The sequence below is a fragment of the Notamacropus eugenii genome, chromosome 6, assembly GCF_028372415.1.
Source record: "Notamacropus eugenii isolate mMacEug1 chromosome 6, mMacEug1.pri_v2, whole genome shotgun sequence".
Taxonomy (NCBI): domain Eukaryota; kingdom Metazoa; phylum Chordata; class Mammalia; order Diprotodontia; family Macropodidae; genus Notamacropus; species Notamacropus eugenii.
This window is the reverse complement of record NC_092877.1, coordinates 50,822,321-50,966,499: the sequence shown is the minus strand read 5'-3', so window position 1 is coordinate 50,966,499 and position 144,179 is coordinate 50,822,321. Positions and strand designations below refer to the sequence as shown.

The following is a 144,179-nucleotide window of genomic DNA, read 5'->3' as shown; positions in this document are numbered from 1 at the left end:
TACCAGTGGGTTTTCTGTAACCCTCATCTTATGAATGTGGAAAATTAAACCCCCAAAAGGGGAAGTAATACAGAGTCAGACAGGTGCTAAGTAGCAGATCTCATATAAACCTGTGTCCTAAAACTACAAATTTAGTGCTCTTTACACTACAGAGATTGATTCAATACTGGGTTGATGACAGTGATCTTCCTTTGATACCCATGCGTGGATTTTTTTCTTATGTCTCCCAGCATTTCTAAGAACACACTTTCTTCCATCTGGAAGATGGAAATTAACTCTGAATCTCTAAAGGGGGACCAGGTGCTGAATTAATGCCAGCACCCCAGATGCTTTCAGAAGAATTTTACAACTAAAAAGTCTGACAGATTTGACATTCGTAAGTGAAACTGTTGGCTGGTCATTTTTCATTTTTCTCCCTAGCAGGTTTGGAATTTTATCTACCATGAAAAAATGGCGAATGGAACTGTTTTTTCACAACAGACTTCAGCATGCAAGCACCATATGTGTTTTGACATGAGTTAGCAGTAAGCGACGCTCTGTGCCCCAACACAATATTGCAATACAGTATGCTCAGAATTCCAATTCCTCTCCATCTTAGGAGACTGAGCAGAGAGCCTTTTAGGAATGAAACGTGCAAAGATACCTCCATCCCACAAACCATTCCCTGACCCACTCAGAAAAGCAGAAATTCAGTATGCAGAGCTACCATTGCTGAGGGGAATGATTCTGAAGGGTGACTCACAAACAATAGCTCCCAAAAGACAATGTGGCATAAAAGATAGAGACCCTGTCTTACAGTCAGAAATAACAAGGGTCAGGTTCTATAGTTGGTGCATACTAGCATTTGATGTATGATGATAGGAAAACAATTTAGGCATGTAGGAAGAGAAATGGAAAGAGGAGAGAAAGAAAACAGGCATTTATTAAGCACCTACTATGTTCCAGACACTTTACTGAGCACTTTATAAATATTATCTCGTTTGATCCTCACAATGACCCTGGAAGGTATGTGCTTTTTTATTCCCGTTTTATAGTTGAGGAAACTGAGGCAGGAAGAAGTTAAGTGACTTGCCCAGAGTAAATACCTGAGACTGGATTTGAACTCAGCTCTTCCTAACTCCATGCACCCTGTGATACCATCTTGCTACCCCAATATTAAGCAGTACTTCTTACTCTATATATTACCATGTATTATGTAGAACAGAAAATATTCTGTCAGGTTGGTGAGAATCATGTCATATAGACACCTAATAGGGAAAAAGGAACTCCTAGTGGCAATTTGTAGTAGAAGTATATGGCAAGAGTATACATGAATTTGTACATGACCTGAAATGGGAGTTCTAGAGACTAGACTTTCTTCTCTTGAGATAAGATATGGAAAGAGTTTGTAAACACTATATATATGGATATATAGATATAGATATAGATATATGTTAGTTACTATTATTGTTACCTTTACAGATGGCAGAAACTAATGCCCTGATAATTTCCTGCAGAAGCACAGAGCAGATACAAACACATGTCCCCTCTTGACCTGAGAGGGAAGTTCATGGACAACATATGTGATCCCCAACCCCTGTTGGGGATATGGGGGATCTTTAATTCCTTAATTGGCATCCTGTAATCTCCATCAGACTTTTCATCAGGTAAGGTAAATTTTGGGGGAGTAATTCCTGGTATAAAAGTTTCCAAGTTTGAGAGTTCAGGGACTGTATCTTCTAGAGGGAAAAGGGGACTTCCTGGTGTAGCATGTTTCTTGGAGAAAAAAGAATCTGTATAGCTCCTGACCAGTGTCTTATAGGAGAACAGAGCCAGTGAATCATTCAGATGGTTCTGATCTGATGAGAAGTGGGGGTACTTGTTCAGCCCCCCCAAGTATGTTTACTTTCTGAGGAGAGTCTAAACCACAGGTTAGCACTATGAGTCTTGGATAGTCTGTGCAAGACTCTGTGGGAAAGACTCACTGGAATGTCAAAGAGTTGTACTGGTAGCACCCCCAAATTCCATTCCTTTTTAGGGCTATTTGTAGGTTTTATGTGTTTTTGATCCTCCTTGTGAGTTCTTGTGAGTCCTCTGTATTTTATGCATTTTCTATGTGGTGAAATAAAGGCTTCCCTATACCTGAGATGTCTTTGGTGCTATGCATACTTGTATGCAAGTTGGTAACTCTGTTACCACATTTGGGAGAAGTATTATTTGGACACAGGAAATATTATTTTACCTGAAGAGATTTTCCTGGAACAACTCCAGGTTAGGGTGATGAGTCTAAGAAAAATTGACACCCCCCCATTCAGTTTGGTAGCCAGGTCTTGACTTTAAAAACATCTCTCCACATCCACTAGTCTATATTGTCACTAGAACTTAACAAGAATGGATATAAAGTCTTATCTCTGGCTTCAAATCATCAGTTTCATAAGCACAAAATATGGAAGATGTTAAAAAAAAAAAAAAGGCCAAAAGCCTTACTGCACACAAGACCATTCCCAAAGTTTCAACCCTTTCATCTTCAGAACTTCCTTGTGGAAGACAACGTTGGCCTTATTGGTGGCTATGTCTCCAGCACCATTAATTTGGGAAGGCGTTGGCTATATTTTACTTTACTCCCCACTCTTCAGTCATCTCTCCTCCATAGCCCCACCACTGCTCAAACATATTCTCCCTCTCATCTGCAGTTCTAAAACCAAGAACCACGCTCAAAATAAGTTCAGCTATTGCTCCTGGAAAAGGAGTATCAATCTCTTCTTTTATGGCCCCATTCACCATGCCTGGGACTTTGTTTTTTATTAAAGTTTTCTTCTCTGGTCATCACTAACCTTACACAGAATATAAAGAATGTAAAGTTTGAGGGTAAGGATTATCTTTATTTTTATATTTGGATATGAAGTGTCTAGCACCAGGCTTGACACATAAGGCTTCATAAATGTTTTCAATTCATTTATTCACTCATTAATTCATGACAATTAACATTTATATAGTACCAGAGATCTGGGGGTTTTGGGGGCAAGCCAATGAGCCAATACAGTCTGAACCTGAATTACGAGAAGTCTAACGTGGGGTCCAGGGCTAAGGAAGTTAGAGTCTTTTTGCACTCTGCTCTGGTTGGAACACAACTAGAGTGCTGTGTTTAGTTCTGGGTGCCATATATTGAAGCAGGATAACAGCAAGAGAAAGGCAATAGGATGGTCATAGGATCAGAGAAGAATTGGAGGCTATTTAGTCTAGTGCCTTCACTTTACAAATGAAGAAATTGAGGTTCAGAGAAGCCTCAGGTTAAATAGGAAGTAAGTGACAAAACTGGGTAGCTATGGTCCTAGATTTTCCTACTAATTAGCTATGTGACTCTAGACAAGGACTTTCCCTCTCTGGGACTCAGAGGTTGACCTAGGTAATCTCTGAGGTTCCTTCCCGTTCTACTGTTCTAGCATTCTATGTCTCTTCCTTTCTCTTACTCTCAGGTTTTGTCAGTCAGAAAGCCAATAAAAATTTACTATTTATTTTTTTATTATGCTATGTGATGGAATTGCTTATTTTATTCCATAAATTAAAAATAAAATAATGAGCTTTACTATGTGCCAGGCTTAGCTCTGGGGAAACAAAGAAAGACAAAGATCAGTCCCTGTTCTCAAGAAGCTCACAGACAAATGGGAGAAATAACATTCGAATAACTATGTACAAATAAGATAGTTACAGCAAAAATTGGAGATAATTGACAGAGGGAAGGTTCTAACATTAAGGTTCAGCTTTATCTTCTGTAAAATGACTGTCTCTGAGACCCAATTATGAGGCAGCATTAAGGATATTGGTTATTTCCAAGGCACTTCCAAGAAGAAGCTTTTAAAATAGCTTTCACTCCCCTTGCATTTCCTAGGCCAAATGTATTGTCCTAAGATAATATTCTGAGAAGAAAAATAAACTCTCTTTTTGTGTATTTTTTAAAAATACGTGGTGCATTCCTAGCCATTGTTTTAAAAAAATACCTAGTGTTTATTCCCAGTTATTGTTTTAAAAAAAAATACCTGGTGCTTATTCTCAATTATCATTTTGAAACCTGAATATTTCCTAAAAGTTTCTTGAAAACAGAAGTCAGGGCTGTCAACAATAGCTGTGCTCTAAAGAAGAATTTCAATAACAATTGAAGTTTTTATTTTTTTAGATTGGCATTTTTTTTTCTTTAATAGGTTTTAACATCACCTTTTGGTTTTACATTAGAGTCAGTTTTAGAACTCCCTCCTCCAAAGCAGTGTTTTTTTAAAAATTATTTTAAAACATATTAATGTCTTGTATTTTTATATCACTTTCATTTCCTAATACATCCCTTCCTCTTTCCACCTACTGAGAGAAGCATCTATCATAACAAAGGGTTGAAAAAAAAAGAGAAAAATAAAGAGATTCAGCAAAACTGAACAACCATGCCTGGCTGTATAAGCAATATCCCATATCTATAGTTCCCCCTCTCCAAAGAATACCCCCCTCTCCACCTCTGCAGTGAAGGGAGGGAACTGCCCAGTTTTGAGGCCAAACCTGGTCACTTACAGAATAAGTTTAGTCTGGGGGTTCTTCTCATTTACATTGTGTCTATTGTCTTCCTGGCTCTCGAGCAGTGTCTCCTAAAAACAAAATGATTCTTATCTACAAATGAGGACAGCAGATTCTGGGGGTTTTTGCCCAGCTGACAGAAAGGGTAAGAAAGTGAGCTCCTGTTTTTGCAGTCACCTAGGTAAGAACAGCAGTGGAATGAGCTTGTGAGCGCAGCTGCCCAGAGCTTCTGGCTTGGCTCTTGGAGCTGCCAAGGCAAGATTTGCAGAGTGAAATGTCGCTGCAGGCATCCAGTCGCAGGAGAAACCTTGTGGCCTGGCCTGCCAGGATCTTACAGTGATCTGCTTCTCTCACCATCTCACCTGATTCTCTATTGCACAGGCCTAAGCATCTCAGCTTCCAGCTGGATTCAAACAATCCCCCTGACTCTATGTGACAGTAATCTCCTTGCCTTATGTGGGGCCAGCTAAATTAGTTTTAATTCCATTCAAGCCAATCAACATTTCTAAAAGCTCTTATCACACACAAACTGTAACGGAAGGCCTTAGAGGAGACACCAAGTTTGTCTGCCTGCTGCCTTCATAAGAGCTTTTGTGTTTAAAGGAAAAGACAGAAACACAGATAATTACAATGGATGATAAGATCAGATAAATGCACCAGAAAGAGGCAAGGAAAGCTCATTGTGAATTAGGAAAGGGATCCAGAGAGCAAGGGGTGGACTCTGCTATGTTCAAGGTGCTTTCAGCTCTAAATCTTGGGATATCTTTCCCATGAGAAGCTTAAAAGAGGGAAGCTTAAAAAAACATAATTAGCCAGAGGCAGAGGTGGGCTTAAGGCTCTCCTCTAAGAATTAGGCTGAGGCTTGATTTGGCAGTCTTCAGGCTAAGGCAGCACCAATATGGGTCCACTGAAGCTTGGGATAGGATTCATAAGGCAAGGGAAAGCAATAAAATGAAATACTTAAATCCTTATGATAAATTCTTGTGAAATTTGAGCCATCAAGTTCGAAATGTACAAGAAAATGCCTTGCACAAGAAGCTGCCCTCAAGGAATTTATAATCTTTTTGTCTTTTTGAAAAATAGAAGTCAGATCTTTGGAGGCTGCATGGTACCCTGGGGAGTGCCTTGAACTGGTAGTCAAAGACTGGTACCCATTCATTACTGAGCTGTTAGGAGGCACAGTAGACAGAGGGTCAGACCGTCTGGTCTCAAGCACTTACTAGCTGTGTGACCCTGGGCAAATCATTTAACTTTGTCTACTTTAGTTCCCTCATCTGTAAAATGAGCTGGGGAAGGAAATGGCAAACCACTATAATATCTTTGTCAAGAAAACTCCAAAATGAGGTCACAAAGAGTTGGACAAGACTGACCAACAACAACATAGTACCCATTACTGGTCCTACTTGCTATATAACCATGAACAAGTCATTTATCCTCTTGAAATCTTGGATTCCTCATCTGTAAAATAAAGGAGGTGGATGATCTCTGAGGTCTCTTTCAGTTCTGACATTTTCGGTTCTAACGCCCTCCTTCCCATCATACTTATACAGTATGATTAATTCCTGAGAACTAGAGGAAGGTCCCCAACATGATGAGTAGCCTCTTTGCGTCTCTCCCTCTATGGGAGGACACGGACAAGAGTCACACAAGATAGGCAAGCCTGGGTGAGTGGCAACCTGTATCATTGAAAAGAGGACAGCGATGAAAACAAAGATTCATCAAAGCAGTAGGTCAAGTCCAGTTTCCTTCCTCCATGTGTTTGCTCTCCCCTTTGGGAGGTGTTACGCCTCTGATCTCCAAGAAGCTGGGTCCGGGAACTATTGTTGCTCCTCCACATTGCACATTTTATTTTCTAGGATTCCGTTAAAACAGTTTGAAAAATAAAAGTATTTCCTCTTTTATCATTGACCTGAATTAAAGATAGTTGACTCTTGTGCCAAAATAAATTAAACAGAGCATGTATCATGAAATTCTACTTCCTCAGGGCTGAACTTTTTGCAGAAGTTACTCATGCATGACTTGCCCATAATTTCTTACTGAGAAGTCCCATGACATAGCAATGGGGGAAAGGGCAGAAGCCAACTTGGAGTTAGGAAGACTTGGGTTCAAGTCCTGCCTCTCACACATACTAGTGTGTGACTATGAGCAAGTTACTTAACCTCTCAGAACTCCAGTCAATAACTTTAAGACCATAAATCCCAGAGAAGTTGATTAATGACATTAGTGAAGAAATTTTCAACATTGGAAGATCTCTACACAGGTGAAATCATTGCTCTATATTTTTTAAAATGCCACCAAATGTGAAAGGAGACAGTGGGCTGAAAGTTTAGCCTAATGGTCTCCTTTTATGGACTTCAGCCTCAAATGCTCAGTGAAGTAAGTATAAACTTGTTCAAGGGAAGGGTATGTATTTTATTTTGTTTTGTTTTTTACCTACATTCCCAAAGCTTAGCATAGTGCCTGATATCCCTGTCTCCCACCCTAATATGTAGGAATAAATGAATTGCTTCATCTCCTGATGCCTGGGATAAGGCTGGGTAATTAGAATGTGAGTTTATCCTGGCCCTGGGGAGTTGATCACCAGGTATTTATTGACCCTGACACCCAGCCTAAATGTTTCCAGACCTCTGGCCCTTACTCTCAGTGTTTAGAGTGAGAAGTTATAGATAGTGACATTTTATGGCTGACATGCTCCTACCTGCTGCCCTCTTAATCCTTGTGATTTAGAGTTGTTGCCTCCTAAAAGAAAACTCCTTCCTCACTTACCTCTCCATGACCTCTCATCCCTCTCCAGATTAGCCCTATTTCTCCCTAATCCCTATGTCCGATTTTAGATTCTGTGATATATTGACCTACTTTCTCAAGAAATTCAGAACTTGACTCATATACTTCACCTCTGCCTCTAGCCTTGTCTTCAGACTTGAAGACTTCAGCATATATTTTGGTATCTCCTCAAACACAATCTGGTCTCCTACTCCTTTGTTAACCCCTTCAACTTCTGTGATTTTTTTTCTCTTTACTTCACTTGAGTCACCCACAGGGATGGTAGTCATACTTCAGAGCTCACCATGCCATTATCTTTTATTCTGAAATTCCACTTCCTGATCTTAATTTCCTTCCATTTGTGTCTAATCTAGGATGTGTTACGTGATAGAAGGAGTATTTGAACTGAATTAAAATCCTAGCATTACCGCTTTCTAAGAAATGATCTTGGAAACACAAAACAAAGGGAAGCATGATAGGTCATGGGAAGGTTGTCATACAGAGGGATTAGAGAGGTTAGATTTTCTCTGTAAGCCCCAGGGAGTGAACTACAGTAAATGAGAGGATGTTCCATGGAGGCAAAATTGGGGTTGGAGTAAGGATTAACTTCCTAAGGATGAGAGCTATTTGATAATAGTGGAGAGACTGCCACCAAATGTAGCTCCTTTGGGTCCCTCCTGAGGTGAGTTCCTCCTTACTACAAGTTTTTAGGCAAAGGCCAACTGGCATCTACAAAATACCCGCTATGTGCCAGGCACTGTGCTCAGTGCCAGGGATACAAAGACAGGCAAAAGATAACCCTTGCTCTCAAGGAGCTCATAGTCTAATGAGGGAGACACCACACAAACAACTACTATCCAGCCACCTTATTTTAGAGATAAGGAAATTGAGGCCTCGAGACAGGTTGGGATTTGCCAGGTTCACACAAAGTTAGTGGCAGAGCTTAGTCTAGAAGCCAGATTTCTTGATTTCAAGTCATTATCCATCATTTAACTATTTATTAAGCACCTTCTATGTCTAAAGCATTATGCTGGGTATTTGGAAGGCACAAAGTGAGTCGTCCTCCCTGTTTTCAATGAGCATATATTCTAGCAAAGGAAATAGAGGACATACACAAATATCTAATATCGCAGTCACAAGGCTAATAATCTCCATTCTGGACTTCAGTTTCCTCCTCTTTAAAATGAAGGGATAGGGTTAAATGACTCCTAACTGCTCTCCCAGATTTTTAAAAGAAATTTAGCAGTCAAAGGAAGGAGGAAAATGACATGGTAGCTTGATGGGGTAGAAGGGTCAGGGAACGTTTTTGGTGGGTTTGGGAGATCTAAGCATATTTCTAAGTAGGTAGGAAAGTTGGTGGGCAATGAGGGGTGGCAGATGCTAAGAGAGAAAGGATGACAGCTGAAGTAAAGTCCTGGAAGAAGCTAGAGGGAAGGAATGGGATCAAAGGCACAGGAAGGATTAACTTCTTTTACGATGAGTAGAAAGTAAAGGATAGTGGTGCTGCAAAGGTCTGAAGAATGGACAATGGGAACTGAGAGAATATATGCTGAATATCTTCTCATGGAATTAGTGTGTGGCACTGTATTATGGGTGGTAGTGAAGGAAGAGAAGAAAAGGTTTGGAATGGTCACTGTGAGGAATGAGATTGGACTTAACAAAGGCAAAATAGGAGAGTTGTCAAGTAGCAAGAGTGGCAAGTAACCTATTGAAGATGATGAATCTTTGTGATGGGTGAAATAAGATTAATTTCTTGACACTTTTCAATGACATTCAGGAGCCTGAGAATAAAAGCAGGAAAAAAAAACTGGACAAGGGAATTTGACCTAGGGATGAGAATTTGGGGTCAAGAAGAGTGGAAGTTCCAGGGGCCAGATAGTCTAGGGTAATGGCTAGAGTAATGTTATACAGTGGGTGCAGGGCTGGGTGTACAGGCAAGTGAAGTTAGAGTGGGTGATACAGACTCTCAAAACTGGATGGGTTGGGGGATCAAAGATCCTAATAAGGGTGAAGAGTAAATTTAGTTTAATTCAGAGAGTGGAAGACATGAAAAGAAAGGAGATTGTGCCTAAAGACTAGAATTGGAAAATTCAAATTTGACCACATTGATGTGTAATTGAAGTGGGAAAGAGAAAGTGGTTGTTGGAATTAAAGTGGTGGCAGAATTGAGAGGTCAGATTGCTAAAAGGGCCACTGACATGAATATAAGTACCTGATGGCAAGAAATGGTGTGGAAACGAAGACCAGGAACTAATTAAAGCCACTGAGAAAACTGGGAGAATGATCTAAAAATAAGTAGATAACAAGAACAAAGATGATGAGATGGTGGTTTGCAAGGGGACTGCATAGGTTTTGAAAAAAGAAAGGTCAGTGATGGATAAGCCTAGACAAATAGTTCAGCGATAAATGGAAAGAACATTTGGAAATGAAGCAAGGAGTACCCACTTCTCCTACTGGACCTGCAAGTTTGGAATAAGTGGAGAAGGAATGGCTGTCAGGAGAAGGTTACGAAGGGTACAATGTTCTCACTGGAGAGCCAGGTTTCCATTAAATTGAGGATATGGAAGGAGTGTTGGTTGAAAAGCTAAAGTTATAGGACAGTTTGTCTCAAAAGAGGCAGATTACAAAGGGAATGGGTTAAGAAAGGTGTACTTCATATTGGAGCGGGGCTGGGGAAATAGAGGAGTTACTAATTAGCATAAGGGCTCAGGTGTGGGAGGAAGTATCATGGGGATGCTGCTTGCATCTACAGTAAGGCATTGAGACTGGATGACAGATTGAGGAGTCACTTGAATGGGATAGTAGATTGGTGTGGCAGGCTCATTTGATGGCAGATGTAAAAAAAAGTTATCCGTTCCTGAGTTCCAAATGAATTTTGGAATGTTGGCATTTGCTTTGCATGACAGCTGCAGTTTGGAGTCTGGGAATATAAGATAGATCCTGGTCTAGTAACTCACTGACTTCCATTAGTTTTGTTTCGTTAGAGCACACTAACTCAGTTGTAGTAGACTAAGTTATTTGAATTGTCTTTACATTTTTAAAGTTAGGTCTCTTTTCTCCCCCTGAAAAAATATATATAAAATTGCTGAAATCAACATGCAAATTCATGCAAATATCAAACAAATCTGTGTTCTTGAATTTTCTTGTGGTAGAAAAATGTAGTTGCCTCATTTGGGACCAGGTGTCTTTTTCCAGCCCGGACAATTTTCCTGTATAACATCCTGGCTGATTTTAGAAAGCCCAGAGGTACCTGTGAACCCAGATGTTGGGGAGGTAGTATGTAAATAGGATTAAATTAAAGGCTATCAACAACAATCCCACATCAGTGAACTCTAAACAAAGTGGGTCCATTAACCATGTGGAAAATATTTGTGAAGATTGAGTTTCTCTCCAAATTCCCTTTCTGGCAAACAAGAAAGTTGTTCTATTCATATCAAAGGGCAGAAAGCCACCATGGCTTCATCAAAACCAGCAGGTGCTTCATCATGTGTTTATTTTTGTGTGGGTTCATAAATACACCCAAGAGTCAGCTGCACATTCCAGCAAATCTTGTTTTGTTTGTTTTTTAAAACCAGAAAGCATCTAGTTTTTTTTCCTTCCTCCAGAAAATTTAATTTGCACACACCCTCCTGTGTCCCACATTTCATTTAAAAAACAATAGTAGCAACTTGGATATTCAATTCCATAAACCTTTATCAAACACCTGCAAATGATCCTACGTTCTGGAATAGGGATGGAAAGAAAGCTACAAGTCTTAGGATTGATCACAGAGTTTACAGCTGGTAGAGATCAAAATTGTAATGACAATTTCTATGTGATTTAAAATATTACCTCATTTGATGCTCACAGCACCCCTGTATGGGAGGTGTCGTTAATATTTCCATTTTATAAGTGAGGAAATTAAAACTAAGAAAGGTGACATGACTTGGTCAGGCATGGTAGCGCACAGCTCTAGTCCTTACCAGGCAGGCTGAGGCTGGCAGATTACTTCAACTCTGGTGTTCTGAGCGGCAGTAGGCTAAGCTGATGGTATGTTCATAGTAAGCTTAGCATCAATATGATAAGCCCTCAGGAGATGGGGGATGCCTTCTTCCCAACCTGCCTAGGGAGGAGAAAAGCGCTGAGATTGGAAACAGCAGGTCAAAACTCCCATGCTAATAATTAGTGGATTCTGACTGTAATTTTTTATTATAACAATTAAATAACTTACCGAAGGTCATACAGCTAGTGCAGATGCCTAAAACGGGATTTGACCCCGTATCTTCCAGTCTCCAAGTTCAGTGCCCTAACCATTGTGCCGCACTGCCTGATGATGAGTTGTAGAAAGTTGCAGGAATGCCACAGGATGGGCTGCTGGACAAGAGCTTGGAGGATTACTTGGAAAGCACTCAGTATCTTCCTGCCCTGCAGCCCAGCTCTCTTCCCCCTGCCTCCTGAGCTAACATCATTTGAGGAGAGTTATAACCCATGACACTTTTCTATTAAAAGCCTGAACCTGTCCAGATTTACAACTGGAGCCAATCTTTTGGAACCCTCTTGGATTCATGCTCAAAGTCTGGGGCCAGACTACTCAAATGAGTAACACAGTGCATCAGGACTGTGGCTGAGGATCTCTGCAAATTCTTGGTAGGCTTATTTTATGTACAACAGTTTGAATTCAAACTGTTCTCTTTGAATGTGCTTTCCCCCAAACCAGTGCAAAGACTCAAGCAGGGGCTTTGACTTTACAAAGGTTGGCAGGGAGAGGTTTTGATTTCTAAATCCGCATCTTGCACAGAGCTCATTCCCAATGCAGGCTGAAAGGAGAGGCTGGGAGAGGAGAGGGGATTAAGTGGCATGCCCTGTGGGGGGTAGAAGGGGAGAGGACAAAGCTCCCCCTCTGCCTTTGTTTCCTAGTCATTGGAAGCAGTGGGAACCAAGGAGCCACTCTATGGACTTCATTAAGAGAAGAACACTTCTCTTCTAAAGGTTACATAGTCTACAAATCCTTTAACTTGGGGCTGTGCAGAAACTCACTTATTAATAAGGGATGAACCAACTTTTTACAGAATCGGAGAGATTTTACTCCAAAGCCCTCATTTTACTGTGAAAATTGAGGGATGTGGAAGGGAAGAAAATTGTTTGTGATCACACATGGGATAAAATGATAAAGTAAGAATTCCTGATTTCGTGGAGTTTGGCATTGGAAATTATTTTTTCCCTAGTGATGGAATACTTCAAAAAGAATGGAGATTTTAAAAATAATACGAGCCAACATGTTCATAGTATCTCTAGTTTTACAGAGCACTTTTCTCAAATGAGCCCTGTAGATGAGGCAAATATCGTAATTCTCATCTCATAAATGAGGAAACTGAGATTCAAAGTGGTTTGAAAAAAATTGTCTATCATTGCAAAGGTTGTATATGGCAAAACCATAATGCATAATGCAAAATCCATTCTTCTGACTGTGAATTTGCCTAATACCACACTGCTTCTGTTTCATTCAACAAGTATTTATTAACATGTCCAATTAACATGTGTACTAGGTACAATTCACTACGTTAAGCCCAGGGGATTCACAGACAAAAACAAAAGGAGTTTTTACTCTCCAGGAGTTCACATTCTACTCAGGAGACAAAACAAGTACACAGACAAGCAAATACAATGTGTGTACAAAGAGTACAGAGTAATTTGAAGAGGAAGAGAGTGGTAACAACTGGGCAATGGGATTCAGAAAAGGCTCCTTCTAAGTGGGGACCAGTGGAGGTGTAGCTTATAAAAGCTAGGAATACCATGAGGCAGAAATAAGGAGGGAGTGCAGGCCAAACATGGAGGAACGACACTTATTCAAAGGCACAGAGGAGGGGGATGGACAGAGGGGTGAGTGACACGTTCAGTGAAGATCAGTCTGGCAGTTCTGGGGAGGGTTGATTGGAGAAAGGAGAGAATGGAAGCAGGGAGACCATTTAAAAGACTATTACAGCAGTCCAGGGGAGAGGGGATGTAGGCTTTGAACTAGGAGAGAGGCCATGTGAATAGAATGAAATGGAGAGATGCAAGGGGATGATATGGGAAGATACACTTCTCAGTTCAATTCATCAAACACTTATTAAGAGTCTGCACTATGCTAGCCACTGGAGATACAAAAAAAAAATAATGAGGAAATAGTTCTGGCCCTCAAGGACCTTACCTTCTACTAGTGTGCTGCAACATGGGCAAAGACAAATTGCAAAGAAAACGGTAATCTAGGGGTAGATGCGGGAACTCAAGGCAAAGAGCTCCAGTTCTGGGTTTGCTGTATACTTCCTTTTAGGAAGACATGGATGGAAGTCACAAGGGATGGGCAAGCATGGATAAGTTGCACTCTATAGAGTGGGAAGGAACACCCAACTAATTCTTCCTCCATTAGAATTGTTATGGGAGAATTATCTCCTCTCTGAGTTCATGTGGTAGATAACGACTGCTAAATTATATTCACCACAACACAGGAATTATAGAAGTAAAAACCTGAGTGTTACTATTATGTTCAAGTATTAGTTCAGGTCTCAGAGAAAATCTGAATCACCACTGAGATTTTAATAAGTCCTCTTATAGGCAAAATTGTATCAGTGACAGAGAATTATTTTACATATTGCAATCTTGTGCACTCCTTTTAGGCCATAAAAGTTAAAGAAAAGGTAGATCCATCATAGCATACTGCCTTCAATATCATAAAAGTTGAACAAACTTAGTTAAGAAGAGTCATAATGTCATATATCCTTTAAGGAAACAAATTACATCAAACAAACTCTACGGGTAAACTAGGTCAAGTTCCAGATGAAACTATATTTAGGGGGTCACAAATAGGCTAACCGAGGGGAAAGATTTACATGTCACCCAAAAAATCAAGAAGACACCTTGTCAGGGAAATCTGTCCTTCCACAGTTAACTAGGGGAACTAACAAATAACAAAATCACTTTGGTTCTCCTTTGGTTTCTATTTGAAGAATGTCAAACAATTTTCCTTTGTATTATGAATCAGATTTTGTCCAGGTAAGGTTGAGGTTAAAGTAAACTTTTAATTGACCAAAATTTGAAGAAGGAATGGCCCAGAGTCCCAAATAATAAAATGAAGTAAAAAATTAAAAATTTCCATCATGTGGAATGTAAGCTCCTTGTAGACAGGGACTGTTTCTTCTCATATTTACCTTCTCAGTGCTTAGAAGAGTGCCTGGTATGTAGTAACTGCTTAACAAATGCCTGTTGACTTGGCTTGACTTGACTACTCTAGATATACATACTGCTGGATGAGCTCTATTGGATATTCAGAAAGACGCATGTTAAAATCTAAGCAACAGATATTCTTCATCCATTTGCTCTTTCCTGTGTGAATGGAGAAAATGGGCTCCTTTGAACTATAACATATCTCTTCCAAGAGTTTCTCCAATGTGTTGGATCTTGATGCAATCAACATAATGTCATCCACAGACAGTACTACCTGGAGGTCCTCACCATCCACTGGGAAGCTCTTCTTGACCTGGGCCCTTCACTGGACCTCCGTCATAGAGGTGAATAATTTTGGCAAGCATACATCTCCCAGTTTTAGGCCTTGAGCCTGATGTTTATTATCTGAGGGTTATTGAACAGGGTTATTGATGTTGTTACATCTTCCATGATCTTGACGTAAGGATGGGAGAAACCTTGTTGTAAAAGAGCCTAGAAGGTGAGATTTTGTTCTGAGCCACGTACTTTTTTTTCACAATCAAGAAATTATTTATTATTATTAATTAATAGTTGATAAAAATAATTAATAAATAATCAATTAATTTATGCTTGCATAAAAGGATCTTATGATATGTTTAAGATCTCTCTCTATGTGGCCATCAACTGTGAGATGTTAAAAACTTGGTGCAGCATTGAATTCTGCTTAGTAAAGCCTGCTTGTTCCTTCTTAATGTCCTCAGCCAGGATGCCTTCAATCTGTATATTAGTGCTTCTCGTAAAGATTTCGTGTAAATGGTAAAGTAAGCACATAAGTCAGTAGTTGTTGATTTCTCTCAGTCTTCTTTTAGGGGGGATCAATAAGGTCTGACATTTTCTCCTTTGGTGTATTCCCCTCCTTTAGCTCTCTTGTAATTTAGTCCTTATAAATAAATTTCTTCACAATTGTAATATGTTCAGCACATATATCTCTCTACATGAACATTATTTAATCAGGCTGCTTTTCCAATATTTAGTGCTATTGCTATATCTTCTGTCAGCACGCCAGGGACTGTGATGTTAGGGTCCAAGAGTGGTGGTTTCACTATCCTTGAAGGAGAAAACTGTTGTGACAGTTTGTGTAGATCTTTTCCAGGGAGTACTATGTAATAAATCTGAAAAAATAGGTGAGAGCCAGATTATGAAGGGCTTGAAGTGCCTGGGAAAGAGTTTGTGTTGTATTCTAGAGGCAGTAGGGAGCTACTAAATATTCCTGAGCAGAAGAGTAACATGGTCAGACTATGTATTGGGAGAATGCATTTGGCAACTTTTTGGAGGAGGGATTGGAAAGGGGGAGAGACTGGAAACAGAGAAACCAATAAGGAGATTTTTGCAGATGAGAGGTGAGGAAGGTCTGAAGTAGGGTGGTAGCCATGTGAATGGAGAGAAAAGGGCAAATGGGAAAGATGTTGTGAAAGTAAAATAAATAAGACTGGGCAATTGACTGTTTTTGGAGGCTGACTCCAGATTGAAACACTGAGGAGACTGGCAGCATGGTGAAACACTCAGCAGCCATAGGAAGTCAGGAGTGGGTATGGAGGAAAGATAATGAGCTCCATTTTGGACTTGAGTTTGAGATGCCTATGGGAAATACAGAAGGAGATGCCAGAGGGTAGCTGGTAATGCAAGACTAGAGCTCAATCCTGCACTCTGAGAGATTGGAGCTGGATATATAAATTTGGGAACCATCTGTATAGCAATTTTCCTAGAGTTCGTGGGAGTTGATGAGATCACAAGAGCTGGAGAGAAAAGAGCACTAAGGGAAGAGCCTTGGGGGAGTGGGTTATCAATGAGGCTGCTTCACTTAGCAGTGAAGATCATAATCCCTCCATGCCTTGGTAGAGAGTTTTGTGATTCACAGTGACCAAAATATTCATCATGAAGAAGAATCAATCAATCAGATTGTTAACAAGTATTTAGTAAACATCTATTGTGTGCCAGACATCATGCTGGGTGCTAGTGATACAAATACAAAGGGAATGTGGGGGAGAGGGCTAGGACAAAAGCTTGGGAAAACCTTTAGTTAGAGTATGTGATGTGAATGATGAGCCAGCCAGGAGACTGAGAAAAAGCAGTCAGACAGGTAGGAGGTGAACATGAAAACTCAGAATAAAAAGGGCAGTATCCAGGGCAAAATGTCATCAGTAGTGTCAAATGCAGTGGGTAGGCTGAACAGGTTAAGGGCTGAGAAAAGAACACTGGATTTGGCAAGTAAGAGATCATTGGTAATTTTAGAGAAAGTAGTTCCACTTGAATAATGAGATCAGAAGCCAGACTGCAAAGGGTTGAGGAGTGAGAAGAGAAAAAGAGGAAGCAAAAAGTGTAGACAACTTTTTCTGGAGTTTGGCTGACAGAGGAAAGAGAATCTATCAATATATAAAAAGAATCAGGGACTCCCTAGTCCCCCACATACACACACACTTTCACTAATTGAAGTTTATAAAGATAGGGAAGACGGGTATATTTGAAAGTAGTAAGGAAACTGAGAAGAAGAGGTCTAATAGGTAGAAAGAGGACTTTTTGAGGATATGGCCATAAGAACCCAAGTAGGAGACAATGTTTAGGAGAAGGGAGTAGTAAATAGTGTCAAATGCCATAGAGAGGTTGATAAAGATGAGGACTGATAAAAAGTCATTGAATTTAATATTGAATTTAGTAGATGAGCAATTGTTGGTCACCTTGGAAAGAGCAGTTTCAGTTGAAGTGGGATGTAAACCTAGGTTACAAAAAGTTGAAAAGTAAGGAGGTAAAGAAGTGGAAGAAATTATTATGGTTTTTTTTTTCATAGCAATTTGGCCATGGAAAGGAGAAGAGGTCTAAGATATTTCTTAAACGAGCAATGCAGTGTAGGTTTGTTTGTTTTTTTAAATGAAGATCTAGGCATGTTTATAGGTAGTAGGGGAGAGTACATGAACAAAGAGAGATTGAAAATTATAAAGAGAGAAGGGATGATTGAAGGGTAAACTAGTGAAGGAGATGAGAGGAAGTGGGAGCAAGGGCACTAGAGAGGTTTTGGCAAGGTTAAGGACCATATCTCCTTTTAACATTGGAGCAAAGGAGGGAGAGTGAGAGATGATGTTGGGTGGGGACTTCAGGGATAAAAGTAGGAAATAAAGGAACTGCTATATAATGACCTCCTCTGCTGAGAGTGATGGGGGAAGAGACGGTGTAGAAGAGATGCTTGAGGAGAAAAGATGCTGTGGAAAGTGTAAGAAGGAGTCAGTTAGGGAAGAGAAAAAGGATTGCCATGCAGCAAGGATTAGATGGCATGAATTTGGACCCTTTCAGCATGGTTGTGTAACTACCACTAGCATCATTCACTAACTGGTGAATATTAGTGGAGAAGGCAGAGGTTGAGGCATCCAGGGTTAGATTTGGCAGTGTGTGAGTGGTGATAGAATAGGGGGAAGGAGATTCAAGACTGGAAAACATCTTAAAAGTGACAGGGGTGACGATAGCATCAAGATTTTGAAGGGAGAAAAATAAGGGATTTTGACCTGGGAAGCCATGGAGGACTGTATTTTATGAAGGTTGCAGAGAAGTCAAAAAATAAGATCCTGTAGCTGGAACTAGAAAAAGCCTTAGAGGTCACTCAGTCTAATCCCCTCATGTTTCAGATGAGGAAACTGAGGCCTTGATATTTTAAGTGATTTGCCCAAGGTCACACAGGTAATAAGCAATGGAACTAAGATCCTTTGACTTCAAATTCATGTCTCTACTGCTCCACATGCTGCAGCTCAATTATACCCACCATTGGTCTACCCATTGATTTGAGGGTTAGGGAGGATATGTAATTTAAAATTTTCATTTACTGTCACTTAACACTACATAGCACTGCCAAAATTGTAAGCTCCTTAGGACAAGGACTGTCTTTCACTTCTTTTTGTATCTCTAGCACTTAGCGCAGTGCTCAGCATATAGTACCAATCAATCAGCATTTATAAGCACCTAGTATGTGCTGCTACTATTTTAAGTACCTTTTATGTACACGTTAATATCCTAAAAGGAAGGGAGCAAACATTTATTAAGCCTATATATTCTTCATCCACTTGGTGTTAGTGTGTGGATAATTAGGCTGAGTGAGAATAAAACAATGTGGAGGTCTTTACCATTGTGATACCTATGTATGATACGTTGAGTGTACACATACAACACTTGAAGTACTGCAGTAGCATTAGCTATCCACATCAGCTGAAGTGCCACCTTCCCGAAGCCTTTGGAAAGGCAATTTGTCACTATATTAATTATCCAGGGAGGGAGTGTAACATAAGATATCCACCAGGTGGAGTCATTCTCAAACCACCAGTCATCTCAGACTTTTGCCATACCTGGGGCAATTAAAACCCCTTACTGGCCTGATTCTGAATTTGGACTAGAGGTGGCTGGCATGTTGCTCATAATTACTTTAAAAACAGGAAAAATTCATGGTTCTGCCCTTTCCCCATGTTTAAACTTTTCTTTCTCTAATAGGTGATCTTAACAATAGACAATAACCTACTGTAGCCATGAAGTTTATTAGGTATAGTAAAAGTAAAAAGTAAACTGGTTAAATACTTACCACCTGTAGCCTTCTTCCCCATTGTCTCCTGGGACTCCTCCAAACTACCCTCCCTGCTCTTTGATGTATTTGGAGAAAGGTCCTAAAGTCACCCTATATGTGTGTGTGTATATATATATACACACACATATACACACACACACACACACACACACATATATATGTGTGTGTGTGTGTGTGTGTGTGTGTGTGTGTGTGTGTGTGTCTCCAGGGCTCTGGACTTCATTTTTAAACCAGGAAAATAAGAAAAATATGGGGAGAGAGGTCTGACTTCCTACCACACAAGGTTCCTTGATAACTGCCCATCTCCAGGAAGTTAGGCTCTCCTCTAGCTCTGTTTCTATTTTGAGTCTGCTTGCTTCTTCAGCACTGGTTTTAGCACTGGGTCTGAACAGTGAAGCTTTGGACTTAACTCTGAACAAGTAGCAATCAATGCCCAAAGTCTTTTCTCAGTCTCTCCACTGCTGGCACCAGATACTGTGGACAGACGCTGGCACCAGATACTGTGGACAGAATCACCTATCATGACCAGGAGTCCTTTTCCAAAGTCAACTGCTCTCTCCCATAGGGTGGATTGGGAACTTCAGTCTGACTATAATAGTTCTCTCGGTTTCCTGTATCTCAGGTAGGAGACTGAAAGCATCCCTCAATGGTGGAAGCAAAAAGATGTGTGCATCTGTTTCCTCATATCACTGTCTCCTGTCAAAATCTTATAGAGATGAGAAATCAGTACAGAGTTCTGCGCTATCTGAGGGGAATCCCTCTTCCATTTAGACTCTACACTGGTTAGCTTTCATTACTGTAGCAAACACCCTGGAGAACTGTTTCCCTTTTTGGTAATTCATATGTAATGGGGGTCTGGTATTCATATGGATCCCTATCAACTGGCTTAGTTGATGCAGCTTCTCCATGTGGAAGACCCTAGAGAGCTTGCTTCTGGGAGAATCATGAGATCATCAATGGGGAGTGCCTTGAAGAGACTGTGTGGCATGGATGGACACCGGGTAATTGATGCCAGTTAGCTAACCATGTGGTGAAAGAAAGGCTCTTTGATCTGCTGTAGCAGCTTCAGGTACAAACTCTCTGGCCTCATTTACTCTTGATCCTTATAGCATCTGGTAAGAAGCCATGTAGGGAGGGAAGAGAAAGGCCTTAGGACCTTCTCCCCTCTAAGACCACAGGGCACAGAGAAACAGGTCTGGTTCTTGGCCTTATCATTTGTTCTTTTCCATCCTAGTCGAAGGGAGTAGACCCTCTGTGACCTTGTGACTTCAAAAGATTTCAGACTTTGGTATTCTGGCATTTCAGAATCTGGGTTCCAGACCCAGTGTAAGACAGATACCTTGAGGAGAGAAAAAGTCCCTGAGATCCCTCAAGAGCAAAAGAGGGAATCTGACAGGCCTTTCTGAATGCTTCTAGCAGAGGACTACTTCTTCAACACATGGTTAGTCTCTTCAAGGAATTGGTTTCAAAATGTCTAGGTAAGCTCCATAGTATTTCCCTCCTGATTCTCCCAGAAGTCAGTTCCCTGGAAATATTGTGTCAGCTGAGCAAGCTAATGAGGTCCGCAAATGAGTTGGACCCTTATTTTTTAAAATTAATTAGTTAATTTTTAGTTTTCAATATTAACTTTTATAAGATTTTGAGTTCCAAATTTTCCTCCTCCGTCCCCTCCCCCCAAGACAGCATGCAATCTGATAAAGTTATACATGCACAGTCATATTAAACATATTTCCACATTAGTTTTGTTGTGAAATAAGAATTAGAATAAAAAGGAAAAAGCATGAGAAAGAAAAAAAGAGGGAAATAGTATGTTTCAATCTGCATTCAGACTCTAGTTCTTACTCTGGATGTGGATAGCGTTTTCCATCGTGAGTCTTTTGGAATTGTCTTTGATCACTGTATTGCTGAGAAATCTGTCAAAGTTGGTCATTGAACAATGTGAATGTTACCGTGTACAATGTTCTCCTGGCTCTACTCACTTCATTCAGCATCAGTTCATGTAAGTCTTCCCAGGTTTTTCTGAAATCTGCTCATCATTTCTTATAGCACAATAGTATTCCATTACATTCATATACCACAACTTGTTTAGCCATTCCCCAGTTGATGGGCATTCTCTCAATTTCCAATTCATTGCCACCACAAAAAGAACGGCTATAAATATTTTTATACATGTAGATCCTTTTCCCTTTTTTATGATCTCTTTGGGATACAGACCTAGAAGTGGTATTGCTGGATCAAAGGATATGCACAGTTTTATTGCCCTTTAGTATAAGTTTCAAATTGTTCTCCAGAATCATTGGATCAGTTTGCAAGTCTACCAACAATGCATTAGTATTTCAATTTTCCCATATTTCCAATATTTATCATTTTATTTTTTTGGAAGCAGACCCTTATTACAGATTCATAATCACAGGATCATTCAACATTTTTTCCATTGTTGTGTCCTTGAAAAAGGAATTGAGGCATTTTGTTTTCATATAACACACCTCTCTGCTAAAACACCTAAGCCACCCCTCCTATGGGAAGCATTCCCTGAAGAATTTTGTTGATTATTAACAGGAAGGAAGCTTTAACTTTAATTTCAACTTTTGACAACTCAATTATCTCTTTAAAGGAATCTTGCATTATTTTCACATATTGGAGATATAGACTGTCTTGTTAGAGGAGAACCTTTAAGCCTGTGTCAACAAACAGTAAAGAAAAAAAGTTAAACAAAAAATTATCTTTACCTTTCAATCAATTGTGTGATTATGAAGATGTGATCTGCCATAGAACACCATGAATCTGACATCCTATATTTTCATCAGATACTTTCACTAAGCCTGCAGATAATTCTCACAAGGATTTTTGTAGAGAATAGGAAAGTAAGTGCATGGGTTGGAATTGACTGATATTTTTTCATTCATTCTTTTTTTTTAAAATTTAGTAGTCAGAGCATTTATAATTCTCTCCCCCCCAGCATTAACATCTTTTTTCTTTCAGTTTTCTTGAGAACTGATCCCTCAGTGCTCTCAAATTTCTTTGCTTCCTCAGTGTATACACCTACTCTTTGTCCTTAACCAGGCTTCAAAGACTCCAAGCATGAGTTTGATGAGAGACTATCTCTATAATTCCCAAACCAGCCTAGCTAAATTGAGAGTGCTGCCAGTTCTCAAACTGGCAATGGTAACAGTCATGAATTTTTCAGCTGCAGCCACTGATTAAAGACAATCTACTAAGCCATAAAAAGAATGGCCATTTAAAATGGTGAAAGAGGTATCCTCACCAATGACATCATAGGCTAATCTTTTGGCTGCATTGAAATGATTGTTGCTATTATATTTAATGCTTATATAGTTGTATGATTTTATTTAGTAATTCTATAATCATGCCATGATATGAGTAACCTCTCTAAGCCTCTGTCAAAAGGAGGGAGGGGTCATTTGGGGAGCCTAGAATCCCTCACCTGTCTTCCTGGCAGAATTATTGAGAGTATGCAGTAGGTGTAGAAAGACCATGTGTGAAGGAAAGTATAAGGCAATGTATAAATGGAACAGATGATGATAACTGCTGGTTATTACCAGCAGTAATCACAACCAGGAATATCTAGAGGAGGTTTAACAGCAGGCAAGCTGGACAGTGTGGGAATTTGCCTCACTCTGCCTCTCAATGACCAATGTTTCTCTTCCTCTACCAGAGACCCCTTTGCAGGCTATGCTGCCATTGGGTGTCTTGCCCCTGCAATTTTTCCAGCCTAGGAGGTCCCTAACCCATAATAGGAGTCTCTTCAGCCATATAGAGCACAGCCAGCCTTGGATAAGAACCATCCTTTCCTCCCACATCGCCTCCACACATATCACCCTCCCACTTGTGTCCAACTGTGCCTGGTTATAATTTCAGGCAGTGAGGGCTTGAGGGTCTCCATGATGACCATTTCTGTCCTGGTTTCCATGGTGACACCTGCACTTTGACCCCTAGCCTTTCTCTGTTCCCAAGGCAGAATAAAGAGGTCTTCCAAGTGGAAATCCCAGTGTTGGGGCCAAACGGGGTACCTCCCGCATTGTGTGTATGTATGTGTGGGGAGGGGGTGTCGTCCTCCTCCTCTCTCCCAGCCAGTCACAGAGCAGGTCTTAAGGGATGGGAATCTGGTCTTCAGGACCTTCACCTTCTCCCCTCTGACTGTGAAAGAGAAGGCAATGAACAGCCAGGAGGCCACAATGCATGGACGTTATTGGCAAATAAGGAGGAGTGGAAAGAAAGCCAACAATAAAAAAGAGAGTGGGGGTGGGGGATGTGCTGGGGTGAGGGAGAGGAGGAGCCTGGAGCCCAGGAATCTCCTAGGAGAGGTAAAAGGAACCAGGCATAGATGCACAGAGCTTGGCTAAGCGTTCAATTAAAGACTGGACCTGGAATTAGAGAATCTCAGAATGTCAAAGCTGGAAGGGAGCTTAGAAATTGCTGAAACATGGGAGCTCAGATTTAGAGCTAGAAGGAAGCTCAGAGGCCATGGAGATGAATGCTCTTATTTTAAAAAGGAGAAAACCGAGGCTGCAAGAGAAGTAACCTCTCAAGGTCATTCATGCAATACCAGATTCAAATCCAGGGCTCTTCCAGAGGTTTTGCTCCCGGGTCTCCCTCTGGAGATGACTGTTCCAGCAGCAGGGATTGTAAAACACCTTCCACCAGGCAAAGGACTTCACTCTCTTCACTCAAAGGACCAATTCAGAAGCGAACTGTTCCTCTGCAGAGATCCAGGCATTCACACTAATCCCCCATTGGGAGCTTTTCCATCTCGCCTCCTTTCCCGAATTATCTCTGCTGGCACCCAGATGTCCTATGTACCCATCCTTCCTGAAAAGGGTTATGAACAAAAGGTCACATTGGTTGTCCACTCCTTTACAAAGTCTCTTTCTTTAGTGTAGGGAAGGAGACAGTCATTATTTGTTAGTTTATGCACAAAATCACACAAACAGAGGCCCACAAACACATACACACAAACACATGTATGCAACCATGCATAAAATACAGTTACAAAAGTATACACACGCACATGCACACACTGATGTATACATAGTACCTCTCAAGAAAGTGACCTTCTCTATGCCTCAGTTCCCTCCTCAGTAAAATGAGAAGGTGGAACCAGATGGCCTCTGATGTCTCTTCCATATTCAGAGGTAGACACATACAAATCCACACACAAAGAAATATACTTATAGAAAAATATATCTTCACATACAGAAAGATGTGAAAACACAAGTATATAGAAATAGATCCATACCTATAAGTACATACATGAGCATCTACACAGAGTATATTACATATGTATATAAACAAGTACGTACGCTGAGATGTGTGCGTACAAATGAATGTATACATAGATGTATACACACATAGAGATGGGAATGTTCATATGTAGAGATATGCTCAGGGAGATGTATACACAATACACACAGATGGACATATGGCTAGGCACACATAGTCTCACACATAGTCTCACACATGCACACACACACACACACACACACACACACACAAAGAGTGATTCATAGATTCACATCCATGCAGGGGAACTTGCATAGCAGTCATTTGCTAATCACAGTTTGAAGGCTGGGTACCGTGAAGGCTATGAAGATGAATAAGATTCAATCCCCATATTGTATGGATATACCTTACACAAACACACAACTCTAATGGAAGGCAGTGCGTGATAGGCACTGAAGGAGGGGTATAAACTGGTCCTTTGGGGGTTTGATGGAGGGAAAGGCTGTGAGGATATTCATGAAGACCTAAGTTCTCTTCTTCAAGAGCCTCTCACCCTTCATTGCTCTCAGTGGCCTGACCTGGTCCCTTGTTGCAGGGTCCTGAAAGGAGCATTAGAAGCTTCTGCTTATTCAAAGTGCCACCATTTGCAGGCTGTTCTCCATTTAAAGGAGTTACTTGTATTTCGCATGTATATGTGTGTATATGTGTGCACATGCACACACATACACACACACTGTACCCCTATACCCCAGGAAGGCCATGGTCTAGGACACCATCCCTCCTCACAGAATGCCGTCCCAGATCTGGATATTGTGGTCTGCTAATAGTAGCCCTGATAGAAACTTCCATCAAGATAGGGATATGGAAATCACATGTTGACTTTCAGATGTTTTCCTTTAACCCAGGTACCCATAGGATAGCAGTGGGGGATGAGTTATACTAGGGCCAGGTCATAGTTTATGTCCTTAAATACAAACTACTTTTTAAGGAATTTAAAGCCTTTCACAGTCTAGCCTCCAATCTATTGAGATGGATTTCCATTACTCTTCACACACTATCCCAGTCAAATTAGCCAACGTGCAGCTCCTTATACATAATCTTCTGTTTCTGTGATTTTATATGGTGTTGAAATGATACTCATGTTGGGAATACTATCCACTTAGAACCTCTAGTTCTTTACAAGGACCAAATTGTGTCAATTTACACATGAGGCCTTTCTGGGTCCCTGCAGTTCTTAGTGATAACCACACCTTGAAATTACTTGATATACATCTAACGCATAAGCTAGAGAAGACCACTTGGCTCATGCCTCAAGTCCAGTGACCTTCAGGAGTCCCTGGATTTTACCTAGCCTTTGTGGTTTGCTTCAGTTTATTGCTAGGGGCAATCTGAGTTCTCAGTTGGAGAAACTAGTTCTCCATTTCTCTAACTGATTGGTTCAACATCCTCATCTGTGCTATTCTTATTTTTGGCTCTAGTCTACAGTTTCCTCTAATAGGAGGAGAGTAAAAGAGACATTCAATGTACAAACATAAATTGTGTATGGGACCAATGATTTATTCCTACTTGAAGAAAGCCATGAAAAGCACAAGCGAATCATAGTACACCTTACCAAATTTTAAGTAGCTCAGTTTTTACTGATAGCATTGTCAGCTATGAGGCCAATGTTACAGCCTCGTTGGGAGGTAGAACAGTTATTGCAAGGCTGCTTGATCAGGCACTTCATATCTGGCCTGTTCACTGGGTAGTATCCCAAACAGCCCACATGGATTTTTCTGGTGGTCCCTCTCTAATGTTGATGTTTTCCTTGTCCCAAGACAGATCATGCTAGTACTGCTGCAATGATAATTGCTCTGGTAGACTATCCCTTAAAAGAAAAACAAAAAACCTCTTATGTCTTCTGTACTTTTGTCTTGGCAGCCAATCAGTGGGCTCTTAGAAGATGATTTATAAATGGCCTGAAGGTAACCCCCAAGGTCCTTCATAGTGAATGGGAATGATGGAAGAAGGTCACTCATCAGACTTAGCTTTTGTATTTGCTTATCTGTGTACATGCTACTTTGCCCTAACAGAATATAAGCTCCTTGAGGACAGGTACTATTTCCTTTTTTTCTCTTTGGTATCTCTAGAGCCATTGTTCATAAGCTCTTTGGTCTGAGAACATATAGATGTTCTCATTAGTGATCACTCATTAGTGATCAGTCCCCTAAGATTTTGGCTTTTGCAGGCTATAGCTATTAATATTTACTATATTAGAAATTGTAACATCATAGTATTATTATCAAGTCAACTGTGCCAAGTACTGTACTAAATGCTGAGGATACAAAGAAAGGCAAAAAAATAGTCCCAGCTCTCCAGGAGCTCGTGCTAAAAATAGTTTTGACTTTGTAAACTCCCTGAAAGGGTTTTGGGGAGCACTTGGAGTACCCAGACAACACTGATACAGAGCCTAGCACACCACCTGGAGCATAGTAGGATACTTAGTAAATACTTAAATTGAATTGACTTTCTTGGTAGGTAAGGAGTTTGGATTTTATTTGGTAGACAGGGAGAAGTTGTTCAAGATTTATGAACAGAGAAATAATATGATCAGAGCTGTATTCTTATCAGCTTCATCTGGCAAAAGTACAACACACAGAAGGAACCTGAGCTGAGGCAGCCTGGGAAATAAGGCAAAGAAACACAGAATTTCCAAGCTTCGGTGACTCTCGGAGGCTATCTGGTTCAATGGACAAATATACACTCAGGTTTTCCTTGAATACTTCCAGTAATGGACAACTCACTACCTCATAAGCTAGTTCATTTTACTTTTAGGCAGTTTTGATTTGATTTGATGTCTTTACATCAAGTAAAAGTCTCTACCTCCTTCTGACTTCCACTCATGGCTTTAGGTTCTGCTATCTGGGGCAACCAGAACAAATCTAATCCCTGTGCCCCATAGTAAACCCTCAAATACTTGAGGGCTGCTATCACATCCCACTTGAATATTCTCTTTTCCAGTCCATTTAACTTACCCTCACATGACCTGATTTTGATGCCCTCCTTGCTATTGTCTTCTGCATGCTCTCCAGAATATACACTCTTCCTAAAATATGGGTCCCAAATGGAAGGATATAGTCAGGAGGATAGTATTCTCACAAAGAAAATAATACCAAGGTCACTTTTGTATTCATCATGTGCAGCTTTGTATCCATTATTTTTGTCTAAGGCTCAGCCCTACATTGCAATTGTAAGTTCCTTAAAGTCATTGAATTTAGAACTGGAAAAGACGTAGGCAGGGGCTCTCTCCAGGGAGTCTTACTTCAGCTCAGTGTCTTATCATTAGCTTTGTACTTCTGCCTGGTGTTTGCTGATCTGCTCTTTCCTCTGCTTACCAGGACAGGCTGGTGTTGCTTTCTTTCTATTGAACTCTCTCTCACTCTCTCTTTTTCTCCCCACCATGTTTCTTCCCTTGGAAAGTGTCCGCAGTTTTCTTCAAATCTATGCTTATTTTTTAAAAATGCACTCATATGACCATTTTTATCTCTCCCTCATTGATCTGAACAACCCAACAAGAACAAAATGAAAAATAAAAACCCCTATAACCAATATGAGAACCAAAGCCACCAAGTAGCAACTTTATAGACTGACTATGTCCCAAAATGTATGTCTCATTCTGCATCTTGAGTCTATTACCTCTCTGGAGGTGGAGAGAGAGAGAGACAGAGACAGAGACACAGAGACACAGAGAGAGAAAGAGGGAGTTTCATCTTTGAACAGGATTCCAAAGTCTAAATCTATGCTTGTACATATATTTAAAACAATAAGGTAGGATTTTTTTCAGGTAGACTTAGTACTTCATTGCAATATAAGGACTCAAAAAAATTCACAATGGACTCTTGAGGCAAAATGCCTTCCACAACCAGAGAAAGAACTATGTAATTGGATCACAAAATTAAGAAGACTATTTTCTTTTGCATTATGTTTTGTTTTGTTTCATGATTTCTCCCATCCATTTTAATTCTTCTATGCAACATGACTAAGGTGAAAATGTATTTAGTAGGAACGTATGTGTAGAACCTATATAAAATTGTATACTGTCTCAGAGAGGGAGTGGGGAGGGAGGGGGAAACAAATCTAAGACATATGGAAGTGATTGTAGAACACTGAAAACAAATAAAATAAATAATAACAATATAGGTATCCTTATTTTGTGATTCATACTTATTTTATCCTTAAGATAATACTGTGAAGGAGACAGTTCAAGTTTTACTATGACCCCCATTTGACAGATGACAGAAATAGCAGCTCAAAGAGTTTAAGCAACTTGCCCAAGGCTTCACAGCTAAAAGGTTTCAGAATCCAGACTCACACCTAGGTCTTCTAACCAAGCTTAGTGTTCTTTCAATTATTAGCTATAAAACCAGATCATATTCTTACAATGCTGTAAAGTTTATAAAGTGCTTTCCTCAAAACCACATAATGGTGGTAGGAAGTGCAGGTATAATTGTCCCTATTTTATGTGAGGGAACTCTCTTTGGGAAAAGAAGTGACTGCTCACATTCACATAGCCTAAATGTGTCAGTCATCCTTGAAGGCAATTCTCCTGCATCATTGCTCTTTCCCCAACGTGCAGCTGTCCCTCCCAAGTTTTGTTCTGTGGCAGCTTCTCTTCTTTCTAGCTGAATCCTCCTCCTCTCCCACCCCCTATCTGAAATTTTAAAATGCTCCTTCAACTGCCTGACAAAATATTGCTCCTTTCACTTCCAGGATGGAGCTTAAGTTAAAATGCCTCCTTTGCCTCATCAGCTTCAATTTACAGAGAATCATGTCTGAACAGATTTCTTTGCCACACATTACATCATCTTTAATTGTCAGAATAGTCTTAGCTAGTTAATTGTTGCTGAACAAGAAACAAAAAGTTTCTGTGTAAGCCATGCTGAATGAACTAAGATCTGTTGGGTGTGGGTTAGATTTTGGTTGGCATATTAATAAGTAAATTCACATTGGTGTATTAATAATCACTTCCTTCTCCCACCACCTTTTTCTTTCCCTAAATGCTTAACTGGTATATGCTGCAAGAAATGTGGTAAAGAAGAAAAAGGAATGGCTTTGGAGACAAGGGACTTGTGTTCAAATGCCATCTCTGAGGCTCACTACCCATGTGATGTATGTAGAGCAAGTCCCTCAGCCTGCCCATGGCTCCATTTCCTTATCTGTAAGAAGAATTTGCACCAGAAGGATTCTAAGGTCTTTTCCAACTCTTATTCTCTGATTTCACAATGGAAAATATGGGCAATAGAAAGGAAATGATCCGGGTGGCTTGAAGAAAGATGAGGAAGATTTAAAACAGTCTGAGTAGGGAGTGAGATGGAGAATGAATTTAGAAGGAAGTTAAGACTTTTAGGAGGAGGAAAAGAGGAAGGAGTACTTTCCAGGCATGGTGAAAGCCCAGAGTTGGGAGATCTAACAACAAGTTTTGGTAACAGCAAGCAGGGTAGTTTGGGTAGAAACTAAGCCTGGAAAGGCAGGTTGCAGCTGTATTGAGATGGGCTTTAAATGTTAAGCTGGGAAGCTTTTAAGTGTCCAAGGTCACATAATCATAGAATGTTAGAGGTGAAAGAGAACTCAAAGGTCATCTGTCACTAAGCTACCTTGAAAGGTAACATTCATATTACTTTTTTCTGCACATTCCATGCCCCCGAAAAGCTTGACAACTCTCTGTCCTCTCAGCCTGTCCCTTCACCTTCCTTCTGTGTCTTTGCTTATACTGTTCCCCCTGCCTGGAAGGTCCTTCCTTGACCTCTTTGCCCCTGAATTCCTTCTCAACCTTTGAAGCTCACCTCTAATACAAACTTCTCTATAAAAATGTTCTGATTCCCCGCAGGGAACAATCTCAGACCTCACGGAGCACTTTGTAGCTCTCTAATAATATATTGATTATAGAATATTGTGCATTAGTTTTCACTAATGTTTATGTCTTATCTACCTACTAAACCAGTTAAGTGCTCCAGGAGGGTAATAAATGTATCTTACCTAATTTTTGTATTATTCTCAGTAAGTTCTTGGAGTTAAGAAGATATCCCAGAGCTACTTATCTCTAAAAATAAAGCTTACATAAGGCAAAGATGAAAAAAACCCCTTATACTTCTAATATATTTAGTTCCTTGCTCAAGATATTATAATATCCAGCAAGATTTCTAGGTTCTTCCTGATGGTATCATTTATGAATAGTGGATCACTAGAAGCAGTTAATGGTCATTAGATTTGACAGTCTCAAGAGATTTTTTTGTGATATTCAGTCTTCTTATACCTTCTTCCTTATCATGTACTCTTCAATCCAGTAACAGTGGCCTCCTGGCTTTTCCACAAACAAGACACTCCATCTCTCAGCTCTGGGCATTTTCTCCAACTGATCTCCATTCCTGGAACCCTCTCCCTCCTCATCTCCTCCTAATGATTTCCCTGGCTTGCTTTAAATCTCTAAAGTCTCAGCTAAAGTCTCATCATCTACAGGACGTCTTCCCAACCCCTCTTAACTTTAGTGCCTTCTCTCTGTCAATTGTTTTACATTTATTCTATATATAGCTAGTTTGTACAGATTTGCTTGTTTGTTGTCTCTCCCATTAAATTGGGAGCTCCTTTTGCCTCTTTTTTCCCCCAGAGGTGAGCACAGTGCTTGGCATATAATATGCCAAAATACTTAATAAACGTTTATTAATTGACTAAATACACACTCTGGGAAGAATGAGTCCCTCCAGTGCCAGCTTCTTGAAGATCCCTCACCAAGGAGTCACTCAACCACCATGACTCCTCTCTCTTGTTCCTCCACCCAGTACTAATGGAATCTTTCTTAATGGCAACTTTGTATTCTCATAATCATTCCTGGGAGTAAGAGTCATACCTAAGAATCTTATCATCTGTGGCAAATTCAGTTTAACTGGAAGTGGCAGGCCCTGAGAAAGACAATCTGACCATGCTTGTTGTCATACTAGGAGGAAATGCCCTGTCTCTACTGTCAGAGTTGCAGTCAATTTGTAAAAGTTACTAATACTAAAGGGATTCTGTCAGCCTATGACTTTTTGTTTAATTCCTTTGGCCGCTTACTGCCTGGGGAATAGCTCTATGAGATACATTCTTTAATTCCTGTCTCAAATTCACCTCCTGAAGAAAGCAATCCCTGCTTTCTTCAGTCTTCCTCTGAGGAAGGAATTTTTATTCTCTCAGACTTCACCAAATAAGTGGTCAAAAGACATGGAAAAATCCTTTTCATAAGGTTGATTGCAAACTATCAACAACTATATGAAAACATGCTCCAAATCACTAATAATAAAAGAAATGCAAATCAACATAACTGAAGCTTTCCCATACACTCTGGAAATGGACAAAGATGACAAAAGATGGAATTGGCTATTGTTGGAGGGACTTTGGGAAGACAGATACACTGTTGGTGTAGCTGCAAACTGGTTAATGAAGTTTTTTTGAAAACAATGTAAAAAAGTCACTAAAATGTATGTGCATGTATGTGGATATGTATATGTGTATATTTATATGTGTACATATGTATTTATATCTTTTTATCCAGACACACCTCTGCTGTGCATATATTCCAAAGAGATCAACACAGAAAGAATGGTTCCAGTTACATTAAAATATTCATAGAAGCATTTTTGGGGGACGGAGGAGCAGCAAAACTTGACAATGAAGTGGGTACCCATACATTCAGGAATATTCGAACAAATTGTGATGGGTTAAATGAACAGATTATGAAGAATTCAGAGAAATATTCAGAGAAATACTTATATGAACTGAGCGAAATGAGCAGCACCAAGAAACAATGAACATACATGTAACTAGGGAAAAATAAAATAAAATAATAAGAAACAATGAACACAACGACTCAATAATGTAATAAAACAAACAAACAACCCCACCTCCCACTCCCAAATGAAGCTGAATCCTGTGCACATGTAATGGCCGATTTTGCTTGAGAGATGAAATGAGGAAGTAGACTTCCCTCCTTTCCTCAGAGAAATGGGGGAGCGTGGGTGTGGACCATGGCATATTCAGTCAGCCATTGTCACCTTCTCAGTTGGTTTTCTTAACTGTTATTTCTTTGTTACAAAGGAAGACTGAAGAGATGGGTAGTGGTTCACTTGGAAATGATAGTGCTGTAAAAAACAAAAGGCACCAAAGAAATATTAATTTTAAAAGATAAAGAATGTGTGTATTTCTCTTAGCTTTGAGCACCATTCCTGGCACGTAGTAGGTGCTTAATAAATGTCTGAAGAGAGGAAAGAGGGAAGCTATAATTTTACCTATAAAACAAATATTAAAAACCCAAAACAACCAAACGAGCAAATTAAAAAGAAAAAACCCCCCACAAAACATCCAAGGCTTGTTAAGAAAGAGGCTCCCTTTTCTGATTAAAAAATTCCATTTAATGTATTTTCTCCTCTATTCTTTCTGCAGATGGTGGTGGGAGAAGGTAAAACTAATCGCTGCTGGTTGAAATCTATGAGAGGAGACAACCTAGCCGTTGTCATGGCAACAGATTCCCCAGCCGCAGGGCTGATAAAATTTCCTTGCGCATGCAACTGCAGTGGAGAATTTTATGAGCTCTGTGGCAGCGTGTACCCACAAATGGGGAAGGCACGGCTGGGCTGGAGGCGAAATGGTAGACAGGAATATAGGACAGCACCATAATGGTCGCAAAGGCACTTGGTACGTGACTCCCTCCTTCTCCCCCCTCCATTCCCACTCCTGAGCCTCCATGAACCTGCTTAGATCACTGCAGTATCCTCCCTTTCTGCCCTTCTGGCCAGCACCCAAGAGCATCCAAGATCTTCCCTGCCTGGCTCTGGAGACGTTTAGTTTCTAGGAGCAAGTCTCTTCCCTCTTTCATACATCCCCTACTTGATCCTCACTGTAGTTTCACAGTCATGTAGCTATCAGAGCCAGGAGGGATCTCAGAACATAGGAGGTAGAAAGCCATGCCGGAAAGAGTCCTTAGTGATAGATGATCTAGGTAGAATCCCTCACCTACTAGGACGAAACAGATTACAAGACAAAAAAGTGATTTTTTTTCCCTATGCCCACAAAAAATAGTAAGACTCTTGTAACATTTGTGTAGAAGGCAGTTAAAAACTTGAAGCCCTTAGTCACATTTTGGGCAACTTCTCCCATCTCTGGCTCCTAGAATTCCCCCTGGAAAAATCTGGGAAACTCACTTTAGGACCTCATCCAGTGTGCTCTCACCCATGCTCCTGACAAACACACAGGTCACAAAATTCAAAGAGGAAAAATTTTTTATTAATTTATTTTAAATGTAAGTATTAAAATAAATACACAATCAGAAAAGGAAAAGAAACATATAAACTTAAATATATAATAAGAAAAGAAAATCATTACCATGTGCACAGCAGAAGATAAGAGAGGATTCAAAATATACAGCAATAAATTTCCATTTCAAGAAAGCCTATATAATAAGTCCTACATACTGTGTTTGGAGCTGTCCATTTTTTCTTTGCTTCCTTGTAAGTTTTCTTTTGTTCTCTGCTGTGCACTTTTTACTTTGTTCTTTCCACCCTCTTCTCCCCAAGAAGGCTACAATTAAGCATGAATATATATATATATATACACATATACACACACATGTATGCATGCATATAGTATTACATATATACATATAGCTACATTCACATACACATATATAGATATTTAAATGTATATATATATCTATACTCATACATAGATATAGACATTCAGATGCATCTATGTAAGACCATGCCATAGTTGGTTTGTCCTCTGATTCTTTGAGGGTGGATAGCATTTTCCTTCATAAGTTTAACCCTTTCTATAGTTTTCTAAGACCACCAACTCAGTATTTCCTACACCACAGTAATGTTCCAACCTTATACTGTCTAGTTATTTTAAATAGCCTAAAACAATATTGATTAATATAGCTGACATATAGTGTAGTTTCCCTGTTTTTCTCTTTTGATTAAATCTATTTTAACTTTACCTTTGCCTGATATCATGCCTACTACCCCTGTTTTTTTCCCTATTAAATTCTACTCCTGATCTTTATGTTTGGGTATATCTATTTCCTGTCCCTTGTGACCCCTTTATTTTACTTCTGTTCACTACCTTGCCCTCCTTTTACTTAACCTACTCCCTCATCCCCCGAAGATTGCTGCCCTCCCCTTGCCCAACTCTAATTTTCAAGGAGTTTTCTTTTGTATCTCCTTTTCCAGTTGGTTGACTTCCTTTTCATAAACTTGTTTTTCTTGAATAGTTTTTAAAAATTTTTTTCCTCAGTCTCTCTCATTTGATCTTTAAAGTTCTTCTATGAATTCTTTTGGGTCAGGTGACCATTTGACATTACTCTTTGGGGTAGGAGAGGCTTTTTTTGCTTCAGTGTCCTCCTCTGAAGATGAATCCTGGTCTTCTCTATTCCCATAATAACTACCTATAGTTGGATTCTTTCTCCTTTGCCTGCTCATTTAAAAAAAAAATTTGTAGCAGCTTATTATTGTAATCACCTCTAGTCCCGGGGTATGGGGGATGGTGCCTCTGGCCTCAGATCTTCCTTTAGTTCTCCCATCTGACCCTAGAACTGAAACCAAGAACTCCAGCCTCTTGGGAATCCCAGTCCCATTGCTTCTGCACACACTGGGTGGGTTCTGGTTCCTTCTCACCCAGGAGAAAGTCTTGGTAGCACAGCTGAATCTGGCGACCCTTAACAGCAAAGGTTCTTCCCCCCATGCCTGACTCGCTACACTGACCAGGTGGTGAAGATTCCTTGGCTGGGGCTGAGGTTACCTCTCAACCCAGCTAGTCCCAAAGCTCACTGCTTGGTGTTTAAGCGAAACTAGCCTGGAGGTGTTTATGCTTCACAGCTTTTCTTGGGATCTTCTCAGATTGTCTTGAGAAGACAGACCACTGTTCTGCCCTAACTCGTTTATTTTTACTGCTCTGTGTTAGCCCTGAGGTGGTATTTTGTCTTGTTTCTGGGGGGAATCTGGAGAGCTTGGAATTTTCTAACCTGTGCCACCATCTTCCCAGAATCCTCTTCCAAAGAGGAATATTTTATTGCCGTATAGTAGAAAACAAAAAGAACTGATGACGGAAATAATGGAAAATAGTAATGACCAGTCAATGAACGCTTCTCCGCTAGAACCCTCGCACAGCCTCAGTACAATGGAGTGCCTGACAGGACTCCTAGCAGGTGCAACGCTTTGGGGTTCTTCTTGCAGTTTTAGGCAGCTCCAGCAGGTGGCGTGGACATGATTTTGGGTCTGATTTCTCCCATCGTTCTGCAAAGGATGCTCCAGTTTGTCCTGATGCCTCGGTATATGTAGCAATGTGAGTCGGAAAGGGGATGCAGAGTGCTGTGAGGAACTGTGTTTTGAGGTATGGATATCTGAGAGTTTTGTGAGTGTTTCTGGATGTGGATCTTTAAATGGGAGGGGTTGTCTCTAGAGCAAACCTTTGAGAGCAGAAGAGTGGAGAATTAAGGCAGCACACAGAGGCAGATGCTGCTAGCTTTTCTATCGAGTGCACTAGCACAGCTGTAACTAGGGTGGGGTGACAGGGGCTTGGTCCGAGGGTTCCTGATACACAAAGACTACCAGCTCTGGACCATGGCCCCCAGCATCTGCAGCAGCTATCTATATTTCCTCATCTAGTTCCTGGCTGCCACCTTCTTACACTATGTCAGCCTCCGAGGGTCCAGGTCATCACGTTTCTCTTCACATCCTAGGGTTGAGAGAGATGACTGCAGTTGTGTCTTTCCCCCATTACAGTGCTTGCTGCACCCCTCTATTTATATCCTCCCAGAGGGCTGGGGTGCCCAGAGTTATATCAAGAAGGAACTTCTAGATTTTCTGTGGGAAACTGGTTGTCCTTCCTCAGATAATCCTTCACTAGACCATAAGCAGCTCACATGAAAACCCCCTGTGGTGCCCTGACAGTCAGTGTATACTATCTGAGGTGTGATCTTGAGAACTTCCCTCACTATAGGTGAGCTCCTTCTCCCTAACTCCTCCTTTCCCTGCTTCCTTCCTCTCTGGGGTTCTGTGATCTTTTCCTCCATTACCATAGTCTATGCCAGGGGTCTCCCTACCATGGTCTTCTGGATTTTAAAGTCTAAATTATCTTCCTAAGGTGTCTTACCCCAAAGCCACTTACACTTGCCCTGGACACCAAAATTGTTAGTATTTAGTGTTCAAAGTCTCAGTATTTCCCATTCAGAGTTCTGGGGACAGTGATGAAAGAGTCCTGACAGATGATATATTTGAATGGCAGTTTTGAGTCTCTGTATGGAAAAAGAGAGTGCCCAGGGCAGTGTGAGCACAGTCAGAGCCAGAGCGTCAGAGTGGAGTGTGAGTGGGTTTACAACAACCTCTATTAACAGACAGCTCATTGACTCCCAGGGTAGTCCTTTTCACTGGTGGAAAACTCGAATTGTTAGGAAGATCTCCCTAATACTGAGCTGAAATTTTCCAGCCTAGAACTCTCCCTGTTTCCCCCCCTACACACACTCCCACCTCCAGTCATCCTAGTTCTCTCTGGGGCCAGTCAGGACAAATCTATTCCTGTTCCTCATGAGCTGCGGTATTTCCATTTTCCTACTTTAGACCCTAGAAAAGCTCAGCTATAAATTCAGGCATAATAATACTCGATTAAATAGTATCTTTTATCTAAGGAATACAAAACAGTTTGTAAACCCATTAATCTTCACCTTTAAGCCTCACCACAGTCCTAGAGGCGAAACAGGGAGGTAGCATTAGTAACCTGATTTACCGGGCTGTAATTTATTTGAATGCAATACAGTTTTGTATTGTGTGACATTCTGTATGTAAATTGTTTCCCAGGGTGTCTCCTGTGGTAAGAGGAAGGAGCAGCAGGAGGAAAGAAGCAGGGGTTTGGATGGAGAAGAAAAGGCACAGGTTTTTCAAAAGCCATAGTCCAAGAAAGGATGCCGTGGAAGACAGGAAATGTTTTTTAAATTTATTTTTGCAGCAGGTATTTTAGAAAGGAAGGCAAAACATCAAAACAGGAACATGCAGACAGATGACTACAGAGCATCAAAATGTGCTGGAGGAGACTTAAGGATAGGTAACTGCTAAAGGTATGACCTTACAAAAGAATGCAGGTCTTGTTTAATAGTGAGCTCAGAATCACAGAATCTCAGAGCTCAGTAGGCATCTAATCCCTATTCCTACTTAAAGAGAAATTTCCTCAGCAGTTCCTAAAAATAGGTCATCCATCTTCTGAGCGAAGACCTGCAATGATGAGAGGCCCATCTAAGTCAGAAAGCTGCTTGGTCCATTTTGGACTTCTTATTGTGAAGAAACTTTTTCTTACATAAAGCCTATCCATGGCTTGTCCTCATTGCCCTTCATAGTCAAATAAAACAAATCTAATTTATTATGACAGGCTAGAGAAGGACTCTTCCTCACTTTCACCCAGGAATTCAGGATTACCAGCAGGTGAATTAGAGCATCCCCTTTCTTCCAGGTACATTCACCATTCACCAGAGACAGTTTCACCTCCCTGATGCTGTTAAAAGGCAAAGACCCCCCAACCCTTGGTTGCCCAAGCCCCATCTGGAAGGAGTTGCCTGGACCATGGGGTGGGAGTGGATCTGCCAATTTACCAGTTGAGGGAGATCTGAACAGTTTCTTCTTGTGTTTAGTGTCCTCTGAGGGGACAGGAACTTCTAGACCCAAGAAAGGAATAAGGAATAACTGGACAGGATCAACCCTAGTCTTTACTGGGCAAGTCTTCCTGGTGCTTAAATGTAAGAAACCTTTGGAATAGAGAGCTCTTCCCTTCCTAGAAGGGAATGGATTCATCATAGACAATTTATGGGAGGTGGTCCTGACCCAAGCTACCAGGGACATGATGATGAAATTGGGACTAACAGGAACAAACCTTTTGCCTTGAACCAGGCAAAATGGCATTCCTCAGGAGTCAGGGTGGTGGCCCGTTGAGCTGACTAGGACTGAAAGCAGTGTGTTGGGGCTGGGACTGGTGGTTCTGAGACTTAAAAGGTGAAGATTAATGTATTTACAAACTTCCTTGTATTCCTCAGATGAAAGATATTATTTAATCAAGTATTATTATGACTGAATTCATAGTTGAGCTTTTCTAGGGTCTCAAGTAGGAAAAAGGAAATACCACAGCTCACAAGGAACAGGGATAGATTTGTCCTGGTTGGCCCCAGACAGAACTAGTATGACTGGAGGTGGGAGTGTGTGTAGGGGGGGAAACAGGGAGAGTTCTAGGCTGGAAAATTTCAGCTCAGTGTTAGGGAGATCTTCCTAACAACAGCTTGGTAACCTATTCATGAAGAATACTCACTCTAGAGACAAGCACAGTTCTGAATATACTATGTGTGTAATAGAGGCCTTCTCTTCCCCACCCATCTTATTAAAGGGACCATCTTGCTTTACCTAACTCATAATAGGCAACTTTGGGTGAATGGTGATTATATAAACCTGGTTCAGTAGCAGCTAGAACCCAGCAATGGGCAAACAATTGCTTTTTAGAAGTGGTACAGCAAGTGGCCACTCTGGGCTGATTTTACCATCAGAACCTTAGTGATTATTTGGTCTGACAAAGCCTTGGTGCCTACCAAAGGTTTCACTCAGCCTGGTCTTTATAGACAGAAGCTTCCAAAAATATAGGCCCCATGGGGGTAATAAGGGCCTAGGGACAGAGATTGCTGGATGGTCTGCTTTATTTAGTTCTTCCAATGCCAGCCTCAAGGTTGCAGGTTCCCCACCCCTGTTCTAACCTACTGTGAGCCTCACTGAAATAGACAGACTTATAGGCGACCAGTATGCTAAATAGGCTATCCAGGTAGGTCATATGGGTTATCCAAAACCTGGAGAGTTCAATAAGTTTCTGGGCTTCCTTTTTAGATTGTGGGAAAGTGAGTAAAACCTGGAGAGTCCAACAAGTTTCTGGGCTTCCTTTTTAGATTGTGGGAAAGTGAGTAAAACCTGGTGAGTCCAATAAGTTTCTGGGCTTCCTTTTTAGATTGTGGGAAAGTGAGTAACTTTTTCTGGACTGTGTCCAGAATTATCTGAGTTTTCTCCATGTACTATGTCGCCTAAAACTTGATTGAGCTGGCTAGTTACCAGATTATTTTAGAGTTAATTTTGCCCCTCATATGGGTCACCACCCAATCTATAACCTCTTCCACCATAGTCTGATCTGCCTTAGTTAACATTCTGTAATCAGTGCAGTGGTGGTGTATATCAGTGTCAAACATAAGCCGTAATGCTCCAAAGTAATCTGAACCAGATTAAAATGTAACTTGAAAATATTTAATGAAATTTTTAAAAAATATAATAGAACATAGATAATGTTGATATGAGATTTTCTAAGTCAATATGCAGCTAGATTTATGTATGGTTTAGTGTCAAGTCCATTTGACTTTGATGCCACTAGTATACATTAACGTTTTTAGGAATGGAAGTCTCTTTCAGGTCTCTGCATGTCAGACTTCAGCAGCATGAGAGAACATTCAGCACTGAGGAAGATGATAAAGGTGCACTTGACTCCTTCCAAGGTGAAAGTGAATTGTTCCTGATTAGTGAATGTAAGTCACAGAACTACAGAAGAAAGTACTGTGAGGGAAATTAACTCCATATACTTACACTGAGCCTGCACTATCTGGTTCACTACAGTGAAGAAGTCAGAAATGTCTGAAGCAAAGGGTGTGGTAGCTTTGTTCAGCTCCATTAGCTGCTGCAAGTTGCCAGATGCCAACTGCCATCATCATGGGTCACACAGGGTTGTTGTAAGGCTGGGTTTCTTAACCACTTTTTGTTTTACACATCCCTTTGGCATCTGAGTAAGTCTGTGGATCCCACCTTGAATCATGTTTTTAGATGAATGCATAGGATTACAAAGAAAACCAGTTATATTGAAAAAAGTTATCAATATTTTTTTTAAAAGTATATGTTCATGGGCCCCATTTTAAGAACTCCTGTTGTAAGGGGAGTTAGCATAATGAGTTACACCAGATCCTTTCATTTCATATCTTTGGGGACCTCTCTGGGGACTCCATATTATTTGGTATTGATATTTAATTAATATTAATCTAACAATTTGTGATGATTTGGTCAACTCCAAGGGTTTCTATTTGACTGGACTCATGATAATTTTTAGTGAAAGGTTCATATAGGACTTCTCCTAAGATCTCATTAGGCTCCTTTTCTTGGTGATCTGCTCTCTAAAACCCACTGTGGAAACAAGGTTGTCCAATGGGTCTCTTGGGAATGCCAAGTAAGATAGTAGCCTGGGTGCCAGAGTCCAAAAGCCCCTTATATCTAAATGGGGCAGAGGCTCTGGAGAATGTCTTAGTCTTTCTCAGGGCTGAAGGGCCCTTGCTGATCAGAGTTCTTAAGTCTTTCAAGGTTATTTTGTTTTGTAATACTGCTGTATAAATTATTATGTATTATTATTGTAAATTATTATATATTATATAAATTATTCTCCTGTTCACTTCACTCTGTTACATTCAAATTAAGCTGCACGGAAATAAATCTGATTTTAGGAGAAGTTTCCTGGCAATTGTAGCTATTCCAAGGTGGAACCAGGAAGCAGCAGGTTCCCCTGACAGAGAAGGCTGGACTTGGAGAAGGGATTCTTTGTCAGGGACAATGTAGACTAAGTAGCTTCTGAGGTCCATTACAATGCTGAGATTCTATAATCTGTAATAGTGGGATTCAAAAACCATTTTTCCAACTCTCAAGGATTGATGATTCTGCACTGCTTTGTAAACTCAGAGTCCACTCTGGGGACATCCAAGGATGAGGACAGAGAAACACATTAAATAAAATGATGTGAACTATGACTTGGCACCACTAAAATAAGAAAGGGTTTTTTTTGTCATTGCTAATACATTTATAATTATATGTAAGAAACACTTATTTGGAGAGTTGCCTATCAGCTGGGGAATAGTTGAATAAGTTATGGAATAGGAATATGATGGAATATTATTGTGCTATGAGAAATGATGAAAGGGACAGTTTTAAAGAAACCTAAGAAGACTTTTATGAACTGATGCAAAGGGAGGTGGCTAAAAATGGGAGGGCAATTTATGTAATAACAAGTCAAACAATTTTGACTTAGGAACATTGATCAAAACAATGGAACTAACCAGCATTCCAGAGGGCTATTATCTAATATGTTATCATGATAAAGAGGGGAAGGACTCAGGGTGTAGAATGTGGTTGGATTTTTGGACATGGCCAAAGCAGGAATGTGTACTGATTGACTATACATGTTTGCAATAAGGGTTTTTTTGCTTTTTCTTGCTTTTTCAATGTTGGGGGTAGAGTGAGGGTAGGCAAGGTTGAGTGAAAGCAAAAAATGAGAGAAAGCAAACCTTTGTTTAAAAATAAAACAATTTATAAGCAACAATTATTTGGTTACGCTATAGCTTAGGTAATGGAATGAGCACCCTACTTCCAAGTCAGACCACCTAGTTTTGAATTCTGGCTCTGACAATTGATAGTTTTGTGACCATGTTTGGTAAGTCACTTCATTTCTCTGAGGCTATTTCCTCATCAGTAACATGAGGATGATAAAGGTGAGACAGGTATGTTGGGAAAGAAGAGTAGGAAAAAACTCACTTTCTTATAATCCATAGGGTTTGTGGTACAGATGTTGATTGGAGGAGAGCAGGAATTGCTTTCCTGTGATGCCTTGGGCCCAAAGTACAGATGGCTTGATGGAGCAGAGCACTGATGTTGCTGGGAGATCAGCCCATAGGATTGAGAGGAGAGGTTATTATGACTAGCTGAAGCTAGGGCAAGTAGGGAGGATACTGATCTGACCCATGAGAGCCCAAATTAGGGGATGGGAACTGCAGCTGGAACTGTCCCAGGGATCAGATGGAAAAGTTGACTTTTCCCTCTTTCCATAATTCCACCTATGTTACTGAGACTTTAGTGGGGTGATGTACAAATGTGTAGAATGAGCTTATGACTTTCAGGGAAGCCAATGTGGATACTCCCTAGAAAAAGGAGAAGGAAGATCAGGAAAAACTACCTAATGAATGAAAGTGACTCCTGAGTTGATGAATTCCAGGGGGCAGAAGTGAGGAGGGCTTTCCTGGTATGGGAAACAGCTTCTGCGAAGGCATGGCAAAAGGAACTAGCAGATAGGTCAGTTTGGCTGAATGGAATGGTACTTCAAGTGGAGTGATATGAAATAAATCTGGAGAGGTGAGTTGGGGTCACATCATGGCTAAGGAGGAATCTTTGCATTATCTATTTAATCCAGAGGCAGCCTGGCCCAGTTCAAAGAGGGCTACAGTGAGAACCTGGGTTAAAATCTTAGGGTCTGCATCTATCAGCCTCGGTTCCCTCATCTACAAAATGAGGATAAAGATGCTTATATCTCTACCTCAAGGGATGAAGAAAGTGCTTTGTCAACCTTGAAGCCCTTTCATAAATATGATCTCCTATTATTGTTGTGTGTATACTTTCTCAAGTTGTTATGTCCATCCTTTGCTGACGAAGAAGATCATGCCATCAGAGAAATGATGACATGACCTGCACTTGACTGTTTTGAGTGAGAGAGGACTGTGCAAGGTCACTAGCCTCACTTCCCCTCCAGAACCATCTGAATCCAGTGACCAGATATTCATCAGGATGACTGGAGATGACCCAGGATGCACTGGGAGACCTTGGCCCCTTTAGAGCAAGGTCTGTGCAGATACTCACAGGTTGAGGTAATGCCCATTCATTGAATAGGCCTGTTTAAGAAGTAGCCAGGGCAAAGAAAATGAGGCAAAGAAAAAGAAAGACATCAGGTTTGGATGGAAACCTCAAGTTAATATTGACAATCACTCAAGCTAGCAGGGTCCAGAAGAGAGCCCTGCACTCTGAAGCTCGGACAACACTGGGTCCCTGACTAGAGGCTCTCTTCTGGACCCTCCTGGCTTAAGAGTGACTCTCAAGTTAGTGTTAAGTGGACTAAGTGCTCTCTGAGGACTTAATGTACTCTGGGGGTGGCAGTGGTCTTTGAAAATCATGGAATGTCTTAGAAGACCTGAATTTGAATTTTGGCTCTGATACTAGTGTGACCTTGGGCTCTGTGTCTCTCAGTTTCCTCATCTGTAATGTTGGGATTTACACTCATTTCTTCAGAGGGTTGTTTTAAAGAAAGCACTTTGCAAACCTAAACTCTTATGCTCTAACTCCAGAGGGTCCTATCAAGGTGGAAAGGCTTCCAGCATGGATCAGGCAACAGAATGGCATTTTGTCAGTCCTCCAAAGTCCTAACCTTGCTAAGTGTGAAGACATTCATCACCAAAAGGTTGATTTTTTATTTTTTTGGTCACAGGAACCAAAAAAGACTAAGGGATGAAGGGATTTTAATCAGCAGTGGTGAGAGGAGCATTTGTCTTGGTGAAACTAAATTTTTTCAATTACTGAAAAAGAAGCAGTGTAGTAGTATCATGCACAGAGCAGCAGATTTGTGGTTAGAGGATATTAATTCAAATCTTGGCTCTGACACTTCCTAGCTGTGTGATCATAGGTTGGCCACTTCACCTTTCTGGGCCCCAGTTTCTTCCTCTGTAAAATAAAAGTGGGACTAGGTTTTATTATGTAAGGTCTTGTCCTATGATTCTAAAAATGTGGCTCAGCATTGCGCTGGGCATTGGAGGAGATATGAGAAAAATAACGACAGTAATAACTAACATTTCTCATTTGATTCTGTTGAAAGTGGGCTTTTGGGAGAGCTGACTCCATTTTGCGTTATATTTGCTATTATTAGATAAATCTACCAAGTGTCTCCTTCAGTACCTCCCTTCCTCTAATCACTTTAAAATGACAAAAGAAGACTAGTAGGACTTTTAATAGTTCTAGGAACTCATCTACTTTATCTATCCAATAAGGCACATAATAGGTGCTTTGTTGTTGCTTTGTTGTTTCAGCTGGGCCTAACTCTTTGTGACTCCATTTGGGGTTTTCTTGGCAAAGATACTGGAGTTGTAAAGCACAAGGACCCTGAAAATTCTTGCAACCACGGGAAGACACTGCTGGTTGGGACTCTCAGATTCTCCTCTTCCAAAGCTTACAAACTGCAGAAAAGGCAATTTTACCAATCTGAGAACTTCTAGAGAAGAGGGAGAGCTGATAAAGATGTAGTCCAGTACCTTTGTGTTTTCAAGTGAGAAAATTACTGAGACAGCTTAGTGTTTTATGGTTCCATATTGTCTGTCTTATCTCTTATACCTGAGAAAACTTTGTGTTTCTGTCTCTGGGTGATTAGCTGAGTAAGACCAGGATTTTTCCAAACCAAGTACCTCTCCACCTTATTTTATGCAAGCAAATAAGAGACTCATCTATCTGATGATTGTCAGTCTGTCATTTTTGATTATGGTATTGTCTTGACCCTTGACCATTCTTCCTGTATAAATTTTTTGTTCATTTTCTAAGTTAATGTAAAACTTGAATAGCTAGCAGGATACCTATTAATAATGATCTAAAGGTGACACATCAATTCCAACTTGAGTAGAATCCTTTAAATTCCATTATATAATCATTATAGAATCCTTTGTATTCCATTGCCAAATAATGTTTCTGACAACCAGATAATTATATAATTCTAACAGTGGAAGGAATGGTCAGTGGTCATTCTAGGTTCTCATCTGTTTTAGAACCAAGACCATTGGGGCTATTGGTAAATTTGAAAAAAATCCTAGAAAGGGCTAATTTGTCTAAGTCTATCCTTTTTGAGTTATGTCAACTGAATTGATAATTAGTTTGTGAAACTGGGGCAGGCCTGTTTGATTTGTTGGGTATTTCTGGGAAAGCCCATGATAGCAGTGGGAAGTTGGAGTTGCCACCACACTTTAATAAAACACAGAGAGGAATGGGGATGGGGGAAATAGGATGGTGAAAAGAGACTGGTAGTATGGGAAAAAGAATGGGAAGGGGGAGAGGCAAAGTATCCGAGATTTGAATTGGGAACACTAGGCATCACAGATCCTTTGGAGACAGAACAGTGCTTGGGGGTTAGGAGTTTGAGGTCTCCCCTTTTGGGAGGGAAAATGGACTAACTGTTGTTTGTGCTGCTTGGGATTAGTTCATTAATATACCCAAATCATCTCAAAGTTATTGGTAAAACTTTAAAGATAACATGTTCTCATCATCTCAAAAGCACTGGCACCTTTCCATGTTCTGTTGGTCTTACTGCTGGTATTTGAGCTTCACGTCATAGGACCAGAAGGCCCTGCTAGATAGTTTCTGCTAATTTAGCACATACTCCCAGGATGTGAATTTTAGTTAATATAGGATGCAATTTATAAATTATGTTCCTTTGATCTTTGGTACAATTGTACATGGCTTCAAGTTTGCCCTTTGCAATCTTTTTTTTTTTTGCTTTTTTTGTTGCAATTATTATTTCCTCCATCTCCCCCCTCCCAAATTTATTAATTTGTTTTCAGTTTTCAACATTCACTTCCATAAGTTTTAAATTTTCCCTCCCCAAGACAGCATGCGATCTTATATGTGCTCTACACATGCCTTCCCATTAAACACATTTTCACATTAGTCACATTGCATAGAAGAATTAAAACAAATGGGAGAAACCATGAGAAAAACAAAACAAAGCATAAGAGAAAATAATGTGTTTCATTCTGTGTTTCAACTCCATAGTTTTTTCTCTGGATGTGGATGGCATTTTACATCATGAGTCCTTTGGAAATGTTTTAGGTCCTTGCATTGCTGAGAATGGCTAAGTTCATCAAAATCAGTCCTTTCACACTGTGGCTGATACTGTGTACAATGTGCTCCTGATTCTGCTTGCTTCACTTAGCATCAGTTCATGTAAGTCTTTCCAGGTTTCTCTGAAGTCCACCTGCTCATCCATCATCTCTTACGGATCAACACCATTCCTTTACATCCATATGCCACAGCTTCTTCAGCCATTCCCCAATTGATGGGCATCCTCTTGATTTCCAGTTCTTGGCCACCACAAAAAGAGCTGCTATAAATATTTTTGTACATGTGGGTCCTTTCCCCATTTTTATGATCTCTTTGGGATATGGCCCTAAAAGCAGAATTGCTGGGTCAAAGAGTATGCACATTTTATAGCCCTTTGGGTCCCCTTTGCAATCTTAATTCCTACTATTGCCCCCTTTATACTGGCTGCTTAAACTTACTAGACTGACTAGAAGGGGGAAGGAGGTGGTCACAGTAATCAGAACAAGATACAGTTTTAAAACATCAATCTAAATGCCCCTAAATGGTACCTTTTACACATTTTAAAGAGTAAAAGCCAGTTATAATGCTAACCTTTATTTCCCAATAAACAAGGCAGTGGGAGATGAATTTTAAGATTAGGCAGCAAAGCTAGGAAAAGTTTCTGTGGCAAAATTCAAAGCTGCCCCTTGAGGGCAGACTCTCTTGATGCCTTTTTTCATCTCTGTATTTAGCACTTGGTAGGCAATTAATAAATGTTTATTGACTGATTTTCTTTGTATTCCCAATTCTGGCCAAGTGAGGAAAGGAAAGAGACAGATAAGATAAGAGGAAATATTTCTAATAAATGATGAAATAACTTTGTGTTCTTGGGGTTACAGTTTCCCAGAATTTAACTTTGTGAAATTTTCACACAAACATCACACTTCTCTCATTTTCTCTCCTCTGGAGAGAGATAGAAAATGCTCAGTTCTTTAACAGAACTGAAGTAAGTTTTAAAAGTTTTATCTTCCCAACAGAGTAAGTGTTTTTTCAGTTTGAACCTGCACCTAGCCCAACTATTAACTTTTTTTTTTGGCAGAGTGCTTTTTTGGTTAAAGGTTGTCTTTCATATTCAAATAGTAGGATCCAGGATGGTCAAAATAAACTTGTTACCTGGGGAAGTCTCATAGTCTATGAGACCTTATCAGACTGAATTTTTAACTCAAATAAGATCCACAGTGGGGTGGAGGTGGGGGAGGGGGGAGTTGGAGGGGAAAAAGGAGTTACTTGGAAAGGGTATGTAAATGGTGTAGTCTTTTGCAAATTCTACTAGGAGACTAGAGACCATTGTAGAGCTACTGAGCCCAGTTCGCAATACACAAGACTAAGTAGTAGATTATTCAAATTTGCTGATAATGTAAAAGTGATTTATATGGATGTCTGATTTCTGAATATGAAAATTTTGAAGCTATACCTGCAATAATATGTTTTGGAGTTGCATCTTTGAGTCAGTTTGGCATCAAGAGTTTAAAAGATTTTTTTAAAAAACTTTTTTTAGTTTAAAAGATTTTTTTTCTATTTCAGGAAATATTGCAATAGTAAGTATTTTTTTCATATTATATATTAACTTTATGTTTAAAACTCCAGAATGTGAAGTTTTTTGATTTTGTAATTGATTTTTATATCCGGATATGTTTAAATGAGAAAAGAAAAGAAAAATAATGAGTGCTTTTGGAAAGGCCTTGTATATACTTACTAAGGGATGAGAAAATGTTTTTATTTATCATTGCAACATGAAAAATAACTATATCCTGCTCTAAACTGTAAGGAGTGAAACCTGCTGTTTGAGATGGAATAATTCGGGACTATCGTAGGATTTGTTCTGAGTTCAGGCATAATTGTTTGATTGTTAAACTGATAATCTACCATTCAAGGGAGAGCTTGATCTGCTCAGAGTGTCTGGAAAACACTATGGGTAGATGTAAATGACTGAGAAAGTTGAGAAGGTGATCTTCCCAAAGTACTGGTAGAATTTTCTTAGCTCAGTTTCCCTATTATGTTATTTCCTTTCTGAATAGGAAAACTTTCCTCCTAGTTGTTTCTGAACCTGACTGTGATAATCTGTGAATAATGTGGAACTCTGTTGCAAAGTTAGTTATTTCAGAAGAAGTATCTATATTTTAAACCAAAGGCGTTGTCTCATAATATACCTACTATAGATCAATCTGAATAGTCTTGATTTGTTATTTTACCACCATGTTCCTCATCCTTCTCTCCGAGCACATTCCTGTGATCATGGAAGAACTTCAAAAGTTATATAAATGAATCTTATTGCTACCATCAATTACAATGAGATAAAAATATATAGGATTTAATTGCTTTTTTATTATTCTGAATACCTGACCATTACTTGTTTCAAATTCCTAATTCTGGAAAGTAAGGAACATCAGTTCTTAGATTTGTCATCTCCTTGGTTATTGGTTTAATTAGCGAAATATTCATGGATTAAGATTATGTATCATATCTTTCTTGAATGATATGAGAATGAAACATATCCTTAAAAGGGAGGGTATAATAAAGATGTAAAAGTTTCAGTTTTGATTAGTAAACTTCAGTTTGAGAAAAACAATGTAATTAGGCTATTATATATGTGATTGGCTACCAAATGTTTTCATTGGATTAAAGAATTCACTTAGACTCTTGATAACTATAACTATGTTAGTTGCCTTAAAAATGTTGGCACTGGTGCCGCTGAAGACAATAACAAAAGGCTAAATAAAGATGATGGTCCTAAATGAGATATTTTAAATTTTATCTTGGAGGTAATAAAAATATGACTGGAAATGGTAGAGCCAAGTATGGAGTCTCCTCCAGATCCATTTGAATATCCAGATATTTAGACACACAAATGCCTAAATACGCAGGCTTTGGATGTGGTTTAAATTGTCTATAAGCTATCAAGTTGTATTAAAGTTCTCACCTATAAAATTGGTTTAAGTAGTTACAAAGTAATTTTTAAATAGTGATTTTTTTTTTTTAAGTGACTTGCCCATGGTCACACAGCTAGCTAGTAAGTGTGTCAAGTGTCTAAGGTTGGATTGTGGTTTAAATTGTCTATAAGGTATCAAGTTGGAATAAAGTTTTCACCTATAGAACTGGTTTAACTAGTTACAAAGTAATTTTTAAATAGTTATTTTTTTAAAGTGACTTGCCGCTGATGATCATACCACTAGCTAGTAAGTGTGTCAAGTGTCTGAGGTTGGATCTGAACTCAGGTTCTCCTGACTCCAGGTCCAGTGCTCTACTCACTGCACCACCTAGCTGCCCCCTGATTTTGTTGTTTTTGTCTGAGGTCTCTCTGATAACATCAAGATAGTTGTTATTTTACAATGTCAGGTCTGTAGCAGTAAAGGCCACAAAATACACAGCGGGGCCTACTATCACAGGTTCTTAGATCTGCATTTATAAAAGGAAAGGAAAATGTTGAGGGATTAACAATCATCTTAATCAACCACATGTATCATTCCTTTAACTAAGCACATATGTAATTCACCTAGTTCAGGTGAGTCAGCACCCTGAGCTTCAAAGAAAATACAGAGAAACCAAAGATCAACAGACATGGCTTCCTCTGCCTGAATTCAGCAGACAGGTCCAACTGTCTGCTCATAGTTACCAGAAAACGAAACACTGACATTTAGGTTTTCCAAGGTGGGGTGGGGGGAAGGTGCTCCTTAGCACCTTCACAGAGTCCTCATCTGGCTAAACAAACACTTCCAGCAAGCCCCAAAGTAAAACCTCAACTCAGAGTATTTATACCTTTTTTAGAGCCAGAGGGCATCACAACCCTTGAAAACCATTGCCTCATTAACAAAAGGCATGGGCCTTCCCACAAATCTTCCCTAATCAAACTCCCCTTAATGGGCAAGCCCATTAATGGATGAGGAAGATCTTCAATCACTTTAAAATAATGAACAATACAAATACATATACTGTTTCTAGTTAAAGAAAATCTTGTTTCTGTACTTTATTCCTAGTAAAGACGCTTGGTGGATGAAGGCAAGATTCAGAGGTACTTGATTATACTAAAACAAAAACACCAAAAGACCCTACTTTGCTTGCCATCACAAGGTCCTCAAAGTTTTGGTTTTTTTTAGAATACTTCTAGCTTATATATAGAATTCTCCATGCAAAGTATAGGATTCAACAAATAAAGTATAAATCATATGTGAAAACTTAAACTTTTCAATTCCAGATATGTCATAGGAAGTTTATTTGATGTTCTTCCTACAACCCTGGTGTTCATAAGGTTAACTCCATAAGATTACTATTGGCTTTCATCACATGATCTATTTACTAACGGCTGATGTGATTAGGTTTTGTAAGACCCTACTAAATTATACTAAGTCTTATTATAAGAGGTTTAAGCAATATTACCTAGGAAATCTCCACATGGGGCTTGAACATGGAAAGTCAGTCTACTGCAACATATATCTTTGCAAAATCTACAGAAGCAAGGTAGAAAGCCCATTCCACCTAGCGTTGACAACTGACACCCAGTTAAAGACATCAAGCTGCTGATACAGGGATACACAGTTGAGTCTGAGTGGACCAAACCTGACAATTTGTGGCTAGTGGTCTGGGACAAACCTCTGTGACATAGAATTTCCAAGGGTAAAGGTTTCCCAGAAACAGATGACTTCACACAGTAGACTGGTAAGTTTTGTTCAGACAATTCTTAATTTGTCAAATTTATTATGGTCTGTATAAACAACTGTCTTATAGTACTGTGGATCTTTAGATGGCCTAGTGATGTAAAAAATTTATTTTTTAGTGCAGGGCCAAACGGAGAATTGTTGAAAGTGGACTTATGGGAGTATATAACTAATTCCATTTTGTACCATATTTGCTGTTATTATAAAAATGTACTGAATATCTCCTTCAGTACCTCTCTTCCCCTAATCACTCAACAACATACAAAAGAAAACTCAAAGGACTTTGAATAATTTCAGGAACGTACCCACTCTTTTTATTCTAATAAAGCACATAGTAGAAACTTAAATGTTAATTAACTGACACTGTTTTCTTTGGTCTGGTGTAAATGGCTACAGACCTTTGGAATAGGCAGACACCCTTATTCTTTTGTTAAAAAATATACCTTTTCCTATCTCAGTAAGTATCTTACCCAAACCCTGGGTCATGTGCTTCAATAGAAGAGTTTGGCATTTAAAAAGTCTGAGAGATATAATTTCTGGGTAATTATTAATAATGCCAGCATTTTAATAAAAGGAGGTCTGTGGCACTCTTGAATGCCAGAGACAATCATGGCTGGTGTTCTTGAGGGTGGCAACCAACAGTTAATGAGAGAATGAATATTGTAGGGAGAGTCTGAACTGATCCTAATGACCTTTGATTATATTATTTACTTTTGAGTTACTCCCAGTCTCCTGCAAATCTATTCAAAGAATTTATCTCCACTCAAACCTGAACAGAAGGGAGTTTCACCTTAGGTTGAAGGTCTGATCTATATGAGTGGAGTAGTAATACCCAGAATGAAAGTGTTAATCCTATCTTCCATCAGACCTATCCTTTAGAGATTGGACAGGGGAAAAAAGTTTGGGTCTCTCTAACATTATTTTATTTGTATTATTTTATTATTTTTTTTTAGAAAGCACATATGCCAAATGGGTAATTAACAGCTACTGAGGAAGATAAAAGTCCTTTCCCCCCAATTATGGGGTTCCCAAGCACTTCCCTTTGGAAATGTTGCATTTTTAAAAAAACACATTTCCATATTAATCATGTTGTAAAGAAGAACTAGAAACAAAGGGAAAAATCATGAGAAAGAAGCAAACAAAAAAAAAAGGGCAAAAAAATAGTCTTCTTTGACCTACACTCAAACTCCCCCAGTTCCTTCTCTGTGTGGAGATAGCATTTTCCATCATAAGTCTTTTGGAGTTGTCTTAGATCGTTGCATTACAGAAAAGAGTTAAGTCTGCCAGAGTTGGGTATCACATGATGTTATTGCTACTGTGTACAATGTTCTTCTGGTTCTGCTTGCTTCACTCAGCATCAAGCACGTCTTTCTAGGTTTTTTTGAAGTCCACCTGCTCATCCATCATCTCTTATGGATCAACAGTATTCCATTACATCCATATGCCATTCCTCAGTTGATGGGCTTCCACTCAATTTCCAATTCTTTGCCACCACAAAAACAGCTGCTATAAATATTATTGTACATGTGGGTTCTTTTTCCATTTTTATGATCTCTTTGGGATACTGACCTAGAAGTGGTATTGCTGGATCAAAGAGTATGCAAAGTTTTACAGCCAGAATGGCTGGACCGGTTCACAACTTTATCAACAATGCATTAGTGTTCCAATTTTTCCACATCTTCTCCAACATTTATCACTTTCCTGTTTTGTCATGTTAGCCAATCTGATAGGTGTGATGTGGTACCTCAGAGTTGTTTTAATTTGCATTTCTCTAATTAATAGTGATTTAGAGCATTTTTGCATATGACTATATGTAGTTTAATTTCTTCCTCTGAAAACTGCCTGTTCCTTTTCTTTGACCATTTACCAACTGGGTAATGACTTGTAGTCTTATAAATTTGACTTAGTCTCTATGTATGTTAGAAATAGGTCTACCCAATTTTACTAACTAGCTATTAACATCAGAAATAATCAGTCATCTGTGGAACTTTGAGGTTTGTCACCTACTGATGGTGTGTCACACTCTTGGGTGGATAAATCAACTGCAGTGTATCTGACTGTCTGTATTCTCTGCTGGCTTATTTGTCTAGTGACTAAAGCTCAAAGATCCTGAAAATTTTTGCAGCAATCCTCACAACAATGCTGCAAGGTAGGTACTATTATCATCTCCATTTTATAGATAGGGAAACTGAGGCAAAGAGAAGTTAAGTGACTTGCCCAAGGTTACACAGTTAATGTGTGTCTAAGGTGGGATTTAAATTCCTATCTTTCTCACCTCAGGCTAGGCATTCTATCCCCTTCCATCACCTAGCTGCCCCTGCCCTCAATGAGCTTACTAGTATGGGAGACAAGGTCTATTTCTGTGGTCCATAAATAGCTAGGAAAAGCAATGTGATGCAGTGGAAATCTCCCTCAATGTGGAGTCAGGAGACATCATTTTTAGTATCATCATTTTTATCAGTGTGATTTTAAACATATCCCTTACCCTCCAGGAGACTGTTTCCTCCTTTGTAAAATGGGAGCAATAACACCAGTACTGCCTCCCAGGGCTATTATGATGAGCTATTATTATTCATGATCATCAGTCAGTAAATGGGTCTATGTAAATTTTCCAAGCCCTTTCTACTTGATAATCCAAGTTTTCACAACAGGAATGTCTCCCAAGTACCTCCCCACTGGTTTCACTGGCTTCCTGGTTCCGTCTATCCCAAGTGGTTGGCACTTCATATTTACGTTGTTCCTAGTGTCCTTTCAATGGGGACTGGCCTCACTGGTCCTGACTATAATCCAAATTCCTTAGCTAGATATTCCAACCCACTGCTCTGCAACCTCATCTCAACCTCCTTTTGCTGGGTTAGCTCTTACTAGTCCCACACTGGTGTCATTATCTCTTGGACACATTTTGAACTTGTGTAGATAGTCCAGGCACTTCTGGGCCTGCCCATCATTCACGGCCCTAACTCTTCCAGAGACGTCTTAGCCCTGTGAATTAAAGAACCTCAGGGCAGGGAGTGACTTCAGTGGATACCTCTTCCAACCCCATACTTTATGACTCTGTACTACAATATCACTGAAAGCATTCTCTGTTTAAATCTCTCCAGTGGCAGGCAGGTAACTCAGAACCTCCTCATGCAACCCACTCGGTAGTTGGACAGCTCTCACTGCTAGACATTTTTCTTTATATCGAGTTGTAGCTCAGCAACAAACAGGACAAACTGAATTCTTCCTCCACTTAAAAAATTTGGACAGTGATTCTGTCTTCAAGTCTTTTCTTCACCAGGTTAATCAATTCCAATTCTCTCAGTGACACATTTCTGGCTTTTTCTGGCCTCATCTTTGTCTCTTCCTTCTGTGCTCTGGCTTATGCGTTCTTCCTGAAATATGGAACCCAGAAGTGAACCCCAAACTCAGATACTCAGATGTGTTTGAATCATGGGCAAAGGACAGCAGAATTGTCTACTACTTTCCTCTTTATAGGCTTTTAATACAGCTTTAAGCTGACTTGGCTATTTGGCTCAATTTTAACTCAAATTGAGCTCAGAGTCTATTAAAATTTTAGCTCTTTTTTTTTTTTAAATGTGGGTTACTGTATAAATTCCATATCGTCTGTCTGCCTATTTGGCACTTAGCCTAGACTTTTGTTGTTGAGTTGTTTCAGCTGTGTCTGACTCTTGGTGACCCCACTGGGGGTTTTCTTAGCAAAGATACAGGAATGGCTTGCCATTTCCTTCTCCAACTCATATTACAAATGAGGAAACTGAGTCAAACAGGGTTAAGAGACTTGCGCAGGGTCACACAGCTAGGAAGTGTCTGAGGCCAGATTTAAACTCAGGTCTTCCTGACTTGAGGCTGGGTGCTCTATCTGCTGAACTACCTAGCTGCCTAGCCTAGGTTATCAGGTGTTTATTTATTAAATTACATTTCCTCCTTCTAATGACATTCCCTCAACTAGGAAAAAACCCTATTTTATAGTAGAAACCATGTTTTACAGTTTTCTGTGTATTTATTTCACAGTGGTTATCATAAATCTGTTAATGTATTGCTCTGCAGGACCCACAATTTATTAGACCTGTGAGGGAATGCAAGTTGTAGATGTTCTATGTAAGGCAGTTTAAAGCCTGGGAGCTTGCTGCTGGTCCTATATGCACAGTGAGTGTGTCCAAGAACTGGGGAGGGAGGACTGGGATATAGTCCATGTCCAGCAGTGATTTTACCTGGCTCCTTTTTGCCATTCTTGACATTTACCAAGTTCTAGCATTGTGCCTGGAATATAGTAGGTGTTCCCGGTTTCAATTCTATTTGCAAGAGAGACCCAAAGGATCTTGGAATGAGGGAAAACTGAAATGCCTCAGAACCACACAATTCTAGTATTTTTTTGGGTGGGGGGATGAAGCATACTACCTGCAATGGGTGTGATGAGACAAGAGATCTCCATTAGGAGTTACAAGAATTACAAGGAATGTTTAATTCTAAATCAGGGAGAGGGATAGAATACCAGGCCACACCTAGTCCAAGAACTAGGCATGGCCATAGACTTCGAAGTGAGTCACCGGTCCCAGTCCAGCTGGAGAGAAAGGATCAAAGACCAATTAAATACCTTCAAGCTCTACTTACCTGGGGTACTTAGTTTCCCGACCTTGGCCCTGAGAGCTAAGAATTTCTTCCAGGAGAAAAATGTCACACCCAGATATGACTGGAGGAACATAGCTGTCTGTTAGCTGACTACTTTTGCTAGTGATAAGAATGTGAAAGGGCCTTCTTCCTTCCTTAAAAAGATCCAGTTTATGGGCTCTGGCTAAAAGTGAGATCACCACTCCTTTTATGAGAGGGGGTTTATATTTGAAGACAAGATTGAAAAGCAGAAGCCCTACAACCCCATCACTCAAAACAACACTTCTGTGTGCCAGGCACTGTGCTCCACAACGCTTAGCAGTAATCGGGAGCTATAGCTGGGCACTGATTGGAGGAGGCTGCCAGACACCTGAGACGAAGGGAAACAGCCTCACGTAACCAGACAGCGTCCGAGCCTTTGCAGTGGCTTCTCCAGCCGGGTACTCCTGTCACATCCACCCTTCCCACTGCGGGTTGTACGGATAATAACAGCAGCAAGTTTCTACATAGCTCCTTCAGGTTAGCAATTGTTAGAGATTCTCCCGCTCGTTCAGTCCACAAGCCCCCGGATTCATGGGGCTTAAGTCCCCGGCACCGGCAGCACGTAGTATGTGTATAAACAAGACAGAAATGGTCCAAGTTGGAGATGATCCGCTGAGAGAAGGCACTTGGCACTTGTCTGTCCCAGGGTTACTTTCTTATCAGATCACATTCTATTGCTTCTTTCCTAGTTAGGCTATTTGTGTGACCTTAGGCATTACCTAGCCTCAGGGAGTCTCAGTTTCCAAACCTGAAAAATGGGGAAACGGAACCAGGTGACCTTTAGGAGCCCTTCTAACTCTAAATCTCTGATCCCATTTGACTAAATACCTCGACTCCGAACTGTCTACTACCCCTGATTTGTTAAAGAGGGAGCTCAAGAGCTGTGGCTTTTCTGGGGGGGTCCCACAGTTCTGGGGGAGGGTGCCCCCGTGATCAGTTTCCTTACCTGCAGCCTGGCCCGGTGGACAGTGGGCTGGGCTTGCAGTAAGAGGTCAGGAAGCCTTGGGTGACAGCCCCTCCGCGGGCGCCCACCCGCTGAGTGAGTGCCCCCCGCCCCAAGTCTGCAGGAGACTGCCGAGGGGACTTGGATTTGCACGAGTGGGGGGAGTCAATGAAATAGAGCTCCTGTCAAAAAACAACAGCAAAAAACCCAAACCTGCATTGCACTACTTAAATCATCCTGCTAGGTCGGAATCTATTTGAATGGGAGGCAGGACCCTTAGCTATAAAGCCTTCAGGGAACCCCATTTTGCTTGAAATTCTATTTGGCTCAGTTAGCGCCCTACCTAAAGTACAAGTCCCAGAGTTCATTGTGGCCGGCCACCTCGAGCCTTCCCGGCAGCCGGGCTCGGGACCTGGCCCATGGCCTCTTGGGACTTGTAGTTTTCTCTTCCGGCCCGCCGAACCTCAGCTTCCCGCCTCACTTGGCACGAGGCCGGGAACTCGAGGGCGGGGGCGGAGGCTGGGGTGGGAGTCCGTAGCGAGACTGGCCAGGCCCAATGGGAGCGGCCGGGCGGGGTGAGGGGGCGGGGGTGCTGGTGTGTTTTCGCCGCACCCCGCCCCGCGCTCTACGTCCATCGCTGCCGGGACATGGCGACTGCCGGCTCCGCGGCTTCCAGCTGAGCGGCCGCAGCCAACCGCTCCGAGCCAACGGCTAACGTTCCGCCGCCGCTGCCGCCGCCGCCGCCGCCGTGCGTGCGTGCGTGGTGCGTACGTCGCGCAGGCCGCCAGCCTGCGAGGCCGGGCTGGGCCGGGCCGGGCCGCGGCAGAGGTGCCAGGAGGAGCCAGGGAGCCCGGGAGCCCGCGGCTAAGCGGAGCGAGTCAGTGCCGGTCACATGGCGTCCATCTTACTGAGGAGCTGCTGCGGACGCGGGGCCGTCCGCCTCGCCCGGCCCCACGCCGTCCCCTCCGCCGCCGCTGCCATCATCCAGAGGGGTAAGCGCCCGGCCGGGTCACCTGAGGGGAGCGACCTGAGGCGGCCTGTGACCACGGGCGGCTCCCGGGATGCGGGCCGGGCGCGGGTGACCTTTGTCCCGGCGCGCCTGCCCTGCCGGGAAGCCGTGCCTCCCGGCGCCCCATCCTGCCCTGCCTGCCGGACCCCTCCCTCAGGGCCCGCGACCTCCCCTCCCCCGCCTCCCCCCTCTGTCCAGCCCCCTGCCCTGCGGCCCTCCCCGGACGGACGCCTCTGCCGCTGCCCCTGCATCCCGGTGCCCGTGGTCGTGACTGCCGGCGTGGATGGCTGGCAGCGTGTCCTCTGCCCTCATCCCCCGCCGTGCCCCTCGCGCTGCCAGGCGCCCTCCGCCGTGGCAGTTGTACCGACCGACTTGGCCAGGGCGTCCTCCCCCATCTCCTCCCGAACTTCGCTTTTGTCCCAGACCGCTCCGGATTCTCCTCCTTCCCCCGCTGCCATCCTCAGGTGGCATTTTCGTGCCTCTCTGCTGGAGTCAGAGGGGGGTGGCCCTGACACCTGCGTCGGATGCCTCCTGAGGTTGGAAATGAGGGGACTGTGAAGTTTTTCTCTGTAGGAATGGTCATTTGGTGCTGTCTCAGAAGATGTAGGAGCCTGGGTTTAGAGCAGGAAGGGACCTTAGAGTTCATCCAGGCCGACCTCCTCTTATCCCAAGGTCATCAAGCCAGTGGCCGAGCCCAGGTTGACTCCAAACCTGGACTCTCCATTTTGTAAAAGACAGGTCTCAAAATGTGCATTCTTCATGTTAGTTCTCTGAACTTCACCAACACTATCATTTCCCTTCATTCACTGGTTTTTAGGTCCATAAAAAAAATAGCTAGTCATATTTTAATAAAGAGGGTTTGTTGTGGTTCAGAGTGTGCACCTCCTAAGTGGCCCCATTTAAGGTTTTCTTGGCAAAGATCCTGGAGTGGTTTGCCATTTCCTTCTCCAGTTCATCTCACAGATGAGGAAACTGAGGCAGATAGGGTTAAGGGACTTGCCCAGCATCACACAGCTAGGAGGTGTCTGAGGTCAGATGAGTCTTCCTGACTGGGCCCAGTTCCCTGTCTGCTCCACACCTAGCTGCCTAAGGAGCGTACTAAGAACAAACTATATAAAGCTTTTTCCTCCTAAGTTTCTCAGAATGCTTTATCTGGCTCTTACTTTTCCTCCTGTCATGTTTTACTTGGTATCATATTTATAAAAATGTATTCCTCCACTAGACTGTAAGCTGCAGAAATGTAGTATGTCATTTTTCATCTTTCAGTGCTCAGTATTTTTTTTTTTGACAGACAAGGGCATGATTTCATGGTAAAAGGAAAAATGAATGCACATATACACATATATTTTATAAAGACTATAGTTTGACACTTAAATTCACAAAAAAGTATTAACCATAACAAAAGAAAAATAGACACAAATATAATAATAGGAGGAGATAGCAACTCTCTGTTATCCGAATAGGAAAATCTAACAAAAATGATTAAGTCAATATTAGTAAATATGCGGATCTTAACTGTGTATTTAGTAAGTTAGAGTCACTTGATATTTGAAAAGAATTAAATGCAGTGCTGAGTAACTTAGCATAGGAACTTATATAGTATACACTTTGTAAATGTTAAAATGAAGTTTTAGTACTAGCTGTACTCTCATGAGAATAAGATTGCAGTACTTTCATTCCAGGGCTGTTGTGAGGATCAGATGAGGAAAGGTGATACATAAAAGTTGTTTTTCTCTTATATTTCAGAAATTAAAATATAGGGAGTTGTTATTTGGTTCGCTGGCTTCCTTGTTGAAAATATGAAAGTGTGACCCAACTACTTTATCTTTAATTAATTGCTGGTAGGGGAAAGAATCCTGGAGTTACTTTTCAGAAGGACCTGGGTTTTAAGGCCTAGTGTCATCCCATTAGTTGTAAGGTGGAACGAACACTGAATTTGGAATCAGAAGACTTGGTTTTACTCCTGTCACTTCACAGAGTCATAGTATTCTGTGTTTTCAGCTCTGTGATCTCAGGCAAATCATTTGACTTCTTAGATTATCAACTTATCTGTCAGTACAGAATAGACTCATAATACTTGTACTCTCCCTTATAAAGTTGTATGAGAAAAGGATTTGGTTAACTTAAAGCATTAGGGAAATGTGATTTTGTTAAACATCTCCCATTTTATTTTTATATTGCAATCAATTTGATGTAAGTTCCTTAAAACTAGCCCAGCTCCTTTGACGAGCTTTTACATTGTTCTGCTCCTTGTATCCAGTGCTGGCCAAGGCAGATAACTGAACTCTGGGCAATTATTAGGCTAGTGTCAGCAGCCTCATGTGAACTAAGGCCTGGAATTCCAGCCCTTGGGTCAGGTTGCCTCTGTCTGAATATATTACAATAATACGTGGCTGGAATAGTAGGTTTTCCTGACTCCCAAGTCCCGTGATTGACAGGTCCACCTTGCCACCTTCTCCTGAGATCATTGTCTATTTAGTATTAACAATAAATACCAGGAGATGGAATCTAGGCCTAGCTAAATAGATATATGTCAAAGACTACTGTATTTGTAGATTCACAGTGGGATCACTTTATAGGTACTGCTGTTGAAAAGTGTGATGGCAAGCAAATTAGGGTCTTTTGCTATTTTTTGTTTTAGTATAATCAAGTGCCTATTTAATCTTACCTTTGTTAATCAAGAGTCTTTAATAGGAGTAAAGTACAGAAACAAGAGTTTCTTTAATTGGAAACTGTATATGTATTCATATTGTTAATTATTTTAATGTAATTAAAGATCTTCGCTACCCATTAATGGGCTTGCCCATTAAGGGGAAGCTGATTAGGGAAGATTTGTGGGAAGACCCTTGCCTTTTGTTAATGAGGCAATGGTTATCAAAGGGTTGTGATGCCCTCTGGCTCTAAAAAAGGTATAAATACTCTGAGTTGAGGTTTTACTTTAGGTCTCACTGGAAGTGTTTGTTTGTCCAGATGAGGACTCTGTGAAGGTGCTAAGGACCCCTCCCTTTCCTCCCTTGGAAAACCCAAATGTTGGTGCTTCCCTCTCTGGTAACTGTGGTCAGACAGTTGGACCCTGTCTGTTGAATTCAGGCAGAGGAAGCCATGTCTGTTCATCTTTGATTTCTCTGTATTTTCTTTGAAGTTCAGGGTGCTGACTTCCTTGAGCTAGATGGATGAAATATGTGCTTTATTGAAGTGATTGTTAACCCCTCAAAAGTTGCCTTTCCTTTTATGAATGCAGATCTAAGAACCTGTGATAGGCTCCCCCGTGTACGTTGGGGTGCTTACTGATACAGAAAGTAAGACATACTTTTATAACTTTTTTTTTTATAACAAGGCTTTTACTATATGATTATATTTTGAGGGAAATGATTGACTTTGGGGGTGTCAGAATCTGTAATAATGAATCATTCTGTAGCCAAATAGTAGAGTAATGTCTTGAACTCAGAGCCTCCTCTCATACACACTCCCTCAGGTGCTAGAGTTAACTGGGTTTGTGAAGGCAGTGCCCATGGAGTGTGGCCTGGGCCTGCAGAGCAGCAGCAACTGCTAGTGTCACTGTGATGGCAGGGTCTCTCCCTTATTTATCAGCCTGGTTGAAGACTGACAGACTCTTCACCAGATTCACTTGCAGGATTATGGATATTTTTTTGGCCACAGTGACTTTCAAAGATCATCCAATGAGGCATAGAATGGTTCTGGTCTGTATTGGTGAAGGAAGTACCCACAGTGACAAAATTACAGTTCCTTAAAAGTATTAAAATTTTTTTGCTGTTAACTTAGTCACCAATAAAAAAACCCCATAAAATAAATACAATTTTGTATAATTACAGGGTAAAGCCAATGAATTGACAAGCAAAAATAGTTTTATTCTGCATTCCCTTCCAGGTCTTTTTTATGCTTGAAATTAATGCTTATCTAGTTCTGGTTCTCCTCATTGCACTTTCTGAGACTTTATCTAGGTCTTTCCAGATCGTCTTGTATGATTCATAGTTATTTTTTAATAGTACTGTAGTATTCCATAATGATAATATGCCGTATTTGGATATGTATTATTAAGATTTTTTGCCCTTACAAATGGACCAGCTGTAGATATTTTCATATAGGTAGGTGGGTTTTTCTTTCTTTCTGTCACTTTAGCACAAAACCCTAACAGAAATCATTGAATTGAGAGGTCTGAAGGTTAAAGGCACTTTATATACATACAAATGTGTGTATTTTCCTGGTGACACAATCTGACCAATTTGAACCATTGAACACAAAGGGAATCTTCCTCATCTCATCCAGTGCACGTACATGATGTGATCTCTGTTAGAATGTAAACTCCTTCATAGCAGAGACTGCTTGATTTTTGTCTTTGTATACCATCACAGTACCTGGCACACAATAGGCATTTGGTAATTGTTTGTTGGTTGATAATAACAAGGGCAAAGGGATTTAATTAAAGACTTTTCCTGCATGTTAGAGATTTTTTTACATTTGCAGTTAAACTAATGATTGTAGTATTTGACATTTATGTAACACTTGAAAGGCTGGCATCTGCCATGAGGAAGGTACTACTGGGAGCATTATTTTTATTTTACATGAGGAAATTAAACTCAGAAAAGTGGTCATTTGCCCATGGTCACACAAACCAGTGTTAGGTAGGATTTGAATCCAGATTTCTGCTGACTCCCAAGTCTTATCAGTATTCTTTACACTATCCCAGGCTGTTGCTTTAATTTTTAGTTTAACATTGTCCATTTTTGGTGTAAACATTACTAGCGTTGCATGCACTATTATATTTAATATTCAAACCATACCTGTAGTATTGTGTAAATATTGACATGAGACTGATGTGTATATGTGGGGAACTCATCAACCCACCTAGACTTTTAAAAGGTCTACATGTATACATGTATACATAATATAGAAGTGATAGTAGGCCATAGAGGATGAATCAGAAGTGTGACATTGGTCCTTTAAGAATAGTGTCAGGAATATCAAATTGCTTGCTTTCTCAAGGAGGGGGGATAGGATAGAGGAGAAAATTTGGAACTTAAAAATGTAAAAAACTGTTAAAATTATTTTTATATGTAACTGGAAAAAAAAACAGCGTCAAGAATGTTAAAGTTTGGAATGAGCTGAGGTTGGTGAAGGCAGGATAGTAAAGGTTTAAAAAATGTAGTTAAGATAATTCAAAGAGGTTTTTAAAAGTCACATTCAACAAAGAGAAATTCTTGATTTTTAAAGAGGAAAGTAATAGAATTGGCAAATCATAGGCTAGTGAGCTTGACTTTGATTCTTGGCAAAATTCTCAAATTTATTATTAAGGAATTCGTTAATGAACATTTCAAAGGAATAGGTGATGGCAGAGCCTTTTGACACCATTAATAAATTTAGATCTGGGAATGCTTTTAGATGTTTTCTGTACAACTCATGACTTAGGAACCAATTGATGGTTGGACCTAAAGAAGAGCAATAATTTCATGTCATTCTGGCTGGAAGGATGTCTTTAGTTGAGGGCCTTAGTCATTTGTTTTTGTACCTGTGCTGTTTAACATTCATGACTTTCAGAAAGACAAAAATGGCATGGCTGTCAGATTTGTAGATGACACAAAGCTAGGAAAGAGTTAACATCACTAGCTGGCAAAGGCAGGATTCAACAAGATCATGACAGGTTGTAACTTTGAGGCACATCTAGTAAGATGAAATGAGTTGGTGATAAATGTGAAGTTTTATACCTAGTTTTGAAAAATCAGCCTAATATATAAGTACAGGATATGGAAGATGGGACCAGGGAGTAGTTTGTCTGAAAAAGGTGGAAGGAGTGAAATAGTGTGGAAAACTGATATGATTTTTGATGCTGAGAGACATAAGATTTAGGAGATGTAATAGTCCCACTGTAGGTGGCCTTAGTCATAGAATCCTAAGACCCAGCTCAAAAGCTGGACTGGAGCTAAGAGATTATCTCTGCCAACCACCTTTTTCTATAGCTGAGGGGACTGAAATGACTTGTCCAGGGTCACACAGATAAGAAGACTCAGAATTTCATTTTGAATCCTTTTCCTTAGACTGCAGAGCTGGTGGTTCTATCACAGTTGATATTGTAGTCATCTCTGGGTACTGCTGCCTTTTAGAAAAGACCCATTGATGAGCTGGAGATTGTGCAGTGGAGAATCTACAGCCAGAATGCAGAAAGGACCTCTAAGGTCATACCATAGAGGTTCAGTTTAAGGAACTGGGGATGGTCAGCTTAGAAAAGAATAAACTCAAGGAGGATCTGATAGTAGCCCTCTTGAGGCATTGGATGGGCCGGAAGTTGGAAGAAGGATCAGACTTCTTTTACTTAATTCCATTGGGTAGAACTAAGCAAAAGGTAGAAGTTGCAAAGAGGCAATTTTAGACTTAATGTTAGGGAATATGATTAGAAGACCTGTAATCCAGGGAATGCTTGTCCCAGCTTGGGCTGGAGTAGAACAGTGTTTTTTAAAACTGTGGGTTGCTACCCCACATGGAATCATGAAAAATCATGCAATGACCAAAAATTAATTAAAAATCAAATCTGTAATGAATCCAGTGTGTTTCTGGCAGCCCTTGCCCATGTTGCATCAAGGAACTTCACTGCAGCCTTGGTTCTGAACACGAAGCAAGCGCACAAACAGAAAGCATATTGTCACACCATGCAACACTATGGAATGCTGCTGAAATGTGAAAAGAGGTTGCAAGTGGAAAAAGTTTAAGAAGCCCTGGACTGGATTATCACTCAGGTCCCCTCTCAGCTCGGAAACTATTGATTCTATTTCAATGAAAGATTTATTTCATGTTTCTTAAAGTCACATTCATTTTAAGCTATAAAGTACTTTTCCTTATATGAGCCTTTTGAGATCTAGATAGTACAAGTCTAGCCTACTTTCTACAGTTCAGAGATCTAAGACTAAGAGGCTCATTGCTTGCCTCCCAGATCATTCAGCTGGTAAGTATTTAAGTTGGGACTCTAATCCAAGCCTTCTGATTTATAGAATCCTATAGTTAGAGCCTAAAGGGACCTCAGAGACTCCCTAGTCCAGCCCCATTATTATACCGATGAGGAAACTGAGACCTAGAGAGGCTGAGTAACTTACTGGAGTTGTATGATGTGTAAGAAGACTATAGAAAGCATTCAATTAGATTTAATGAGCACTGTCATGATGCTAGGAAGAAAATGGAACTTATTGAATTCACAAGCCTTTATTGAGCACATATGGATTATGAGAATCTAGGTGTGGAAACTACATTTGAATTCAACACCTAAAGACAGTTATAAAGTGATATCTGAATAAGTGTAGGCTAACATAGCTTACACATGGAAAGGAAGGAATGTTTAAAGTGAAGTGGGCAGTATTGTAACTTTATGATGAGATGTTGACATCTAGCCTGTTCACATGTCCCTTTGGCTACTTTCCCAGGGTTTGGCTATGATGCTGCTTTTTCCTGGAGTTCGCATTTCCCCTTCCAAACTCATTGTTGGTAAAGAACAGTCTGTGTTTTTTTGGTATAGTCATATCTGAAGTTGAGTTGTCTTCTGTCCTTGTGAGTTATTTCATTCACATTGCCCTTTCTTCTCCTCTAGTTGTTTTTGCCCCACTTGAAAAAGATTCCTCATCATAAGGAAAGTGTGACCAAAACAGGATCATATAAAAAGAGAATCAAGTTGTCTATCAAGAAAGCAAAACACATGGTGATGAAGTTTTACAAACTTTTGTCTCAGATGGTCAGAACTGCTTAAGTCACTGGGACCCTTTGGGAGTGCCATTAGAAGAAAGGATTTGGAGCTAGGAGAGATCTTAAATCAGTCTTGAAGTGTTAAATGCCCTTTGCTAGGTGCTAGAGATACAGATTGTGTTGTTTTCTAAGAGGACCAGTGATGTCTCAGGGTGGTAACTTAACTTGCTTGATAATTGGATTTAAGTAGGATAGAGTTGCACAAAGTCATCAGCCTCACTCTCTCTTCCTGAGTCATGAAGTCCAGTGGCAGGACAAGAGTAGAGATGACTGATGATGCAGTGGATGATCTTGGTGTCTTCTATGTCTGACCAAACTGTATATACTCCACAGGATCTGCTTTATCTGCCTTCATGGCTGTTGGAACCAGTTGTTCTCATCTGCCCATTCCATTGTGGGAAGTCTTCACATGCTTGGGGTAGACATCTTCCTAACTCACAAGTGGGTTTGAAATCTGTTGGTTACCCTCAATCTGGTTTAACCCTGTCTGCTGAGACAGTTTACCGGGTTGTGGCTGCTGCACACACTACAGTTTCTTGGCACCACAGGGAAGTTGGGTGAATCAGGTGGACATCAAATGATGAACTGTCCAGAAAAGGGCTCAGCAAGCCTTCCCACCAGAGGTGCTTGTCCACCTGAAGACCCCATACATCTTATAGATACAGGTACAAAGAAAGAAACGGCTCCTGCTGGAAATGTGAAGATCATTTATTTAGTTCAGCCCCATCATTTTAGTGAAAAATCAATGCTGAGAAATGACCAAGTCCCAGAGGCAGTAAGGACCAGAGGTTGGATTTGAACCAAGGTCCTGTGTTGCCAAATTCTGGGTTTTCCCCATAGCATAGTGGGAAATAGGCTGCTGAGCTAATATATCAGAATTGTTTTAATATCTGTTTTGTAGATTTCAAATTCTTTGATGTGAAAAGTCTTGTATTCATGACTGTAGTAATGGTATTGTTTATTGCATTCACTGTGCCATAAGTAACACGTGAATTGTATTCTTCTGTGACCTTAATTCCCCAGACTTCATAGCCCACAGTTGACAGTGTTAGGCTATCCTCAGTTCAAGAAAATTATGACTCAAGCTGTCAGTAATGGAGAGTATGAAAAGAGCAGCTCTCATTAATTTGCAATAGATATGATTTTGGGAGCAGGTTCGGAGGAGGTATGGTCCAAACAAGTGATTGTAGAGAACTCCCACTAAGAGCTGGTATGACACAAAGTGGCAGTTGGTATCTGTAGTTTATAGTCTTAGAAAGTTGCCTGAGAAAGCTTCAATGTTTCACTCCTGTAGGGCGTAGGACTTGAATGCAGACTTTTTGACTGTAAGTCCTACCCAGCCTTCTGGCAGCTTGCTCCTTAACTTTAGTGCTACTTACTATGAATCAAACTGTTTCTCTGTGTCCAAGTCTAATGCTTGTGGTCCATCTATTGCAACTGTTCATTATAGTTAACGTAGTTTTATCAAACCATTGTTATGCTTGTTTCCTAAGATCACTGCTGTAAATAATTCATTATATCAGATGTTTTCTTCCTTTTTTCCTTTCTTTTTTTAAGTTAAAATAATTCCAACCTGATCAATTAATTTTTTTAGAAATTTATTTTTTTAATTTATTTGTTTTCAGTTTTCTACAATCACTTCCATAAGTCTTAGATTTTTCTCCCCATCCCTAACCCTCCCTTCCCGAGAAGGCATGCAATCTTATATGGGTTCTACATATATATTCTTATTAAATACATTTTATTTTTTTCTTTTTATTAATTTTATTTATTTTCAGTGTTCTACAGTCACTACCATATAACTTAGATTTTTTTCCCCTACCTCCCCCCATCTCCCCTCTCCCTTCCTGAGACAGTATAAAATTTTATATAGGTTCTACATATACATTCCTATTAAATACATTTTCACTATAGTCATGCTGTGTAGAAGAATTAAACTGAATGGGAGAAATCATATAAACAAACCAAAACAAACAATACAAAAGAAAATGATCTGCTACATTCTGCGATTGAATTCTATAGTTCTTTCTCTGGATGTGGAAGGCATTTTACCTTAAAAGACCATTGGGAATTTTTTTAAGTCCTTGCATTGCAATGAAGTTTCAAGTCTATCAGAAAAAACTCTTAACACACTGTGGTTGTTGCTGTGCACAAAGTTCTCCTGGTTCTGCTCCTTTCACTCAACATCAGATCATATAAGTCTTTCCAGGCCTCTCTGAAGTCTTCCTTTTCATCGTTTCTTATAGTGTAATGGTATTCCATTACATTCATATACCATAATTTATTCAGCCGTTCCCTAATTGATGGGCATTTCTGTTGTGTGGTGGGTTAAGGTTGACTTGAACTTCATCCAGGACCAGAGGATTTGGGTTTTATTTTTCCTGTCACCTTCCCTAGTCTGCTTCTGCATTGGGAGCCTTAGTGGAAAAACAAACTGGCTTCAAGGCCCCACAAGGAACTCAAAGAAACTACCTAACTTCTTGAGCACCTCATGAATGGGAAAAAAAGGACTTCTAACAGCAAATTGCTTTGGGTTACTTCTTGACATATATATATGTTCTCTAAAGTTGAGCCTACTTTCCCCTGAACTCTGTACATATTTGGGGGAAAGTGTGTCACAGGCTTATGGGGGGAATGGTTTGTATCAGTTATATCATCTAGTAAACACTCCTTTATAAAAGCTAATCAAGTCTCTTTGACTAATTCATGTCAACTAGTACTGGGGTGGGGGGGAGAAAATGGAAGGATGGAGGATGCACACAAGTGGGAACTCGTGAACTCTAGACCCCTGCATCCTAAAGAGACAGAATAGCCAACCTCTGGAGACCTAATTCATCCATGTGAGTGGGGATAAGAACTCCCAGAGTCTAAGCGTGCTGCATCTTTTATGTGTCTGTTTATTTACATGTCGTTTTTCCTTCATTAGAATAACAACTCCTTGAGGGCTCAGTGTTTTTTTCTTTCTTTGTATCTCAGTGCTTAGCACATATCTGGTATTTAGCTAGTGCTTAACAAATTGCTTATTGACTGATTGAGGTATGACCTCAGGGTTGTTTTAATTTTCATTTTTTTCCTAAGTGATTTGTAAACTGTTATTTGTTGATAATTTGCATTTTTTTCTTTTGAAAACAAATTTGTATCCTTCAACTATGAGTCTCTTGAAGAACAGCTCTTATGGAAGATCTTTTGTAAACATCTGATACCCAAAATTTCTATGGAATTGCTATAAGACTGAGCATCAATTTTCGATGCATAAGTGGTCAAAGGATACTCCAAAAAATACTCTAAAGCATTTATAAAAGAAATGCACATTAAAACAGTGCTGAGATAACACCTCATATCCATCAAATTAAGCAAAATTTTTTTTTTTCTAAACTGGAAGAACTGATCAGTATGGGGAACTCCTACCAATTCAGGTCTGCAGTGGAGAGTCTCAGAGAGGTTAGCTTGTCTGGCACACTGAAGGGTTAAGCAGCTTGCCTGGGGGTCACATGACCAGTATGTGACTGATGAAGGACTTAAATGCAGGTCTCTCTGACTCTGGAGCCAGCTCTCTATCCATTCTGCCATGTTATTCCAGTCAGGATGATAAAAGATGTCTAATTGGAGAGTTGGTGGAGGGACAGACACAGGAAGAAGCAAAACCAAAAAAAAACCATGTGCACAAGGACAGGTGGGATAAAGGAAGACAGTTCTGGAGAGAATTTAAATCAAATGAAGGGGCCAGAGTTGGCTCAGGTAAGTGATATTATCCCAGAGTCTTGTCCTTGCTCTGAAGAAAGAGGAGAAAGAGGTAGTTCCACATCCCAGTTGCTATATGAAAGCTTGGTGCTTAATTGACTACTTCTTTGTTTTGAGGGAATGAACTACATAGCAAAATCTGTTTATAGAGAAGTGACTATCAGTTTTAAAAATCAAGGGATGGGATTCAAAGAAAGGCAAAACCAGTCCCACCTCTCCAGGAGCTCCCTTTGTTGCTAGAAGCCCTTCTTTCCCATTCATGGGGTGCTCAAGGAGTTCCTCATTTAGGCATGGTGTAGTTTCTTTGGGTTCCTTTTTCTTCTTCACTTTTCTTCCTCACTAAGACTCCCAGTGCAGAGGGAAGAAACCTGTCAGCTGCTGTTGCAGGGATGCTGCTGGGATTAGGAAGGTGATGGGGGCAATCCAAATCCTTTGGTCCTTTCTGAAGTTCATGTCATACTTTTGCCAAGGGGGAAGGAAGAGACCCAGACCAAAGCTCCTTTCCTTCCTTCCTCCCCCCAAGACTCTTTCTCAGTGTGTTTAGCCAGAATACTTCCCTCTTCTGGTTTGCAAATCTGTTGCTGATTCGCCTGATGGTTTTATACAAGCTCCATGAGGTATGATGGAATCTCTTGTCCAATCAGAACATACTTACTGTAACTTTAGGGAGATGACTAGCCCTTGTTCAGACTTAATTGAAAAATCCAAATGTGTTTTCACCTGATAGCTATATCAGGTTAAAGAGCAGTGGGTGATTTTAACCTTACTCTTTTACATACAGAACAAAAGGGGGAAGGAAATAGCAACTTGAAGGGAGGAATGGGAAAGATCTTATACTCATCAAATTAACTAAGATGGTAAAATTTGTTGTTGGAGGGGCTCTGTGAAGAATTTCACTGCTGGTAGAACTGTGAGGTGGTGCAGCATTCAGTAAATCAGTTAGGCAACAAGCATTTATTACTACTTGCCAAACAGATAAAAAGAAAGGCAAAAAAAAAAAGTGTCCCTGCCCCCAAAGAGCTCACATTCTAATGGAGATAGCATGCATACAAATGTGTACATACAAATGTAGCTTGGGAGATCTGACTTCTCTTTCTAGAGCCAGGATGCTTCATCTTCCCCTTAAGAATTCAGGAATGTCTATTCTGTATTGCTGTTGCCTTGAGCCCCCACTGGCTTATGTCGTTTCCCCATACTCACTGCCATTGTTAGGGGCCAGTTACTGGCGTCTCAGGTAGCTTTGTGCAAGGGGATGCTTCCTTTACAATTATAGCATGAACAAAGTACAGAAGTTCTCTATACCCATGAAATTGTAGCTCTAGTTTCTGTCCCCTGTAGTTTACCTATCATCTGTGTCTTCTGCTGCTTGACTTTAGGCTCCCAAACAAAAATTCTACCTTATTTGAATGTTTTATCTTATATCGGAGCGTGTAGTCACTGGAAATGCTTTAATTTGCTTAATCCATTTGTTAAAGATGGGGTGATTTCTTCAGTGCAGGAGATTCCCTCCATTAGGTTAAGGTCACCAAGCTTCTATAATACTCTGAGTTGCCTTAATCTCTCAGAGATAAAGCAACATATTTGTATATGGTCACTTAATTTTTTGATGTGTCAAAGGCAGGTGTGACTCAAAGGCCAGTGACCCATACTGTCTCCCTAATAATATTCATTAGATTAATAAAAACAAATGGAGTTTATAACATTTTGGTGCTTTATTATCTTTTTTTCATCCTCATAATAGGTAGGTATTATTGCCATTTTGAAAATGAGAAAAAAACCCTAGAGAGCTTCAGTGATTGGTTGGTAGCCACATAAGCAGTTCAAGGCCATTTAAAATTCAGTCTTTCTTGGCTCAAAATCAAGTGGTTTTCCTTTTCACTGGCTGCATCTTGCCTGTTTCCTGCCTTAGGGGAAGGGTAGGAATGTCATTCTGGACCTCAGTTACCTAATTTAGAGGACTCCATTGTGGGACCAAACCCCAGAGGACGTTAGTAATCTATCTGAAGTCATTCTTCAGTTAACCGACTCCTACCTAGTGATTCAGAACCCTAGGCTATCATTCATTTTTCAGACTCCCAGGAACCTGCCTCCCTGCTTGTCGCTATATTTCCATAGTCCTTGACCCAACCCATCCATGTCCACTCTAAAGCTACCTATGCCTTCTTCCTGTGCTGTCTGGAATGCCTGCTCCATAGGTTAAAAAATTTTTTTGCTTTTGTCTTAAATCTCTTCCTTTACCACTCCTTCCAACTTCTGGCTGTCACTGAGACCTGGTTGTCTCCTGAATATGAAAGGGGTCTTAGAGATCTGCATGTCCCTTCATTTTATAAGAGAGGAAGCCCAGGTTTAGAGGTTAAGTTTAGAGGTTTGCCCAAGGTCTCTCACGGGTTATAAGAAAAAAAAAATTGAACTCACCTTCTTTGACTCAAATCAGGCATATTTTACATTTGATTGTAAAGGAGAGGAAAAAATTCAGAATAATGGAGAAAATCAGACAATTTTATAATTACAAAAGCAGGTAATTAAGAGAACATCAATAACTATCAACTTATAGGCCTACTTTTTTTAAAAATTAATTTATTTGTTTTCAGTTTTCAACAATCACTTCCATAAGTTTTAAATTTTCTACCCTTCCCTCTTCCTTTCTTCTCCAAGATGGCATGCAATCTTATGTGGATTCTACATATACATTCTTATTATGTCACATAAAAGAATTAAAGCAAATGGGAGAAACCACAAGAAAAACCAAACCAAAACAAAACATAACACAAGAGAAAATAGTCTGCTTTATTCTGCATTCCAACTCTATAGTTCTTTCTCTGGATGGAGATGACATTTTACTTCAAGAGCCTTTGGAAATATTTTAGGTCTTTGCGTTGCTGTGAAGGGCTAAGTCTATCAGACTCAGTCCTTACAAACTATGGCTTTTACTGTGTATAATATTCTCCTGGTTCTGCTCATTTCACTCAGCATCAGTTCATGTAAATCTTTCCAGATATTTCTGAAGTCTTCCTGCTCATCATTTCTTATGGCACAATAGTATTTCTTTACATTCATTCATATACCACAACTTGTTCAGCCATTCCCCAATTGATGGGCATTTCCTCAGTTTCCAGTTCTTGTAGGCCTACTTTCTTTATAAAATCTTTGAGAATCATTAGTGGTGTCCTTGATGAAAATATGAGGTAGTGACAGGCGGATTTCTGTAAGCAATTTTCTACAGTGGATCACACCTTTCTTTTCAGAATTAATTGAAGGGTGAAGGGGAATAGAAGAGTCATTTGTGTTTATTGTCTTTTTGTTATGACAAGCATTAGAGTAAAATGCAGTAGGACCTAAAGATTCTGTTCCATTAAGTCTTACGTTAAGGAATATGTTAAGATCATACAAAGTTCCTAGATCACCACAGGCAGTTATTTTCAAACAGAGATTATTGTCAATTGAGGCAAAGGAGGGAAGTATGTGCTTGCCAAAGGTGCTTGGTATTGTCATGGGGAATGTTCTGCTCAAAATCCCAGTAGAAGAAGGATTCCCTAAAGATGCTGATGTCCTCTAGATGCTGTTATTTGCTGATAACATTCTTCTGATTGCATCAAGCCCCTGACTATGAATGAGATCCAGGTTTACTTAAACAGAGGACAGTTTAATAATCCACATGAGAAGAAATCAGGTGAAGAATGGAGTGGTGATTGTTATTGTTCACAGTGTGGCTTGGAGAATGGCAAGTTCATTGAATTAATACATCACCATACATATATTGGACAGGTACTACTGATGGACAGTGAAGTGAACCCCAGTTTGAATGAGAAGAAGAAAATAGAACAGCTTGCATTTGGGAAATTGTTTAATTTGTTTAACCATCTTAAAGGACTCCCTGACAAAAGCACATTTTTAAATGAATGTTTTCTCAGTGATGCTTTATAGTTGTAAATCTTGGGAAGAATACAGTTTTTAAAAGCTAAAAGTTACAGATGACCCAAAAGGCAGTGTAGAGATTCATGATGGACTAGGTATGTAAATAGATTGTAGCCTATTTTTAACTATAATCTATGTGTAAGAAGTGGTGTAAAGGAAATCAACCAGGAAACATGCAGTTGGGATTAAACTAAACAATAATTTTTGAACTTACACACTGATTTCTTTACAGTAATTCACTAAATATTTGTTTTAAAAAATTTAAGTGAGCTTTTTACATGTGTAAATTTGGAGTGGTTGGGATTTAATTTTTTTCTGTTTTTGGTTTTAGGTAGTCTGGGAGACCGTGCTTGTCTCAGTTGTACATCTCTGAGTTTGATAAGTCGTACGTAAGTAAAAGTTAAATATGACATAAAATTTTTTTGTAATTCTTTGTAAGTTTCTGACAATTTTTTTTCTTTTTTTCCCCTTTATTTATTTATTTAACTTTTAACATTCATTTTCACAAAATTTTGGGTTCCAAATTTTCTCCCCATTTCTCCCCTTCCCCCTCCCCCAAATGCCAAGCATTCTAATTGCCCCTATCACCAATCTGCCCTCTCTTCTTACATCCCTTCCTTCCCTTGTCCCCATCTTCTCTTTTGTCCTGTAGGGCCAGATAACTTTCTGTACCCCATTACCTGCATTTCCTATTTCCTAGTAGTAAGAACAATACTCAACAATTGTTCCTAAAACTTTGACTTCCAACTTCTCTTCATCCCTCCCTCCCCACCCATTCCCTTTAGGAAGCAAGCAATTCAATATAGGCCATATCTGTGTAGTTTTGCAAATGAATTCCATAATAGTCATGTTGTGTAAGACTAACTATATTTCCCTCCATCCTATCCTGCCCCCCATTGCTTCTGTTCTCTCTTTGTATCCTGTTCCTCCCCAAGAGTGTTGACCTCAATTTGCTCCCTCCTCCCACTGCCCTCCCCTCCATCATCCCCCCCAACCCCTCCGATCCCCTTCTCCCCCACTTTCCTGTATTGAAGATAGGTTTTCATACCAAAATGAGTGTGCATTTTATTCCTTCCTTTAGTCGAATGGGAGGGAGAGTAAGCTTCATGTTTTTCTCTCACTTCCCCTCTCAACTCACTCTGTGGTGTGTGTGTGTGTGTGTGTGTGTGTGTGTGTGTGTGTGTGTAATCCCACCAGCTGCCCAGATACTGAAAAGTTTCAAGAGTTACAAATATTGTCTTTCCATGTAGGAATGTAAACAGTTCAACTTTGGTAAGTCCATTATGACTTCTCTTTGCTGTTTACCTTTTCATGTTTCTCTTCATTCTTGTGTTTGAAAGTCAAATTTTCCTTTCAGCTCTGGTCTTTTCATCAAGAATGCTTGAAAATCCTCTATTTCATTGAAAGACCAATTTTTCCCCTGAAGTATTATACTCAGTTTTGCTGGGTAGTTGATTCTTGGTTTTAGTCCTAGTTCCTTTGACTTCTGGAATATCATATTCCACACCCTTCGATCCCTTAATGTGGAAGGTGCTAGATCTTGTGTTATCCTGATTGTATTTCCACAATACTTGGATTGTTTCTTTCTAGCTGCTTGCAATATTTTCTCCTTGACCTAGGAACTCTGGAATTTGGCCACAATGTTCCTAGGAGTTTCTCTTTTTGGATCTCTTTCAGGAGGGGATCAGTGGATTCTTTCAATATTTATTTTGCTCTCTGGTTCTAGAATCTCAGGGCAGTTTTCCTTGATAATTTCATGAAAGATGATGTCTAGGCTCTTTTTTTGATCATGGCTTTCAGGTAGTCCCATAATTTTTAAATTGTCTCTCCTGGATCTGTTTTCCAGGTCAGTTGTTTTTCCAGTGAGATATTTCACATTATCTTCCATTTTTTCGTTCTTCTGGTTTTGTTTTGTGATTTCTTGGTTTCTCATAAAGTCATTAGCCTCCATCTGTTCATTCTAATTTTGAAAGAACTATTTTCTTCAGTGAACTTTTGGACCTCCTTTTCCATTTGGCTAATTCTGCTTTTAAAAGCATTCTTCTCCTCATTGGCTTTTTGAACCTCTTTTGCCAATTGAGTTAGCCTATTTTTCAAGGTGTTATTTTCTTCAGCATTTTTTTGGGTCTCCTTTAGCAAGGTGTTGACCTGCTCTTCATGCTTTGACTGCATCTCTCTCATTTCTCTTCCCAGTTTTTCCTCCACCTCTCTAACTTGATTTTCAAAATCCTTTTTGAGCTCTTCCATGTCCTGAACCCACTGAATATTTATTTTGGGTGTTTGGGATACAGAAGCCTTGACTTTTATGTCTTTCCCTGATGGTAAGCATTGTTCTTCCTCATCTGAAAGGATGGGAGGAGATATCTGTTCACTAAGAAAGTAGCCTTCTATGGTCTTACTTTTTTTCCCTTTTTTGGGCATTTTCCCAACCAGTTACTTGACTTTTGGGTCCTTTGTCATGAGTAGGGTATACTCTGGGAATCTGTGAGATCTCAGTTCCTCCAAGGTGGCTCAATCAAGCGTGTACTGGTCTGGATGTAGAGAGGGATTTTTGTGCCCAGAATCTTAGCAGATACCTCTCCACAGCCACTTGACCTCCAGTTCCCAAGTCAGCACTGGGGGCTGATTTTCAGATAAGTTGGATGGGCAGGGCCGCCATTCAGTGTGAGACAAAGACCAGCTCTCCCAGGGCCTCCACCCAGATGGAGGTAAGACTCAGCTTTTCAATGCCCCCAGGGTTTTTTACACTCCAACAATGGAGCTTCCTAAAGGGCTGCTGTGCAGGCTGTGGCTGCTGCCTGCTGCCGGAGCTATGGGAAAGCCCTTCTCCCTTCCTGGCCTGCTGATTAAGCCCTGTCGCTGACCTTTGGGGCCTCTGGGCTGAGGGATCTGAGGACCTGCAACTGCGACTGGAGATTCCGTCCCTGAGGTGCCCTCCTCCTGGAGTCTCATGGTGCCACGCTGCCACTCGGCCAAGGCTGGGCTGGGCTTTGCTCTCAACTCCGTGTGCAGGATAACCAACGTTTCCATGGGTCTTTCAGGTCACTGTGGGCTGGAAATCTCCTCCACTCTCTTGTTCTCCACTTCTGCTGCTCCAAAATTTGTTGAGAGTCCCTCTCTACAGGTATTTTATGGGCTGTGGGGAGGACCCTGTGCAAGTGTGTCTTTCTAGTCCTCCATCTAGTTCCTGACAATTTAACAACAGTGTGTGAAAGGTTTCTTTTTTTTTTCCCCTTCATTGTTATGAGAGAGACAGGGTAACTATACTTATTCCTTTAAAAAAGTCACAAACCTTGTTTCTTGTTTATCCTTAATTTTTTCTTAATATCTGGAGATGTCATTACATGTTTTCTTGTACTACTGAGAATGCTATCAATATTTATTTGGGCTTTCTCATTGTCTGATGTGTACTTCCTGTCTTATTGGCCATGTGAATCAATCACTATAGATAGTATATTTGTGATCAAATGAACAAAGCCAGAATTGTGGCCATTTCTGATAGATAATCTGCTAGGAAGATGATAATATTGGCTTAAAGGCAAAACAATTTCTTTACCCATAAGAGAGATAACTTCTTTTAAAAGTGATCATTTTTAACATTCTTTTATTTTTAAATTTTGAGTTCTAGATTCTCTACCCACACAGTGAAAAAGCAGAGAATATATTATCAGCTATTTATGTGAAATCATACAAAATATAATTTTCTTAAGTGACTTTTTGTACTTTCTTTTCCATTTGGCCAGTTCTGCTTTTAAGGAATTCTTTTCTTGAATTTTTGTACCTCCTTTTCTATTAGGCTTATTCTGTTTTTTAATATGTTATTTTCTTCAGTACTTTTTTTGTGCCTCTTTTACGAAGCTGTTAATTCTCGTTTCAAAATTTTCTTGCATTACTCTCATTTCTTTTTTTCCATTATTTTATTTTTTTCTACCAATCACATGTAAAGATAATTTTTAACATTGTTTTTAAAAATTTTGAGTTCTAAATTTTCTCCCTCTTTCCCTCATTTTCTCCCTCTGAGATGGTAAGCAATTTGGTATTGTGCAATCCTGCAAAACATTTCCATATTTGTCATGTTTTCAAAGAAGATGGAGATTAAAAGAAAAAAAATGGAAAAAATTAAGTGAAAAATAGTATGCTTTGTACATTCAGACTTCATCAGTTCTTTCTCTGGATATGGATAGCAGTTTTCATCATGATTCTCATTTATTTTCCCAGTTTTTCCTCTGCCACACATCTCTTTAACTTTTCCAGGAATTCTTGTTGAACTTGGCTTCAGTTAGCATTTTTCTTTGAAGCTTTGCTTGTTTTCATATTGTTATCTTTTCCTAGGTTTATGTCTTTGATCTTCCCTGCCATTATAGTAGCTTTTCGTGGTCAAGTTCTTTTTTTGTTTGCTCATTTTCTCAGCCTATTTCTTCACTATGAATTTTATGTTAAATTTGGGCTGTGCTCATTTGGGGATGGTGAACTGTGCTAAGCTTCAGGTTTTTTTGTTTTATTGTTTTCATAGCTAGTTTTGGAGGTCTGCAAGTCTTTGGTGCTTCCATGGTGGAGTGATTCTGGGAGACGTGTGGTCACTGCTCTCCTGGTCTGTGTTCAGGTTTTTATGCAGGAAGGACCCCTGCTCTTCTTCAGCTGCAAGTGGTAGCATTCTCTTGGCTCTGGAACAGTGACCAGGCCTCTGCTCTGTTGTGACAGATCACAAAAATACCTCTCCATCCTGGAACTGCAACCCAGGACTGTATATGGGCAATAGAGTTGTCTGTCAGCACCAGCTGCACCCTGTGCCAGCAAAGGGTCCACATAATCTTATTCTGATGAGTTGTCTGAACCACTAATGTCTTCAGGGTTGAGAACACGCGAAGCTGCTATTGCGGCCACCTCTAAGGCTCACCACTAGTGCTGCTGCTGTGCTCTGGTCCTGTGCCCAGTCTCTTCCTGTGGACCTCCTAAATTGTCTTAGGCTGGAAGAATGTCGCCTTTTGACCTTTGTTGGTTCTGCCACTTCAAAATTTCATTTGAGGTATTATTTTAAAGTTGTTTGGAAGGGAATGTTGGTAGAGATCAGCTGGGTCCTGGCTTGTACTCTGCCATTTTGGCTCTGCCCCCAGAGAGATTATTTCTAGAAAAGATTGTTTATAATTAATTATGTCTAAAATGATGAAAGTTTAGATTTCTGCATCTTATGGCATCTTTTCCCAGAAAAATGTGATGACTATGTCATGGGAGACAAAAGAGAGGGAGGTACTTGGAGATTTTAAGGTTTTTAGGATGGTGAATTAATGAGAGGAGTAGTCAAGAGGGATGGGTTGTAAAATACTAAGTTAAATAGACAACTTGAATTGGAGGTGATGGTAGAATATCTAAGTGGAAATGTCCTATAGGCAACAGAAAATTTAGAGCTGGAGCTTGAGTCTGCTAGGATTAGAAATTGATAAAAGTAATGTGTTTAAAAAAATTAACAATTTACATATCTAAATGAGTGTTGCTCCTTTAAAATTATTACCTTGTGAAGTTATATACTTCTGTCTACAGGGCTCCCATTCTTCAAAACATTTTTGAAAGTCCTTTTTTGAAAATATCTTAAGGCACATTCTATTTTTTTCTGTATAATTTTTTTTTTTTTACTATTTTTTGTATTTTAATAGGAATGGATTTTGTATTTTCTTTTTTTAAAATTTAATTAATTTGTTTTCAGTTTTCAGTAATCATTTCCATAAATCTTAAATTTTCTCCCCCTCCCTCCCCAAGACAGCATGTGATCTTATACGAATTCTACACATACATTCTTATTAAACACATTTTCACATTAATCTTGTTGCATAGAAGCTTCTGGTTCTTCTTATTTCATTCAGCATCAGTTCATATAAGTCTTTTTTAAAAAAAATAAATTAATTTGTTTTTGGTTTTCAACAGTCACTTCTGTAAGTCTTAAATTTTCTCTCCCTCTCTTCCCACTGGCTCCCTAAGATGGCATGCAATCTTATAGGGGTTCTACACATACATTTTTATTAAACACATTTTCACATTAGTCATGTTGCATAGAAGAATTAAAAAGAACGGAAGAAACCTTGACAGAAACCAAACCAAAACATAACACAAGAGAAAATAGTCTGCTTCATTCTGCATTCCTGTTCCATAGTTATTTCTCTGGATGTGGATGGCATTTTGCATCATGAGTCCTTTGGGAATGTTTTAGGTCCTTGCATTGCTGGGAAGGGCTGAGTCTATCAACAATCCTTATATACTGTGGCTGTTAGTGTGTACAGTGCTCTCCTGATTCTGCTCATTTCACTCAGCATCAGTTCATATAAGTATTTCCAAGCCTCTCTGAAGTCTTTCTGTTCATCATTTCTTATAGCACAGTAGTATATTCATATACCACAGCTTGTTCAGCCATCCCCCAATTGATGGATATCCCCTTGATTTCCCATTCTTAGCTACCACAAAGAGAGCTGCTATAAGTATTTTTGTACATATGGGACTCTTTCCCATTTCTATGATCTTTTTGGGGTACAGTCCTAGAAGCAATATTGCTAGGTCAAAGGGTATATGCACATTTTTGTAGCCCTTTGGGCATAGTTCCAAATTGCTCTCCAGAATGGTTGGATCAGCTCACAGCTCCACCAACAGTGAATTAGTGTTCCAGCTCTCCCACATCTCCAACATTTATCATCTTCCTGTTTTTCATGTTAGCCAATCTGATAGGTGTGATGTGGTACCTCACAGTTGTTTTGATTTGCATCTCTCTAATCAATAGTGATTTAGAGCATTTTTTCAGGACTATAGATAGCTTTAATTTCTTCCTCTGAAAACTGCCTGTTCATTCTTTTAAAAAAAATTTTCTATTGAATAGTATTTTATTTTTTTCTAATTACATGTAAAGATAGTTTTCAACATTCACTTTTATAAGATTTTGAGTTCCAAATTTCTTTCTCCCTGCATCTCTTCCCTGCCCATCTCTCCCTTTGTCACCATTCATATGGCCACAATCTTTGTTCATCACTTATTTGCTGCCTTATTGCAATATTCTTCTTCTTGCTTCCAATCTCTTCTCTCCAGTTTATCCTTGATACAATTACCAGAATAATCTTACTTAAACACAGTGACGTGGTGACTCTCCCGCTTAAGAATTTGGTGCTACCAGAATTTGATTTTATGAGAATACTGCTAGAATCAAATGCAAATTTTTCAGCCTGGCACTTGACATCTACTCTGCCTTCTGTATTCCTTTTTCCCAGTCTACTAGGAGCTCCTCATTACTTAGCAGAGTGCCTCTAACCTAGTAGGCACTTTAATACTTAGTGACCGACTTTCCAGCCTCCCTAATGGAGGAATGTTCATTCAAGAGCATTTAGTGCCTACTATGTGAACTGTATTTGACATTGCCTAGGGATAGTATAAAATAATGGTTTCTGATCTTCAGGAATTTGCAATAGATATAAGGACCAGTAGAAACTATAATCTTGCCTAAAAAGATTGTTCGTTGAATAATATAATAAGGAAATTTGTTGCTTGTAAATTTATTCAGAGATAAAGCACTGATTCCTTAATGGCATTAAAAAAAGTCATTTATTTCTGGTGAGTTGAGTATATCTATTGTATCGAATTATAATGAGAATGGGTATGGAAAGGAAAAGCTGTCGCCTTTAGAAACTGTAATAATAGATGTCACCTTTTGCTTTTTAATGTAATATACTTGCTACCTTCAGTTATTGGCTACATCCGTTTAAATAACTCAGTATCAAAATTCTGCAATTCCTTTTAAGAAATTCATATATAAGACTACTAAATTAATCTACTACTGAATCTAACTTTTTGTTCATGGTGTCAGGTTGTTGACTTTGCTTTTCACATATATCATCCCCCTGCCTCACCTAGAATTTCTTTAGTTGTTAAAGATGGCAAGATGTCCTGGAGACATCAGCACTTCTTAAACTGTGGGTTTTGACCCCTTGGGATCACAAAACCGGCAGCAGTAAAAGGTTTCTGAACATCGTATCACCAACAGTTACTAAAAATAAAATGCCTAAAGAATCCGAGGTGTTTCTAGCAGCACTTGCCCATGTTACATTACTCACCTTCACTGCAGCCTTGATTCTGAACACAAAGCATTTGCGCTTTCCTCTGCCAGTGTCCTCAGACCATGCAACACAACTCTCCTGAAAGGGAATGGAAAAAGTTTAAGAAACTCTGGACTAGATGATAAATATTCCAGATGTAATTATATTTCAAAAACTTTGGCATCTTTGTGTATTAGGTGGGTGAAGACGGTATTGCTAATTGTGTGGCTCATTCACTCCTTTAATTTTTCATAGTAATCCCAGTTTTAAAAAGAATGAAGGGGCAAAAACCTGTTTGTTTAATTAAGGACTGTGCAACTAACTAATTGAATTGGATTATAATGAACGAAAACAAATTTTTTTCCTTTATGGAGGTGGTTTGTAACTTTCAAACTATTTGATAAATGAATGTATCATTCTGTCATTGATTTTTTTTGACATCACTATCCCTTTTCTAGAAGGAGTTTTTCAAGGGTCTATCCCTTGTAGGAAGGAAGCAGCACTTGTAACTCAGCCCATTGTCCCTGAAAGTGTACCTTTACCCTTATATTTCATGAATCCTATATAGTCTGAGATTTGTATGACCACACCATTTTCTAGGGGATACTGTCCCCTCATTTTTTTTTTTTTAACTCTGCACTGAATATAGAAAAGTCTTTTTAGTTCAGCTGAGAGATGGTAGCAATTGTTTCCTGTTCTGACCAGAAACTGAAATTCTTCCACTCTCAGATATCTTTGTGATGGTAATTCGAGCCATCTTTTGTCTTCACTTTTCCCCAGCCCTCAGACATTGAATGGGCATGGCCTCAGGCAAACTGCGTCCTGAGAAAGACCTTAACTTAGAAAAGTCAAGGTCTTGCATTGAACTGTAATGACTCTGGAGAAGAGTGGGGCTCAAGACTTTGCCCAGCTCTGCCCCACTCCTACCCAATACATGTGGGAGTCAAAATCTCACCATTGTGATATCACTGGTTCTCTTTGAGCTAGAATGAAGCATGATTATTGCTCAGACAGCAATAATTTTGGTTTGAGAATTTCTCCTTTGTGTATAAGTTGATTACATCTCTGATCTTGTTAGTGGGGGGACTCTTTCCACCAATTCATAGGAGACAGAGAGAGATCTTACTCAGAAGTCAGGATGAGGATTCAACTCCCACCTCTCTTACTCCATGTTTGACCTTGAGTAAGTCACTTACCTTCCTTGGGACTCACACTTCAAGTGGAATGAGACCTTAGGGATCTCTTTCTGTTTTAAATGTGTGACCTTATGATCCTGGAGAACTGCCTGAGTGCTAGAAGCTCAAGTGATATGTCTGTGGTCAAAGGCCTCATCATTTGGACCCAGGGCTTTCCTGTGCCAAGCACTTATTAGTCTACGTGCCCTGTTCATTGTCTGGTTTAGTATTTGGGAATCTCTCTGCTTGTGGGCAGCTCTAAAGTAAATCTCATGTGTAGTCAGGGTAGCCCATAAATGAACAAGACCCAGAAAGTTTAAGGCTGTTGATCTTAGTGAGAACAGACTATAAATTTTCACTTCTCTGAGAGATATGATGTAAGAGCCCTGACTTTCCATGTATGTACCTGAGATAATTCTGTCTAATATCCCACCTAATTCCCAGGGTAAGGCAGAAGAGTTGGTGTACATTTTGAACTAATTCTTCTGATATACCCCCTGATTCTCTAAAGGATATGGCAGTAAACAGTGTCATCCAAGTTGTCACAGAGTTTATCCTATTTAGGTCTGGGATGACCTTGTAAGATGTTTAGAGTATAGCTTTGTTAGTTAAAGAATAAAAAAAGTTTACTTTTATTGAGTAAAACTTTATTAATAACAACAGTTTTATGGGCATTTAAAAATATTCCAAACAATACACTTTTTAATCACCTGTGAACATAAAATTGCCAACTATCTTGTGTATTCTTTTTTACTAGTTTGAGTTGATGTATTCAGTAGGCCAAATAAAAACATTCTTTTAAAAAAAGTCGCTAATTCGCATCTGCCTTTGCCATAATTTGGCTGAATTAACAAAGTTTTAACTGTGCCACTTCAACTTCTCAACTTTTCCTTCTTCAATGAAAATTTTTTTTTCATTTTTCCTGGCTAAATAGTTAGCTAAAATAGACGTTTTTAAATCAAAGCTCTTTCATTAAAATGTTAATATTGTGATCAGTCTGTTATGAAACTTTTAATCAAACTTCACTTGATAAGAATGCTAATAATGATTTGGTATAAAGAAAGGGAGATTTAATTTTTCCCTGTCCTCAAATATCTTAAAAAAATAGTTTTTCAAGAAATATATAGCAAGGCTTGACTAAGTTTTAATATAGTTGGTTTCTGAATTCACTGTATGACCATAATGTGTCATTAGTTCATTGTAGAGAAAGTCAGTCTGTAAATTTATTTCCTTTTAGATTCTACCCTTTAGTTTAAGAAAAAACAAACCAAAGCCATTATCTGAAATAGCCTTTGATATTTTGATATTTATTTCCTCTTATTTCTTCCAAGGTATTATTCTCATAGGTAGCATAAAATATGACCATTAGAATTTGAGGAAAAAATTACTTTTTTCTTGCAAAATAACTTAAATTGTACCTTTATTACAGTCCTTCATCTGCAGTACTTCATGATCTGTGTTGCACAGCAAGTCTCATTTTTTGATTCAACAATTCATACTGAAATGCTGAATTCTGAAAGTGGGGCTTAGAGATAAGATTAATTAAAAACTAATTTCATTTTAAGACTTCTGTTCTACTGTAGAGCAGTGGCAGTGAGTATATTTACTATTACTTAAGCACTCTCAAGGATAAAGTTCTTTAAATCCTTTACAAATTAATTCTTAATTTTTTAAAAAATCCCATAAAATATGATGAAGAAAGTACCACATTCTCTGAAATGAAACTATTTTACTTTTGTAGGAACTAATTTACAATGTGTTTTAAGTAGGCATTTCTGTAAAAATATAAGAAAAAATGACCAACTCACTATTTTTGTTAAGAGGTAATAGAGATCGCGCAAATATTGACTGAGCATACACATCTATATAGATGCCATAAATAATAGAAATGATAATAATGGCTTAAATTTATATAGTGTTACAGTTTACAAAGCTCTTCCTCAAACCAACTCCTGGATTAGTATGGAAGCCTATGCTTCAAAGAAGTAAAAGGAAAAAAAGCCCCATATATTCCAGAAGATTTTTAGCTGCACTTTCGCAGTAAGAAAAAACCAGAAACAAAATGGGCATCTGTTGATTGGAGAATGACCGGAGAAATTATGGGATATTTCTGCTGTAAGAAATGTTGAATATGAGAGATTCAGGGAAATATGAGACAACTTGAATGACCTAAATGACAGAGTGAAGTAGACAGAACTAGGGCTACAGTGTGCATACAATAACTACAGTAATATAAAACAAGAGAATATGAAAATGAAGAGTAATTCTGGATAATTATGTAATTATAATGCCTAGTCATGGGCCCACAGAAAATGTAAAGCATGTGCTTCTTTTTTCTTGGAAAAGCAGGGGGCTGGATATGGAATATAGCTTATGCTATTAGACGTCACTGCTGCGTGTGTTGGTTTTATGTTACAAGGGAAGGCTCACTGGGTGAGTAGGGGTATATCTGGAAATGATTGGTATTATAGCAAAAGCTATTGTTAATAACACAAAAAAACTTTTGTTTAAAAGTTTTAATGATCTGAAATGAGTGTTTAAAAACATCCAAATTCTTGAGATTAAAAAATGATCACTTATTAGCATGTGGATTTAGAGTATAAAAATACAGCAAGAGCTTGATGAGGTATTTTTTATTATAATCAGTACTTGAATTTAGGATATTAATGATCTCAGTTTGAGAGTCATATTTATTTTGCATGGTAAGGGCAAAGGAATTTTGAAAGTCTCATGTATAGTGCTGGTGCTAAGCATTTAAAATAATTTCTTTATATGTAAAGATTATTAACATTTTAAAAAAAATTTTGAGTTCTAAATTCTCTCCCTCCCTCCTTCTTCTCCCCCCTCATTGAGATGGCAGGCAATTTGATATAGGTTATTCATGTGCAGGCATGCAAAATATTTCTGTATTAGTCATGTTGTGGAAGAAAACACAGATTCCCCCTACCCCCCAAAACCCCAAGAAAAATAAAGTTACAAAAAAAGTATGCTTCTGTCTTCATTCAGACTCTAATCAGTGGTCTCTGGAGGTAGACGGCATTTTTCATCAAGAGCCTTTCATAATTGTCTTATATCATTGGATTGCTGAGAAGAGCTAATTCATAGTTGATCATCATACAGTATTGCAGTTATTGTATGTAGTGTTGTTCTGGTTCTGCTCACTTCACTCTGCATCAGTTCATGTAAGTCTTCCCAGGTTCTTCTAAAACATCCTGCTTGTCATTTTTTATAGCATAACAGTGTTCCATCACAATCGCATACCACAACTTCTTCAGTCATCATTCTCCAGTTGATCTCCAATCCCTCAGTTTCCAATGCTTTGCCACCACAAAAAGAGCTGGTATAAATATTTTTGTATATGTAAGCCCTTTCCCCCTTTTTTTAAGTCTCTTCATAATGGTGTTGAGAAGTGATGAGATTCTCAACTAGAGTGACATGTAAGGGAAGAGAATGGGACCAGATATAAGGGAACTTTACATAGAGTAGATAGGCCATGACAAAAAATTGGATATGAGAGGAGAAGCAGAGTGGAGGGATGGTGGTACCCTTAGAAAAGTAGATTTCTAGTTATTAATTTAGGATCAGAGGTCTTAGATTAAATGGGGAAAAAAAGAAAACCAAAATGCCCTTCCTCTTTTTTGTTATGATTATGAGAGGAAAGAATGAAGCTTTTTAGTTCATTTGAGGCCTAAATCTGACTACATGTTGAGAGATGTAGCACTGAGGAAGAAAGGGAGGAATAAGGCTATGGTTAAAAGAGTGATGCAGAGGTCTAAGCCTAAGGCATGAAGTAGCTAGCTTTAGAGACTTTTCAAGCAGCACCTTGTCGAGCTAGAACGATTACTACCTGTACATGAATGACCCTGGAGATTTTCCCTCCTATGTGAAGTGTTAGAATCTTTATGTCTCTAGCTTTAGAATAGTACTTGGGATATTACTAAATAGTAACTGACAAAAGTAAGCCTATTCTTTCTCTTCATTCTAGATCTTTATTGTTTTTCTTTTTAATTTCATTTTTATTGAAGCTATGTAATACATATTGTTTTAAGTTAGATTTTTGTTGAAAAATATCATTCTTCTCATTTAAGGAAGTCACCAGTGTTTGCTGAGCTGTAGAAGTGGTGCTTGGCACTACTGTCACCTGGTGATATATACTAGTGTTCTAGGCATAAGGCTTGGGAGGAAATAATGAGGGTCTAGAGACAAGTCTTGAAATACTAACCTATTAAATTGCAGATATCTCTTCTGTAGGAAGTTTTTTCCCCTATCTTTATCTTTTTTTTTTTGGATGAGAAGGGTTTGGTGCAATCAGCATGTCATCCACACTGATCTGGAGTTCCTTCTTATAGGAAATCCTTCTTCAGTTTGGATTTTATGCCACATCTTTACCGAAGCAACGGTGAACATAAACACTTTGTTGAGAAAGAGACTTTTAAGGCATTAAAGTATTAATGATGTATAGGTGTGAAACTTGTGTATGTGTGTGTCTGTTTATGTTTTTGATTTCTCCTATTCTTTGCTTTTGAACACAATTTTTCAAATTTTATTTACCTATAATCCTTACCAATGGCCAAATTTGTTTTCTTATTATGTTTGTTTATTTTTAGTTTTCAACATTCATTTTCACAAAATTTTAATTTCCAAATTTTCTCCCCATCTCTCCCCTCCCCCCACCCCAAAACGCCATGCATTCTGATTACCCCTTCCCCCAGTCTGCCCTCCCTTCTGTCACACCCCTTCCTTCCCTTATCCCCATCTTCTCTCTTTTCTTGTAGGGCAAGATAGGTATCTATACCCCATTACCTGTATTTCTTATATCCCAGTTGTATGCAAATCAATTCTCAACATTTGTTCCTAAGACTTTGAGTTCCAGCTTCTCTCCCTTCCTCCCTCCCCACCCATCCCCACTGAGAAGGCAAACAATTCAATATAAGCTTTAGATGTGTAGTTTTGCAAAAGACTTCCATAATAGTCGTGTTGTGTAAGACTACCTATATTTCCCTCCATCCTATCCTGCCCCCCATTTCTTCTGTTTTCTCTTTTGACTTTGTCCCTCCCCAAGAGTGTTAACTTCTAATTGCTCCCTTCTCCCATTTGCCCTCCCTTCTATCATCCCTCCATCCCACTTCTCCCCTACTTTCCTGTAGTGTAAGATAAATTTTCATACCAAGCTGTGTGTGCATATTATTCCCTCCTTAAGCCAAATGTGATGAGAGTGAGCTTCACTTTTTCCCTCTCACCTCCCCCCTTTTCTCCTCCATTGAAAAAGCTTTTTCTTGCCTCTTTTATGAGAAGTAATTTGCCCCATTCCATTTCTCCCTTTCTCCTCCCAATATATTTATTCCTGTCTCACCCCTTAATTTTATTTTTTTAGATATCATCCCTTCCTATTCAGCTCACCCTGTGCTCTTTCTGTGTGTGTGTGTATATATATATGTATGTGTATATGTATATGTATGTGTATGTATGTGTATGTATAAATAATCCCTCCAACTACCCAAATCCTGAGAAAAGTTTCAAGAGTTACAGATACTATCTTTCCATGTAGGAATGTAAACAGTTCAACTTTAGTAAGTCCCTTATTTCTCTTTCCTGTTTACCTTTTCATGCTTCTCTTGATTCTTGTGTTTGAAAGTCAAATTTTCTATTCAGCTCTGGTCTTTTCGTCAAGAATGCTTGAAAGTCCTCTTTTTCATTAAATGATCATTTTTCCCCCTGAAGTATTATACTCAGTTTTGCTGAGTAGGTGATTCTTTGTTTTAATCCTAGTTCCTTTGACTTCTGGAATATCATATTCCAAGCCCTTAGATCCCTTAGTGTAGAAGCTGCTAGATCTTGTGTTATCCTGATTGTATTTCCACAGTACTTGAATTGTTTCTTTCTAGCTGCTTGCGGTATTTTCTCCTTGACCTGGGAACTCTGGAATTTGATTACAATATTCCTGGGTGTTTCTCTTTTTGGATCTCTTTCAGGAGGTGATTGGATTCTTTCAATATTTATTTTGCCCTCTGGCTCTAGAATATCAGGACAGTTTTCCTTGATAATTTCATCCAATGACCAAATTTGCATTAGGTCAAATATCAAAGAATTAATTGATTTAATTTGGAAGGGCTTAGGGGGTGGTAGTGAAGTCTTGTAGGCAAGGTATTTGGATGTACAGGTCTAGACCTTAGAAGAGACATTGGGGAAAACTGTGGAAAATAGCTACACTTAAAAGGTAAGAGGGGCAAGGTTGGTGAGATATCCAACTGGTTTATGACATTAACTACAGAGAGGTTGAGGAAGATGAAACTGAATCATTTTTACTTAACTGATTATACTTGGAATATAATTCCCTTGTTTTAAAAATTTACAAGCAGTTAGAAAAAAATTCAGCTAGGACTTTTACCGTTTATACCAAATTATAGAAGGAAAAATCCTTCAGCTTTTTTGAAGAATTGTGTTATGGGGATGTTTTTTTTTTTTAATTCTACTTTATTTCTTTTTAGTTTTCAACATTCATTTCCAAAAGATTTTGAGTTCCCCATTTTCTCCTGATTTTTCCCCTCTGCCCACCCCAAGACAGCATGCATTCTGATTACCCCCTCCTCCAATCTTCCTTCCCTTTGATCACACCAATGGGGATATTTTCTAGGCTAAATGGTTTCTGATAATTACACATTTAGAGCCTACCTATTGACCATAAAGATAAGCTTGATTTATACATTTTTGGGGTACCTTGGGATTTAGGAGAAAAAGGGAAACCCTTTTACTTGGATATAGATTAATTCCACAATCCTGTCTTCATTGGTATCATGTTTTAACCAATTGAGCTAGCCAATCAGACCACTTCTGTCTTTAATTTTTGTTCAAGCTCTGTAGAAGCCAGCAATTCAAATATTTATAAGTAGGTCACCTTGGAGTCTAGAGACTACAGAATTTTCCTTTAATATTATTTACATAGATTTATGGTAATAGAAAAGTAGTTTGTTTCTTGACTCGAGTTTTTTTTTCTGTAAATAGATTACAATGAATTAATTACTCCGAAGACATTTTAACACAAACTAGTTAGTATGTTGTTGTCTTAACTGATTTTAACATTGTCAAGAGCCACTTCATACAGATATTCTTTGACGAAGTATGATGTATTAGTTTAATTCATCTTAGCTATAGCTGTATGTAGTTTTTAGATTTTAAGTTAAATTCCTTAATTGCTTACTGTTCTCTCTCTTTTTTTTAAAGGAATATTAAGTTTGGTTGTTGCACTCATATCCACCCTGTTTACATTTCTTTCAAAAGTGATCACCTAAATTGTTGGACTAAAAGACCTGAACAAACATATATGGTAGTAAGGTCTCCTAAATCATGGACGCCTCTTTCCAGTTTGTGGTCTCTGGAACCTGCACACGTTTCTGTGAGGTGCTTGCATTCTTCTTGTCCCCTTCAAGATGACTCAGTAGTGGAAAAATCCCTGAAGTCTATTAAGGATAAAAATAAGAAGCTTGAAGAAGGTGGGCCTGTCTACAGCCCTACTGTAGAGGCACCTGTGAAGAAATCACTTGTTCAGAAGGTTGTGGATGAGTTGAAGCACTATTATCATGGCTTCCGATTGTTGTGGATTGATACCAAGATTGCTGCACGGACACTTTGGCGAATTCTCCATGGGAGCACCTTATCTCGGAGGGAGCGGAGACAGGTAACAGGGAGTGAATGTCTTTGATTACCTGTGCTTGATTTTGCTTGATTTCATGTTGCTTTAAACATTCTTAAATTTGAGGGTTAGGAACAGAAGTTATTTTTGTGTAGAATTGTGTAAATGCCTTATGCCTTATGAGGACTAATTCATGGTTGGCCTTGTATGGAAAAAAAAGATTCTTTTTCCCCTCCTCCTTTTTTTTTTTTAAGTGTAAAGATTAACATTTTGAGAGTTAATTCAAGGTAATTGATAGGCCAGTGGCCTTTCTAGATGCTTGGGTTAGATGGTAGAAGACTCAGATCTTTTCTTTTCTTACTGAGTATCTTGCCACTAAATGCTTCACTGCTCTCTTCTCCACTTAAAGAAGAGAATAAGCCTATTCCCTCAGTCTGTTGTGTAGGAATTTTTAAGGAGATTCACTGAATACATTTTGTTAAGTTCTTTATACTCTTGGTGTTGTACAAAATATATATATATAGAGAGAGAGAATTTTTGAATAACTGGTTTTTAGTCTTAGTACTTATTAGGGAAACATTTAATTCCCCCACATTTAAATTTTAAGTGTATTTTAAACTAATGATACAGAGTAATCATAGTAATACTCAGAAGTTTAATACTCTAGACAAAAGCTTTAGTAGAATATATTTTTTAAACAATAATTTTCAATATATATAAAGGGATGTATCTGGCAAATATATTGGATTTTTATCAGCAGTTTTCATCTTATTAAACTTATAGAAGAAAAAAGAAAAGCATGTTCTTATGCAGGATATCTTTTTAGACAAGGGTCTTTTTCTTGAAAATGAATGTAAGAATAAGAGACTTGGAAGGATGAATGAACTTTGTGCACCCCTAAAACAATAGAGTTGAGACTTTGGTGGAAAAGAGGAAGGATGTACAGATTACTACTTTAATACATCAAAGTCTTGAACTCAAGAGTGTATGTTAGTTTGTTCACTACTTGAAATTTTATGAAACATTATCCTCATTTGGGTATTAGGAATAAAAAAGAGAAGCTTTATAAATTCCAAATCCTCTATACAAGTGTGTGTGCATAAGCACACCCTTTGAAAAGAAAATAGAATGCTTTGTTCAGATTTCATGTTTAAAACATTTAATGACCATTGCTGGTTATAAGTTTTACTTTTTTTGTTATGACTTGTTAAGAGTAGGATGTTTGGCTGTGATCTATAAAAATGTGATTTCTAATTCAGATTTTCAAATTTTAGTAGGTTTTTTTTTTATTTCTGATATTTTTTCAAGTAGCTTTTATGGAGGGGACATGAAAAAATATCCAGATCCAAAAAATCCAAATAATCTTAGGTAATAAGTAAACTCAGTTTTTAATGATTTAATTGGTAGGACTCTTTTAGATCTAATTCATATCACTGAATAGTAGGCATGTCAGAATTATATTGCTGAGCATTTATTTTTGTCAGTATATGTTTTCTTGTGCACATTATGTTCAGAGTCAGGTGTTTATTGATCTGTGGGTTAATTTTAGCATCAGTACTGGAAATTATACTTGTATTTCATAATTACTAACCCGAATAACACATTAAGGCTAATTATTTTGGTAGATGCCTGCTTTATTGAAGAATTCAAAATTGAGGTTCTTAATGTGGGGTGTGTAAATAAAAACTTAAAGAAAATCCAGTGTATAAATATAGTGTCTGTTAATTTTTAATGCGGTTACTTAAAAAAAAAGTCTAGTAGTATGTTGTTTTTCCTAAAGTGTTTCAGTTGGAAACTTAAACAGCAAAGATCAAAGGAGTAGTATCCTTATGACAATTCAAAGTAGCAGCAGGATACTTTGACACAATGAACCTTTAGAATTTAAGAACCCGGGGAGTCCGCAGATTGACAGCAAATTTGGTGTGTAATGTCTCCAAGGGTTTTTGTTTTGTTTTTGTTTTTTAGATCAATGAAGCAACTAATTAGACTTAGCATATAGAGTATTTCAGTTCTCTTTGGAAATGTCTGAATAAATGAATTTCGTTTTTATATTTCTGTACTAGTGTAGTTAATAGCGTAGACTTTGGGGATGGTGAGGAGAAAGCTGCTTCCTGGAGTTTTTCCTCTCAGTTTAAGATTGTATATTCATTGTAATTTGAGATTGGATGCATGATCAGAGCTCTCTTCTGAAGGGAAAATGTATCCATAAAAGGGTAACATTAAAATAATTGAGGTTGTGCATTGCAGACCATATGGTGTTACTTGCCTTTTTTCAGGGAAGTAACTGGCAGCTTGTTATATTGTCAGCCAACCTTTTGTGTCTCTCCATCTTCTGAAGCATGCCACTGCTAATGGGGTGTATTCTAATGATGGTCCTGTTCCTGGCTGGAGTAAAAATGGGGCAAATGCCACTAATGTGTTAGACATTTAATATCAAATGATAAATTCATAGTTCAGAAAATAGCTGCAGATAATTCTTTTTTACAAATCTTGACATTAAAAATATTTTGTCACCTTCATACAAAATTTCATTTTCTAAATGTGTAGTCTTTCAGAAGTTTTAGGAAAGGAGACACTGCCAAAAAATCTTGTTATTTTTTTCAGTATTTTTACTTTTCAAAAGGCCACAAATAATTAACAGTGTTCATGGAAAACTTTAGAACTATATAATTAGATCAGTATTTATAGTAATAATACCTGAATATTTTTATAGCAATTTATAGAATACTTTTCTCACAACTCTGAGGGACAACAGTGCAAGTTTTTTTCTTCCAGTTTTATATATTAGGTGACAGAGACCCAAAAGAAGTGAAGTGATTTTCCCACAGGTACTTTCTTGATGGATAAATGCCAGAACTAGGCCTAGAGCCCAGCGCTTCTGATTCCACCTCTGCTTCCTGGGGTATATTATCATGTACACCTTGGAGGTCAAAAAAGAATTGTAAATTGCCTATGAGAAGCTGCTGTGTGAATGGTCTCTCTCCCAAGTCATCTTGGGAAGTTCCATTGTTTTGCTCTCCTTTGCCTGAAATAGGAAGAGACGATGACATAGAGAATGAGAAGGGAGCATATCTGTCCTGGAGCCATGGTCTGCTACCTCCATTTTTCTCCCTTAGAGCAGGAAGTGAATGTAGTAGCACATGGGAAACCCGTCTGCCATCAGTAGTTAGGGGGCAGACATTTTGAAACATATCTGTCTCTTCTAGTTAGAAGATAAATTGGATGTAATATTTGGCATGTAATATAGTGATGTGGGTATCGTAAAAGGGGCAAAAGAATTTGAATAAAATGTCAGTAATTATAATACTTTCGGAAAAAGTCTTCCTTGAGTGTCTTCTTGTGGTACAGTGCAGAATGCCTAGCAGGTTTTCTGAAACTGAAAAGACTTCAAGTAGGTCAGCTGATGGGTTGTACTTCTGGCATCTGAAGTCCAGTTTGGCTGTGTTTGGGCAAACTCGTTAAATGGCAGGCTGTCGGGTAATGGGTGTTTTCAACCGTGTCATCTCATGAAAACTATCAGTTAAGGCAGAGAAAACTTTCAGTCTCCATCTGTGGAGAGAGCATCCACCGTGATGAAGTCATAGATCCTTGAAGGACTGAAGAAGAGAAAAATCACATATAAAAGTTATGATAGGGTAAAGTGCACATGATGAGAAACTGAGGTTCACTTAAAGAAGCCCCACAGGAAATGCAGCCCAGTGAAATCATGGAGATAAATGGCTTGACTAATCTGAAAGTGCTCGGTAACTGACCGTTATAAAAAGAAGCCATGGAAATTATGCTTGTATTGAGGGTCACGGTAGAGAGTTAGACATTATTTTGTAGTTAAATATACAGGGAATAAAGGCTATTCTGGAAAGTTCCTAAAATTTCAGTTTTATAGTCTTTCATTTTCCCATTGACTTCCTTATAAAACAGGAGAAATATTCCTGTGCTTGCCCTAGAGTATAATAAAATCACACTTAGGGTATGGTAAAAAACAATTTTTTAATGAATTTTACAAAATCAAATATTAATAATTCTCATCATGTTACAGGGTAATATTGAAACTTGACATAACAGTGGCAGTCAGCGTGGAAGGCATAGGCAGAGGTAGAAGGTGGCAGCCTTAATGACTTCCTGATTTAGCTTTGTCTCTGTATTATTTCAGCTGGTTAGTACTTCTAATTTTACGTTAAGATAAACTACTCTATGAATTTCTTTTCCGCATTGGCGTGCCCCAGGTGTTTGCTGGTCCTTTTCTGTACATCTTTCGTTTTTTAACATTGAGATCTGGTTTTTGAGATCTAGTTTTTTGTATCTTTGGTGAGATTAAATGCCAATCTCTGATCAACTGATAAAGTTAGCCATTCTTATTCCAGTGTGGTCTGGTAGTCAGACCTGGCAGGAGATGTGCACTAAAGGAAGGGAAGCTTTGTTATTACTGGCTCCCAGAGATCTCAATGATGATCTTTTATTTTTTTCTCAAAGCAGAATATTTCCAGTTGTTCTGGGGAGCGTCCTGAATTCTACCCTCGTCCTGAATTTTTTGGCTTCTGTTTTTCCTTAAATTGTAGCAATTGAGGAGAGTCTCATCCCTCAGTTAGAACTTTAGCTATTTTCAACAAAGACTTAAGTTAGATCTGACTAGAGATGAATGTTTGAGATGACAGATAAGAGACACTTGTCAACTTTGGTAATTTGCCTAATTTTAGGCAGATTCATTTATGATGGAGAATTTTCTGCATATTGGCTTACTTTATTTCAAGGGATAACTAAATAATAATGTGCTTGTCCTGGTGATTTTTGAGTGACCTATAGATATTCATTCAGCAGACACCTATTATGTGCCTGCTAAGCACTGTTTTAGGCACTAAGATGCACAAAGATAAAAATGAAAGTCCGTGATTGTTAGCTTACATTTCATTTTATTGCCTATCTCAGTAGGAGACACATTTCTTGTTTTTGGCTGTTTTGAAAATGGTAACAGTGGATTTGCAAAGCCTTGGTGGTTGCTTGGAGCTAAGGATTTTCCTTTGATTTTGTTTCTGAGTAGCTTGTATCTTGGGGCCTAGTTTTGGCATAAATACTTCCATAGATAAAATTTAAATGTGTGTTAACCTATATTCTTATGTATTAAGTTTTTCTGTCTTTTGAAATTTAATTTAAAATACAGCTAAGTACTGTTGTAATTATCAGCAAGCATCACAAATTACCTAATCATTCATAGTAGGCTGTATTATGTGAAAGAAAGATGTGATCAGACCGATTATTCTCCATTGATGCAGACTATTATGCTGTCAAGTGATAAAATAATTTTAATAAAAATATTTTCGTTAATATTTAAGTTTATAAACTAATGTGTTATTTTGTATCTAGCAATTAATTACATTGTTAAATTACTCTCATCTGACAATTTATGCTGCAGAATGTATGGTCTCTTCAGTTTTGAGGTACTTTAAACTTTCATTCTTAAGCCCTCAGGTTTCCGAAATGACTTTGTACTAAAATTCATGGCAGTAGGGTCAGAAAAGGGGCCTAGTCTTTGACTGCAAACTGCTTTTTATGACACAGCAACAAAAGAATTCATCAGAGTAGAGCTGAAGCTCACACCTGGTGCACTGTGCTGGGGATTTTGCTATATATATAGAAGAAAAGCAGTTTCTCTGTGATGGTGATGTGGAAGAAACACTGGAGTCTTGTGGGATAAGTGATAGGGTATAAAAGAACTAAGAAAAAAAGGATGAATAAATGGGGCTGGTCAGGAGCTTCTGGGAGAGGCAAGAAGCAGGTATTTTGACATTGGAAGAGGAGGGAAACTCAGACAAAGTAAGAGAAGTCATACCTTTGTGGGGATGAAATAGTCACCTGTGCTGCCCCTTAAAGGAGGTTGAGTTCCCTGCCCTTTGATAACAGTCCTGTGACTGCTGAGAAAGACATGAGACATTTCACTGTGTGGCTGGAAGTGAGACCAGGAATTATCCATGCTGTGCCTCTGTGACCCTCAGAAGGCATTGACAGGCAGGATTTCAGCAGAATGGGAGGCAGCATTCACCGCATACAATATTATCTTTGAGTATGGTGGCAGTCCTGGAAGCCATGAAAGGGTTGGTAGACTACTGTAGTTGGGAAGACAGCATAGACACAGCCCAACAGAAACTCCCTTGACCTGACTCTTTTATACCTCTTTCTGTGTTCAGCCTTTCTTTTTTATTTTCCCTTTAATTTCAAAGGATCTAATCCTCTATCTCTTAGCTCCTTCTCCTATAAAACATTCATATCTCCCCATCCTAACTTCCCTCCCCCTGAATAGAACCCTCCCCCAATTTAAAACCCCAGTCTTTCCTTTAACAGTGTTCCCAGTTCAAGGGATCATCCTGCCTTCCTCTTTCACCACCAAATTTCTAAAAAGAATAGTTTCTATTTCCTGTTTACATTTTACATACCTTTTCTTCAGCTCCTGGAAAGGTAGGTTGGGGCCTGGTGACAAAGGGCTTCAGAAACTAAGCAAAGGAGCTTATATTTTATTCTAGAGGCAATAGGAAGCCATTAGAGTTTGTTGAATAGGAGAGTGTAGAAAGAGTAGAGAGCCCCTGGATACGACCTTGAGGCAGGACCCTTAGTCTGATAAATCAGTAAGAGAGAGCAGACAGGAATAGAACTAAAAGAAAGCAGGCAGGAAAACCTTGAGAGGAGAGAGTATCCAGGAAATGTTGGCCTACAGTGTTGAAAGTTGCAGAGCTTGAGAAGGACTGTAAGAGGGATAGGGGTTGGGGTGGAGACTACAGGATGGTGATTTGAGGAGGTGGTAGGATCTAATGAGGGATTTTTAAGGATGGGAAAAACTTGGGCACATTGATAGGTAGCCAGTTGATAAGGAGTGAAGTTGAAGGATGTGTGTGTGTGTGTGTGTTTGTGTGTGTGTGTAGGTAGGTGTAGGGGGGTAGGCGTTAATGAAGGGGAAAGCTGCTGGAGAAGATGAGAGAGGGGATGAAGGGGTATATATTGATAGGGTTGGCTTTTTTGAAGAGACTAGAGTAAGGATTGAAGAGAATGGAGGATGACCTTAAGTGGTTTTAAGATGTAGAGAAGAAAAAACACTGGAACTTGCAGCTGATGATCTGATTTCTCAGTGCAGTGCTCTGTTATCCAGTCCAAGTCTCTATTTTCTCCTCTCCTGAGAAGGATGAGAACGGTAGTGTGAGAGGGAGATCTGAGAAGACAGTCTACACATAGGGACTGAAAAAGTGAATCAATCAGGGAGGATTGAAAAAATTATCTTGCTGTGGTGAGGGCCCATTTGAGATTAGAAAACAAATTTGTGATGAATTAGCTGCTCTGTTGCATGATTTTCTGCTCTTTTGTGTGATTTCCTCAAGGTTTGGTAGTAGTATGTTAGAGTTGAAGAGGTGGATGGCAGGAATTGATTGAGTTTTGGTATAGTGTGCTTTTGGGTAGTGTTGGGTAGAGGGGCAAGGGATTAGAGAGCAGAGAACAATGTAGAGTTGAGATTGTGAAGGGAGAAAAGTGAGATTAAAGTAGTGTTGAGAGCCAGAGTACACTGGGGAATGGAGTTTGAATGTCCAAATGTGGATGAAGAATAGGTTGAGAAGGAGTCCATTCTGTAGGGAGACATGGAATATGATAGGAGGCTGTGATCTGAAAAAAAAAAGAATTTCAGGATTTTGTTGTGTTGTGGAATACTTGTGGATGAAGAATAGATCAAGGGTGTGATCATCTAGATGTGAGATCATGATCATCCACAAGATTAGGGAGCTGAGAGCTTCAGATGTGTTTATACTTTGTTGGTGAAGAAGACCATGCCATCAGTGAAATGATGACATGACTTGCACTTGACTTTGTTTTGAGTGAGGGAGGGCTGTTCAGGTCACCAGCCTCACTTTTCCTCCAGAGCCATCTGAATCTAGTGACCAGATATTCCTCAGGATGACTGGAGATGACCTAGGATGCACTGGGAAACCTTGGGCACTTTAGGCCAAGGGCTTTGCATGTACTCACTTAGGGTGAGGCAACACCCATTCATTGAATAGGCTTGTTTAAGAAGTAGCCAGGGCATGGCCTCTTTAATGAGTCCAAGAAAAAGAAAGACATCAGGCTGGGTAAGAAACAGCATCAGGTACTATTGATAATCACTCTAAAGCTAGGAGGGTCCAGAGGAGCCCTTAGGCAGGGGCCCATTGGAGTCCCAGTTTCAGAATGCAGTAGGTTTAAGGTTTTGGGAGAAGATGGGAGAGGGAAGGGGAGGAGAGGGGAGCCAGTAAAACCCAAGTCAACTGGGCATCTTGGAGCTTAGGGTGTTTGAGAAGACATCAGTAGGTATTCTACAATCCCCTTGTATCAAAGCAGAAGCTGGATGTAGAGGGAAAATGTCCTGGAGGCCCATAAGTAAGTGCTCTTAGGATCCTGACTGTGTAATACCTTTTGTTGAATGATGGTAGCAAGGGGAGAGTCCAGACTGCATCTCTTAGAGTTGGAGGTAGGAAAAGGGAACACAGTTCCTCCCTTCTCTTCTGCCATTCCAGCCATGAGATTGATCACATTGGAGCAAGTTGATGTTTTGTGTTGTTTCCACAAAGTAGTGGATGTAAACTCTTAGAGAGGCAATGTCATGTGCCTTCCCTTGGACTTAGGTTTCAGTGCTTACTCCACACTTAGAAGCTGTAGTACCATGGGCAGTTACTTAGCCTAGAAGACTTTAGGTTTCATATCTATAAAATAAGCATAGTAATATTTGTATAATCTGTTTTTTAAGAATTATGAGAATCAGATGAAGTCAATAGAAATAACTTATGTAAAATGCTTTCTGAATGTGAGGTATTATGACTTATTGGGGAAAAGTAATTTTTTAAAATACATTTTATTTTTCCCCAATTAAATGTTAAAACAGTTTTTAACATTTAAAAAAAAAGTTTTTAGTTCCAGATTCTGTCCCTTTCTCCCTGCCTTCCCTTCCCTCTCCCTGAGATGTTAAGCAGTTAGGTATAGGTCATACATGTGCAATCATGTAAAACATTTTCATATTAGTCATTTTGTGCAGGAAGACTCAAGTAAAAGAAGAAGAACAGAAGAAGGAAAGTGAGAAATAGCATATTTCAGTCTGTATTCAAACAATATCAGTTCTTTCTCTGGAGGTGGATAGTATGTATCATCATTAGTTCTTTGGATCTTGGATCATAGTATTGCTGAGAATAGCTAAGTCCTTCGCAGTTCTTTATTGTACAATGCTGCTGTTACTGTGTACAGTGATCTCCTGATTCTGTTCACTTCACTTTGTATCATGTCATGTAAGTTTTTCCAGGTTTTTCTGAAATCATTTCTTATAGCACAATAATATTCCATCACAATCATATGCCACATTTAGCCATTCTCTAATTGATGAGTATCCCATCTATTTCCATTTCTTTGCCTGCACAAAAAGAGCTGCTATAAATGTTTTTTGTACATGTGAGTAGCAGTGGTATACCCGTTTGGGCATAGTTCCAAATTGCTCTCTGGAATGGTTGGATCAGTTCACCACTCCACCAGTAGTGCATTGATATCCCAGTTTTCCCACATCCCCTTCAGCATTCATCATTTTCCCTTTTTTTGTCCTTTGTCAATCTGATAGGTATGAAGTGGTACCTCAGAGTCATTTTAATTTGCATTTATCTAATCAGTAGTGACTTAGAGCATTTTTCATATGACTAGAGATAGCTTTGATTGTCTGAAAACTGCCTGTTCATATCCTTTGACCATTTACCAATTGGAGAATAACTTGTATTTTTATAAATTTGACTCAGTTCTCTTCATATTTGAGAAATGAGGCCTTTATCAGAGATATTTTGTTGCAAATTTCTCCCACAGTTTTCTGCTTTCCTTTTAATTTTCATTGCATTGGTTTTGTTTGTACAAAAACTTTTAAATTTTATATAATCAAAATTATCTATTTTACATTTTGTAATGCTCTCTATATTTTCTTTGATCCCAAATTCTTCTCTTAGTCATATCTGACAAATAAACTATTTTGTGCTCTCCTAATTTGCTTACGGTATTACCCTTTATGTGTAAATCAGGAAAAGTAATTCTTTATGTTAGTTGAATTAGACTTTCTAGTTCTTACGGAGATTACATGGTATGTATTTTCATTTATATATAAAAGATGGGTCAGTATTTCAATTCTTTGAGAAGTTTGTCTGAGGATTATGGTTTACTCCTTTCTTCAGATATGGGATAACTTAAAAATTTTCTTTATTGTTTTTGCTTTTTTCTGTTACCAGAATTTCTTCTGTAACCTTCCCCATCCCCTTCCCAGAGAGCTTACCTCATATAACAAATAATTTTTTAAAGAAAAACAATGGTGTAACTTTTAAAGAGAACAGACTAATCACAATGGAATTAATCAACATAATGCTTCTAAGAAATTGTAACATTGTCCTTTTTTACTCAGTACCTTCTAATTTCTGTGTAGAAAAAATGCAACGCTCTTTAGAGAGCAGAATTCATAGAAGACTTAAAGCTGATTTGGAAACTTAACGCTGATCATCTTTAGTGTTCAGATGTGTTTGATGGTTGTGTGTTGCTTTCAGGAGACCGATTTATCATGTCCACATATATGAAAGCGTCTGGAGGATTAATTGTCCATCTTAAGATTTTGTTAAACATACAAATTAATAATAAAAGAATATGCATTTAAAGAATTAGCAAAAGTTAACCTGTAGAGTTGGACTGGGTAGCAAACAGCCTTGCCTAGGTTGAAATAGATTTCTTTTTTGTTAATAATTTATTTGTTTTCAGTTTTCAACAATCACTTCCATAAGTTTAAAATTTTTCTCCCCCTCTCTCCTCCTTCCCTCCCCCTTCCCTTCCCCCTTCTTTCCCACAACAGCTTGCAGTCTTACATGGGTTCTACACATATATTCCTATTAAACACATTTTCATATTAGTCATGTAGATTAGTCATGTAGGTGGGAAAAACTATAATTTATTTTTTTTTTTAAAAAACCATTTACATTAAACAGCAAAAGATCTGTGGAATTTAATGTGAACTTAGAAAAATTTTGGAAAGATACAGGATAGACTTCCCATGTTAACTAGAAAGATCTTAAACCTCTGTCTCCTTTATTCTGTTATCTAAAATATCATTTGGAAAGTTTAATAGTGCACCTCTGCAGAAAAAGTTTTTTTAAAACTCATATTAAGAAAGTAAAAACTTACATTTAATGACTTTAGCATTATAGAATATTTAAAAAAAATTTTTTTATTTTCAGTTTCAAATTCTCTCACTCCAGCCTGTCTCTCACCCATTGGAAAGACAAATAATACAGTGCTAATTATACATATGAAATCATGCAAAACATTTCTGTATTAGCCATGTCCCCTCCCTCACCCCCTACCAATGCAAGAGAAATAAAGGGGAAAGCTGCTTCAGTCTGCATTCTGAGACAGTCACTTCTCTATCTTGAGGTGGATAAAATTTTATATCATGAGTCCTTTGGAGTTATGGTAGATCATTGCATTGATCAAAGTTACTAGGTCTTTGACAGTTTATAATCTGTATGGCATTGCTGTTACGTAGTGTAGATTGTTCTTCTGCTTCTGCTGACTTTATTTTTCATCAGTTTATATAAGTCATTACATTTTTTCTGAAATCATCCCCTTCATAATTTCTTAGTTGTACAGTAGTATTTATTACTTTTCATATCATAACTTGATTAGCCATTCCCCAATTGAGAGGCAACTTCTCAGTTTCCAATTATTTGTAACCACAAAAAGATCTACTATAAATGTTTGGGTATATATAGGTCCTTTTTTTTTTTCTTTGATTTTCTTGGGATATAGACCTAGTAGTGATGTTATTGGGTCATGGGGTATTTACAATTTTATAGACCTTTGGGCATAGTTGCAGATTGTTCTCCAGAATAGTTAGTTAGACTAGTTGACAGTTCCTGCAACAGTTCATTAGTGTACCTATTTTCCCTCAACCCTTCCAGCATTTTTCATTTCTGATAGATATGAGGTGGTACCCCAGTATTGTTTTGATTTGCAGTTCTTTAATCAGTAATTGATTTAGAGCATCTTTTCATATGACTATAGAAAACTTCAATTTGTTCTTCTGCAAAATGCTTATTCATATCCTTTGAACACTTATTGTTTGAAGAATGGTTTCTAAAAACTGTCTCAGTTCTCTATATATTTGAGAAATGAAACCTTCTTCAGACAAACTTGCTGTAAATATTTTCCCCAGTTAATGCTTTTCTTCTAATTTTGGCTACATTGGCTTTGTTTGTACAAAAACTTAAAATTTTATGTAATCAAAATTACCCAATTTACCTCCTTTGAACCTCTGTATTTCTCATTTGATCATGAAATCATCCCCTATCCATGGATTTAATAGGTATTTTCTTCAGTGCTCCCTTAATTTGCTTATGGTATCAGCCTTTATGTCTAAATTATGTATCTGTCTTGATATACGTTGTATGAATATTGGTCTATGCCTAGTTTCTGCCAGACTACTTTCCAGTTTTCTCAGTAGTCTTTGCCACGCAGTGAGTTCTTGCCCCCAAAGCTGCAGTCTTTAGGTTTATCAAACACTGCTCATTTGCTTCTCTGTATTGTTTACCTAATCTATTCCACTGATCAATCATTCTACTCTGTTATTCAGTAGCAGATTGTTTTGATGATTAACACTTAATAATATAGTTTGAAATCTGGTACTGTTAGACCTTCCTTTATATTTTTTTCACTGATTCTTCTGATAGTCTTGACTTTTTGTTCCTAGCACTATAGAATACTATAACTAAAGAATTTCTGCAACGGTCTTTGAGCAGCACATTGCTACCTTGTGGGGCCCTTTAAATATGTAATTCTTTAATTGTTAACTAACCTGCACCTGTGTATTTTTAAAACTATATTTCTTACAAGTGTAAGCATGAATCTTCAGAAAATTAGTGAGGATTTAAGATTCCTTAGGCAAAAGTTAGTCATCTCTATCATGTACATTTTTTTGTTACAGTTTTTATCATTTTTTCCTTTAAAGCGGTGTTAAAAGATGCTTATTCGGAGTATCTTGCAATTAATATCAAGTTAATATCATAGTGAACAATAGAAAGCTATCTTTATTCCAGATGTCATATTTCTTTATTTAGAAAGTTCCCTAATATTTTCCCTTTTCTTTTTCTTTCTTTAACATTAATTTTTCCCTTTTTTAAATTGTCAGTGAGGGAGTCATTATTGATTCAAAGAATTTATGAAACATTTTGCTTACTCAAAAGAGTTAATATGTGCTGTTGATCCACCTCAAGTTTAATGGCTATCACCCAACTGAGTTTTAAGGCTGATAACACTGTTTTAGGCCATGCAGTCTTTGTTTCATGATGAATTCTGAGGAAGAGAGGATTGTATTTAAACACACGATTGTATTCCCCAAGTAAACAAGTAATGATTTCAGTCTATAGCAGGGCTTTACTCCACAAGTCATTTCAGTAGTTTGTCAGGTGTTTTTCTTCCTCTTTAATTTCTGAGATTCTGCCTTAGATTTAAGGATTTCAGCAACAGTATTTTAATTTCAGTTTTTAGCTCCAGAAAGCAGCTCATTTATTGAACTACACACATTGTTCATGACAAACTAGAAATTTATCAAGACAATGACTTTTGTTTAACTACAATCAATCAGATTGGTACATTACCCAGATTGCAGAGGTTTTATGTATCTCTTACAAGTTGAGCCCGTAGCACGTTTATTTCCTGTTTCAAGTTTTCTAAGTTTTCCTTCATAGTTCACTTAGGCATCAGCTCTAAATTCTAGTCCACTTCTACCATCAATTGAAGGTTCTGATAGATGCATTCTATTTATCATTTTTACTTATAATTCCTAGTCAGATGTTCTCAGAAAAGTTTGAATCTCTTTAATCTTTCTTCTTGGCTTAGAATTTTCTTCTTTAAGTTTTTCATAGTTTATCTGCAGAAACTTAAAATGCTTATCTCTCAAGGATTCCCTTGGAGCAGCAAATTCTTTGTGGTTCACTTGAGATATAGTGGAAAAGCTTGAATCAAGATCACTTAAGGTTGATGCAGCAAGAATCTCATTGTCTCATGGTTCAAATGGTGTAGGAAAAAGAAAGACATGCTCTGTGTAATATGTTAGTAGCAACTTCTGGAAGCATGAGTTTTATTACATGGTAGATGGATGGTAAATCCTACTCCAGTCATCACCCACACTTAACAATTCTCCAGCACCAGTTGAGTCTTAGAAAGAAGAGTCCTTGTATTATATTGATCATATTATACAGTTTTAGGTGTTGGATCCTACTGTATGTTTTGTAGATAACTTGGTGTAAACTAGAGTATTGCTTGCCCCATCTTTGATCAGTTCAATGTTCTTGGTTTTCTTCCTTTTTTTTCTTTTTTTTTGGAGACATTTGAGGATAAGTGACTTGTCCAGAGTAACACAGTGTCTGAGGCTGAATTTGAACTCAGGTCATTCTGATTCTAGGACCTGTTGCTCTATCCACTGTGCCGTCTAGCTGCTCTAGTATTCTTGGTTTTCAAAAACCTTGAAAAGAAAATGGATCAGCCTCTTCTAGGTCTTCAAGATTGTTATCTTGTTGGTGAGTCCTATGTTGCTCCCAGTCTCACTTTTGTTGGGGACATGGCTGGATCTCTGTTACCTGGGAAGCCATGACTCACCTTGACTCAGCTTACCTGGGCTTGGGACCCTTTCCTTCTCTGTCTCCTCCTCTTCTTTGGTTCCTTGCCTAAAATGGGAAGTGTGAGCTGCCTACCTTAGGTAATCTGTAAAAAGTTAACTTTTGGTGCTTTAAACCACCTATAATACGTAGCCATTGTTATTGTTCTATTGATGACTATATATTAATGTGCTTATACTATGTGAATTAATATGCCTTCAAAAAGGAGAAGAGGTTGTATGTAGTTTGATTTACCTTTTTAAAGAAAATTACATCAAAATTTGTAGAATGTATATCAAAGCACATAAATTTAGAGTTTTCAATTTTAAAGGAATTCAGGCTAGAACGAGATGGAATCCCTCTAGTCTATCCATTACTTGAAGCCAGAAATCTTGTGCAGCATCCCTGGTAAATGGTTTTCTAGCCCTGCTTGAAGATCTCTGAGGACAGAACAGCTCGATACTTGTTGGTGTTTCCTTCCAGGCAACTCTTCCATATGATCATAGTTGTCACTGATTCTTATGTAGGAAAAAAGTTCTTCCTTTGTAAAAGTAACTCTTTTCAGTTACCTACTAATATTTTTCTTTTCCCCAGTTTCTTCGGATATGTGCTGATCTCTTTCGCCTGGTCCCTTTCCTAGTCTTCGTTGTGGTCCCATTCATGGAGTTCCTGCTTCCGATCGCTGTTAAGCTCTTCCCAAATATGTTACCATCAACATTTGAGACACAGTCCATAAAGGTAACAGTAAATATGGTTCAAAAGGAGCTAGCTTATGAGTGATGTTTAAAATGGCATAAAACAGCTTTGCAGTTCACTGGCCACCTTTCAGATGTTAACCATAGTGGCCTGTTTCAAAGCTCTGTGTTAACTTTATGTTGCAGTGCTGTAATTTTCAGCACACTTAAAGATTTCCTGATTATGCTGTTCTGTTTTAAGTAAAATAAATTTTTTTTTTGGTGATCTGTATTCCAAAATGAAATAATAGGGAAGCCATTTTGTTCCTTTGGAGTCCACCATAACAGAGTGGTCCATTTCTGCCAGCGAAATGGCAGCTCCCCTGTTTTTGCAGATTCCTAATGGCCATCTTCTATTGAGGAGACATTGATGTGCAGAGCAAATTTCAGAATGAATATGTATTTTTGAAATAGGCCCTTGTGAGCCAAAGCTCCCTTTTTTTCTTACAGGAGGAGAGGTTGAAGAAAGAATTGAGAGTAAAACTTGAAGTGGCGAAGTTTCTTCAAGACACAATCGAGGAAATGGCCTTAAAAAACAAAGCTGCTAAAGGAAATGCTACAGAAGACTTTTCAAAATTTTTTCAAAAGGTGAATATGGTCTCTCAAATGTTTTACTTGTTTTGATTTACAATATTTGTCTGACTTTGTGTATTTGAAGCTATTTCCATAAGGAACTTAAAATAGTTACGAAGTTTTGTAATGTTATCTGAAATCTAGCTATCGTTCTTGTTTGCTTGCTTGCTTTCTTTTTTGCTTTGGACATTGATTAGAAGGAAAATTTTACAATGAAATTTTATTAGTGTTAAATCTGAAACTTAATTTTTAAATCTTGATGGAAGAGTCTTAGATTGACTTGGGTTATAATATTAGTCCTGCTATAGGGGTAATAATCCTGTTTTGTATTCATGTTTATGCATAAACACAGTTTACTCATTAAAGAAAAAACAAAGTCACCACAGGTTTTTCAGTCCAGTATTTTCACAGAGTCAATTTAATTCAGCGCTAGCCTAAGCTCCAATCTGTAGTTAACAGTAATTATAGTCAAGACTAGACGAAGGCCCAGTGTAATCGATGATAGTTTGACCGTTTGTAAAATGAGAAAAATAATGTACACTCAGTCTGTCACACATACTTATGAGGCTCTCTATCATAGTGAAGAAGAACAACAAGGTATCTGAGAGTGAGGAGAAAAGCCGAGACCACACGTTATACTTCTCCCACGATACCCCCACATGTGCACATGCTTTTTTATTTTTTCCCACAAAGCTTCAAACTAAGAACAGTTGCCTTCTTGACAAGTGGAATGGTAACAAGAGCTAATCAGACAGAGGCTTTGATTGGAGTTAATGCAAGGATAGAGCCATAATGTGTTTTATTCTATTTGAAGGGAGCTGAGAGGACTTAAAGTAGCCTCATTTTGATCAAGCCTGAGATTCCTTTTGAAGTACACAAGTAAGAGTTTAATCTGTGTTTTAGAGATGAAAATTAGAGAAGTTTAGAGTTGGAAGAGATCATCTGTTCCCCTTACTTTAAAGAAAAGGAAACAAGCCCAGGAGCAAATGCCATATATTTTAGAAAGATTTCTTTCAGAAGAGTAAAAAAAAATAATAAATGATACCTTTAAAAGGGTAAAGCTTCATTTTATTTAGAAATTGCACTTGTATTTAATAGTTGTTTTACTATTAATACCTTACAAATGAAGTGTTATTTTACATATTACTAAAATCTATGTTTGTTGATCTCAGATTAGCAAAAATTGTACCTGTGCTGACGTTTCTGCTTCTAAAACAACATTTGACTAAGAGAACTCATTATTACTTGTATTAGTCTATCAACATTATATTTGTTGATCTGACCAAAGTAAAATATTGTTTTTATACACACTCCTCTGCTGCCAAGACTTGATTTTTGAAACGTATTTGATGATTTTCTCCAGTATTTTCTCATAAATTCAGAATGCACAGTCTTCAAGTTGAATTCTGAGTATCCATCATTTCTTGTCATCCTGGATTTCAATCCCAGTTAACTGAAATGCATCTGCGAAATCATAAAAGAGACAGAGGTCTTTTAATTTGTAAAGAGTCTTATAAATTGAGAGGGCTCTGTCTTCAACCCTGTGTGATGATATTGGGAGAATTAAATTGAACTCCTTTTGGTCCCAGGGGGTAGAAGTTAAGGGACAATGGGTAGAAATTACAGGGTGGAAAATTTCAGCTGAGTAGATGAAAGGACTTTGTCCCCAAGTAGAATGGGTGGCTTCAGGAAGATAATGATGCCAGCTGTTGGAATGTGGTAGAGAGGGTGCTCTGTTATTTCCCGCCAGAACTAAGGTTGTCTGAAAAATAGCTGTTTGGTGAGTAGTGGGCACCAGAGGACTCAGTTAACATTTCTGTCTGCTTTGTCAGAGCGTTTTCTCAAATGTGGTATGAAGCCAAGTGGAGAGGGCTTTGAAATTTCTTGTTTCTGAACTCATTTTTGAAATACTTGGCAGTTGTCAGGGTTTTGAATTCCTGTGATTAAGTTTCATTTTGCTGGACCTTTGGTTCCATGCAAAAGCACAAAGTAAGTGCTTCAGTTAGCTGTATTGCTGTCTGAAGGCTCAAACTCCATTTATTGTATGTAATTTTAGCTTCAATAGTTAAGACTGTAAGGATTCCCATAAAAAAATTGTTTCTAGACTGTTCTTAATACAAAAAAATATTTCTTGTATTTTACATGATCAGCCTTGCTTCTCAAGCCTCTCTCTCACATTCAAGATCTTGTTCATAAACTCAGAATAAGCAGTCATGTGAAATTCTGATATCCAGCACACTTACATACATTGATACATTGGTAGATTTATTTTAGAAATGTTTTCCTGGAGTTTTGATGACAGTTAATTTAACTTATAATTTGTTTAAAAAAAAAAAGACCTTTTAAAGATAGATGCTTTATAAATTCAGAGGGTTCGAACTTCTAACAGCTATTCTCTTCAAACATTTGAAGGGGTAGTTTTATGGAAGAATTATTTGACTGTTATTTCAGTCCCAGAGAACAGCAGTAGGAGTAATGGGAGGAAGTTACAAAGAGATGCATTTTGGGTCCAGTTGGAGAAATAACATTTAGTTCAGTTAAAAATGGAATAGGTTGGGGGTGAGATGCAGTAAAGGTGGTTCCCATTCAGGTCCTGGTTGAATGAAATGCCTTGAGACCTTTCTAACTTGGCAGAAATTTTGACCAGTCTGGGAAACCCATGACAAGACCCCAGTGCAGGACCTGGGCTCTGTTCCCATGGGGATTCAGATCTTGACTTCAGAGTCAAGGGGGAGATAGGGTTCCTGGCTGTGCCCTGATGCTTGTTGCCGATTTGTATGTGACCCAGTGGAGAGTGTCTTTGTCTCCCGTTTGGTTTGCAGATACGAGAGACTGGAGAGAGACCCACCAATGAAGAAATCTTGCGCTTCTCCAAACTGTTTGAAGACGAGCTGACTCTGGACAACCTGACCAGGCCACAGCTGGTGGCCCTGTGCAGACTGCTGGAGCTGCAGTCCATAGGGACAAACAACTTTTTGCGCTTTCAGTTGATCATGAGACTGCGGTCAATGAAAGCAGATGATAAGGTAGGTGGGCAGGAGAGCTGAGTGAGCCAATAGAAAACTGACTGGCAGGGGTACTGTCTGAAATTTTCTTTCTTTCTTTTTTTTTTTTTTAAATTAATTAATTTATTTAACTTTTAACATTCATTTTAACAAAATTTTGGGTTCCAAATTTTCTCCCCTTTTGTCCCCTCCCCCCCCAAACACCAAGCATTCTAATTGCCCCTATGACCAATCTGCTCTCTCTTCTATCATCCCTCTCTGCCCTTGTCTCCATCTTCTCTTTTGTCCTGTAGGGCCAGATAACTTTCTGTACCCCTTTACCTGTATTTCTTATTTCCTAGTGGCAAGAACATTACTCGACAGTTGATCCTAACACTTTGAGTTCCAACTTCTTTACCTCCCTCCCTCCCCACCCCTTCCCTTTGGAAGGCAAGCAATTCAATATAGGCCAAATCTGTGTAGTTTTGCAAATGACTTCCATAATAGTTGTGTTGTATAAGACTAACTATATTTCCCTCCATCCTATCCTGTCCCCCATTACTTCTATTCTCTTTTGCTCCTGTCCCTCCCCATGAGTGTCGACCTCAATTTGCTCCCTCCTCCCCATGTCCCCCCATCCATCATCCCCCCCACCCTGCTTATCCCCTTATCCCCCACTTTCCTGTATTGTAAGATAGGTTTTCATACCAAAATGAGTGTGCATTTTATTCCTTGCTTTAGTGGAATGTGATGAGAGTAAGCTTCATGTTTTTCTCTCACCTCCCCTCTTTATCCCTCCACTAATAAGTCTTTTGCTTGCCTCTTTTATGAGAGATAATTGCCCCATTCAATTTCTCCCTTTCTCCTCCCAATATATTTCTCTCTCACTGCTTGATTTCATTTTTTTAAGATATGATCCCATCCTCATCAGTTCCCTCTGTGCACTCTGTCTCTATGTGTGTGTGCGTGTGTGCATGTGTGTGTAATCCCACCCAGTACCCAGATACTGAAAAGTTTCAAGAGTTACAAATATTGTCTTTCCACGTAGGAATGTAAACAGTTCAACTTTAGTAAGTCCCTTATGACTTCTCTTTGCTGTTCACCTTTTCCTGGTTCTCTTCATTCTTGTGTTTGAAAGTCAGATTTTCTTTTCAGCTCTGGTCTTTTCATCAAGAATGCTTGAAAATCCTCTATTTCATTGAAAGACCAATTTTTCCCCTGAAGTATTATACTCAGTTTTGCTGGGTAGGTGATTCTTGGTTTTAGTCCTAGTTCCTTTGACTTCTGGAATATCCTATTCCATGCCCTTCAATCCCTTAATGTAGAGGGTGCTAGATCTTGTGTTATCCTGATTGTATTTCCACAATACTTGAATTGTTTCTTTCTAGCTGCTTGCAATATTTTCTCCTTGACCTGGGAACTCTGGAATTTGGTCACAATGTTCCTAAGAGTTTCTCTTTTTGGATCTCTTTCAGGCGGTGTTCTGTAGATTCCTTGAATATTTATTTTGCCCTCTGGTTCTAGAATCTCAGGGCAGTTTTCCTTGATAATTTCATGAAAGATGATGTCTAGGCTCTTTTTTTGATCATGGCTTTCAGGTAGGCCCATAATTTTTAAATTGTCTCTCCTGGATCTATTCTCCAGGTCAGTTGTTTTTCCAATGAGATATTTCACATTATCTTCCATTTTTCCATTCTTTTGGTTTTGTTTTGTGATTTCTTGGTTTCTCATAAAGTCCTTAGCCTCCATCTGTTCCATTCTAATTTTGAAAGAAGTATTTTCTTCAGTGAGCTTTTGAATCTCCTTTTCCATTTGGCTAATTCTGCTTTTGAAAGCATTCTTCTCCTCATTGGCTTTTTGAACCTCTTTTGCCAATTGAGTTAGCCTATTTTTCAAGGTGTTATTTTCTTCAGCATTTTTTTGGGTCTCCTTTAGCAGGGTGCTGACCTGCTCTTCATGCTTTGACTGCATCTCTCTCATTTCTCTTCCCAGTTTTTCCTCCACCTCTCTAACTTGATTTTCAAAATCCTTTTGGAGCTCTTCCATGGCCTGAGCCCATTGAGTGGCTGGGATATAGAAGCCTTGACTTCTGTGTCTTTGCCTGATGGTAAGCATTGTTCTTCCTCATCAGAAAGGAAGGGAGGAAATGCCTGTTCACCAAGAAAGTAACCTTCTATAGTCCTATTTCTTTTCCCTTTTCTGGGCATTTTCCCAGCCAGTGACTTGACCTCTGAATATTCTCCGCACACCCACTTTGCCTCCTGATCCTCCCAGCCAGCGTTTGGGGTCTGAGATTCACATGCTGCTTCCAGCCTCAGGGCTTTTGGCTGGGGCAGGGCTGCTATTCAGTGTGAGATTAAGTTCAGGTGCTCAGGTCAGGGCAGGGCCGCCTCACAGGCTCCGTTCCCTCAGGGGATTTATGCACAGACCTTCAACAATGGATCCAGGCTCCTGCCTGCTTTGGGAGCCCCTGTCTGCTCCCACCTCCGCTTCTGCCTCCCGAGGGAGCCTGAGTTATGGGGGCACCCCATTCCCCTCTCGACCTGCCAAAGAGACCCTCTCACCGACCCCCGTCACCTGTGGGTGGAGGGACCCGCGCGGCTGCTGGAGACTCCGTCCCTGAAGCCTGCTCGGATCTGCTCCTCTCGGTGCTGCGGCTGCGGCAGGGCTGTACTTGGCTCCCAGTCCCCTGTCTGAAATTTTCAAGGGACTTTCGGTTTGTAGAGTTTTTGCTTAGAATTCTAGCTGTTTGTTGATTTATGAAAGGGGAGGGAAGGAGTTCTTGGGGTATGAATTTTCTTCCTTTTCAAGGAAGAAAGTTTAACTGAAACATACAGGATGTTCCTAAAGTCTTCATGCTTTAATAACTTCATGAGAAGAACCAGGGAAACATTGTACACAGCATCAGCAACATTGTATGAGGATCAGCTTTGATAGGCCCCGCTCTTCTCCACAGTGCAATAATTTAAGACAATTCCAAAGTACTCATGATGGGAAATGTGGAAATATGTTTACATGTTGTCTTGGGGAGAGGGGAAGGGAGGGAGGAAGAAAAAATTTGCAACTCAAAGTCTTATAAAAGTGAATGTTGAAAACTAAAAATAAATTTTAAAATGAAGAAAGAGCTTTAATAACCTCAGAAGTAATAAGTAATACAGCATTACACAAAAATCCTTTTGAAATGTAATCATTCAAATTTATTTTACATTTATTAATTTTATAAATTCCGAATAACGAATTTTTAATTTTAACAAGACAACATAGTTTATCATTAAATGTTTTGTGTGTGAGTTTCTGGATGATACTTTCTCAGACCAGTACATTGTTGTTCATCTTAGTCACCTGAGATATTTCCATGGGGTTACATCAGAAATGACATATATGCATCAAAACTATGTTCTTTGGATTATATTAAGGTTAGATTTACAAATGCAATTATTTTATTTACTAAGCAGCAGCTGCTTAAGATTTATTTTTTTTACAAAGTTTGAAAATTGAATAGAGTGATGGTATAGCACAAGATGATGGTGATTTTGAATTTTAGTAAGACTTGTCAGTATTAACATTTTTAATAATAAGCCTTTCAAATATTTTTTGTAAGTTTGTAGGATTTATACTTCTGAAGTTATTTAAGCTTAAGATCACACTAAGACTTTTATGACAACCTATATTTTGGTTCTGGGATCTACCAAGAGTACTTTTTCTCAAATTTTTCATGTCTGAACGTGTGGATTAAAATGAACACATTTAGAAATGAGAATGAGCTTTGATTAAGCTGCTCCTCAGTCATTCAGATTATTATAAAAGTCTTAGGACTGAAATAGCCAGTCACTTGCAGCTCAGAAGCAGAAGCCACCGATTGGCATAACCTTTTGCAGAGATGCCATGGCATCTGTTTATTCTGTATGCCAAGCCCTGGCTGACCCAAATACTGATCACTTTCTGTCCTGTCTGCCTCAGTATAGGCTTCAGTTTTCTTGAGTGGAGGTAGAATATCTTGAGTTTTTTAAATCTTAAAATCTTTGTTTTGGAAGTAGGGTACCCAGAGGGGAGTCATGAGGAAGGTATTTTAAAATGACTGATTAGGAAAATTGTCAGTTTCTCCTATTGTTTCCATTTTAATATTTCTCTATAGCAGAGATTCTTTTCTTTTTCTTTTCTTTTTTAAAAAAAGTTTAAATTAATTTATTTTCAGTTTTCAACAATCACTTCCATAAATTTTAAATTTTCTCCCCCTCCCTCCCCAAAATGGCATGCAATCTTATATGGATTCTACATATACTCTTATATTAAACTTATTTTCACATTAGTCATGTTGCATAGAAGAATTAAAACGAATGGGAGAAATCATGAGAAAAACTGAAACAAAACATGACAAAAGATAAAATTGTTTGCTTCATTCTGCATTTTGGCTCTATAGTTCTTTCTCTAGATGAGGATGGCATTTTGCATCAAGAGACCTTTGGAAATGTCCTTGCATTGCTGTGAAGGACTAAGTCTATCAGAAACAGTCCTTTCACACTGTGATATTTACTGTGTATAATATTCTGGTTCTCCTCATTTCACTCAGCATCAGTTCATGTAAATCTTTTCTCCTGTTCCTCATTTCTTATAGCACAATAGTATTCCAGTACATTCATATACCACAATTTGTTCAGCCATTCCCCAATTGATGGGCATCCCCTCAATTTCCAGTTCTTGGCCTCCACAGTATATGGCAGAGATTCTTAATCTGTGGCCATTGAATTTGTTTTTTTAACATCTTAATACCTGTAATTCAGTAAAAGGGGTTTCCTTTGTAATCTTCTGTATCTCATTTTGTTTCTTTTCCACCATTACTCTGAGAAGGAGTAGTTTTTGAGCCTGGGCTCTGATCTTGGCTTTTGTCCTGTGATTTGGGCAAGTCTTTTCGCCTCTCATAGCCTTCTGTTCATTTCCAGTTGATATTTAAGGACCTTTCTACCCAAGATCTTGTGACTCTTGCTTAAATTGCTGGAGCCCAGTTTATTGAACACCCTGTATGTATCATGTAAACTTTCTTCCTTGACCTTCAGAAAAGGAACATCCCTAGAACTCCCTCCCGTTTTGTAAATTAGTAAGGTTAGGGTGTTAGAGAAGTGCTAGAATTCTAAGTAAAAATATTCCTACCAAAAAAGGTTCTCATTTCCAAGTAGTGCAGTTTTCACAGGATTGGAAGACTTGTTCTACTAGATTGTTCAAGCTTCCCGCCATTGTGGCTGTTCAACTTACAGCACAAAAACTGTGAAGGACTAGAATGTGAGGCTGAGGGTCAGGAAGTCACATTCAGATCCTGTTTCTAGAGGTTGTGCCCATTGTGACTGGCTGTGGGCAAAGCATCCAAGCTCCCTTAGTGTCCAGGTCCTCATTTGTAAAACGAGGATAATGATACTTTTACTTCCCACCTTACAGAGCTTTTTTCGCAATCAGTTGAGACAGTAGGAAGTGCTTTTGCACAGTGAAATGCACTATGTAAATGTCCATTATCACAGTTGTTGACTTCATAGTTGTGTAACTATGGGAACTTGGTCTGGATCTGAGATGTCAAACGATGTCATTAGGAAGTACTTAAAAAATAAATACAAATACAGTGAAGCATGCTTTTCCCAAGGTCCCATGGGGCCCATAGAGTTGTCATGTGTTGTTTAGTGATTCCAGTTTCTATTTGTGTTTGACATTGTTGGTCTACATTGTTTTTGCAGTTTTACTCACAGTTTTTGTTTATTTGCTATTTTGAAAGGAAGCTCCTTCCCCTGCTGTCTTCTTCCATGCCTGTCATGTCATAGAGGCAAGCCAGGGTGCTTCCAGGGCAATGCAAGCTCTAGCTGGTGCTACCATGGTTAAAAGGCTTTGAGGATGGACTCTGCCCACATGCTTGTGGGTGCACCCACACATGACTTTCTGGCTGTAAAATTAGTCTAGAAGTTAAATTTTCCATGGATATTTTATTTAAATCTTTTTTTCTAAACATTAGACAATAATATTTTGACATGATAGCAGCCCCTAGTGGCTATTATCTAAATAAAAGTAAATAAGAAAGTTTGGACTTTTGGCCACTGATGAATGCTTTTTTGCCCTTGGTGCTTTATTCAAATAGACTTTATACAAAATATAACATTATATGTACATCCTGCCCCATGGGCTGCTAATAAAGCTAATATTTGCTTACATTTAATTCATATAATGCTTTACAATGTGTTCTTCTTATAACAACTCTGTGATAATACATGATTTGAGGAAGAAAGTAAGCCTTCTGAGAAGCGATTTGCCTGTAGTCAGTCTACTAGTAAGTAAATTTGGAATATGAACTATGCTCTTTCAGTATTTTCTACCACACTGAGAAGCCCAACTAAGCTAATAGGAGGCAAGAAACAAGTCCAGAAATGGCAACATAGAGTCAGAGAGCTTTAGGACTCTTGGCAGTTCAGTCTGGTAGACAGCTTTCAAAAATCATTTAGCCTTTCTTAATTGCCTTGGCCCCTGACACAATTCTTCATACTCCATCTTGCTTCTGTTTTCTCTATTTTATTTTACTAGGTTAAGAGACCACAAGAATCTACCAGTAGGAAAAGTCACTGCTTTCTTGTAAACAGGTTCCTTTGAAAATTAGTCAAAAGAGAGATGAAAGGAAATGAAAAGTAGAGTATTTTGGCCAACTCCTAGAATTTTAAGCTTTTCGTTTCAGGCCTGTGCATTGATATCATGCACATTTTTCAAGGTCTTTACTCATTCCTCAAGTTCATGTATGTCTTTGGCTTCTGTAGAGGAGTAGTTCACTCTCCTTGTCCTCTTACTTTTCTGTTAATTCCTCTTTACCAGCCAGATTCCCTTATTCCTTGTGTCTCCTATATGTCATACATTTTCCCTTCACCTTTTTCAACAATCAGACCTGGGCCTTGTCTTCTCTGTATTTTTTCCTTTACGTATGTTGTACTCTTATTTTCCCTATTCCCCACCTCTCCTGGAGGTTCTTGATGCTTTTAATCAAGCATGTAAAAAATTGTGACTCCAAAATTTTGGGGCATGTTTTAACCTGGAGACATGTTTTGCTGCTGTTTCTTAAAAAGATTAGATAAATCTTGATTGGAGAGAAATAGTTTACAAGTTAGAGCTTATTAACCAGTGGTGTTAATCGTAGATGACTTCATCAAACCTTCAGTGATTAAAAAAAAACAACTCATTTTGGAGATGATTTCATTTCATTTTATTTTGCAGCTTATTGCTGAGGAAGGAGTAGATACTCTGAATGTCAAGGAATTACAAGCTGCTTGTCGGGCACGAGGTATGAGGGCTTTGGGAGTCACGGAAGAACGTCTCAGGGAACAACTTAAACAGGTAAATAAGCAACACTAGTTTATAGTTTGAATAAATGAGGAATTGCTACATTTTATGCAAATTAAATTGTGGAGGTACTAGATGATATATGGGCTGTTCTTGAGAGTCACAAAGTGACTGAAAAACTAACAGTTGCATTTTGACTTGATAACTAATCCTAGCCTTGTGACTTTTTGCCAACCTGTCGGTCATGCCTGGTGCCGAATAGATTGGGATAATTACTATTTTGAGATGCTCCTTTCAAATGGCTGTTCAGATGCACATTCGTTGTCTGTTTTAGCATTTCTCAAACTAATTTCAGAACTTCAGAAAAGTATTTTTGTCATATATTTTATATTAAAAAAATTTTTTTAAAATGTTGCTAGTATTTACTTTTACCCATGAATTTGTCATCATGTGACTTACTCAAGGTTTCTTGGAATACAGTTTCCGAAATTCTGGCCTATTTTTTAGTGCAGAAGAAACATAAATGAACCAAATCAGTAGATAATTTTTGAACTTCGAAGCCTTACTATCTGACAGCATTGCTAATAAGTAAAATGAAATTGGTTTCACCTCAGACCTTCTAGATGAGTACTAATAAGCAGAAGCAGAGTATCTTTATATTCCACAGATACTGTAATTAGCTACTAAGTAAACAAGAATTGATCTTACTTTTCTTGGAAAGGAGTGAGGTAATCTTTTGACTTAGGATAGGAATTTTATCCCTGTTCTATAGGTGCAGAGAGAGCTATTGGGACATTTTTCTGTGGGCTCACTTGAAGGTAGCGGTGTGTGTGACTTTCTTAACATTTTAGTCCTTCCTTGAGTGATTCTGTGCTCTGAGTCCTGTGATGAGGACACATGTTCTGCCAGGTCAGCCTACCTTCCTTCTTCCCTTAGCTCCTGGGTTGATCTGGTTTGTGTCATGCCCTGAACTCCTCCCTTGGCTCTCTGCCTCATGTGCAGAAGGCTTGTAATGTGCCATGGATAGTTTTCTCTGCATGACTAATTTTTCCACTCATCTGCTTATAATTTCCTATGCCATTTCTTGCATGCAAGTCATTGTTCATAAATATGGTGTAGGCAGCCTTCTTCCACCACATGTCTCTCCATTGCCTTTTTGCATGACCTGTAATTTATATTCTTTGGAGATTATAGTATTTCATTATTTGTAGCCATGCAGCATTACCAACAGAATAGTGATAGATTTTTGTGTCAGGCTTAGAATCATTTAAAGTTTAGCACATTTCCAAATTTAGCCTAGTCTGCTACTTCTGTTCCAGGCAAAATTCAGTTTTCCCTTTACCCTCTCAAGTTTGAGGACTTTGCCTGATCCTTTACTGAAAAATAGTGGCTATTTGCCATGACCTCCCTCTTTTCTTTATCTCTTCACCTCAGGATCCCTTGATGTTCTCCTTAATTCTGTCTTCCTTTATCCCAGTCTTTGCTAATGAGGTATCCCCTTCTCCTTGCTTAGGCTAACCAGTCTACGTGTGTAGTTCATTTCTAATCTTCTCTAGCAGATTGATTGCCCTCTCAGTCACTACCTTCCCTTCTCCCCTACCCAGTAATCTTTCCATCTTTCTTTGTCCGTTCCTGCCCTGCTGTTTTCAAACATGTCCAGATCTCCTTCATTCTTAAAAAAATTTTCATTAGATCCTTCTATCTCCTCAAGCTGTCATCTCTGAGTTCCTGAAAAGCACTTCCTCTTTGCTTTCAAAATCCTGATATCTGCAGCATGGCTTTCCTTTATTTATATGTGATTTGGTATTGCCATGTTTCCTGACTTCATCTTTCACAACTTAATGTACCATTGGTAGTATTAAGAATCTGTTCGTATGTACACATATGTATTTGTGTTATCTCATCAGTATAGGGAGTTCTCTTATGAGAAAACACCATCTGTCAATGCAGATCTGCATCTGCTCTGTGAATTTAGTCTTAGAGAGCTGCTTAGGGCGGCAGGAGATGGTGCCTTGCCCACTCAGCATGTGTAAGAGGTAGGCTACCCACTACAGCTGAGGGCTTTTACTGTCACAGCCTTCCTTTTCTGTCTCCTACTACTGAATTCAGGGCTTCAGAGAAATGTATAGTAGTCTCTTCAAAAAATTTGGGGATCTTCCTTTTTCATGGGTCTGTGGTATAATAAGGAAGGTGGTATAATACTTCTCCAGTCCTCTATAGTGGTGAGATCTCAGCTAGAATATCATGTCCATTTTTGGATTCCATGTTTAAGAAAAAACATTGGTACCTACAATTTGTCTAGCATAGAGTGATCAGAATAACAGAAGAGGAGTGAACTCGAAACTATGTCATGAAAGTTTTTATGGAAGGAACTTGGTTCCGCTTAATCTGCGAAAAGAAGTTATAGGAAGACACTTCAAATATTTTATGTATTTAGAAATGGAAGGACCTTAGAGATCATTTAGTCTAACCGCCTCATTTTACTGATGAGGAAACGTGACCCAGAGAGGCTTAAGTGATTTGCCTTCTGTAGCTAGTAATTAATGGATTTGAATCCAGGTTCTTTGATTCCAAAATTCAGCACTCTGTCCAGTACACCATCCTGCATCTTCAAAGAAGTATCTGAAAGATCTGTAAAAAAAAATAAAAAGAAATACCTGTGAGTGTTATTTTCTCTGATCCTGAATCTCATAGAACCTTACAAGACTTTCTTTGTGTATTATGCTTAAGAATAATTTCAAAGACAAAATGAAACATATTTCATAAAATCTGTGATCTCTTTTGAATTATAGTGGTTAGATCTACATTTGAACCAGGAAATCCCTACTTCATTACTTCTCCTGTCCAGAGCTATGTATCTGCCTGATACCCTGTCACCAGCTGATCAGCTCAAAACAACCTTACAGACCCTTCCAGAGAGCGCAGTAAGTATGATGTAGCTAATGCAGTTTTTCTTTTAGTACAGGAAATACATTTTAATCTTAATCTTTTTCTGAATCTAAATATACATTTCTATAAATCATTACAACATTATGATGACATCTTTTAGATAGCCATCCCAATACAATAATGACTTGTTCCTTACAGCACCCTGTCGTTGTCAGCAGCAGGAGGCATTTATTACGCTTTGATTCTGGGAAGGCTACTAGGCCAAAGGAAGCAGGAAGGTCTAAACCAAGCCCTGTTCTGGAGGCTTGCTATCTAGTTGATAAGATAATCCTACTAGAGAGAAATGTTTAATCACATTGCAAGATAGAATATGTGAAATGGGTGGTACCAGTAGCAAAGAGCTCTCTGAGGACTGTGATCAAAGAAGGACCATCTAAGAAAGGGGGTGCCTAGGCTAAGCTTTGGACAGGACTTTGATAAAGGAAAATATTGGAAGAGTCAGTTTTCATGATGATAATATTCCTGTATCATTTCAGAATTTACAAAATGCTCTCATATAGCCCTGTAAAGAAGGTGAGCACAGCTATTGTTATCCCCATTTTACAGATGAGGAAACTGAGATACAGAAGTGTTATAATTTGCCCCTGGCACTTTTGGTGCGTGTTGGGGAGCCCAGACTTGAATTTGGGTCTTCAGTCTCCAAGACTGTTTGGTACTTTTCCCATTATACCAGATTGGGTGAACAGATTTTAGAATGTTAGAAATGAAGATGGCAAAAGATATCTACCACTATAGAGGGGAGGAAAATGACCTAATATTAAGCTTTTATGACCTCTATTTTGAAGACCTTCCTATGGCCACAAGAACAGGAAAAAAATGGGACCCCTCTCTCAGAGTAAAACATTGATAAAATATAAATACCCATTCATTTACTGACCAGTTAAATTACTTCTTTTTAACTGAATTAGCTCTCAGGTTGGTAGACCCAACCCCACATATTTGGAACCACATCTTGAACAGTTAATAATGTAGGTGTAGTTATTTATATTCCACTATGGACATTGCTACTACCACGTTGCTGTGTAATCCTGGGCAAGATCTGTAGAATTTAGTCATTTATTGATGGTTAAAAAAAAAAAAAAGGATGTCATGGTTGACCTCAAAGTTTTGGTGCTGTGAATCCTGGTATGTTCTGTACTAGTTTGCTGGAGTAGACCTTTTATAGGGTTTGAGTGTCATCTCCCTGTTGGTCATTTTTGTCTGGTTTGTCCGATCCCAAGGTCATTCTTCCTGGCAGGGAATATAGAAGCCAAATCAGATTTAAGCAGCTCAGCCTTCTGTCTCTTGTCAGTTGTGATCCTGGCTACCACAAAGGTCCTGTCCCTTCTTTGTTACTGTAGGATCCCAAAATAGCTTAAAAAAATAAAAACATAACACCTCCAACTCCAGTCCCTAAAAATAACCAATTTTGTTGCCTTCAGCTTCACTTGACAGTCTCCTCTCGTTCTGAACCTTAACACTCCTATAGGACTGGGCTGTTATCTTATATTTATCCTCAGTTATCTGACCTGCTTTCTCTCTCCTGTGTATTTCTTTCTAGACTTCAGGGTAGTTGGTTGTGTGTATCTTTTTGGTCCTTTTTTACAAATCTCATTTTTTCCTCTTTGTTGGAATTGTTTCCCTTTATGTCTTCAAAATTTTGTTTTTTGAGTTCCATTCCTCTTGGGCTGACTTCTTTTGTAGAATTTTATTTCATCAGATTTTATCTTCTGAACTTTTGAAAAATCTTTCCCCCAAATCTTTGGTGCTTTTTATATTATATACTCAAGAGTTCCTCTTTTCTATCACAAATCCTGGGAGGAATTAGGTTCCCCTGCTCCCTCCCTCTGTCATGGATCCTAACATTTTGACTCCTTTAATCTCCTTGTTAATGAGAATCAGATACACAATAGAATTTTTCCTTATTGGTTCTTCTAAAAATTGAGCATCATTGCCAGACACTCATCTGCCCTTCTGCAGTCCATATGTACAGAAAGGCCAGAAATAATATCAAATGCTCTTTGATATCGCCTTGCAAATTTTTGACTCTTTAGAATTCACATTTCTACACTTTGACATTTTCTTTGCATAGTTGCAGGAAGGAAGAAAATGTAGGGATGTTTAAAAATTGGCATGTGGTGTTGGGGGTGGGGATTGGTTTCTCACTTAAAAATGGTTTCCCCAACTGTACTGGTTACAAATATTCTTTTTAGACTACTCAGAAGTGTAGGACATAGATTATATGTACTTGTAGGACATAGATTATAGTATTTTTTCTTTTCAGGCCAAAGAAGCCAAAGTCAAAGCTGCTGAAGTTGAAGGTGAGAAAGTAGACAATAAAGCTAAGCTGGAAGCCACTCTGATGGAAGAAGCAGCCATTAGACAAGAAAATAAAGAGAAGGAGGAGCAGGAAAGGTTGATTGAAGCTGCTGAGAAGGCCCGAGAAGTTCTGCAGGAAGAAACAGCTGGAAAGGTGGTTTTTGTATTTGAAAATATAGTGTGGTGGCATGCTTCCTTGGGTTTTTAGATCCTTAACTTGTGTTTGTTTACTTAATCTTGTGATTCTTTGTTCAAATGATGATGCTTTCATATATATTTGGAAAATATGAATGGAAATGTTGGCATTTGGGGGCAAATGCCAAACAAAACAAATTTTCAACTATTTTCCTTTCTGACCCCTCAAATCTCCCCCCAAAATTTATTCTCAAAGGCATTTCATTTGTACTTTATCTTAATTTTTGTCCCTCATTATGACCATCAGATTCCCTGGCCACTTGCTTTTCTTCTTCTTCATCATCTTCTCTGTGGCTTCATTTGTCTCCATATGTAGCCATGACTCCACAAATATTAATGATTCACTGGTCCCACCACTGGTCCCATCATTCCCACCCCCCTCATCCTGGAATAGTTTTTAATCATCTGCTGCTGAGAATTACTGGAGAAAGTCAGGAAATAGAAATGTCATTTGCTACTATAAATTGACAATGCATGACTTTACCTTGGCTCCAGTGACAAGTAATGTCATAGTCCTTTTGCTGCTTTCATTGCCCTTAGCAGCCATTGTAAACTTTTTTCTCATTCTTGAATCTAGTGTCATCCCACCTCTCACACAGCCACTAACCTAGCCCAGATTTCTGTAAAGAGCTAAATATTTCAAGCTTTGTGGACCAAGATGCAAAATCAAGGATAATATGTAGGTATTTGTATAACAAGAAAGAAAACAAATTTCCATAAATTTTTTATTGATGAAATTAAAAATATAATAATACAAAATTGAGTGTGTGTGTGTATAAAATACAAGTCTACTAGTGAGAAGAATATAATTCTTTTTTTGGGGGGATAATATTTTATTTGATTGAGATTCAAATTTAGTTTTCCCCATCATCAAAATTGATTGCAAATGTTTATCTGTTAATACTGATTTTTAATGAGATTTTTCATGTTTCATCTTTGGAAATCTCTTTTCACAGAGATACTGCCAAATACTGATAGTCCATGAACATGATTTTAATTGAACACATTCATTGTTTAGAAGGTGCTTAGAGAATTCTTTTCAATTCTTCTTTGGATGTTTGCTTTTTAGCATGTTATTACATTACAGATTAATCATTTTCATTTGAAGATTAGGTGTAAAGTTCTCAGTTGCACGGTTAAATGGACTTTGAAATATGGAAATTACTTTTGTATTTGGACTGAGGTTCAGAAAACACTGCTGGAACTGTAGTTTGAGCTCAGAAAAGAAATCCATTGTAGATTTGTGTGGGAATAGAGCTCTCACTTATTGTTTTGCCTTTTGACAGCACAGGAAGTGTTTAAAGCAGTTTGATATTACTTGTGATTCAGTGTTAGCTGTCACTGAATTAATTTTATTGCAATATAAGTTTTACATATAACTGCTATTTTTCTGTTACTTTAGATTAAATTCATTAAGAAACAGCATTCAGTCTGCTGCAAAAGCTAATTTCCAAAGTCATTCGGTGTTTGATATTAGCAGTTGAAAGTACTTCTTTTCATTCGGAAAAATTTCATTCTCAACTCTGAGCTCAAAAAAATAAATTTTTTCTTGTTTGACATAATGATTATGCACTGATAATTGAGAAGAGTGAGATGTCACAGTGCTATGGACCTGCAAACACTGTCAAGTCATAAGTACATCACTATGATTGGGGTTTCACTGAGCTGTGGAATGATGTGTTATCTTCAATTTTAAGCTCTTTCCCTTCTTACCAAACAAACGTGCAGATTTTTCCAGTTGAGAACAATTGTCCTTTTTCCTTCCTGTCCCATGTAGCTACTATTCCATATCTTCTCCCTTTCACTGTTAAACTTGCAAAAAAAGTCTCCTCCATCTCTCACCTTCTCTGCTTCTAATGACTTCTCTCTTTTCTCTTACAATCTGACCTGTGTTCCTCTTACTCTCTTGGAGCCACCCTTGAAATGAGGACTAAATCCTCCAAAACACCAAATTTATTAGCTTGTTTTTTTGTCATATTCTCAGACTTTCTGCTGTATTTCCCATTGTGGACCACCTTGTCTTCTCCTTTCAGCTCTTGGCTCTTTACTTCTTTCTGGGAGCCTACTTCAGTCTCTTCCTCTACTTCCTAATCCCTTAATGTAGATATTTCCCCTACTCTCTATCCTTGATGTTCACTTTTTTCTCTCTCCATACTTTCTCTTGGTAATTTCTTTCATGCCCACGGTTTTCTTTCTGTTTTACACAGATGAATCCCAGGTCTAGATCTCCAACTTTCCATAAAACATCACCTGGCAATCCCCCATGGTAGTTCAAATCCAAAATTTCCAACATTGATCCCTGAATCCTTTTGACTGGATCATTTCTATTTATAGTTAAGCTTTTAATCCAGTCTCTAACGTTCAAAATTTTTATGTCTTTAGCTCTTCATTTTTCCTCAAATCCTCATATTAGATTGAGTACCATGTCTTGTTAATTACAGTGGTATTTATTTTTCTTGTATTAGTTATTTCCTCTCTTCCTGTCATTACCCTAGTCAAGCCCTAATTATCATATTAATAGACTAGTACAATAACTAGTCTTCCTGCCTAAACTGTCTCCTTACCTCCAATTCATTATTTTTCTTTTGCCATCCTAATCTCCTTGTATGTAAAGTCTACATTAAGTCTACCTCAACTACTAAGACTTCTACCTCCATCCTCTTCCATTTTCTCCAGCATAGTGCTCTGCACACAAACACCTAATTTGATGAATCCAGTGTGTGACTTGTAGCATTTCCTTCCACTGCTTTGTATTTTGTGCAGAAGTCCTAAAAGATATGATTATCTTATGCCTAGTGCCCTAGTAGAGAGAGAGAGAGAGAGAGAGTTTGAGTTTGTGTGTGTGTGTGTGTGTGTGTGTGTGTGTGTGTGTGTGTGTGTGTGTGTGTAGTTTTGGTAATTTGTAATTTTTCTGAGCACATGGAGGTTGATAAAAGTGATAATTCAGAATAGTAAGCTCTTCTAAAAATTCATTTCTGTTTAGAGTATTTTTGCCTTTAGACGTATATGCACTTATGTCTATATACAAACATATAGGTTTATGTGTACATACATGCATGTTTTTTACCTTTTGGGGACTTTACAACTTTCCAAATGAAATTAACCCTAATATGAGGACTTGATTTCGTTAGAGAAGCAAGAAACCTTTCCTCCTGCTCAGTACTTCTCTGTTCCAAGTTGAGAGAGAACTAGCTCATTTGTTAGCTGGACAGAAATCAACAGCCTAAAGCAGAGGTTGCCTGTTTTTCCTTAAGGTGTTGGTTCGTACTTTCTGTTGGATAGGGAGGTAATCAGATATAGCCTGCCTTCTTTGGCGTGGTAAATATTTTGATCTTGAAAAATGACTTTACAGAATCACAGATTTTTGGAGTTGGAAAGCGATATCAGCTTAGTTGGAGGCCATCTATTCTAGTCCCCTTTCAAAAAAGAAACCTTGCTCTGATGTACCCAGCAGGCCTCAGCCAATTTTGCTTGAAGAGCTCCACTGAGGAAAAGCTATCACAGATAACTAGTTGTAGTGTTTTCTGATATCAAACCTAAACTTGTCTCTTCATCGTTTGTGTCCATTGCTCTTAGCTCTGAGACTAAACTAAACAAATAGAATCCTTCTTCTGCATAATTGCTGGCCTTCAGATATTTGGTAGAAAACTTTCACGTTCCCCCAAAGTCTTTTCTCCTTTCTAAATATTCCCAGTTCCTTCAAACCATTCTCATCTGCCGTAGACTTTAAGACCCTTCACCATTCTGGTTGCCTTTCTCTGGGTGCTTTGCATCTTATACATGTCCTCTTGGTTCTATCCAGAATGAAATACCCTAAATATGATCAAGACAGTAGAGAGTGAGACTGTTACTTCTTTAATACTGGACACTATATGACAGTGCAACATGGTGTTAATGTTAGATCACATTCTTGACTCATCGAGGTTATAATCCACTAAAACTCCTTTTTTTTCCAGAAAAACTGCTGTCCAACCTTGTCTCCCCATTTTTTATTTGTGAAGTTTTAAACTTCTTTTAAACCCAGGGAAAAGCTTCACCTTTTTACTTTTAAAATTTCATATTAATTAGATTCAGCCCACCATTAACATATTATTTAAGCAGCATGGATGACCCAGCATTTTTGAGCTGTTTGTCTAAGAATAATTGAGAATTAACTGTATTTTGTGTCACTATTAATTTAAAAATTATGTATAAATTATGTATCTATTTTAGTCATTTTATGGTCTTCTTTTGGCCTCTTTACTCATCACTTTTCCTCCACTCTTCTCCTGTATCCCCACAACTCAAAAAGAATATGATTTCATAATTTGCAAGGTACTTTAAAAATTTTGTTTTTTTTATTAACCTTACTTTATATATGTATTTTTGATAATTATATACAAGTAGAATCTTTCTAATTGAATATTATTATTCTACAATATGTAAAAGAATCCAGTTAAGGATTCTTTTGTAAGTTAAAAAAATACCTTATCTCCTTAATTCATCTTTTGCAAATCCAAATGTTTTATATCATATTTATTTAAGGTAAGATGATCTTCATGGACTATTACTCTGGAAATATATTACCTGTGGAATTATTTTTGATTTGTGTGTGGCCTTCAATTCAGAAAGAAGTTGAGTTGGGTCCGGAAGTCCTTCAGGAGGGAAGAACAATCGCTGCTTCCCGAGATCTGGAGCCGGAACTCACCAAGGTGCCATTGAAATCGGAGATTCTGATTGACACTGCCCCAGTCTTGGAAGGCCTGAAGGTAACAGACATGAAACTTGGTATTTGGAATGTTTTTTCAAGGTCAGGTAGGAATTGTGGAGAGAAGTTTCAGTAGATCCAGCTCATTAAAACTCTGTTGGTATATTCAGGATTTCACAAAGTTTTGCTTGACTCTAGATAAACAGAATATTCATGAAAAAACAAAATAAAAAATTTATCCTACTTCATAAAGTCAAATAGAGCAGACTTTATGATAAATACCAGTAATTTTAATCCTCAAACATTTCCATCATGTTGTCCACATTTTTGCCTGCCTTAACATAAGACATGAAAAGATTAAAAAAGCAAAGAGCTAGAAAGAAGCTCGGAAGCAAATGATGGCCAGTATTTGTGACAGTGAGAAGAGAAAACGTAATTTCGTGTAACATTCACCCTCAGTGACCCCATAGAAAATGTAGAGTTGTTTTACACCCTTCACCTTGCCCCCCCAGCTCAAATTCCACTTAATATTAAAATGTATTTGTCAGCCTTGTATATAAATAAAATTGTCAGTATTGTTTTTAAACATCTAAATCGGAAGATAAAGCTTCTTAACAAGGACAAATGCAAAAAAGTAGCATGGACCTATAAATCTAGTGTTAGGAAAGCTAAATAAGGCTTAGGATGACTTCAGTGCTACAGAAAGTGTAAAGACCATGAAAGGAATTCTAAAAAATGAATGTTGGAAGTAAAACAGAAGACAGAACCAGGTGCCCTGATCTGGAGAGGCAGTGTTATCAGGTAGCAGGGATAAAGCAGCACTCCATTTCTCCAGCATGTGAAGTGGTTTTCTGGGGCAAAGGGGAGAACATACAGTGTAACAAACCAGTCCCAGCTCAGAAAAATTCAGAGGGAGGAAAAAAGCGGCCAGTCAGGCTAAGTGAACCTGCTTGATTCCTTTCAGCTTGAACTGAAACTCTTCAGCTTGACCCTCCAGATTTTTCTAGCCTGATTTCCCTTGATTCTATTCTAGCCTCTGCTTCAGTCAAACAAATGAAACTTTCCCTCAAACATTCCAAGTGGTCGTCTTCTCTATACCATTTATGATCTTTTATCCGATCCCTTCTGCACCTCTGTCCTCAGACATTTAATTTGGGTATTAACAGGTGTGTTTGGTTTTTTAAATTGATAGTGTGGTAGTTAGATCACCACCATGAATACATGATGTGGTATTTGGAAACTTGGGAGCCTATGAAATTATCCAGGAACAAAATTGAATGTTCTTGTTTGTTATTTTGTCCAGGGAGAAGAAATAACCAAGGAGGAAATTGATCTGCTTAGCGATGCTTGCAGTAAACTGAAGGAACAGAAGAAATCATTAACCAAGGAGAAGGAGGAGCTCAAGTTGCTGCAAGATAATGTTCAGGAATATAAAGAGGTACAAAGGATCCGTGGGATCAGAGAAGGGGGGAGAAGAGGAACCTTGGTGATGAGCGTTCTCCATTTGACTTTCAAGCTCTCTATTGGCTTATTCTTCTCATGATGGGTAGTGTTTTTTATGCTACTGTTCTGTCTGTCTGGGTCTTCAGGATCCTCCAGGAGTCACTGACTTGTGGGATACATCGTGCACTTGGAATATGTTATCCTGGATAATTTACTTCCCCTTTCTGTTTCCCCATCTGTACAGTGTCAATATTGTTGCTTGGTTTTCTTCCCTCACAGATTTGTTTTAAGGAAAGTGCTTCATAAAACTTAAAAGTGCGTAATAGAAATGGGGAATATTTGATTTCAGTATTCCTGGGCTCCTGTGGTGGTGAACAGGAGAAAAGATGCCTTAGCCCCAGTGTGGATGGGTTATAGCTGCCTGCTCTGTCACCTTTCCTGAGCAGCAGTGTTCTTGACTGCTCCCAAGGATGGAGATTAGGTATCATTATGATGTAGGAGAAGAAGTGATGGAGAACTGAGTTGATACTGATTAACTGCTTAGGCAGCCTGTGATTGGGCAGAAAAGAGGAGAGTGGCTTCTTTCTCATAGTAAATTTCCATTTGGTGGTAGATTGCAAATTAAAAGTCTGTAATGTGGGAGTGATTTTTATATGGCTTATATCTATCTGTTGGGTGCCATTGTTACAAAATCACTTCATTGTTGCCCTGTTTAATCCACTAGTATATGAAAAAAGAGGTCGTTTCTGCTTTGTATAAGTGAACACAGAAACTGCAGAAATGGAAGTGTTTTATAGAGAAAATGAAGATGAATTTTCAAAGCTGCCTTCAGGAGTGGTGATAAAAAAACTCATCTATTAAATTGGTTCATGATGTTTGCTCCTAGAATTAAGATTGGGATAAAAGTAAAATTATAGTTCCTATTATTCTTAAATGTGTACATTTACAAGTCTCTGCATTACATCACATAAACTAAATTACTGTTTTCAGAGAAGATGAAATAATGAATCAACTTTAATAATTTATTTCTATTGATATTCTGGCATCATCCTCTGTTTCACTTGAAATTAAATTTGAATTAGCAGTAGTACATAGCTTGATGTACTATTGTTTAACTGCTAAGTTAATATAGAATGTGACTAACAGATCAGGAGCACAGAGTAGAACTAAAGGACATTGATTTCTGTTAGTATATAATCATAGTGGCACTTTCCTTAAAACAGTACATTTCCCAGATGTAAGGAGACAAATAAATATTTTTTATTGTTATTTTAAAAAGAAATGATTATTTTTATATATCATAAAAAAGAATTGAAACTTTACCCTATTTTATGTATTGGCCTGAAGTGAGGGAGTATGTCTTCGATCTTGGTTTTTTGTTTTTTTGGTTTTTTTGGAAGTCATGAGACCTTTAATTGACCCATGAGCCACAACTGAGTGTGCATACCAAGGGTTTGCCTGCATGAACTCCCTTGCTCCCTTCCCTAGGCTCTCAAAGAGGAGAAAGAAATACTTATGGGCCTCCAGTTGGGGAAGAGCAATGACTCTTATGGTTGACATCTGCCCACCTGACTACCATTGTGTCCATTCTTTCCTGATCTTGAGTAAATGAGTATTGGAGGGTTAGGTTGTGAAATTTGAAAGGTAGAAGGAGTAATTATAAGTCCCTTAGATCTGATAAACAACAGTATCCATGTGTCCAGTGAGGAGCCAGACCTGAAGAATTATTTGGCCCTGCTAGACCAGCAGTGAACCAATTGGGCAGCCAAGACACTGTGACCTATAAGCAAGGGGGAGCAACTTTCTCATCCTCTGTGCTATACCATTACAAGTGAACGTGATGGATACTTTTTTTTAAAATTTTAAAATTTTTATTTTTTATTTTTAATGTTCTGTAATCACTACCATAAAACTTAAGATTCCCCCCCCCCACCTACCTCCCCCACCCTGCTCCCTCCCCAAGATGGCATACAGTTCTACATAGGATCTACACATACATTCCTATTGAATACATTTTCACTATAGTCATGTTCTGTAGAAGAACTAAAATAAATGGGAGAAATCATATAACAAACCAAAACATAATACACACACACACGCACGTGCGCGCGCGCGCACACACACGATCTGCTACATTATGCGATTGAATTCCATAGTTCTTTCTCTGAATGTGGAAGGCATTTTGCCTTAGAAGACCACTGGGAATTTTTTTTTTAAAGAACTTGCATTGCTATGAAGATCCAAGTCTACCAGAAAAAACTCGCATACTGTGCTTGTTACTGTGCACAAAGTTCTTCTGTTTTTGCTCCTTGCGCTCAGCATCAAATCATATAAGTCTTTCTAGGCCTCTCTGAAGACTTCTTATGGTGCAGTAGTATTCCATTACATTCATATACCATAACTGATTCAGCACTTCCCAGTTGATGGTCATCCCCTTGATTTCCAGTTTTTGGCAACTTCAAAGAGTGTTGCTATAAATAATTTTGTACATGTGGGACCCTTTCCTATTTTTATGATCTCTTGTGGATACAGTCCTAGAAGCGATATTGCTGGGTCAAAGGGTCAGTCTTGGTTTTTTATAGAGCTCGTAAAAGATTATTTCGTAGAGATGGGGTGGGGTTTGAGCAAGCTTAGTTTTTTTGCTTTATTATAATGTTCACTTAGCTGTTTAGATTAATAATAGCCTGAAACCAGACAATCACTCATGCTGCTAAAATTTGGCTTTAGAAGGAAGAATGATTCAGACATTAACAAACAAAAAGTTAAAATCCAAAATAGGTTTTCTTTCCTTTGCCACTGAATAAAATTTCTGGTGATTAGAAATAATTGCATACTCAATTATAAGTTAGTCATGAGCAAAAAAAATGTGTATGTATATAGTATGTGTATATATGTGTTTGTAGTTGTATGTGTATGTATGTTTATGTGTGTTTTTGAATGTATGTATGTATATACAGAGAGAGTGCAATTTCTGTGATTGATAACTGTGTAAACAAGTAAACTTAGTATCATATTATATCTTTTCAGTGCTAGTACTCTTGAATTTTATTACTTTCTTGAGGTTAAGCTGTATTTTAAGATTAAGCGTGAAGATTTAATGTGTCCTTTTTTTAAACCTTCATTAGGATTTGCAGGAGATCAAAAAGGAGCTTTCCAAGACTGGCCAAGAAGAGGTTATAGAAGAATCTAAAGCAAGCAAGAGATTGTCCAAGAGGGTGAACCAGATGATTGGACAAATAGGAAAAATACTTCATGAATTAGAGACCGATCAAAAGGCAGCAGAAGGAAAAGTAGACAGCAGTAATGTTGTTGCTACTGGGTAAGTGTGGTGATAAGTTAATTTGGATTTAATTTTTTATGGTGGAAAGACTTTTTTAAATATAGTGCTGCTTTCAGATATTAGGAGGAAATAAGTTCTATCAAGTACCTGAAAGTCACAATATTTGTTCCCCCCACCCCCCAAACTCCTTTGTCCTCCACATAGTTTCAGTCCCAAGATAATGTATATTACCATTCCTTATAATTTCAGTGACGTCATTGGGGCTCATTAAATGTAGATGAGCCACCATTTATTTAGGTCTCAGTATTTTCCTGGAACTGTAAGCATTGCTTGGATACAGAAGTTAATTAGTGAGTAGACATTATCTCTGCTTTAATAGCATATTAATGGTAAAGTAGAAACATTCACAGACTGTAGAAATAAGAAATTGTGGAAGACTGTCTTCTAGAGATCTGATAAAAATCTGAATATATATGTATATAAAATATCTGAATATAATAATCTAAACAATCTGAAGTAGCATAAAAAGCTTTGTGTAGTTTACCATTCTGACACTTTGTTTTTTCCTTGTAATGAGTTAGTGAGGAAGTTTTGATATAAGAAAGATGACACAAGCAAGGGAAGGAGCAAGTATGTTGATGGATGACATACTATTTCACCTAATTTGGTATTAATGTTTAGATAGAAGTCATTTCTTCTTTCCCTTTAATTTTAAGTTTATTGTAGACATTTGTCAAAAAGCCACATCCCTAGGAATAGAAAATATTCCAGTTTATCTCAGTAATGAATTATTTAAACAATGTAAAACAATAGGACCTTGCATACTCTTGACAGAATTCCATTTAAACAAGGTCTTCAGGTTCTGCCAGTCTCACATGAGCTAAAGTACTTTTCAGCTCTCACATTCTGTATTCTGTGACTATGTGACATACTTACAATGTGGCTATCTAACTAGTTGTTGTCATCCATCTGCTCTTCTGAAAACAAACATCTCTCTTAGACTTTGTACAATGTAAACTTTCCAGAACATTTCTGGTGAAACTGGAGCAGGAATCCTATAAATTGTGTTTTAAAGAATCTTAGTATAATAATGGCTTAACAAAAGCTTTTATCAGATTCCTAGTGTACTAGTGAGTGCTGTTTCAGTGACATAGTAATTGTACCTAGGAGTATAAACCAAAAAATGCATCAGAGCTTACTTTATATATGTGTGTGTGTGTGTATATTTTTTAAATTCCACTTTGTATATCTAGTCTTTGTTCCTTATTTTTGGATAAGAAGATGGAGAAGGCAGGGCAGAGGACTAAGGTTAGGGGAACTTGGGCAGGTTAGATGGTGGGTTTAAGATGAAGGAAGTATGGGGTATGAATTTGGGAGCTGGAATCAGTTTGGTTCCGAAAGAAGGAACAGGCATCAGATTTAGAGCATGTCAGAGGGGGAAGAATCAGAATGTGCAAGTTAAATTCATGGGAGGCAACTGAAAGAAGATTTTAATGGAAAAGCTCAACTTTCCAGTGATGTCTTAGGTTTTCAGGACTTTGTTTGATCAAGGACTTCAGAAATGAAGACCAGAGATCCATATTGCTGTAGGGAGAAATGTCTGAGACTGTGTATGAGATTAATGTGATGTGCATCCTTTGAAGAGAAAGTTGTGTCAGGGTTCTCTTGAAAGAAATTTATAAGAGCTGACAACTGATATAGCAGAAAGTGGTAACTAATTCAGATGTGATGTATAGACCTTCTAAAAGCCTGTGTTACTGGGCAGAAGCGTTGGTAGAGTGATTCCTAACGAAGTTCCCAAGGGAAACATAGCATTCTGAGTACTTATTTTTCATGACTGCACATTTCTGCTTCAGGTGGTCATTTGTACTAATGAACTTTGATATTTTAAGATGGAAAAGTGTCCTTAATTTCTTCCTTAGAATTTACAATTTAGATAGTTCATATCACTTCTGTTACCTTAACATTTCCCAGACCTCTCAAGTGGAGAAGATTTTGGAACCAAGAGCCTGTGTAACTAGGGTGGAATTACTTACCCTGAGTATTAATATTAATTTGGATAGGACTTTGGACAGCAGGAAGCCTGGAAAGAATGTTACCACCAGCAGAGATTTGAATTCAGGGGGCACTGATGTGATCTGCCTTCTGCAGTGGGAGATGATGACATACTTCTACTCCTTGTATATCTCTTTCTAGTTCTTCTGTTCATTGTAACTGTTTGCCATATACAGATTGGGTTTCCCCCTTAGGGAAAATGTCATCACCATCAGTGAGCTCATAAATGTGATGAAGCAGCTTGAGCAAATTCCAGAGGGAAAATTGATGAAGTTGGCTACTGCTCTGGATGAAAACAAGGATGGCAAGATTAATATAGATGACGTTGCCAAGGTAAGTGTCAAATGAGATTTAATAGTGACAAAAGGATGCATAGCTATGTAGAATTTTACCAAAGTTGAATTAGTGTAGTTCCAGTTAACTTTAAAAAGAAAAAAGCCATGACTTCCTCTTTTGATATCTAGAGTTTCACCTTTGTTTCTGCAAAGTGTGTGTGGTAGGATACATTGTGTGTTTCCATTCATTGATGGAGTAACAGATCCATCCTTAGAAATTTGGAGTGTTTCTACATGGCTTGGGCCCACATTCTATTGTATACTTAAAGCCAACAAGAGAAGCCACCCAATACACTGGAAAAGTTTTCCTTGTCCAGTCTTCAGTTTGGAAATGTAGGAACAGATCTCAGTTAAAGACATAATCATTTTATTGTCTAGTTCCACTATTTTTGTAATCTAAGCTACTAGTTTATTTTAGAATCTCTTGTCTCCTTTGAAATTATGCCATAAATTAGGGGGAGGGGGAGGGACTTTTCAAATCCATAAAATGGCAGTTTGTTAGTCTAGTAAACAAGAGATGTTTTTGCAGAAACATTTAGAGAATTAGGAATATTCAGCGTTATCTAATTGTTTTGTTCCAGATTGCTACATTGTTATGTGTTTTTTGTTCCTTTTTACTTGTGCTGTGTTGAATAGACCCCAAAAAGGGATCTTACTTTAATTTCTTGGCATTTTTTTCTCATTGTTAGTTTCTAACGTCTGATTATTTATCTGCCTGCTCTTTCTTTCCCTTTTCCTTCACAAACTTTTCCTGCAATAAAAATTTCAAGTGAAAAATTTCACTGGCTTTAAAAATCAAATGGAGTGTCCCTCAAATCTACAACCATTCACCAGGTTATTAATGTGTTAAAGGGTGAGGGTAGCACAGTATGTGAAATGTATGTCTAGTCATTTCATCCTGTTCATTTCATTTCATTTCTTTTTTTTTTTTTAACATTTTTCTTGTTTTTCAGGTGGTTAAGAGAAATTTAATAATAGTCCTGTAGGTCACCAGTGCTTGTAAAGAACCTTGAGCACCTTTCTCAGTCAGTACTTTTTATGGGTTGTTGTTTGTGGCCAAGTTGTTATCCTTAGCTACTTCAGTATCTTTTGGAGGATCAGGGATGATATCATCACACTCAGTTCTGTTGTAATCCCATTTTGTTTTTCACCATTGCATGGAATGTAATCTCTCTTTACCTTGCCATTTTTGTTAGTGTCCTTTGCAGATAGTTTTAAAGTGTTCATCTCTGTGGAGGAAATTTGAAACGATGGGAATTGAGAGAATATGGGCTAGGAGTGGGATCTCCATAATGGAGAGTTGCATTGTGGTGAGGCCACTCTTTGGTTATATACATGGTGGAAGTCACATTAAGGGGCAAAGGTGAGCATAGATAAACACAAGCCCTAGAGGCCTCTACTTGAATCATGTAGATAACTTTGTGTTTGCAAGTGCTTACAAATGTGAACTCCACATTTGTTCACATTTTAGATTCTAGACTTAAAGCTGGAAGGAACTTTTGAGATGATGTAGTCCAATCTCCTCATTTTAGAGACAAGCACACTGAAGCCCAGAGAAGTGAATCCTGTGGATGAGCCAGGCTTTGTGATTCCAAATTCAGTGCTCTTTCTGCTGCCCCTATCAGATGGACATCCCGATCATGAAAAGAGCCACCTCTTATATGACCACATGATCTGTTCTAACCCTGTGGCATTCTTTGTAATAGGATTTAAAGTGCCAGCAAGTGAAAAAATGTCCTCCATGGGCTGTGTTTTGTGTAAAAGTGTTGGACTTAGTGGCCTCTGAGAACTCTTTCAGCTCTAGAGCAGTCTTCCTAAATTAGGAGCATCCCTGCTTTGAGAGGGATAAGAACTGTAGCTCTTTTTGTGGCTAAATTAGAATCATTAATAAAACTTATTTAGAGATAAGGTTATATACTTAGGTATTTTTTGTGTTTTTCTCTATGCTATCGCCTACTAGGACCTAACTAGAGGAAAAAAGAATTGGAGAACAGTAACACCAGCTAAGTTATGAAAATGAAATTGTAGGTGTATGTCAAGATGCTTAGCCATTTCTTTATTCCACAGAAGCACAGGAGCTTTCTATACTCAAAAGTCTGCAGAAGTCTTTAAAAATATTTTTTTTATTGATGCTTCTGAATACACATGGAAACTCTTTCTGTGGATGTATTGAATTGACAGAAATCTATAGGCCAGGACCTTAATTCAGCAAGCATTTATTAAGTGCAAAATACTGTGCTAGGTCTTGGTGTGGGAAAGGGGCACAAAACTCTCAGATAATACATGGTCTGTATACTCTTGGAGTGGCCTCTGTAGGGGGAGGAGGAACATACGTACACAGATAAGTGTATTAAACAATATTCTGTGATAAGCAGATGAGAGAGGTGCCAAATAAGGTGCTTTGTGAGGCCAAAAGGAAAAATTAGAAAGACTTCTTCAAGTGAGGGGATGGGAGTAGCATTTCATCTGGGCTCAAAGAGGGAGTAAGAATTCACCAGGTCGTGGGGATGACATTGCAGACATAGGTAGGAACCATGATGAGCCTTGATATATAGCCTTTGGTAGTCCATTATATTATGGTTTAGTAGTAAGTGCATCGGACTTAGCAGACTTGAATCCTCGTAGAATCTCTGTGGATTTTGGCAAGTTGTTTCATGGCCCTGAAATTCATTTTTCTTATCTGTCAAAGGGGCTTGATAATATACTACATGTTCAGCTTCACAAGGATGTTTGTTGTGAGGACCTATTGAGGTGATGTATGTATTGTTCTTTTTAGCAGAAAGCAGGCTATAAATATTTCCCATCATAGTTACCAAGTACTTATACACCTATTTGATCTTTGTAACATTGCCTTATGATTCAGGAACACGTGGTGGTGTTCCCATTTTACAGAGGAAGAAAGTGATATTTAGAGGTAAGTGATCTGACCTGAGCTTAACAGGTAGGAAGTGACAGAGCCAAGATGAGAAACCAGCTCAATTGTAACCTGGAGCCCTGGTCCACTGGCCCTTTCTCCATTCCTAGGTCCCGACACAACATGGATGAGCCTGAGGCAGGAAGGGAGCGTTGTTTCTGATTGCCATGTTGGATTCCTTTTACTTCTCCTTTTCTGGAGCTGTGTTTCCCTTTTATCTTCTTCTTTGTGTTTCCTCCCTGACCAGCTCATGCTGCTCTTGCTTGTCACCTGGTGTGTCATTCTTCATAGATGGGTGTGTGGTCTGCACAGATGACTCTAGCTTTATTGTTGTGACCCTGGAGTGCAGAACCGACTCTGACCCCAGCCCACTGTCACCTCTCCAGCTCTCCTGGGCTTGACTCAGCAGCTCCAGGGTTGGGTGTGGGGCCCATGAGGGCCAAAAGAGACTTCATCTTCATGGTACTGCAGAAGATTCAGAATAATTTTTATCATTGCTTAAAAGTTTATAGGGTCATAGATGGAAAGTTCCTCCGAAGTACTTTAGTGTAGTCCCTCACTTTACAGATGAGAAAGCTGAATCCCAAAGAGGCAAAGTAATGCTAGTGAGTAGCTGAGTCAGGATTAGAACACAGATCCTCCAACTCCAAATGCAGCATGTTTCCACACAAGTGAGCTTGGGAATAGGTAAGTGGTGTTACCATTGGAAAGCTGTCATTGTATGACTCTGCCATGTTCTGTTTGGGTTCCTGTAGGTCATAGAACTGATTGACAAGGAAGACATTGACATCTCCACGGGTCAGGTCACTGAGATTGTGGCATTGCTCCAAAAAGAAGAGAAGGTGGAAGAGAAGGAGAAGGCGAAGGAGAAGGCTGAGAAAGAAGCTGCAGAAGTAAAAATGTAAGCCTGAGCCTGCGATGTCCCTGGAGCTTTGAGAGGCAGCTTGTACCCTGGGTGGCCTGTGACAAAGGCCTCTTCCTCAGGCTCAACTCTGTGGTGGTGAGAATGGTGATCTTGCTTTGAGGTGATGCTGGTGGCAAAGCAGCTATTTTTGTGGAATAAAGCAGACACTTCCATGATCAAATAAGTAATTTTCTATCATTCCATGAAGATGAGAACAATCTGGACCCTCCTCCCCCTTCTCTTCCCATGAAATCATGTATTGGTCCACATCCCTGTGGGGTCATGATTCCATCTGCAGAGTACAAGCCATGCCCACTGGTAATGTGTATACACACTGTGTGCACTTACAGTCAGGTGTATCGTAAACTGCTAAGTAAATAATGATGGATTTAAAAGTGGGGAAGGTGGGACAGAAAGTGTCTGGTTCCATCTTTCCTACTTTAGCAAAAAAATTTTCAGGTGATTTTTTTTTCCCCTTGCATTTAAAATGATACTTTCCTACAGATGAGTTAGAATCACTCCTTTGTTTTCCCAGGTAATATCTTTTAAATGTTTAAAAACAAAGCTAAATTCATTCAAATTCCTAACCTTCAGATGGGGCGGCCAGTGTTTCACTTAGTTCTTATTGGGTCAATTTTGAGATTTGGGCTTGTTTTTCAAGCTGTTCGAGATAAGTGATTTTTTCCCCCCTTTCTGTTTTGGTTGCCCTCGCAGTCTTTAGATTGGGCAGGTATATTTCTAGGGATATGTTCACATTCATTTGAATGAAAACTTGATTTTTTTTAAAAGAACATTAAATAAGTATTTGAATGTATACCCCAGAAATAAAATGTAATTAAAATCTATCAGAATAGACTTCCACCAGCATAAAACTATAACTATTAAGAAAACTTTATTTTTTTCTTTATGTATAAACAATAATGATATCATCTGACCACTTTTTAAAAAAATGTTTTTATGCTTGCACATTGTGTGTCAGAGAATGATTCCTTTTTGAGCGATGGGGAGTGGTTTTCATCCTGATGGGTTAACTGGCAGGCGTGCTCTCTCACACATCCCTAGCCTTGCTTACTTGTTTTACAATTAGCTTGTGTAGTTATACTTTGGAAAGAAACAAATGAAGTAGGTGAAAGTTGGCAACTAGCGTATCTGAATTTACTGTACCAGATCATTTCATTCTCTGAAATGTTGGATATTTCAGTAAATAATGTCTTTGTTTTGGTTTTTAAACGAGTAGATTCTATTAGTTTTCCTCATTTTCAAATTTTAGCCTAATAGACCAGGACATATTTCAGTGTGCTTTTAGTTGTTATAATATTTCTCATGAATTTGGGGTTGTTCTCTTTAAAACTATTATTTTTAAACCCTGTGATTCATACTTTTTAACAGTTGCCATCCACTATGCATTTCCTATTTCAATAATACTTAGGCTATGCAAAAAAATCTTAAGCACTCCCCTTGGATTGGCTAATGTTCAATTTTTAATCCCAGACTCATTTAAATTAAAGATGATTTCTTGGGTAAAACCTAAATATTTAAAATAAACTGTTAGGAGCGCTGATGGAGCAAAGTTCAGTTTGATCATCACCATTCACATGACGGACCATAGTATTTTCTCAGAAAATGCATACATAGCAGCAAGTCAGATGCTTAGTTTGCTGCCACTGGGTGTTTTTTCTTTCGTTCAGGGTTTAAAAAATTATTTTTAGAAACATTTGTCATTAGTAGTGAAATGTTAGATGTCTTGAGAATGACTAAGAGCTATAGCTATTTGTAAATTTTGTGTATTCGTCAGATGATAAAGAATTATAGAATGTGTTCTTTGAAATACTTGTACTGTATTTTGAAACTGGGCATTTTCAAAGTTCTAGTAAGGGTGAGTTATAACTCCCTCGATAAAGTTAGGTGGTCTGGTTGTTTGATTTGGCTATATTTCATATAAACTTGCCGTCCAGTACTGAAAGCAAGGGTAGTTTTTCAAATCTATATTAAAACAAAACTTTAGAACAGTGTTTTTTTGTGTGTGTTAAAATATGAGTTGGAAAACTTATTATTTTTTCCACATTTATATCACCCCCAAAGCAGCTTTTATTTAATAATAGCCGTGCCAAATTCTCATTCGGCCCATAATTATGGTATATGGTATTTGGTGGTGTATATTTTGGGGAAAAATCTTAACCCTCGCAGGATGGCTTTCATATGTCATCTAAATATAGGAGTATAAAAATATAGGAATAAAATAACTTGTAGCTAAATATAGACAATGAGGAAAGAGAACTCGATGAATAGGCTCTAAATTGCTTTCAGTGTTTTACTTAGCGGTGATATGGCAGCTTAAAAGCAGTAACAGGATTGTGTGTTCTGCAAGGGACGTCTTGGTGAGAGAATAGTTGCGTTAAAAAGTTTTCATTTTTCTTATCTGAAGTGGCAAGGTTAGACACTTTAATATTTATGAGTCATTGTAGATTAGTTATTTTAATCTGATTTTCAGTGGTAAAACCATTACCTTATGATTGCCAAATATATCATCATTCATCTTGGAGTTTTCATTTGTGAGAGGCATTTCCTTGTGTGGGACATAGATTAAAATTAGTGAGTGAAATCCACAGATGTTGGTTTAATATCACTCATATTTCAGGAAAGGGGGCCTTTGACCATCCCTTGGGTATTTCTTTGTGATTGGAGAAGAAGCAGGCAAAGTGACTAAACTTTATGAGGTGGTGGCACTGTAGGTGATGAGGGCACTCACTTGGAATTCAAGTGACTTTTAAAAAAGCAGAATTTAAAGAGAGAGATGAGCCTGTTAATTGAAAATTGAATCTAAATACTCCATATTTCATTGAGTTTGATTAGGAAAACTGCTGTGTCTGTAAGAGGTAGGTAACTTTAAAAACTTGTTTGTTACAGTTATCTGACCTTTTACCTTTTCTAAATCCTCATTGGACAAAAGGGGCCATGGGAGAGAAGCAGCGTAGACTGGGTTCTGTAGAAGGAACCACAGACCGTAAAGCCTTAAGGATACATTGACAGTCATCTGACCAAGTCCCTCATTTTACAGATAAAGAAACAGGAGTCCCAGAAAAGGGGAGGAAGTGACCTGCCTAAGGCCCACAAGCCTGTTAGTGTGAACCTGGGGCTCAGCTTCCACTGTACCTACCAGTTATAATTCCTTTTTATTCCTTCCTTCTTTTTGTGCCTCCTGGTATTTTACAGATGTGACCATTAGATTCTCATTTGCAACTACCTGTCTTTCACTTTGTTAGAGCATCAGAGATTTAGGAAAGGCTTTGAGCTCACTAAAAGTAACCTATCCATATTTTACCTTGCCCTATGTCAAGCATTGCTACATTTTTGTATGTGCACTGGCTGTTGGACTCCAGTTTATAAATCTCATCACTCTAATATGAAAGGGTGAGTGATGGACCTGGAACCAGACAATAGATTAGATTGGTCTTTAGCCTGCCATGAGTGCAATAGCAACAAATCTTTGCTTTCCAAAGTTAAAATCCTGGAATTTTTTAAATGTATGACAGTGTCAGTTTTAGTAAATTGTAATGGTGTGACACCAGGTCTGTTTGATTATTTTTCTTTTATGTGTGTATGTGTGTCTGGGTGAAGGAGGGAATTATACTGAATTTTATTTTTTGCTGCTTAAATCATTCACCAGGTAAATCCAGAGATACGGTGGATCCAAAAATACAAAGTTTTTGTGATGAGGTAACAAAAGGGATGAGTATGATATGAACTTTGGGATTTTATAACTGTTAAAAAGTAACTGAGTGTCACGCATTTTCTTTGTCAGACTCTACAAACTTTTCAGGCTTGTACAAAACTGAGATAGCTTTCTAAGGAGAGCTTGAATGGGAGTTTAAGCAGATGTAAAATATGTACCTTTCCTTTTTCCCCCTTGTCCAATTTAAATATTAATGTTTATAGGAATTTTAAAAATTGGCATGGTTCCAAGTGCCATTTTGAACAATCCAACTCCAGATGCTGCTTTTGACAAGTGACAGTTACCTGGCTATTTTTTGAAAATAGTCCATAGGTAGATGTAAGCATTTTAGGACAGTTTTTAAAATTAATAAGCATATTTATGGTAATGTATCAACTCAAAATGACAGGCTTCTGAACTTTAATCCAGTAAAAGGAAATATATAAATACATCAAAGTGATTTAAAATATCTGCCTTCATGGTTCAGAGCTATTGTGTGTGTGCGTGTCTGCTTCAGAATGGAAATAAGTTATCTTAAGTGCTGAAACAATTAAGTAAAATGACCTTGAGGTTTGAAACTTTTTAAAAACCATCTCTTGATATGACTTAGTTGAATTAAGGTCATACTTACAGCCTTAACTACATTTCCAGTGCCTAGCACAGTACTCTGTATACAATAGGCACTCAATAAGTGTTTATCAAATTGAATTTCTTGGCTTTTGTCATTAAGACAAACATTTGTATTTAGCGTGTATGAGTGACTTATTTCTTACAAGCATGACTAAAATCAGAATAACCCGAGCCCCAGGCTTTGGAAATTCCTTCCTCTCTTAACCCTAATTGACTTCAGAGCTGAGAGACCTTTGGATCCACCATTATCTTACTGATAGAAATGCACTGATAATGTCAAACATAATTTAAGTGATACAGTGGTATACATTTTTACTGTGTGTTTTAAAGAAATATCAATAGTCCAGTTTCTTTGTATGACTTTCAGAAGAAACACACTCATGTTTTCTGGACACATTAAATTTGATGTAAGGAAAAATATATGTATAATAAAGGGATGTCAATTACTTTTTTATTTTGTGTTTTTTTCCCTCCTTTTTTTTATTAGATAGTGTAAAGACACAGCTAACTGTTGGTCTGCCTCCTTTGATAGAATCTCACTATGAAAGCTGTAGAGTATGCCTGTCATTTTGCATTGGATGTTATGTCTGCCTGCTTCTGTTACCAATTTTGTATCTTTCCTAACCACCTCGAATTTTTATGAATTTGGTGGAGATTTTGCAGTTGACCAGAGCAGCTAGGTAATTGGTCATGGCTATGACTAACACGGTGGAATGACAGTCTTCAAAGTAGATCCCTCTGAAGTGTGTGTGCTTATTCTAAGGATGTTCTACTATTGAATTCACCAAATCTGGGACTCCCTTGGGGGAGCAGCCTTCACAGCCTGTGGCCTGTCATCTTTCTCCTTGAGGGTGAATCGACTTTGGGAAACTCAGTAAATATCAAACCTGACTCAAGCATTCAAGACACTTTGTCTTCAACCTACCCATGCAGCTTTATCTGGTACAAATTAACTATAAGTATTTGTTTGGTCAGACTGGATTATCCGCTGTCTCTTATCTTATTTGGCTGTTCTTCCTTTACTTAAAGGATTTTCTCAACCCTTGTATAGATTCCTTTTTGTATTTATCCAGCGAGATCATAGTGTCTAACAATGCTTTCCACAAATTCAGCACCTAGTGTTTGTTACATTTATTGTTGAATTGGAACAGTTAAGCATTATTTCGGAGACAATGAGTGACTAGACTGTGTAATTTGATCAGCAAAAGGAAGCATTTATTAAGCACCAACTGTGTGCCAAGTCCTGGTAGACACTGAGTAAACAAAAAGGAGCTATCCCTGACCTTGAGGATCTTAGCATGTTTTGGGGGAGAGGTAATATACATAAAATAAGAATATTTAGAATAAATGCAAAGTAATGTTGAGGCAGAGATTCTGTCAACTGTGAGGATCAGGAAAGGCTTTATGTATGACATGGCACTTGGCCTGAATTTTGAAGATTTAAGAAGCTGATGTCAGGAGGGAGCAGTGCATTCCAGGTATGGGGGTTAGTCTCCACAAATTTATGGAGGTAATACTAGATTGAATCAGAAGAAGTGTGACTAAGAACTAATGAGACCAAAATAGATATTGCCAATGTGGCTCTTTGCCATTCCCAAAGAAAAAGTGTAGACATGTTTGAGTGATACCATCTCTTGAAGTTACTACTTGGAAGGGTGAAATTGATTTTGATGTATAAATCCTGATTAAAAAAATTATTACCACATTGTATCTTATGCCTATAACCTTGCCACAATCCCTGTTCTCTTGAGGCCATAAACTTGTCACAATCTTGGCAGTGAAAAGGGACATTAGAGTTCATCAAATACAACTCCACCTGAACAGGAATCCGTTTTACAGACTCTAAATAATGGTCTTCCAGCTTCCATCTGAACACCTCCAGTGATGGGAAACCCAGTACAGGAGAAAGCAACACTCTACTGGGGTTTGCAATTCTTTCTTCCTGTGATGAGAGGCTCCCAGTTGACTGGAAGGGCATTGCCTCATCTTGCTGTTTTGTTCACTTTGTCAGTTTGCCACCGTCTCCTAGAAAGCCTGCCCTAAACTGGCCTTCTCCCATTCTGATACAGTTATATATTTGATCTTGTAGTTTTTTGGGTGCCTCATTGGAGTAGATTTAAATCCACTGAAGGTAGGGACTAGATCTTACCTAAATATTATACCATTACCAATATCTAGCATAAGGTTTTACAGTACTAATGGTAGCTCAAATTTCTGTGGCATTTTAAGGTTGACAAAAGTGCTTTCTTTCCTCACAACAACCCTCTACAATCAAGTGGTCCAAGTGTTACCACCATCTTACAGATGAGAACTCTAAGAGAAGTTAAGTGACTTGTCCAGGGTCACAAGTAAGTTCTGTAAGGGATTCAGACCACCTGGCTCACACAGTACATGTTTAACAAACATTTGAAGGAAGATTTGCATGAACTGGTGCACACTGAAGCGGGCAGACCCAAGAGAATTTGAACTACACCATGACAACAGCAGTGTAAACGGAAAGATCACTAAAAGGAAGTTGAATTCTAAATAATGGAGAAATCAGTGAAAACCATTAGTGGAGAGATGAGTGAAATATTCTTCCTCCATACTGAGAGGTTGGAGAAAGCTGACATGCCATCACTGTTGAATCTTTTCCCTAACCATTTTTCTTTGTCATATGGGATGAGGGTGGGGTGAGGGGATCATTCTTAAGAATTAAATGGGAAGGGACTGTGATGTAAAGGTAAAAAGGTCTCAATAAATTATATGAAAATAATATACATTTGTTACATTCTTCCCATCCTTTTGGAGCTCAACACAAATTCCTCTTCCTTTAGATGATTACTACTTTTCTAAAGAACTCCTGTAGCAGTGGGTTGGACAGTCATCTGCTTGCCTTATCGCCCCCTAAAGCAAGAGGGCAAGGACTGTCCCCTAC

General features: G+C 38.6%; 1 protein-coding gene across 4 annotated transcripts; it reads left to right on the top strand.

The window, feature by feature from the left end:
- Positions 1–57,064: 57,064 nt before the first annotated feature.
- On the top strand, positions 57,065–141,716 carry LETM1 (leucine zipper and EF-hand containing transmembrane protein 1). 4 transcript variants are annotated; one of them, XM_072620010.1, is made up of 15 exons: positions 57,065–57,320; positions 73,068–73,125; positions 87,863–87,952; positions 89,199–89,652; positions 104,865–105,008; positions 105,455–105,592; positions 108,400–108,603; positions 115,795–115,914; positions 118,653–118,784; positions 121,073–121,261; positions 125,910–126,050; positions 127,293–127,427; positions 130,558–130,751; positions 132,944–133,100; positions 136,772–141,716. In XM_072620010.1, exons 1-15 carry the CDS (start codon positions 57,221–57,223, stop codon positions 136,919–136,921), a joined length of 2,406 nt encoding a protein of 801 aa, XP_072476111.1. In that variant the 5' UTR covers positions 57,065–57,220; the 3' UTR covers positions 136,922–141,716. The 4 variants fall into 4 exon arrangements, with proteins under 4 accessions (XP_072476111.1, XP_072476112.1, XP_072476113.1 ...); XM_072620011.1 differs by having other exon boundaries at positions 57,067–57,320; positions 132,962–133,100; XM_072620012.1 differs by lacking the exon at positions 87,863–87,952 and having other exon boundaries at positions 57,069–57,320.
- The last annotated feature ends 2,463 nt before the right edge of the window (positions 141,717–144,179 follow it).

Bases quoted from the DNA above. Each gene is read 5' to 3' on its own strand.
- LETM1 (XM_072620010.1), top strand. From the start codon at position 57,221: ATGGCGTCCATCTTACTGAGGAGCTGCTGCGGACGCGGGGCCGTCCGC. The intron at 108,604-115,794 runs GTAGGTGGGCAG...TTTATTTTGCAG, and splicing joins CAATGAAAGCAGATGATAAG to CTTATTGCTGAGGAAGGAGT. The intron at 118,785-121,072 runs GTAAGTATGATG...TTTTCTTTTCAG, and splicing joins AGACCCTTCCAGAGAGCGCA to GCCAAAGAAGCCAAAGTCAA.